General features: G+C 44.3%; 1 long non-coding RNA gene across 2 annotated transcripts; it reads right to left on the reverse strand.

The window, feature by feature from the left end:
* Window positions 1-51,262: 51,262 nt before the first annotated feature.
* Window positions 51,263-118,204, reverse strand: LOC147726901 (uncharacterized). Of its 2 annotated transcripts, none has more exons than XR_015309296.1 (4): window positions 118,122-118,180; window positions 117,732-117,837; window positions 104,923-104,979; window positions 51,263-51,494 (listed from the first exon to the last, which is right to left on the reverse strand). It is a non-coding gene; the product is annotated as an uncharacterized LOC147726901 (long non-coding RNA). The 2 variants fall into 2 exon arrangements; XR_015309297.1 differs by lacking the exon at window positions 51,263-51,494 and adding an exon at window positions 61,998-64,187 and having other exon boundaries at window positions 118,122-118,204.
* Between the last annotated feature and the right edge of the window lie 25,975 nt (window positions 118,205-144,179).

Raw genomic sequence — 144,179 nt, forward strand, 5'->3', positions numbered from 1 at the left:
TCCGGTGACATGTCTATATCCGTAGTACACCGCACAATGTAAAGCCGTAGGGCCCAGGGACCACATGCATACACAAGACCACAGGGACACATGCAGAGATCATGTTGAACTGGCTACGGGCACATGCGCACAGCCCCTTTATTGGCAGGGCCACAAGCACAGTGACACGTGTGCTGGATATGTGTGGGGTGAGTGTAAGCAAACCCGCACAGAATGTCTGGTGTTGGTAACCACTTGGACATTGGACACCAGTGCAATGCAAACAGAAAACACATGTAATACAGAGTTAACTGATGAGCAACATGGGGTGATCCGGATAAAGTCCAGAGGACAGGCAACCTGAAAACAGAAGTGTCCGTGAGTCGCCGTGCACTGGGCTGTGGACACTAGAGATGAGCGCACTCATGTGCATAAAATGTCTCGGTTTGTGTCCCTAAGATATATTCCTGATGCAGATGTAGTGTGGTGTGTCAGACCTGCATCATCGTCACCATCAATGTCTCGGGCCCCCACACTGTCTGAGGTGACATACCTGTGCAACCGCTCCACAGCACAAAACACAATCAGCTACGGACAATGACCTGCGGTGCACTGAGTCACTGGCACCTGGAGCGCTGAGCAGGGTAACAGGCCGATGATGGCATCCACGATAGGCCTGAGCAACCACAAAGTCTGTCTGGACCCCTGCTCAACTCTGGCAAATGGCGCTTGGAGGTGGTCTTTGCGGTGGTGGCGTGTGCCTCCTGCGGTGATGCGTCATCCGAGCCGGACTGAACTCCCTTTGGTGTGTGAGCCCTGGTGGGACGCACTTGGGTGCGGAGGCTGCGTACAGCGCAAAGCCACAGAGAAATGGCGTTGATTAGTCCGAGGCCCACGCCTCAGGGACCAGCCTATGGCCCGGTAGAAGGGGGTCCCAGACTTGATCAGCACAGAGTTAGTGGCCCCGGATGCACTGCGGCTGGCACAGGCACCCAGCCACGGGGCGGTGACTTGCGGTGCAGTCAGATGTGCCATGCATTATGAGCGGGTAACCATCATTGTCCGAGGTGTATGTTTCGGAGTGTTACGTGGGGCAGTGGAAGGTGTCCTCCAGGGCAAGACGCCGAAAGGTTTGATTTTATCAGAAAGCAGCAAATGGAGGAGTGGAATGCGACAGCCCATTGCCCCCTCCAAGTCCGTATCAGCTACATGGGGTGAAAACTGCCCCCTAGTCCATAGGCTCAGACTCCACCACTGTCCGATCAGAGAATGTCCATGAATGTTGAGGAACAGACTTAGTGGCACCAGGGCTGAGTGGGGATGCTGACTGCGATGATGCCGGTACACTAATATGGACTCTTCCATTGCTGAATCAGTCAGTCAGTCAGTCAAAAGTCTTTATTTCGATTAATTAAAATCATAAAAGCAGCATCAAGACAATATACATAAAAATTTAAAAATCTTTACACAAACGGATGGGGATACTGGTTTTTAGCGACTATTAAACATATGCGAAGTATATACAATTCATGACTTGTGCATAATGTGTACAAATATGTGCAAATGGCAAATTTTATAGTGCAAATGGCAAATTTTTGTGACGCCATGAAGGCTCTATGCAAATATAAAATTGTACAAGTGAATACAAAATTCAAATATCGTCTTGATTACAAATCACAATTTGTTCAAGTATAAACTCTTACGTCACCTCAGTTTATATGCTTAATGAAGGTGGCTACCCCCTTCTCCTTCTGCTACATCTTAAGGTAGAAAGGTTATCCCAATACTTTTGTTAATCCTCACTGCTGCCACCAAGAAGCTAGCTACACTAAAAATAGTGTGCACGCTGCTCAGTAGCTGCAAGTATATGAGGGCTGGTCTCACTTGCAAGAATCCAGCTTCTCTTAATATGGGCAATAGAAATGTTTTACGGGGCACAGAGTACTTTTCACAGAACATAATTAAGTGGAGTGTATCTTGAGAGGAGAAGTTGTCACAGGAGCATGGTGCAGAATCTTCCGGTTTAGCCCAATGCTCAAAAGAACCCAAAGAAAAGTGTATTAAATTGAACCTAAATCTTGTCAGCAAGAAACGGTGAAAAGCTTTTGTGACAATCCTTAAGTAGGGTTCTAGTGACGGGGATGACTGCAGAAGGTAAATACTTCTTACACCATTTTTTTTTAGCTCCTCTTCCTCTCTATCAGCCTCCAACAAAATTCTAAACTTTTGTTTGATCCAAACCACGTCCTCTTTCTTAATGCTCTCTGGAGCTGTATAAAGGTCGGGTCGGCCCAGTCTGGCACACGCCGCTCTAACGTATGCCAGCCAAGGGATTTCCTCGGCCTTCTCCAGTGCCAGACAGTCTTTTAGGATCAAATGATTAAGTGGGATTTCCTCATTGAGCCACATTGATGCCCAACAGATCAGGGGCGCAGTCTTTAGGTGATCTGTAATGTAGTCTAAGCCTAGCTCCGCATGTATGGAGAGAGTTGGGGTTGACTGTGGAACAGATAACAGGGATCTGAGAAATCTGTTTTCCACTAGCTGGATTTTACTAACAGAGGCATAACCCCAAATAGATGCCCCATAGGATGCAATAGCGCAGCATTTAGATTTATATATTTTTAGCATTGCTTCCATGGGTCTGGCTCCAAGTTTTTGGCAAAATTGAGAAGGGCTGATGTAGATCTTATAACAGCGTTACTTTTCAGTTTCTCTCGGGGGAGCCAATTACCCTTTTCATCGAAAAGGACACCTAAATAATTAAAAGCAGGTACCCTTGAGAGGTGGTTGCCCAGGCATCTGCATGTGGGAACCTTGCTAGTCTTTCTTCTGCGTCCCGCAATCATTACATGGGATTTGCTGCTGTTAACTTTAAGATCTAGTGACTCCATGAAGGTGCCAAAGTTATCCAGCAGCCTTTGAAGACCCACCCCTGTCCGAGCAATTGAGACGGCATCGTCCGCGTACAGGAGGACCGGAATACCCGATCCCCCCGCACGCAGAATGTCTGCCCCAACCCCAGTCAAAGATTTTTCAAGGCCGTTAATGTATATTGTAAATAACAGGGGTGCCAGAATGCAGCCTTGTCCGACACCCCGCCTAGAGTTAAAATGGCTGGTACACCTTCCCCCCTGCGTGACCCTCAGTGCTGCTGTAAGATTCTGGTGGAGATCACTTAGGAAGTAAACTAAGGGTGCTTCAATACCCAATTCTAATAGGTTATTCCACAGTTTGGAGCGATTCACCAGGTCAAAAGCTGATGAAAGGTCCATGGACCCGAGATATAAGAAGCCATCTTTTGCCACAGTGTATTTATTAATCAAAAGATGTAGGTTCAGGCATTGATCCATGGTGCTTCTGTGCTGTCTGAATCCATACTGTAGATTTGAGAGCACCCCCCTGTCAGTCAACCAATCCCCCAGTTTCTGCAAGATGACTCTGCCCATGATCTTAACCGCTGAGTCCAAAAGGGAGATTGGTCTATAACAGGCGGGGTCCTCTCTTCGCCCTTTTTTAAATATGGGAACAATTATTGAAGAAGCCCAGGAGGGGGGGAAACCCATGGTTGATGCAGCATTAAAACATTAGTTAAAATCTTTGCCCAAAAAGCGGGATATAATATATAAAGGTCAGCTGGCACCCCGTCTGGGCCTGGGGCCTTGTGTTTCAACGTATCACAAATTGCCTTTTCTACATCCGCTATTCTAAATTTCACCGGCTGTGTTTGAGGTCTCGGGGTAGGTTCGCTACGGTGTGATTCCTGATGGTCCCTGTCATTATAGAAGTTCATGAAGTGATTAAGCCAGGCGTCATCAGGAATCACACAGTCTGTGTCTGGATTAGCCCTTTCTGAAAAATAAGACTGGTTTATGGTGGCCCAGAACTTCCTGCTATCTCTCAAAACATCTATCGACTGCAGGTTATACCATGCCTCTTCTTTGATTTTATTTTTCTGTATGGTTATTGCCCGTTTGTATTCCTTACGAAGGGAGGAGACAAGAGCCCTATGCCTTGGGGTGCATTTAAGGGCTTTTAGAAGCGCCCCATGTGCTTTTGAACACGTTGAGTCAAACCACCTAAATGCCTTATTGTTATTGGACCTACTCTCCTTGTGTAAATTTTCAGCTATTTGGTTACAAATTACCGAAAAGGAGGATAGGATTTCTAGCCCCGCTGCTTTCTCGTCCAGGCATATTCCAAGGTTAGACTCTACTTGGGTCGCTAAATTCTCGAAAAAGGCTTCTGGGACTACCGCTTCCCACTTTATGCGTCTTCCTTGATCTTTTGTAGACAGGGACATTAGTGCAGCCCTGTCTAAGTCGATAGTAGCACCCTTGCATCTCAATTTAACTTTTAATACAAGCGGATTATGGTCGCTAAAAGTCGATATCACTACCTTATACGACCAAGTTTTTATCTTGATACATGGAGAAACAAAAATATAGTCGATCACAGACTCCACACCTCGTCCCATAAAGGTGGGAACTTGCTCTCCTCCCTCTTCCTTATCTGGTTCAGTTAGATTTAGTTTAGATAATAGTTCCTCTAGGGCGTCCCCCTTTTTGGTCTGTTCAAAATGGGGAAGTCTCCCATTTGTTAGTCCCATTATGTCCTCACCATAACAATCCCATTGACAGGGGTGTAAATTAAAATCCCCCATAAAAATTATCTCAAAATCAAACGAAATTTTAGACTTATATGCTGACAAAAAATGATCTAATGCACTAAAATGATCCTCTTGCAGGGAATTTCCTGTTGCGTTATACAGATTTATTAAAAGATAATGTTGATCGGCTATCAACCAGTCAAATATAAGGAAGTTATCTGAGTCCCCATTGAGATTTTTGAATTTACCTATTAAATCTAGGGAAATCAGAAACAGTAAACCCCCCTTAGGTCTTCCCGCTGAGCCCTGGACCGTCCCATGTTTCCTGGAAAGCCAGGATATCATACTGTTTTAGAAATTTTAACCAAATAGGATCTGTGCTTTTTGCTCTAATTCCTGCGACATTCCAGCTAATCATTTTGCACGTGTCAGCCTGGTTGTATATTTTATCAGTTACATCGGTTACATCAATGATCCCACTACCATGGTCCCCTAATTCATCCCCCAGTCAATCATTTTGATCCATCTGCGATAAGGGTGAGAAGGGATTATATAGCTCTATCTCATCCCTATAGGGCAGCTGTGCCTGAGGATCTAGTTGTCTGGGTGAGACTGATGATCCTAATGGGGTAATGGTCTCCCCTCCCCTTCCCTGCACGTGTGTGAGACTCTCCTGGGTGCTCAACGTTGTTTGATGGGGTACTGAGGGTTGAGTGAGCGTTGCTGTTGATCTTAATGGAGCAATAGGCCCTTCACCCCTTGGGTGTGCATGTGTTAAGCTTCCCTGGGCACGCATCCTTGTCTGGTAAGATATTAAAGGTATGTGGGTGGGATGAGGGGTGTATCGTGTGTGTGGCTGATTAAGTCGTTGACGGCTACTATGAGCCCCAACTGGGGGATAGAAAAACCCGGTATACACCTGTTACAACGCAACTTTTACAACTACCTACTATTACAACGCAACTTTTACAACGCATACCATTACAACGCATTGCACTGGGGGCCGCTCTAGGATAGGGAATAAGTTTAATTTACTATCCAACACCTTCCCTAGTGTCCACGGGGACTGGAGTTGGAATAGTAAATTATACTTACCACTATCCAGCACCTCTAAGCGCTATGCGTTGTAATGGTATGCGTTGTAATGGTAGCGTTGTAATGGTAGATAGTTGTAATGGTATGCGTTGTAACATGGTACATCCGAAAAACCCCAATGGGAGAGGTCGAATCCCCTTATTATCGATGTTAGAGCCATCCCAGAATAGCTTGTGGGTGGTATGCCTATTACTCAAGTTTACCACTACACAGTCTCCAGGAATACATTTTGGTCGATGCCCCACCCAATGAACCCTCCTTGCCATCGTGAGTGCACAGACGACTTCCTCACCACCCGAGCTAAACTGATGGCACCATTGTCTCGCTTTAGTCATTAGCTCAGCGGTGGTTTCAGTGAAGTCACCACTAATAGGAGGTACCCCTGTGAAAACCGCAACCAATGGTGCTACCTCTGGGGGCAGTTCCAGATTGCGGCCCCGCCAGTGTTGTCGGCCCTTGCTCATGGTTGACGACTGTCTGAGTCCCATGTTTGAACTGGGCAAGGGATTCCCCACCACTTTGTCCCCCTGAGATATCCCTGTATACCTTTGCAGACCATCACTTGTTTTCTGTGTATCAGCAATTATCTGACTACGAGCAGGTACTGCAGGCTGAGTAACCCCCCCCCAATGTCCCCCAATATTGTTTGAGCGTTTCATCAATTTTTTCACATTTTTTCAATAGCCCAGACACACATGTATTTAAAGTATCAACAATGTCCTTTGCTATGGACACCAGGGCTGGTTCCAAATGCGAAATAAATAAGTCTTACACCATATTTCCGAATAAGTCTTTAAGGGCAGGTTCTATTCCCACTGTCTTGGTCTTTAGTGTCTTTTTTCTGCCCATCATAATGGTGCTTTTTCGTCTATATTTCGGAGGGGGCTTATGTGTAGCAACATCTGGTATGGTTGCAGTCTCTGGGGGAATGTCCTGGATGGTAGGGGGAGTTATCTGGGTGGGGAGCGATCCCCGGGTCACAATAACAACATTGGGCTCTAAAGGGATCGGCCGGGTGTTACCTATTGGTGACCTTTGTATGGAGTCAGTTGGTTCTGTGAGGTTAAGGCCCAGTTCTTTTTCGGCATTAGCGATCTCTTTTGATAAGTCCCCCACGGCAGATGTTAAATAGGAAATTGTTGACTCAGATTTCCTAGGGTGTTTAGCTTTAGTCCCAATATCATCAGAAGCACATACCTTTTTCCTTTTGCCCATGGCGCTGGTAGAATATTAGGGGGGTGGCCCGTCCCGTCCCTTGTCGTCCCTGGATGGCCACAGACGGCCCCGCCCTTGACCCGGGCTTCACCCGGGCGCTCCCGCGTGCGACTCGCGGGGCGAGAGGGCGCTGTGTGTTTTGTTGCGCCTTCGGGCGCTCTGGTGACGCGTGTCAGGCGCGCCGCCCCCGAGGTTGGTGGGGCTGCTGGGAATTGTAGGCGGGAGTGAGTGTCCCTGTGTTCCAAGCTCCTGCCGTTTGCCTCACGGCGTGATGCAGCGCCAAGAGCCGATATCCCTGCGCTGAGTTGCTGCGTGTAGCTGGCTGTCCCCCGGGGCTCACGGGCGCTGTGTGTTTTGTAGCGCCTCCGAGCACTCAGGTGACGCGTGTCAGGCACGCCGCCCCCGAGGTTGGTGGGGCTGCTGGGAATTGTAGGCGGGAGTGAGTGTCCCGGTGTTCCAAGCTCCTGCCGTTTCCCTCACGGCGTGATGCAGCGCCAAGAGCCGATGCCCCTGCACTGAGTTGCTGTGTGTAGCTGGATGTCCCCCGGGGCTCACGGGCGCTGTGTGTTTTGTAGCGCCTCCGGGCACTCTGGTGACGCGTGTCAGGCGCGCGGCCCCCGAGGTTGGTGGGGCTGCTGGGAATTGTAGGTGGGAGTGAGTGTCCCGGTGTTCCAAGCTCCTGCCATTTCCCTCACGGCGTGATGCAGCGCCAAGAGCCGATGCCCCTGCGCTGAGTTGCTGCGTGTAGCTGGCTGTCCTCCGGGGCTCACGGGCGCTGTGTGTTTTGTAGCGCCTGTGGGCGCTCTGGTGACGCGTGTCAGGCGCGCTGCCCCCGAGGTTGGTGGGGCTGCTGGGAATTGTAGGCGGGAGTGAGTGTCCCGGTGTTCCAAGCTCCTGCCGTTTCCCTCACGGCGTGATGCAGCGCCAAGAGCCGATGCCCCTGCGCTGAGTTGCTGCGTGAGCTGGCTGTCCCCCTGGCTGTCATTGCTGAATCATGACTCTGTGACCTACTGGACCACAGTGTAGGCCGTAGGCAGCGGTCAGCAGTGGCCCACAGCCACGTGTCTTCAGCTCACGATGCACAGCGCTAGTGACACCAGGGCACTTGTCGGTAGTGTAGGTACACCTCAGTAACGATGATCCTTTTCTCTCCGCCAAGTTGCAAGGCGACATACTCTTAGGCCTCACCTTGCGTGCAATGATGTCTCATCTGCCTTTGCATAATCGATGTTCAGTTCAAAATCTGTGGCCTACTCAAGCACAGCCTAGGCCGAGAGCAGAGTAGGCTGGAGGCAGCGGACAGTACGGGCAATTCACCGAGTGTCGCTGACATAGGTTGGTGGCCCCACCGGCCTGCGTAGTTCAGGTTTAGTGGCACCATGTGTTCGGTCACCTCCGTGACTGTGAACCGGCTTTCGTCCGGACTGAGCCGCTTCTTCCTCTTACTCCTCTCCACGGGACCACCGGTGTGGACTCTGCCATTCGTGATTCGCTACCAGGAGCTGGATGTGAGACCTACTGGTGCGCAAGGTTATCCTGGTCCCTCATCCACGGTTTGCCGGATGACCTCGGACAGGGTTTGTGGCAGCACAGCTCACCAGGTGGCGTTGGACAGGGTTTGTGGCAGCACGGCTCGCCAAATGTCATTGGACAGGGTTTGTCGCAGCACAGCTCAACGGATGGCGTAGGACAGGGTTTGTGGCAGCACGGCTCGCCGAATGGCGTTGGACAGGGTTTGTGGCAGGATGTATATCAAGATGTGCATATGGGACTATGCCTCACTGATCGAAGGGAGTTTGTTGCTGTGGCTGCTGTCCCGGATTTGGGGTCACTGCCATTCAGGAGCCAGGACACAGTCTCACAAATGGGACCCACTGGGCCACAGAGGTCGCCGGTAGGACATGTTAACGAGAAAGGAGTAATGTGGACCAGCGTTGGGGGGACAGCGGTGGTCTGAAAGGCTGGCCGGGTCGCAGGCTTTGGGCTTGGAGTTTCCACTGGCACATGGTGGGCCCTCCATGACACACGCCAGTGTTGGACGCTGATCAGTGTGGCCTGGCTGCGTAGGGTCGGCCCTGACGGGTGTGTGGTCCAGCGGGCCGGGGTATTACAGGTGCACAGGATCTCACGCAACTCCACTAAAGGACAACGTCGGCCTTGTGGCGGGGTGGGAAGCACCGCCCTGGCAGAGACATTGGGCTTTCCGGAAGAGGACAACCCCCAGGGTTACGTGCTTTTTATTCACACCCCTACGCTGGCCTGGTGTACGCCGGCCCATCGCACTCTTGCCACGCTTACAGGTGGGGCATAACATGCAACTTTTCTGCAAGGACCCCCACTGGCAGGGGTGACATGGTTGCGTCCACTGCCCACTGCAGCCCATTCACCAGAGGTGTATGTCGCCGTGGACATGGGTGTGTTCTGCATACTACAGTTTGTTCTGCACTTCGCCGCCTCTACTGGCATTGTGTACTTTGCCAATCATGGTTCTACTGCATCCTTCACATATGCCTGGTTGCCAACTCTCCCAACATTTGTCTATTGTGTGGCTGAGGCGCCATGCATAGATTGGTCATGTTCATAGCTTTTCTAGGTTACCATTGTGAGTTATTCTATCGTGTCTGGTGGATGGGCATGTTGTTGTGCATCTTGGTGGTGGACTTGTGATGTGTGCTTTGCCGGAGTTGAGGATTGCATGGTTGTGGAGTTGGGGTGAGTGGGGTGTTAATTGGGAAGTTGCCAAGGGGCTGTGCATTTCCCTTTGTTCCATCCTGGGACGGCTGGTTGCTGTTGGACTGTCAGAGGGAGAAGGGATCACCCACACTGGCTGTGTATTTGGAGGCGACATTGATGAAGGTCTCACAGTGTTGGGATGTAGCCTGCACATTGATGTGTGACGTGTGCTTCCTGTTGCGCAGATTGTGTGCTGTGTCACCAGGGGGCACAGGTGGGACATGTGTGCAGTGGATTGCCCCCTACATGTGCATGCATACAGCTGTGGCGTGTGGTCCTTGCTTGGTCTCCAGTGGTTCCTGCGCATTGTGTTGGCCGTACGGGGACTGGGGTGCCAGGATCATGGGGATGTCCAAGACAGGCATGGGGGTCTTGGGTGTGGCTGGCTGTGAGACTCCGCCAACTCTGGCGGGTTTAGTTTGGGGTGTGCCAGTGGCCAACAGGTGGTGCACGGCCAGCAGCTTGGTGTGGGGTAAGATGTTGGTTGTCCACTGTGTTGGTGCCGTAGGCCTGTTAGGTGATGATGACCAGGATGCATGGGATGGTTGTCCCCTTCAGCCTGTAGTGGACAGTGACATTGTCACATCTTGTGCCTGTGAGGCAGGTGCGTTTCCTGGGGGGCCGCTGTAATTGTCTGCGCTGTCCCTGTGGTGGAACACTGCTAACGCACCTTATTGGGTGTTTTGTGTTCTTATCGCCGATCTGTCTGGTCATTGTGAATGTTGAGGTGTGGTGTTCTGTCACGGGAACGTCTACTCTGCATCTCATTAGCGATAGTTGCGGGGGTCCTCTGTGGTGATGTTTTTTGCTGCTGCTATCGTGGGAGAAGTGGTGCTGTGGGCTGTTATCACCAGCTTGTGAATGGTGGCGTAAATTTATCACGACTTTGGCTGCGATAAATTGCAGTTCATTCCACGATGGCTCCTTGTGAATATGCCCCAAACTTGTTTACATTACCAAAATGGATCAAGGCCTATGGACTTCACTTTTGGCACCTCTTGCTTCCTGCAGGGCTACTCTGGCTTATCTGATAATAATCCCTCCTGTCACATATCAATCTGTTTCCTCTTACTTGGTAACCCTCCCAATCAAGGAGTTCATTTCCATCTTTCAATGATCATCCTGTGCCCTCAGGAGGTTCCTTGGCTTTCTGTAGCACATTATGATTTCACAGTAAATATAAAGGACACATCCTGAGGGCCCAAATGGGATCAGGTGAACTGGGAATCAGCTCCCAACAATGTCATCAGGAGTCCATCATGCTCTAAGGCATCATCTTAAATTAGAGTGGCAGAACCACACATGACACCAGTGAAGCTAGTGTGCTCACTCAAAAGCATTGCTGATTATTTTGGGTATCAATTGCTTTGTGCTCATCCTGTCACTCTATGTCATCCTGATTTATGTGGATTTTGAGGAATTTGTGACTGCTCAGATTTAACATGCTGAAATAAGCTACATTTTTCGAACCATTCTACCTGCTCCCAAAGCTACAGTCTGCAGCTGAGTCATCTTGATTATGCAGCTCTTCTAGGTTCATTAAAGTAATTGCTCCACTGTGAAGATAAAATGTCAGGAGAATCTAAACTTATCTTATATTTCATTGCATTTCTCAGTTTCTATTTCCTCGTCCGCAAAATGTGCACAGGTCGTCATTTAAAGCAATTCATAGACTGCCGGAATAAAATATTGAGTTAACATTATGAATTTCAGACCTTAATCACATCCTTGTATAATGCACACAATTATGATTAGAAAATAGGTGTATAGAATATGCATTGTATTGTCAAGCTGGAATTTGTAAAGAACAAAGTTTCCTGTGTGGCACGTTTCACTACATGCATTTTAATTAAACTATTTGTGTCATTGAAACAAGCATGTGATATTTGTTACAAACACTGGTGTTACATTGCCTACTCAGTCAAAAGGTGAACATTTATTTACTATCCACAAATACTTCCCTTGGGGGACCTGGAAAACTGCGCCAGATCCAGTTTAGGGCCCACCACTGTGACTGTCATGTGACTATTACCAAGGGCTCCTATTACCCCTTTATGGAAATCACTATTTGTTTCCTCTCCCGATAAAACATTTATTCCAGTGGAGAAACCTCTTCTCCTAAACTCACATCAAATCTGGGGTGAGACATTCCCTAGTCCATTCATAAAGGGGCATGTTTTTGTGGCAGTTCCCAAAATTCAAAAGCAAAGCACGCCTTGGAATCCCCACCTCCGACGGTATTCAGTCAAAATATTGAGTCTGAAATATCGTGACACAGAAATATCGACAGCTATCCAACACTTTCCCTACTGTTGAACTTACTGGAGTGGGAATAGTCATTGTTACCCCTCCGCTATCCAACACTTTCCCTACTGTTGCACTCACTGAAGTGGGAATAGTAAATTGTATCCCTTCACTATCCAACACTTTCCCTACTGTTGCACACACTGGAGTGGAAATAGCAATTTTTACCCATCCGCTATCCAACACTTTCCCAACTGTTGCACTTAATGGAGTGGGATTCGAAATGTTTACCCCTCCACTATCTAACACTTTCCCTACTGTTGCAATGACTGAAGTGGGAATAGTACATTTTTATCTCTCTGCTATCCAACACTCTCCCTACTGTTGCATTCACTGGAGTGGGAAATGTAAGTTTAAAGATTTGTAAATAGTTTAATGTTTTAATTTATAATAGATTTTTTTTTTTAAATAGATTTGATGTTATTTGTATATGTATATATATATATATATATATATATATATATATATATATATATATATATATATATATATATATATGTATATATATATATGTATGTATATATGTATGTATATATATATATATATATATATATATATATATATATATATATATATATATATATATATATATATATATATATATTACCTACTGGCTATCGCCAGTAGGTATATATAGTTAGGATTAATTCCCTATGGGATTTCTGAAAATTCTATGTCTAATAACTTTGGCGTTTGTGGACGGAATCGGCTGAAATTTTCAGGAAAATGGCACATTTTGTTTCTGAGCAGCCCCTGAAAATTTGGTGGGGTTTCGTCAAGGGGGGGCTGAGAAAAAAGGGGGTCCCAAAACGCGTTTTTTGCATTGAGTTTTCCATAGGGCGGTTGGACTCACTTTTAGCTCGAACGGCTGAATGGATTTGCACGAAACTTGGCAAAATTGTAGGGACTGTTAGCCCGATGTGCCTTTGCTAGGTCTCAATATATGTGCTTCAGTGGATTTTGAGAAATTAACGTTTAAATCAAGATATATATCTGTAACAGCGCTCCGGGCAGCGATCCGGTCCGCTTACTTTTCGCGTTTCGGAACTTTGCGTGCAGAAAGCTGATTGGCTCTCCGGTGTCTGTCAACATTCTAAACAGTCCGGAGCGGCCGCCATCTTGTCTCTCGGTAGGATCGAGAGAGAAGAAGAGGTGAAAAACGAAAGGGGAATTTAATGAAAGGGGGCAAGGTATCCCCCTCTTGACCCCCTAGGAATGTTGTTGGGGTTATTAAAGGGTCCCGTGGGGAAAAGAAAAAAAAAATGATTTTTCACGGTAGAAGCGCTTCACGGGCCGCGAACTGGGCCGCAAACTGGTAGCGAAACGGGAATTCGCCATTTTGTGCTTCGTTTTAATTGTTTAGAGATAAAAATGATCGCCGCACATCGGCCACAATGCATGAGTATCGTTGAAAAGTCAGCGATATTCATGCATTATCCAGCAAATGCTCTTAGCCGTGTTATCCACCTTCCATTGGATAACATGGTTAAAAACTGCTCTGTGCGTGAGCTTTTTTTCTTTTTTTTGTTTTTTTTTTGCTGCGTGACGTTTGTTAACGTTCGATTCGATGGAAATCAGGAAGTGTTGACCACCATTTTGTCACTGCGAGTAAATATTTTGTTATAAATGAATCCTTATTGAAAAACATTGTCTGCGCCATCTTGCCTTTTTGTCCAATGCCACAATTTTGTCGTGCACGGCAGCCATTTTAGATGCCTTGACCAGGCCCACTCTCTGCACGCCGCCGATCCTCAGCATGGCTTCCCACCCTCGCAAGCATCTCCCCCACGCACTGGTCATCCCCGCTCTGTCTCTCATGCATGGGCCATATACTTCCCCCCATCTGCGCTGCTCTTCTCTGAGAATCACACCCTGTGCCCTCCCGACACCTCTCTTTCACCCTATTCACTACCGCACCCTCTGACACTCCTCTTCCTCTGTGTCCGATTGTCCAGGCCGGACCTAGGCTATCACCTACCCCTGCGGATGTAGTTTATGGCCCCAGCTGTAGAGAATTCAGACATGCCAACCCTCCCGATTCAGGCGTGTGACTACTGATTTCAGTGCTAGTCTCCCGCCTCCCGATTTCTGCAAGCAAAAACTCGGGGGCATATTACGAACAACTAGCGATAATTTTTGTCTCTTATTTGTTTAGAGACAAAAATTATCGCCGCACATTGGCGATTTTTATCGCAGATAAACCTTGCTATTATCGCAGAAAAGTCAGCGATATTCATGTATTATCGAGCAAATGCTCTTAGCCATGTTATCCACCTCCCATTGGATAACATGGCTAAGAACTGCTCAGGGCAGGTGTTAGATTTTGGAGATATTCGCGCTTAGCGCGAATATCTCCAAAAGTTGGTAATAGGAGATAGCGATGTTAGGGACTGTTTCCAGTCGCTAACATCTTGGCACGCCCGCTTTGCATGTCATTAGTGATAAGTATCACTGACATGCAAAGCGGGGCCCAAGATGGTCGCTATCTCCTTTTAGCTGTCACTAACTGGTGTTAGCGACAGCTTGGTAATAGGGAGATATTTTTATCTCCGCTTTCTTGGCTTTTAAAGCCAAAAAAGCGGAGATAAACCCCCTTGATAATATGCCCCACGATTCCTTGGGGGTTTCAGCTGACAGGGCTTGGTATTGTGTTACATGGTAATTTTTCCAGGAAACGTCAGAGGGTCGATGCAGGGGTTCTAGAAGAGGTGATAAACCATTTAAGCCTCATGAACAAGCGCATGGTCTTTTAAAGATTTGTGAAGTACTCGGGGCGGCGGTGTGTGTGTGCCCTCTTTCAGGAGCGGGCGGGGGGGCACTGCCAGCAACTTGCCAGGTCAGGTAGTGTTCAACACGTGCATCACCCTTTCTCTGCCTGCTATTGCGCTCCATGCTTCGGAAAGGTAAGAAAAAGAACGTGCATTTGAGTTTGAAATGTCCGATCCTGCAGCAGCACACTTCCAAAGCCCACACATGACAATAACCCGATTCAAGGCCCCATTCACCCGTTTTTAAAAAAATAGATAACACTCCAACAAAGTAAGATTATAAAACTTTATTAACTATTAACTATAACGAACGGAACAAAAACTAAAAACATTTAAACATTTTTCAACACAAAAAGCAACAATGGTTAGAAGCTGTCTTTTGTGCGAATAGTCCCAAGGCAGCACAACGTGCAGAGTTCTGGACGGCACCCAGGTGATGTCGCCTGGGTGCCGCACTGGTTTTGGGATCCTACAATGCAGCACAGAAAAACAGCGTGGGGCGTCCCGGGTGGTGCGGGGGGAGGCCTCGTCAGTAGCGGTCTGTTGTGCGAATAGTCCCAAGGCAGCAGAACGCGTTGAGATGTTGATGGGACTGTGTCCAGTGTCACATGGCTGACACAACATGTACGACAGGCACCCAGGTGATGTCCAGTAAACTGCCGCACTGGTTTTGGTATCCTACAATGCTGCTCCGAAAATTGGCGTGCGGCGGCCCGGGGGTGGGGGAGGCGGCATGAACGGGCCTCCCCAGGTGGCGGCCATCTAGCTGAGTTGCGCTCGCTTTTGCGGCTACAGCGTCTCGCTCACCATGTTGTTGAGTTGCTTCCACTCTTGCAGTGCAGCGATAGGCGGCTGCCACATGGCTCTTAAAATGGCGGACGGCTCCTCGGTTTTGGGCCTGGTCCATTGAAATGGCCCTGGGACACCTTGGAACTCGGACGCTTGCCTGCTAGGGCTTGGGCTCCATTCTCGAAAAGCGTCCCCTCAGCCGTGAAGATTCTACAAAAGTTTTGGGGGCCCCCGACTCCCGCAGGCTTCCGGTGGGGAGCGGCTGCCATGATTGCTCGCGGAATGACCACGACGGAGCCACGAGATGGTGGTGCTCTCATGCTGACGCCAGCTTCAGTCTGAATGATCCAGAAACAAGGTGGGGCTTTCATCGTTTGGGAAAAAAAAATGTTCTAAACCAATGAAAAGTGTTATTTTTAGGTCATATGACCAAGCCTTCCATCTTTAGGAAACCAAAAGTAAAATGAACCAATGAAAAGTTTTATAAACAAGTCACATGACCTGTTATGCGGCCTAGGGCTACAAAAAGCGTAGAAAATCCGTTGGCACGTGAGGCGGCGTCAGTAGCGGACCGATGTGCGAATAGGCCGAAGGCAGCACAACGCGCCGAGATCCGGATGGCACCGAGGTGGTGTCCAGCAAATTGCCGCACTGGTGTGGCCATCCTACAATGCTGCGCCGAAAGACGGCGTGTCCAGCTGAGTTGCGGTCACTGTTGCGGTACAGTGACTCGAACGCGCCGAGATCCGGATGGCACCGAGGTGGTGTCCAGCAAATTGCCGCACTGGTGTGGCCATCCTACAATGCTGCGCCGAAAGACGGCGTGTCCAGCTGAATTGCGGTCACTGTTGCGGTACAGTGACTCGAACGCGCCGAGATCCGGATGGCACCGAGGTGGTGTCCAGCAAATTGCCGCACTGGTGTGGCCATCCTACAATGCTGCGCCGAAAGACGGCGTGTCCAGCTGAGTTGCGGTCACTGTTGCGGTACAGTGAGTCGAACGCGCCGAGATCTGGATGGCCCCGATGTTGTGTCCAGCAAGTTGCCGCACTGGTGTGGCCATCCTACAATGCTGCGCCGAAAGTCGGCGTGGGGTGCCCCGTTGGCTTATGAGGTGATGTCAGTAGTGGACCGATGTGTGAATAGGTCGGAACCAGCACAAGGCGCCAAGATCCGAACGGCAAGTCCTGGATGTTGAGTGCCTCAGTTGAGAGTTCTGAGCAGTGCTTGTAAGACTATCTGAAGTTTATTATAAGAATCAGAGTAAGTTGAAGACTGTCTGAAGCTTATTTGCACCTTTTGCAGCTTCACTATTGCCCAAGGTGGTGTTCAGCGGAACTTTTTTCCTTTTCCTTTCTGCTTCTTTTCCTACAATCCGTTTCATCTGAAGACACGACCAGGTCCCTGAATGTGTGTAGGGGGACGCTATTGAGTGAATGAAAATGGCGGCTTGTCCAGCTGAATTGCGGTCACTGTTGCGGTACAGTGAGTCGAACGCGCCGAGATCCAGGACCGATGTGTGAATAGGTCGGAACCAGCACAAGGCGCCAAGATTCGAATGGCAAGTCCTGGATGTTGAGTGCCTCAGTTGAGATTTCTGAGCAGTGCTTGTAAGATTGTCTGAAGCTTATTTGCATCTGCTGCAGCTTCACTATTGCCCTTGTGTGGCCAAAGGTCGCACATGACATAGGCGGCCGGCTCCCGAGGTCCGGCGGAACTTTTTGCCTTTTCCTTTCTGCTTCTTTTCCTACAATCCGTTTCATCTGAAGACACGACCAGGTCCCTGAATGTGTGCAGGGGGACGCTATTGATTGAATGAAAATGGCGGCTTGACACAAAGCTGACTCAAGCGTTACTGTTGATGCTATACAGACAAAAATTGGTTTTCAGTTTGTACATTCTTCATGTTTTTTTTTTCCATCCAAGTCTGATTAAGAGTTTGTAGAAAAATGGCTTCAGATTTTCCACATACTACTCTTCAACATTCTTCCTAAATGTAACAATGTGAAACTCACTAGGAGAACGGCTGTTTCTGTTTCCTTTCAAAATGCTGCCAACAATATTTTCTGAATGGAAGACACCATCTTGTAGCATAAAGGGCCGAAAGGGGTTCTGGTCTGGCCGATGGTTGGTGGAGACATTTTGACTATATCTTGGACCTGCCCGGCCTCGCCCAAAATGGCGCCGGTATAAATGGGACTCGTAACTCCTTGCCCGCAAATGTATATCTAGAAAATGTTATTGTAAGTGGCCCTGTCCTATTTTAATTACAAAATGTATGTCCACCGATTCCGCAACTGTTAGACACCTTAGTTCTTGCAACCTAATGGCCCGCTCGTTACGTTCCTCTACAGTGTAAATGTCTCCTCATCATATACGATTTCAGTTTGCTCCGTGGCCGGCCCACGTGGTTATAGGCCCGTATTTGTATACTGACATTTTCACAATAAAGGTTTTTAAAACAAAACACGGTAGTAGTATTTACATTGGTAAAGTTTTTACTTTTAGTCACTGTTTTCGAATCAGTAAAAGGCAAGTGAAATAAAGCAGTCCAATTACATGACGGATAAAAGGTATAATATGTAGGAACGCAGTAAAGATAAATGGTCAAGGGCAGTTGTGTTTTTCATGTCTGCAACATAAAGTGATCGATAAGAATCTGATAATCAGGCGTATCGGCGACTAAGACAGCAGGCCGAATCTCTTTTACTCAACGGTTCCGTCATGGAAGGAAGAAACGCCCTTTTTCTCGAAAAAGGAATATATTTTACTTGCAAGACAGTTGTAAATTTTCCGGGAAAGTACATTAGCCTGGAATATTATAACATATGTTTGAAAAAAAAATATTCGAAAACAATAAAAAGCGTAATTTTTAGGTCATATGACCAAGCTTTTCATCATTAAATTAACAAAAGTAAAATGAACCAATGAAAAGTTTTATTAACAAGTCACATGACCTGTTATGCTTACGTTACGCGCTGCGCGCTGCGCCTCGGATCACTTCCGGGTGCGCTAACGCGGCGTGTCATATAACGCATTACGCGACAACGTAGGTCAAGAATATAGTCAAAATGTCTCCACCAACCAGCGTTCAGAACACAACCCCTTTCAGCAGTCCAAAAAGTTCTGTTAAATGACAACAGAGGGGACAGGCAACAAGAACCATCAGTCAAAGAGGGGAGGGCAAGTTCTTCTCTTCCGGGTCATGTTGGGGCGCTACCGGAACTGATCGAATTGGTAGTCTACAGTGTTTCTGGATGTTTCAGACTAAAGCTGGCGTCAGCATGAGACCACTACCATCTCGTAGCTCCGTCGTGGCCATTCCACGAGCAATCATGGCAGCCGCTCCCCACCAGAAGCCTGCGGGAGTCGGAGGCCCCCAAGACTTTTGTAGAATCTTCACAGCTGAGGGGACGCTTTTCGAGAATGGGACCCAAGCCCTATCAGGGAAGCGTCCGAGTTCCAATGTGTCCCAGGGCCATTTTAGTGGACCAGGCCCAAAACCGAAGAGCCGGCCGCCATTTTGAGAGCCATGTGGCAGCCGCCTATCGCTGCACCGCAAGAGCGGGAGCAACTCAACTACATGGTGAGCGAGACGCTGTAGTCGCAAGAGCGGGCGGTAAACAGCTGAATGGCGGAAGAGGCACAGTGTAGCAAAAGCGGGCGGAATGGCAACTAAAACGGTAAAGGGGCGCCCCACTACAGCTTGTCTTCAGGTGAAACGGATTGTGGGACAAGGTCCAGAATTGAAGAGTCATCAAAAGGCAAAAAGTTCCGCCGGACCCCGGGAGCCAGCCGCCTATGTCGGGGGCGATCTCAGGCTACACCAGTGCTATAAGACTTGGGGAGGGTGTCGGAGCCAAGCGTCTTATCCGAGTCCATGGCCATCACACCGCCCCTCAGGGGCCTCCGTCAAGCTGTTTAGGAAGGTAACATATCACATTGTTTTCTAATGCAGTCAGGTCCACAAACGACACTCACTTACTTTGAGAATAGTGAAGCTGCAGTAGGTGGAAATAAGCTTCAGACAGTGTTACAAGCACTGCTCAGAACTCTTAACTATGGCACCCAACATCCAGAACTTATGCTATTTGAGAATGGCAGTGACATCGAAGCAACTCAGGGACCAAAACCATTAACGTACTTTCACGTATGAAAATCTTACTTGGGGAGGGGGCAGGAGCGAAGCGCCCCCTCCCAGTCAGCGCCACCACACCGTATGTTGAAAATTTGAAGCCATCGTTCTACAAAGTCAACCAAACTTGGATTGAAAAATCTAGAAAAATGTACAAACTGAAAACCAGTTTTGGTCTGCTTAGCATCAGTAGCAACGCTTGAGTCAGCTTTGTGTCAAGCCGCCATTTTGATTCAACAAAGCACAGGCATTGAAAAAGGCTCAAACTCAGAACTCTGAACTATGGCACCCAACATCCAGGAGCTTGCCATCCGGATCTTGGAGCCTTGTGCTGCTTTCGATCTATTCACACATCGGTCCACTACTGACATCATCTTATAAACCAACGTTATGTAAATAGTTTTTTAATAAAATGTTTTACCCTGTTTCTTTGCTGGTGTGTTGTCTATATTTTTAATATTTGCATAGGGTTTGTCATTATTTTGTGCGGGATGGGTGATGGAGCCGAGCTGTCTTGCAGCCCTCATGGTGTGGAGCTCAGTTCATCTCACTATTTTCGTATTTCTCATGAAGGGTTGTTCCTAATATTTCTATTTTAGCGAGGTCAAAAAGAGATCCAATTAGTGGCCTACTGATTTTGCTCGATTACTTTTATTTTTTTACACGATTTTTCACTATCTGCAAAGACTAAACAGAGTATTGCGACTTTGTGCTTGTTTGTAAATAGAGAATGATCCAAAGAGAACCAATTCTAAAACAGTAAATGCTTGGACAACAATCAATCAAATGGAGAGACAAGCAGGCACGACGGATTACAACGGGGGCAAAGGCTTGCGTTAACTACCGTTCACTATCTGCAAAGAGAGAGTACTACTAAGACAAAAGAGGGGAGGGGGGGGGGGGTGCAGCGTTCAAAGCACATCAGCGTGCATAAATACGAAAATGTTTTTATCTATCACGTACTTGACATTTTAAAGCTTTTCATATTTGCTATTAAAAAACCAATGAAATTCACAGAAAAAACCATAGGTTATAGTGGATATATAGTTAGGAATTTGCATTTACAAAACCTTGAAAATTCAATGAAAAAACCATTGGTTTTAGGCCATATATAGTTAGGGATTTGCATTTACAAAACCTTATTTTACTCGCATAAAACCATTGAAATTCCATATATAGTTATAAGCGCTAACTATATATCGCGCACCCGCAATCCACTGCTGATGATGTCACATATTACATCATTCATGACATGGTTAGTGACATCACTGATGACATCACTGATGACATCTCAAATGACATCACTGATGACATCACTGAAAACATCTCATTTGACATGACTGATAACATCACTGATGATATCATTCATGTGATAATACGATGAACCTCTTCAGACTCTAATATAACCTTAGATACAATCAGTGTAAACAGACACTCACAGACTGTCACTCATCCATGGAGTTACTCACACACCTAGTCAGTCATGCAAAGAATCAATCACACCTCCATTTCCTCAACTATACAGTTATACAAACTTTACTTATTCAAACATATACTAACACATATTTACTCTATTATACAATCCCTGATACAAGTTCACAATGATCCATACAGCCACTCACACATTCACTGGCTCTTATGCACAGTTATTTATATATGTCAACTCTCACATGTACTGTGTTTTACATATGTACTTACTTTGACATGTAGCACTGAGATATCCATTCACTCACCAATGCACTCATGCACACAGTCAACCGCCCATACAGCTGTTTCCACATGCACTTTTGAAACCATACATCTAGTGAATCAACTGCTCACACATCTATGCACAGAGTCATACACCTCCCAGCCACCCACACACACACTCAGTATCCCATACAAATACTTGGGCAACCAATCAATAACCCATATAGTTACTCATATAGCTACTTATCAACACATGCAACAGTTTACAGAACAACAGATATAATGATGCACAAATTAAGACAGTTTAGTTACTAACCCATGCACTCAGTGAGACACATTTAATCACTCACTCATACAGTCAGTCATGCACCTACTAAATCCTTCATCCAGACACTTATATATCCACTCATTCTTCAATATGTAAGAGATATTTTAACTTTACAGAAACATACAGTCACTGGATGTTGTCATCAGTGATTTTATCAGTGATGTCATTTGAGATGTCATCAGTGATGTCATCAGTGATGTCACTAACCATGTCATGAATGATGTAATATGTGACATCATCAGCAGTGGATTGCGGGTGCGCGATATATAGTTAGCGCTTATAACTATATATGGAATTTCAATGGTTTTATGCGAGTAAAATAAGGTTTTGTAAATGCAAATCCCTAACTATATATGGCCTAAAACCAATGTTTTTTTCATTGAATATATATATATATATATATATATATATATATATATATTTGTTACATTTTTATCTATTTTAAAAATTATAAAATAAATTAGGCCGCCAACGCCTGAGAGCACTTCTGTGTGGTGGGGCTGCAAGCCCCATAGTTCCTAGCGCCAGGAGGCACTGACGCTGTGCTTTTAGCGCCCGAAGGCGATTGAAAAGAATTTTGTGGCACCAGCTGCGCAGGACGCAGGCGGGCAGGCCCATCCATGACCGGAGGAGCCCGGAGGAGTCTGGGGGGAGGGAGCATTTTGCGGCACCCGCTGCGCAGGACCCAGGCGGTCAGGCCCATCCATGCCCATCAGAGCCTGGAGGAGTCTGGGATGGACCCCCTCTACCATCTGGTCCTATGGAGAGAGAAACTTCCAGCCTTCAGGTACTGTGTTATCTCTATTGACTACCATTATTGCCCCAAGGCGTTTGTTTAAGACGTAGTGATATCCATAATGAGCAAGCGTAAGGGTCGCACCAATCGTACGGGAGTAGTGGATGCCTTCTTTACAAGGGCTGAGTCAATACTTAGGCCAGAGGTAGAGCTAACACACCGGCGACTCTCACATGACACACTAACTTTGCAATGACGCTCATCGCTAGGCCCCCTAAATCTGGGCAGCATCCCGCTAATTCCCCGCCTCCTCCAGCACAAAGCCCGTCTTTGCTCCACCTTGTACCAGATCTGGACATCCCCTCCCGATACTCAAAATGGGCCCAGTACAGGAACAAGGGGTCAGGTTTCTAAGTCTTATAGTCTCATAATGATGACAACACGAATTAACCAGCAGTAAAGCGAAGGAGGGGTGCAGGGCCACAAAACAGAAACCCACGAAAGGGTCTCGTTTGGCTAAACCTAAAAAGCACGGTGAACCTGAACAAGGACTAATGACCCACTGACCACTGACCGGACAATGTTGCCCTCCCAGTCGGTGTTACTACCTCACCTCCAGCTTAAACTATCAGAGATTGAAGAGAGACTAGCTAAATTGGAGGGCTTGGGTAAACCGGGATACCTTTATACACAATATTCCTTGCTGGTATGTAAGTAGGACAGTTGACTTATCGTGAGACGGAGAACAGCTCAAGAGTGCCGATAATTACAGGAGATAATCCATCTCAGCTACGCCAACTGAAACCGCATCCTAACACGAGCCTGAGTACCTTCGTGCCTGTTCTCCATCCACATGGGCACACCACCATAGAGCAAAGGACTGGAAACCCTTCTTATATGTGGGAACCTATATATACCTCCCTTTTCCCCCCTAGTAATGTCTCAGATAGGCCGCCAAGTAATTTACAGATATCTAAAATACAGGGCTGAATTGCTGACATCACAAAACAGGGGAAGAATTTAGAGGGGTAGGCCCACAACAGGTCCCAATCGCTGCATTTACCACCTTTAGCAGCACCCTCGTATTAGTTCTTGGAAACATTCCCATCTTGAAGGAGGGCCAGTTTTAAACCACGATTCACTTATTCAATAAATCTCTTCACTGGCTGACTGCTCACACAACAGGCCGGACAAGAGGAGGATCTTGGCAAGCCAGCTAATTATTATAGCAAGAAGGGTAGGTTGGGTAGGACCAACCCAAAAAACCCTGGGAGGCGACTGTGTGGTACTTAATTTCAATAATCCATGAATATCGAGCTCTCTCCTGTTTCAATTACACTGCTCCACCTAAGGGTACCCAGATCTTAGCACTCCCTTTTGGCCATTTCTATACCCCTTCCCCTCAAATGGGTCTAGAACCAACATTCTACCATAGTGTGGACCAAGAAAACTCTATCCCTCTGGGCAATTTGGGCTTACACCTCACGAATAGATATGCCCCTCTTTCTGGTATGGACCTCTGTGACTGACTGCATCCACAGCTAACCAACTGGCCTCCCTCATTGGAAGTCGTACTGCTTGACTTCATCGAGTCCCGAAGGTCCACCGCACAGATGATGAGGCAGAGTTCTCTGATGCATATTAATCACCTTCCTATGTGAAGTATGGATTTAGAGGGCAAAGGAACTCTACCAGAGGATTTTACGGCAGCAGCAAATTACCCCGCGTCTAACACTCGAATAGAGGGTTTTAGTATTGTTTCATGGAACATCATGGGCCTTCATTCCAAGATCGATAATCCTGATTGGAGAGAGTTGCTTGAACAATATCATATTGTTTGTTGCCAAGAGACCGGGACAATGGATCCTCTGCATGTTGATGGTTTTGCCTCCTATCATTTACCAGCTGTCCCCTCTAGAGATGGTGAGCAAAAGGGGGCTTGGTCACTTTTATATCATTGGCACTGACAGACATCCCAATAAGAAATCTGTGTAAATCGCAATACTATCAGTTGATTTTAAATATTACACCAGAGTCAATTTATTTGCTTTTAATTCATTTTTATAATCGATGCCCAAAAAAAAACAGAGAAAGGATCTGCAAAAAATTTTGGCAGGGTGTTTAAAGATAGGAACTTGTGATCCTAGGGTCCAGAAATCCTGCAGCATTTGTGCTGACACTGCTGAGAGGGATCAGTCCCTGAATCATTTTAATCATACTCCATATGGGGATACACTGAATAGACTTACCACCACTAAGGATCTGAAATTTGCACAAGATTTGGATGCGATTATCAACCGCCCCTATCTCAACATATGTAGGTCCCTTATCATCCTCAACTATTGACCATATTTTAATTAGTAAAGATCTAGCACCATTCTTTATGGGATGAGTAGTTAAGGCAAGTTGTTTGAGTGACCATAACCCCATTGTTTTAAGCTTATATCTACTGGTGTTCAAAAAAGAGAGGGACAAGAAAAAACAACATAGGGTTATATATAATAGAAATAAGGGCCTTAGTAATAAATGGGAAAAGGTTGATAAGACGGCTTTTTTATACACCTTTATAACAATTACCAAGGCAGTAATAGAGACAGTACTCTCAGATCATGCCCCCCCAGAGAACGATATAGTGGCCTTTACAAACCTTAAAAGCTTCATGGCAGATAAATTGATCAAATGCAGTAGAGAAGCCCCTAAACTCCCAAGGTGGTTCAATAAGATCTGCTCCGAAGCACATAAGGCGTTATGGGTGGCATTAAAAGAGACTCCGAGAAATAAGGATGAAATAAGGATGAAATAATAAAAGCAATGAAGGATAATAGGAAGGCAACTGGAGAAAGGAAGTGCTTCTTGAAGGACAAGGTTGCAGAAGATTTAAAAATCGCATTGTCTTTAAAAGACTTGCGCGCTTTTTGGTAGGTGGGTAAATCTGTTCCAATGTTTGCTGATGAAACGCCTAAAATAGACACCGTAGTTCCAGCTGGAGTTTGGGTTAATCAATTTTTAGAATTTTTTTATCCCGAGCCAAGGACAGTTAACTTATCACCGGCCACAGAAATTCCTTGTGTTATAGGAGCTGTCTGTGCCCTATGTAACTCAATTTAGGTGAGCGAGGTACTATTAGCTATAGAAAGTAGTCGCCCAGAGAAAACACCAGGACTAGATAGAATTCCTGTGGACCTACATAAGTATTTACCAGACTATTGGGCCCCATTGATTACAAATATTTTAAAAGCTGCAATAGTGGACCCCCTAGTCCAGACCAGGCAAAAAGCCATTGTAGTGCCAATTTTTAAAAAAGGGGATAAAACCAAACCCCACTGTTATCACCCAATTTCCCTGCTTGATAGTTCGGTTAAAATGTTGGGCAGGGTAAATTTGGCTAAATTAGAAATTCGGGTATTGGAACATCTGGTGCTTTCAATCTACCAATTTGGCTTCCGCCCAGGACTTGTAACTGTAGAATAATGTTTAAATCTGGTTTTAACCCTTTCCCTGCTGCCGTTGGAGTCACTCTGGGGTTGTGAGTTTAGAGATGTAGGTGTATTCCTTGTCTCCCAGGCAAGAGGACAACAAGGCAGATGGTCAGCACAGCAGGGCAGTAGGCCTTCAGAGAAGCAGTTCAGCAGAGTGGCAGTTCTGTCAGCAGCACAGCAGTCCTTCTTCTTGGCAGACTACACAGGTCCAGAGGTGTACTTAAAAGTCGGTGTCTGAGGATTCCACTCCACAGAGGGATAGTTGGCTGGCCTGGTGGTCAGAAGCGTCAGGGGCATTGCAGGCTTCCAACAGCCTTGGGGAGAGGAGTCGGCCTAACAGCTAGGGCGGTCGACTTCGAATCTGGGGAACTGGGTTTGAGTCTCGGCAATGACGCTGAACACTCTGTGATTCTGGGCAAATCACTTAATCTCCCCATGCCTAACAATGTAATGCAACTGGTGCTATGTAAAGTGCTCTGATACCCGATTCGGGTCAAGTTTGCACTATCTATAATTCTGCAAAATAAATCTTGAACCCAGCACTGGGCCTCTGCCATCTTTGAGTCTAACCCTGCCTAGGGGTACCACCTCAGTACAGGACCCTTGGAAGTGGTCCTGAAGGTGCTCGTCCAGTCTACCTGTGGACCGAGCAGAACATACGCATCGCCTCTGCTGCGTGGACTTCTGCAGCACCAGGATTTCTCATTGCATTGCAGCCCTAAGCCTCATTGGAATGGAGGCAGCATGACACATCCCTGACACAGGATCTTGCATCACAAGGCTCTTGTAGATGGAAGCATCTTCAAAGACACAGGACTCCGCATCGCAAGTCCTGCCGCTTTTTTCTGGAGCCAACCAGAGAGCGACATATCCTCTATGCAGGAATTCACATTGCAAAGCTCCTCCTCGACAGCCTTCTCGATGATGATGCAGGACCTCACATCGCAGCATCAAAGCCCCTTGTAACTGGTGCTGTGCAACACATCTCCAATCATGCTTCGCCTCGGCTGCGTGTCACATCTTCGATATGGTACTCCGCAACTCTTCGCAGCCAGGATTTAAGGTATTCTTGTTCAGCTGGCCTAATTGGATCCCTGTATCTAGTCCATGCTCCATTGCTGTCAGCCTGAACTTGTGACTGTCTTGGCCTAGTGCAACCAGATATCCACAGTTGGTGCTTTGTGCTTTTTGGCACAATTTTCACTTAAATCTTCAGAATTGCACATCTCTGGTTCTACTAATTTGATTTTTGTTGTTTTGGTCTTAAATTATTGAAAAAATGTAATCTTTTTTTTCTAAATTGGTGTGAGAATTTTCTTGTGTGGTGTTTTCACCTTATTACTGTTTGAAATGCTGCAAAAACACTTTACACATTGCCTCTAAGTTAGGCCTGACACCACTGCGCCAAGCTATCAGAAGGTTGAGCAAAAGTTAATTTGTGGTTTGCTTGTGACTTCACCTTGACATGGATTGTGGTTGCTGCTTGAGTAGGGTTTCACCCCCTCAAGCAGTAAGCCAATTTCTTACAAGGACCAGTGACAGTAACACACATAAACATACAAGAAATGCAACACTCCTGGGAGCAACAGCATTTTTGTATCATATCCTTTAATGTGTCAATTTAAAAAAAACGGTACTATAAACAACGTTTAAAAACAAATAATTTGCGTGATTTGCAAATATTTCGAAACTACTATTATTAAAATGTTAAAAAATTTTAAACCATGACATTTTAATACCTGTAAAACCAGAACAAGAGTCTTTGGGAAATTTACTGGTGAGCAGTTACTGTCCCTTCAGTTACTTTAAAATGTCCAGTCATTTTATTGCGTTGTGCAAGATGTTTATAAATTTGTCAAACCAGGCTAAGTCCATTGGTCTGTTGGTGCTTAGACAAAACCCCCATGCTTATTTGCAAGTAGAAATTCCCTGAGTTAAGAATATTGGCCTCAAAGGAGTACACCAAGGGGCTAAAACACTGGGCAGCAACATTAGAGGTGAACCATTGCATTGTTTTTCTTGTGTAGTCACAAAACCTGCATTTCTGCCAACTTATCTGAGTTGCTCCGTTGGCCCAATTTTCTTGAATCTGTAAATACCATTAATCTTGAGCATAGTATTTGGCTTTGGCTCATTCGTATGTATGACATTACAACGTATACTTTTACAACGCATGCCTTTACAACAAATTTTTTACAACGCAACATCCTTTACAATGCATTCCATTACAAAGCATGCCATTACAACGAATTTCCAAAAACTACCATTACAACGCATTCCATTACAGCGCATACTACCTTTACTAAGCATACCATTACAACGCATACCATTACAACGCATGTTTGGTAAGTATTGGATAGTATAGGGGTAAAAATTACTATTCTAACTCCAGGGGGTGCAACAGTAGGGTAAGTGTTGGATAGTGTAGGGGTAAAAATTACTATTCTAACTCCAGGGGGTGCAACAGTAGGGTAAGTATTGTAATGGTATGCGTTGTAATGACTGCGTTGTAATGACATGCGTTGTAATGGATCTTGCGTTGTAAAAGTTTTGTTGTAATGGTAGTGCGTTGTAAAAGTTACATTGTAAAGGTTGTTTCCCGGCTCATTCTACTTAAGGCCTCTTTCAGATAAGGCTGCATATTTGTCTTTTCATAAGAGGGTGCAATTGTGTGTGAATAAGTTGTATTTCAGATTTTCGCCATATTTGCTTCTTGAGAAATGGCCAACATCTGTTTTTTCAGCATTGTTATGATAGCCTGAGTAGTTATAGACAATGTGGTTACTGTGTCTCTAGACTGATCGCTAAGTTGTTGGCCACATTTATAGGTAGAACTCGCCTGGGCTAATTTGAGATTTTAAAGATCTTTAAATATCTCCAGTAATATCTGCTTTAAAGTTCCTGGGCCTGCTGTGGCGAATGAGTGGTAATATTTAACATGAGACCACTTACATTCCAGGTCTTGTCTGATCAGACCAAACTCCAGGCAAAGCAGCAAGTGTATTGTATAGTTAATTAGGTTAATGATTTGCATATAGGCAGTGCAACACATTTTGTCTAGTGTGAATGACAGTTTCCCAGGGTCGGCTAGGTGGCGATAGGAAACCATGAGAAGTAGTTTTGCTTGCACAACTCATAAGATATCTTCCGGCTGAGGTTTTGTGTAGATGTGGATTTAATTTTCAGAGAGGGAATATACGTGCTGGATCTTTTTCTTTAAGGTGTTGTAGTTGTATATTGACCTCGCGGTTGTCAGAGGGATGCTATGTACATTTTGAAGAGGGTCGGGCTCAGTGATGACAGCAGGGGGACTCCGCAGGTGATCTCCGTGGGGGCAGAGAGGAAGGGTGGTACTCTGATACTTTGGCTTCTTCAGGTGAGGAAGGATCGGATCCAGTCCAGAGCGGTCCCTCGTATGCTGGCTTCGTGTAGCCTGGTTACTAGAAAGCGGTGAGAGATGGTGTCGAAGGCTGCGGACATGTCGAGGAGGATGAGGGCTGCTGACTGGCCTTGGTCCAAGAGGGTGCGTATGTCGTCTGTGGTGGGGTGAAGGGTGGTTTCGGTGCTGTGATTGCTCCGGAATCTGGATTGAGATGGGTCGAGGATAGCGTTTTCTTCGATGAATCGTGAGTGTTCCCTGTTGACAGCTTTCTCTGCTACTTTAGCTGTGAAGGGGAGGAGCTAGATGGGTCGGCAGTTCTTCAGGTCGGTGGGATCAGCCGTGGGCTTCTTGTGCAGGGGCTGACTTCCGCGCGCTTCCAACTGTCTGGGAAGGTGCCTGTTGTGAAGGTGGTGTTGATGGTCGGCGGCATTCCAGTCGCAGTGGTGTCAGCGGCTCTGTGGAAGATGTGCGGGGGTGGTAGTGAGGGTGGTTTTTAAGTTGTGGGTTTTAAAATGGCACTTTTAAAAAGTGCTTCAGAGAATGGTAGTATGCACTCCTTGTCTTTCAAACATACGTGTAGCAGTTACCTGGAGAGCAGATATTTTGGAGGTAGTTTGAGCTGGTTATTATTAATTACTATTTCATTTAGGCTGCTACTTATGTAGGTTGGGAGGAGGTCTGAGCCAGAGTACGAGGACACAGAGCACTCAATAATTTAGCAGTTATTGTCAGATTTATTTATTAACCTGTTTTACACAAAGTTTGCACATTTTATGATTATCGTTCAATGTTTATTTCTCTTTTTCCATGAGTTATAAGCAGTTTTAGGTCACATTGCAGGCATTAGGTAAAACATATAAAGAAATATAAGTTGACTTGGAACGAGACAAACTGGTGATTTCTGTTACCTGTCTTCTCTGTCTCATTACAGCTGCCCGAAATTCATTGGGTTTAATCATTAATTTAACGTCACACTACAAGGAGGGGTGAATTCTCAGTTGTTGTTCGAAAGGCCTGGATAGGCATTCGGTGAATATGGAGTACGATATTTACATCATATATGGCATCATGTGATCATGTTTTAAAACCTGGAAACAATACAATGGATTTAAATAAACAAAAATGTTGAGAATCAAATCTGATGGAGGAATTCTTTTTTGGCAGAGCACTCGGCTTTGGAACCTGACGAGGCTCCATTTACTATTCACTTTTAAAAAGTGGGCATTTTCTTGCTTTTTTGGATCAAGAAGAAACTCTGGCAAGAGGAATTGCTGGAGAGCTGTCAGAAGGAGTAGTGCCCCTTTGCTGTGTTGCTTTGCTGGGTTGGCCTGCAGTTGCTGCTTCACTCTTGGAGAAGACAAATACTGGACTTTGCTTTGGTATACTACCTGAGAGGTTTCTCCAAGGGTTTGTGTGTGCTTGCCTCCTGTGAAGAAGGGAAACATCTTTTACCCCGTATGCGTTACTCGGCAGTACAATTACCCTGCAGTTTTTTCACCCCAAAATGTTTTACAACACAGGGCTTTATTCCGCAAACTATTACAATGCATTCCCCAAAGTAACAACACAGTGGAGTTAGAATAGTAAATTGCATTCTAATGGGGAATGCGTTTTAATAGCTTGCGGTGTAAAGCCCTGCGTTGTAAAAGATTTTACGGTGTAAAAACTGTGGGGTAATGGCACACAGAGTAAAAGTGTTCAGGGTAAAGTGTCCTATTCGTAAAGAAGTCTCAAGGCTATTGAAGTCTTCACCCAAGCATCCCTGAACTCCAATTCTGGAAGTTCTGACCTGCCAAGCCAATTCCAGCTCTGGCCCTTTGGAGGTGGTTCTGCTAATTCAAGACTTAAAAATCCATGCATCGTCCTTCCAGCACTGTTTTTCCCAGCACCAAGCTTGCCGTGCAGTTGAAACACCAATGCATTGCTGTGGTGCAGCTGAAAAATGGACGCAGCGCCTGTTTGTGGCCCAAAGCACCACCACAGCCCAAGGCCGGAGCACCGAGTCTCTGACGCCTGAGACCCCACTCCAACTCAGACGCAGGCCCTGCTGTGTGGCTTAAGGTATCAACGCATCACTCATCTGCAGCTGGAAGAATCAATGCAATGCCTGTTTAGCCACTGCCACTTTGACTCCAGCTCACCCGGATTTCAACCCATTGCACCATTATGCCAAGTTTCCAACGTATCACCCCCACAGACCTGAACCGTCTTTGGATTTCGATGCATCGCTTCTCCTCGTGTGCAGCAGGACTGATGCTTCTATTCCCCTGTGTGAGAAGTTGGCCTGGCATATGATGTCCACTATTCTAGTGGGTTCCTTGCACCAGTACAAACGATCCTTATTGATCGTAGGTTTAAGACAACCTTTATAGAAAGCTATCCTAGTGGTAGCTGTGCAGAGCAGCCTTTACGCTAAGTTTTGAAGGAATGTAAAGCAGCTTGTTTTACCAGTCTATAATCCCTTGAATAATCAAATGAAAGGAGAACCACACCAGGTACATATATAAAATATATGTATTTATTCTAAACACACCCTTCTAGTCTCTTTATGAGGCTAGAAGTAAAAGTACAATACAAGACCTTAAATAGCACACAATAAATTAGCACAGTACACATTTTGCCCTAGGGGCCTCACAAACCATATACTAAGAAAGTCGTATAAGTATCGCTCTAAGCATAGAGACAAGGCCTAGGGCCTGTAGAACCGCTGGGGCAACCAGGAACCACCCAAGGTAGGGACGCAGGAGACCCAAGGGGGACGCGTGCAGTGTCTAAACACAGCCACGAATCACCATTGACTTCGATGGAGAAAGTTAAAGTTAGAGGTTTAGAGTTTAAGGACACTTAGGAGTGGACTACGGTAAAGCCCCTTCAGTACTGGACACTTTGAGAGTCAAGACCCACGGGATCACCGAAGTACTCGTGCTACCTCACCCAGGGGAGCCGGGTGCATAGGTGTCTTTTTATGTCGGGTTTCAACGTTGTTTCCAATGGAGAGCTACCAAGAAGTGCTGCAGGCGACCAGGAGTAAAGTGTCCGGATGGATCCAAGGATGGATCAGAGATCTGAAGAACCTGAAAGCAGAAGGGACAGAGTCTGGGTCACTAGCCAGTGACCAGGAAGGCAACAAGAAGATGCCAGCCGATGTCGGGTGGTTTCAAGAGATGCAGGTGAAGCTTGACTCTTCAGCCACGAGGTCGAGGAGGTGTTGACAACAACTAGGAGCTGGATTCGAGCTGTCCCACATTGGCCAGTCAAGTCAAGTCAATTTATTGTATAAAATTAATAAAAATTATTACAAAATACATTTGGATCATCGTTAAAATATTAAGCAAATATTAATATTTAAATGATTAATTAAAATGAATAGTCCATTCAGATAATTTGAGCTCATATATTTCGATGTGGTATTGTAGTTCCTTGTTCCGCTTGTTGTAGGAGTGATTGGACTGACTTCATGTATTTAACCCCCCTACATGCCAACATGGGAGATGATCCGTCTAACCATCTAATTACAGCTTGCCTGCATGTTCGGATGTCCAGTTGGTTAAAAGTGGACTTTAAAAGCCGTCTCCTCAAATCAGTAAGTGCCGGGCAAGCACATAGTAAGTGGGTTAAAGTTTCATTTTGAAATCCACATAGGCGACAATTAGGGTCACCATGGCTACCTTTCCGAGATGGTAGCAGGTCCTTTGAAAAATGTAGGCCCAGTCGATGTTCTATGTATCTTTGTTTTAGTGGCCTACTAAAGTGACTTTCCAGATAAGACTGTGGCTTTACCCCTAAGTATGAATTTATCACAGTCCACCCGTGTCGTCGTTTTGCGGTAGTTATTTTGTCTTCCAGATAGGATTCCCATTTGACAGCATTATTTATAATCTTGTCAAAGCTATTTCTGTCTGGGGTCGAATCCCATGTTGCTTCGAGTCCTATGCCATTCAAGTATTGGGACAAAAAATCTCCCCAACTGTTTGGCACATGCTGTTTTTGCTGGGTGATGATTTCTCTCCAACACAGGTTATCCAGTGAGCCGTCTTCAGACATACGTAGTTTATGACAGAGTTTCACAAAAGTTCCCATACTGCGGAATTTCTGATTGAGCAGACCGAATTCCAAACGAACCTGCGCTGGTGATGCTGATTTTGGAAGGTTTAGAGTTGCCTTATATACCTTTGTTTGTAGGCGATTTAACAGCCCCGCTTCTTTGCCACACCAGGTGACCAGTGCGTATGACAAGGTGGGTAGAGTTTGCGCTTTTATCACTTTCAGAAGGTGTGTATAGTTTGGGCAGTTTAATTTTTTTTGTAGTTGCCGGTATGCGTAAATCAGTGATTGTGCTTTTGTCTTTAGGTATAGTTTATGTTCTTTGTTCGTTACTCCTCGCCCCAATTTCAGTCCTAGGTACTTATATGATGTTTCCTCCTTTATTGGGGTACTGTTTGCGTACCATTTAAATGTTTGCTTTTTCGGGTCCACAATGCATATCACTTTGGTTTTATCATTATTCAATTCTAACCGTTTGTGTTCCAAATAAATTACCAAATTATTGATCATCCTTTGCAGGCCGATTGGCGTTTGACTCAGAACAACGATGTCGTCAGCATACTGCAGGAAGGGGATCGGTGTTTTTGACAAGTATGGTGGATGGCCTTCCCCGACCTCCAAGTGACTGACGATGTCTGCCATATAAAGGTTAAATAAGCTTGGGGCCAGTACGCAGCCTTGTTTTAAGCCCTGTTGTGTATTAATTTCAGCCGTGATGCTGCTTCCATCTCCCAATTTAACTCGTGCCCAGGTGTTACTATACAAGCTTATAATTGCCTCCAATAGGTTCTTCGGAAGGCCCCATGTTCTTAATTTTTCCCATAGTCGGGTTCTATTCACCCTGTCGAAAGCTGCGCATAGGTCTATAAAACAAGCGTATAGTTTCGTCTTCCTTTTTACTGCTTTTTCCTTCAGGACAGCCAGGGTTATCAGATTTGTTAGTGTTCCGGTCCTTATCCGAAACCCCGTTTGGAACATTGGTATTATTTTTTTTATCTTCCATCCAGTCTTGAAGGTGTGACAGTAAGCATGACCCATATAGTTTTGCCTCTACATCCATCAGCGATATCAGCCTATAATTCCCCGACTCGTTGTGATCACCTTGTTTGAAAATAGGGTGGATTATACTCCCGTTCCAGGACTTAGGCAGTTTATTCTGGCTGTAAATTGAGTTAAAAATGGGTGTTAAGTATTCTGCTTAGAATTCAGGCGAGTATTTAAAGATAGCGTTTGGAAGCCCATTTGGGCTTCCAACGCTATCTGTCCCACATTGGATGTCGAGTGCTGCAGCATCAGTATCCGGATTGGATCCAACACGCCTTTGCAACAGCAACCCACGCAAGATGACAAGATTGGCTTCGGAGCAGACCAGCAAGGTCTGAGGGACTCACCCTTTGGACGGGAGTAAGTGCACATCTGGAGAAACCAGAGACGCCCAAGAAATAAAGGATTTATCTTCATGGGGTCCCACCAGTCAACGGACTAGGGATCGCGAAGGAGCCTCGAGCGGAAATGCTGAAAGCGGGCCCATGGAACACTCGTGGAGTGTAGGCCCACAATCTTCAAAGCAAAAGGTGCTCAGGGCTTGAACTACAAGTAGCCCAATGCACAACTTCGGGAAAGCTCGGGAAGTTGATGCGCTACCAAATGTGCAGGATGTCCAGGAGTTTCGGTCCCACATCTCTCGTGAAACGTTATCAGCTTCACTAGGGACTCGTGTCAGCCTCGAAGATTTGTGAAAGTCTGTGTCCTGTGTCACAGATTCTTCGGGATCAGATGGGAGCCTTGAAAATGCAGACCGGCCAGATGCTTCTTTGTTGCCTGTTTGAACAGGGGGGTCACTCCTTGACCCCAAGGGAGATTTATTCCGTCTTCCAGTCAATATGGAATGTCGAAGGTCCAAGATTTCTGTTTCAGAGTTTCGTCCAGGGTAATCTAATCTCTTAGGGACTGGGTTCCTATACTTATACTAAGTTTAGGGGTTGAACTAACTCTAGGGTCCCACCTATGGGAGGACATGGGGAGGGGGTGGTTACACCCCTTCCCGTTTGTCCAGTTTCATAGCAGAGCGGGGGCTGAGTGCCCCAGCAATGGGTTGCACCCAGCAGCAGAAGATTAGACTTGAGTCTGTGGCATCAGCATCCATTTTGTGATGCTGGGGCTCTTTTAAACAGTTACCAGGTATGTAAGTGTGTACATGTCTTCTCCCTCTAGAAAGGTGGAATTCTACCCCCACCGCCAGAACTGGCAGGGGGGGTAGGATTCCAGAGTGTTTGACACCAAACATGACATGTTTTGATGCAGCCTTTGCAAAATTAACATTTACCGTAAGTATATGGTATGGCTGTATCATAGAACAGCTATAAGGAAGGGATTCCGAAAGCTGCAGAGGGGCTCAGCTCATGCTTGGGCACCCTCTCACACAAAACCAAGCACTCTGCCTTCGGGATTGTCAAGGCCTGCTATAGGAGTGACGTATAGGTTTATATGTGTCTATATTTAAAGGGTGATATAGGTATACTATATCTAAGTAAGGGGTATAAGTACCACCTTACCCAGGCTGTGGTGCCATTTTGGAAGGCTTCCCAGGGGTGGCATAATACATGCTTCAGATTTTGGTAGGCCTCTGGGGTACCTATGCCCTTGGTACCTAAGGTACCATATACTAGGGACTCACAAGGGTAACCCAGTAACCAATCTGGAGTGTACCTAATGTACAAGTAATCAATTTAGAAAGAGAACAGCTATGCTGTGGTCCTGATTAGCAGGGCAACAGCCAGACTAAAGTTGATAAACCAGTAAAACACAGGAAAAAGTGGGGGTAACCATAGGAAGCAGCTCCTACTTTCCTACACCCTGGAACTTCAGAACCAACACATCACTGTGGTTTCTGACATTTCCCTCTACTGAAGCTTTTTTTCACCTTGGATTTTGACGCATTGAATGTACTTTGTGCTAAAATCAATGCATCCATAGAGTTCTATAGATAGAATTGCTTAAACATTTAAATGGTGATATCTTGCGTTCTGTATGTTGGATTTTGGTTGTTTTGGTCTTGTTTGGTTTAAAGAAAGAATGGTTGTTTTTCTAAACTGGTGTGGTGTCCACATGTAGTGTTATCACTGTATTAGTGTGTGTCTAGGTACAAATGCTTTACACATTGCCTCTGAGATAAACCTGACTGCTTGTGCCAATCTACCAAGAAGGTGAGCAGGGGTTATCTTGGGTGTGTAACTCCCTTACCCTGACTAGAATGGTCATACCACTGCCAACAAGAGAACCCCACTTCTAACCCAATATTACTATATGTGCCTGATTTAAATTTTGGCAAATGCTCTATGTTTACATTGACATAAAATACAAAAAATATGGCGGACGGAGTACTGGCTTTCTGTTGCTCATTCAATCATGTTTAGAGTATACCCCAAGACAGAGTAAGGAAAATGCAATGGAGACAGTGGCAGTTGACAGACTTTTGTCTGACAAGCCTCATACTCCAAATATGACAGACGGATCTGCAAGGTGGTGGAAGTGTAAACAGATGGTTGTTGATGGCCTGTCTGCCTACACCAAACTCTAAATCAAGCCTGCAGTTATGAAAACGGATCAATGGCACAACATGAAGGTTTGCGGCCTACAAATTGCTGGAGTTTGTGATGTATTTGATTTTCTACATATTGAAAGGCAGCAAAAACCCAGTAGGTCATTGGTATTTGAAGCAGCCCAACTACAGCTCAGTAATAATGCTCTAAACAATCATACAGATGCCAACCTGTTTGAAAACATTTGAATGTGTGTGCACAGGGTGCTGTGCAATGTCAGCCTCAGTGTTGCATTTGTTCAAAATGTTGAGGGCCACCACTGACAGTGAGCGATCAGTATTGTGGAAGGGCTTGTTGTTAGCCAGATTCCTATCATCCAATGATGAATAGCTTGGTCGGTTCATACATTCACAGTTTATCACGCAAATAAAACAAAGCTGACTCATATTCAAAAAAGTAATATTTAGGTGAGGGAAATCAGGCATTCCTAGAGACTCAAGCATACATGCCACTTCAATGTGCCCCAACAATAAAATTGTATGTGTGCCTACGTTCCACATAGGTGTGCTTATAACAGTTGTAAATAAGCTCATTGAAGTAGCACGTCTTTCTCCAAATGGCAGATCCTGATTCCTAAATTCAAGTTCATCAGACATACTTGTCAGTAGTTGGATCACTCACTAATAAGACAGTATGAACGACTTTCCACAATAGTAAATTAAGGGTTAGCTGTGAGAACATGATTGGTCCCAGGCGAGGGGCAGGCGACACCCACTGAGACGGTTTCTGTGAATTTCATACCCAATGTCCATATTTAGTAAGGCTTAGGGCTAACATGATGAAAGGCAGAGTAGTATGTATTATTTATTATGCAGTGCACAAGTATTTTGGTGCTGTAAAGGTGCACTTTGCACGGTGTAAACCTACTTTGCACGTTTTTGCATCTTGGACCCTTTACTGCGGCAGATCTGTGCATACACCCATAGTTCTTAAAGTACAGCCCAATCTACTTAGATAGTCACACTGGGCTTTGCACCTACTTGAAGCTAGTTCTAACAAGGGGACATTTTATTTCTCAAAACATATTGTGTATTGCATGTGTGTTGGACAGCACACATCAAACGCATTGCCGCCCCCTCCACTTGTCTAGGCACAGAAAGCTGTACTGGAAGGGTACATATAGCTTCAGTAGAAGTCCTATGCATAAGAGTGCACACTTACCTCTGCTCCATGGTGTGAGGCTGTGGATGGTGCAAGTCAGCCTTGTTGAAAAACCAGCACAGGGAATGACACCAACAACAGGCCAAGCCTAGTAATTATGGGCTGATTTTTTGTTTCCACCTTGCGCAATGCAGCACAGCAAGTTTGGATTCCCATTTGTATTGCATGACACATGATTAAATATGTGCCTTTATTTTAATGCAAAGAAAGGGCAGATAAAGTATGGAAGAAAAGCACCTAAACACACCTCTGTTGAAAAAGTGTGTGAGTTAGTAGGATATCCCCCAGGATGCCACACTTCCTCTGCTGGAGCTCTTACATGACTCTTATCATGCCTTCCAGGGTCACTCATCAAGCCCATGTAATTGTGTTTCAAATGAATTGAAGACTTTAGAACTACACCACACTCATTCTTGCTATATGGCCATCGTGTTGGCCAACATGAAATTCATTCACCTGCCAGAGTTTCATCTTGAGATGTGCAATGATGTTCCTGTAATGCATCCTCCAGGTACCTAGTTTATGGCCACTATGAATCATCTCGCAGAAGTAGCTTTTGGATTTCGCGTTCAACAATAACCATTGTCACATATCACTCTCTCAAAAGGTGTCCTCACCAACAACGAAGACAGCAGAGGGGCTTGGCCACTATAATTATGTATTTGAAATTCTGTCCACTTAATTGACTTTAGAAATTAATTGTGCACCAAATAGCCACATACTTATAAATAACCATATACATAATCATACATATTAAATAATAATACTAAACACACATAGATTTTCTTTACTGCTTGGGCTAGATGAACCAAGAAAAGCAATGAACGGAAAGAGAAATCATAAGTTAAAAATGATTTATCAGGGGCGTGGTTTAGCGCCCGATGTGGATGGTGGCGTCGGCGTGAGCGCTCCGCTCCCGCTGAGGGGCACAAGCGGTTCGCGACTTCCTCCGAACTCGCTGACAGTGGATTTTTGTATTGGAAGACTGCGGGCATGCTGTGAGTTCTTCCTGTGGCTTCTTGAGGCTCTCCTATGTCGTTTTTTCGCCGCTGCATCTCAGGTCGCGGCTCCACCATAGTCGCGCCCGCCATTTTGTGCATCTGATGTGCCGGTGCGGTTTCTCTGTCATGCGCAGCTTCCTGTGACGGCCTCTCTGATGCCTGCAGCTCTGCTCCTCATGTGTGGTGGGCCATATTTCCTTTGCCATTGACTCGCTATGCCTACTAACTGCGGCTGCTTTTGCTCGCTATTTTAAGAATGCTGCCTCCATTCTCTTCAGCTTCCCAGCTGTGGTGGCCATTTTGTGAATACTGATATCTTTCCTCTGGATTCATCACTTCTGGTTGCTGTTTTTACTAATCTCCCTCATTGCGTAAGAGACTATTTTTTTTTATCTTCTGGTACATTGTTCTTGTCCAGCTGTTCTGCAGTTTACGGAGATCCTACGTATATGTTATTTTGATGTCCTTCTCCCTGACGGCTGTACTACATGGGCAAGCTCACGCCGAACAGCATCAACAAATCTTCGCAGCGTGTCTTTATTAAAAATTCCAAGGTGTTTTCGGCCTTTGCCCAGATAGAAGCTTCCCAAGCATCTTCTGTCCACACAGCACAGTCTTCAATGGAGCAATCTGTGCAGACCGTAGGGAAAGGCACTACCAAAAGGCTGAAAAAGGAGCCTCCTTCTCCATCTAACCCTGCCTCAGCCACATCCATGGAACTGTTGTTGGAGGAGATAAGAGCACTTCGCCCTTTTATGGAAGAAACCAACGCCAAATTACAGGTTTTGACCGATAATTGGTCTCAAATGGATGCGAGAGTCACATCTGTGGAGCGCAGCGTCTCCTCTCTTCAGGAGTCATCTACCAAAGTCTCCCACTTACACTCAAAGGTTGCATCCCTTCAAAAGCAGGTGGAGGATCTTGAAAATCGAAATAGACGCAACAATTTACGCATTTACGGCCTGGTGGAGGGCTGCGAGGGGAATGACCTCATTGCTTTTTTCAAATCTTTTCTTCCCAAACTCTTACACCTGCCGGAAGGCACTATGCTTAACATACAATGTGCCCACAGACTTGGCCGGGCTCCCTCTCCTACCTCCACTTCTTTGAAGCCGAGAGGCGTCATCATGTTTTTTCTAGAATACACCGACCTATTAAAGGTTCTTTCAGCAGCCAGAGCCTATCCTCGTCTGACTTGGTCAGGATCCTCCCTGTTCTTCGCGCAAGATTATGCAAGAACCACGGCTAATCGACGTAAGGCCTTCCTGGATATGAGACCTGCTCTTGATTCCATTGGTGCCAGATACGGTCTTTTTCACCCGTGTCTCTTTAGGGTTACCTACAATAACAAAACGACAACCTACGAGGATCCAGTCCGACTTCAGAGCTTCCTAAATTCCTGCCAAGCTACTGATATGGACCTTTCTGGTCCCTCCTCCTCTTTCCCTACATGATTTCCTTGTTTTCTTTTTAGATGGTTGATATTCATCAGATGTTCTGCCTCTTTTATTCGTTCTCCGAGTTTAACAGTTGTGCTTTTTGCTCCTATATACTTCTGTACTCATTCCTTCTTTCCTTTATGTACTTTTTCCTTGCTTATTTTTTCTGATCACATGATCTCCTTACTGTCCGTAATCTTCAGTGGTCTTGTCCTCCAATGTTATCCTTCTTTTTCCACAGATTACATATCGCGTTCCGTATTGTTCCCCCAGCTAGGGGGTTTGCTGACCCTGGACGCCCTGCCTCCTCTTGTTGGTTCTACCCCCCACCCCCTCCTTCTCGTTTGGTCTTCTTCCTAATTGTGCTCCTTTGCCTCCCCTTCTCGTAAGTACAGTTTTCCTTCTTGTTCACCATGTATATTGTATCTTTTGTTCCCTTTTCCCTGACTTCTGCATTTTCCCCTGTTTGAAGGTGTCTTTTCTTCTCTATTTGCTTTTTTTTTTCACTTCCATTGTTCCTATGTTTTGCTCTCTATTCTTGGGGATTCCTTCCTATGCTCTCTTGTTTTTGCATATCTGACTCTTCCGTTTTTTGTTTTTTCTGTTCTGTTTCCTAGCATACACCTGTTGTTTCCTACTTCTTTTTTCTTTTTTCTTACTGTTTTCTTTTCTCTTTCTTCCTTATACTTTTTTCTTTTTTCCTATTCTTTTTCTCCTTAATTTCTGTCCACCATGATCATTCCTTTCTCTTTCGCTCGTCTTTTTTCATGGGCTCTCTCTTTGAATTTGCTCCTTGTGTTCATCTTATTTTATTTTGTATAATATGTCATTGAAAATAATTACTTGGAATGTTAAGGGCATTAATTCTTCAATCAAACGACAAAGAATCTTGTCTCACCTAGCTAGATTAAATGTTGATGTTGCATTTTTGCAAGAAACTCATTTATCTGATGCAGAATCAGCTAAACTCAAGAGGTTTGGTGGGTGAGGCTTATTACTCCCAGGGTGATGGTAAACGAAATGGAGTAGCTATTTTATGTTGTAAAACCCTATCTCACTCCTTGATTACTCAGGAATCTTATGCTGAAGGCCGTTGGATACATGTTAAATTATCTCTTAAGGGTGGTCCAATTTCTTTTCTCAATGTCTATGCCCCAACTGGTGGTGATCCTGCTTTTTGGCATGACCTTTCTCACCATATCACAGATTTGTTGATGACAACTTCATCTTGGCAGGTGATTGTAACCAACCCCTTGATCCCTTCCTTGACAGGAATTCCAAAACTCCCTACATCCCAAATAAGTCCCACAAGTTCTTCACTCAAGCCATTTCCCAGCACAAGCTCATTGATACCTGGCGCCTATGCAATCCGACGGCAAGATAATTTACTTTTTATTCTCCATGCCATCATTCCCAATCTCGGATTGATTTTATTTTTGTTACTCACAACATTGCCCAAACTCTTACTAATGCCGAAATTGGTCAAATTCTACTCTCGGATCATGCCCCTACCTTATTTCATCTTGATATACTCCCTAAGCCTGTTGGACCTAAGAGGTGGCGCTTTAATAATGCCCTTCTCTTGGATCCCAAGTTCACTGCCTCCTTTAATGAATTTTTTGATGAGTTTTTTTGTTCAATGATACCCCTTCCATCCCCAAGCACACCATCTGGGATGCTTTTAAAGCTGCGGCAATATAATTTAATAATTGGATATGTGGCACAGAAACGGAAAATTGCCCGCAAATTTACTGGGGATCTCCTTCAAGATATTAAGAAATTGGAGCACGCCTATTTTACTTCAGACTCACAAGACAGTTTAACAGCCCTAGTCCATGCCAAAATGAAATTCAACAGAAAATATCCAGAGGATGCTTTCTTGTATTTATTGAAATCTAGTGCAAAGTTTTATGGAGGTAGAAATAAAGCCGGGAAAATTTTAGCCAATTATTTGAAAGTCAAACATAACAAATTGAATATTGAATCCATCTACAACACTCACTCTACTCTTAAACATAAAGACGCAGACATTCTCACTGAATTCTCCATTTTCTACAAAACCCTGTACTCTTCTGAAACTCAACCCTCTTCCCAGTCTTTGGATCATTTTTTTTCTACCATACACAAACCCGACCATTTCCCTCTTGATCTTTCTCACTTAGAATTGGATATTTCTCAGCGAGAATTACTTACAGCGCTCCAAACTCTAAAAAAAGGCAAGGCTCCTGGACCAGATGGTCTCACTGTTGAATTTTTCCTTCATTTCTCAAAACTCCTCATCCCAAAATTACACTCTCTTATAGACACATTTGTTGCCTTGGGTGCCTCCTCAGGTTCTTTCTCTGACGCCCACATCTGCCTTATACCTAAGGAAGGGAAAGATGCTCAATAGTGCAAAAACTACAGGCCCATTTCTCTGGTCAATATTGACTACAAAATATTTGCTAAATCACTTGCAGCGCGTCTTGACCTTTTACTCCCAGATCTCCTGGGTGAGGAACAATCAGGCTTCGTCAAGGGTCGATTTATCACTGATAACACCAGACTTTTGTTTAATGTCTTATCAAAATCCCATCACCTACCCCACTCCCTCACAGCAATTGCCCTAGATGCTGAGAAAGCATTTGATAGGGTTGAGTGGACCTATCTTTTTCATACCCTTAAATGGTTTGGTTTTGGTCCCAAATGTATCTCTTTGATTTCTTTATTGTACTCTAATACCTGTGCGGCAGTTTGCGCCAATGGCCTAGTCTCCTCCTTTTTTGACTTAGGGAGAGGCATAAGTCAGGGTTGTCATTTGTCTCCTTTTCTTTTTAACCTGCTTTAAAGCCTTTTTTATCCAAGCTTCGTCAAAACCCCAACATTCATGGCTTTCAAGCTAAGCTCGCCGCGTATGCTGACGATATCTTACTATTTATCTCCAACCCCATTGAATCTATCCCTGCCTTCCTTGCGTAAGTAAGAGATTATTCCCGGATATCTGGCTACAAGCTCAACAATGATAAATGTGAGATTTTGCCCTTGACGAAGTTCACATTTAAGCCTGATTTTAGCACCTCCAATTTCACACATTAAATACCTTGGCCTACATATTACCCCCTCTATTTCAGGCACGGTTTCCCTTTGTTTAAATAAATGCATTCAAAAACTATTGGACTTAATGACTAGATGGCATCCCCTTTATTTATCTTGGTGGGGTCGTCTCGATACAATCAAAATGATGTTATCTCCTATATCCTAGTCCTTTATACTATTTCTAACATCCCTGTATCCATCCCTTCTAAATTTTTCAGGAAGATTAACTCAATCTTGATATCTTTTCTCTGGAAAAACAAAAAACTAGGCCTGGGCGAAGCACTACGCTACGCTCGCGGAGTTTGCGAAGTTTCCGCAACTTCACACTATGCGAGCTGCACGTAGCACAGTGCGAACACGCGTAGTGCAGCGCAGCGTAGTGCAGAGCTCATTTGTTGCTTGTTCGCGGTCCTGAACGTCATGTTCGCGACCGCGAGCAAGCAAAATGAAATCCCGGCGAGATTCTCAACGCGGGGAGGTAAGGTTTCTCATTGTGAGTGGTTGCGCATGCTCGCGACCGCTCTCAATGAGAAACTACCAGTTCGCGTTGAGAAAGCTGCAGCTCGAGTAATAATCTTCTCGAGCAGCAGAAAACTACAGCTCGCACTGTGCAAGATGCCGTTTTCAATGATTGCACAGTGCCGGATGCTTGTCCGCACTGTGCAATCATTGAAAACACTTCTTGCACAGTGCGAACATGCTACTACGCAGCTCGCGTAGTGCTACGTGAAGTTCGCGTAGTGCGAAGTGCACTTCGCGTAGCTTTGCGTAGCGCTACTTCGCGAACTACGCCCACCCTTACAAAAAACCTAGAATGTCCCTAGCTAGGCTTATCCGTCCCAAGTCAGAAGGCGGAGTTAACTTCCCGGATTTCCCAGTTTACCATAAGGCGTTTCTGTTACGACAGGCTTCCTTTTGGTTGCAAGACCCGGTCTCTCCTTGCCCTTTATGGGCTAAACTTGAACGCCTTCTTCTTTCCCCCTTTTCTCTCGCTGAGTATATTTCCTTTTCACGTAAACCCTCTTCTATTCCCACTCCCATTCATAAATTCACCACTAAACTACTTTTATCCTCTTCTTCTGCTTCCCCTACGACCGTTGCTGATTTCCTTACCTCCACCATTTGGCATAACACCTCCCTCTTGATTTGTGGCAAACCCTTTTACTGGAAGTCGTGGCGACAAAAACGGTTAATCGGGGTTTCCCAATTATTTTCACATTCTTCTTTCATACCATTCCCAACTCTCTGCACCACCTATGGTTTGCCTGCTTCTTTTGCCCACAAATATCTCCTACTTAAAGAGACAGTAGTGGCAACTTACACCCGCCTTTTACAAGCACCTCCCCCTTCTAATTCCCCTGCCCCCACCTCACTACTTCATTCCTTTCTGCACACTACTCCCAAAGCCTCCTCTATTTACAAGCACCTTCACACTAAAGACTCCATTAGACCCAAATCTAAAGTGGAGGAATGCTGGGAACATGATCTTGCCACATCTTGGTCCATTCCTTTATGGGATAAGATCTGAAATAAGATTCGCAAGTCTTCTAGAGTGGCGACCTTGACACAATCCTTGTTCTTCATTTACAGTAGACTTCTTTTTACACCATTTGACCGTCATAAGCGCTTTCCAGCCACTCCACACATTTGCTGGTCATGTTCTTCCCCGCAAGCAACTTTATTTCATATGTTGTTCCTATGTAAATCTGTTCATGATTTTTGGTTGCAGGTTTGGGCTCAAATTAATGTAATTTTCCACACTTGCATTCCTTTTTCTTACACTAACATTTTCCTAGGAAGTCTTTCTCCTTGTTGGGAGGATGTTGAACTTAACATTCAGATCATTGACTTATTGTTAGCTGTTGCGTTTCAGCAGATCACAGTCAACTGGAAGAACTTTTCTAACATCTCCTTTAAAGCATGGTGGTATAATGTTTGTCATAATCATAGACTGGATATTGCCTTTCTTTTTCCTGCTCACATGGCAGCAAAACGCATGGACCTATGGCTTCCTATTACGCTTTACCTTGATGTATGTGCTAAACGCTTATTTCACCCACAACCTTCACAGCAAGAAGTCTTCAAACCCCCTTGAATGCCCCTCACATTCCTTTTCTCCTTCGTTAACAATTATATGTACTTCCTTTTGCATAATCATATTTCTACAATTATTGTCTCCACTTTATTTAGTTCTGATGCTCATGATTAGATTTCATTATTGTTTATAACTGTATTATGCCCATTGCTTACTAATGTTCCTATATTTTATACTCTTTTTGTACTTTGTATTGACACCTTGTTTTTCTCTCCTTTCACCAAATAAAATTCTTTTTGAACTTAAAAAAAACGATTTATCATCTGTAGACCATGGACCAAGATTAAAGATTCAAGTCTCTCACTCCACAGAACTCAGAAATAACAAGCAACGTCCTCCACAATGCTCACACCTTTGCAGTCAGCAAAGCACTGGGCTCTACGCACCCTATAAACAAGAAGATAGCCCAGCAAGACAACTAAATATAAATTAAACAGTATAGCAATAACATCTATTATGCTAAAGTAGTAGCCTCGCATTGGAGAGCTTTTGAAAGAAAGCGGACATTCCAGAAGACAGCCTTGTCCACTTTATGCAAACAACAGATATAATAAGCACTGGCAATGGAGACTTAAGTTGTATAATAAAAAAATCAATAGATCTATTTTTAAATTTAATTCAATGGCAGCCCCATTTAGTTAATGTACGGTTGGCATTATTTGTAATGAAAAACATCAAACAGTTTTAGCTCACACTATAACATTCAAAGAAAACATAAACTCTAAAAGAAATCATATTACAAACAAGTGCAGCAATTGTTCATGAAGGATGCATTAGTATACACTTTCACTTTTTAGAAAAGTGTGAACAAAGAAAATGGGGAACCTTATGTTTACAATAAATTTAAATATACAGAAAATAGTTCAGTGCCACTTCAGACCACTCGATACAAATGACAAGTTTCCGATTCTAAGTGCGGGACTGACCCCGCCTCACACATTTGAACCTCAGCTAGTTTATGGTACTTTTAGTCCCAAAGGGTCGCAATGTCTTATGCATATCCAAACGGTGTAACTTTGCATGAGAAATGTAATTACTACCAAATGAGATTCAAAGCTTTTGCATATTGTAAATATTATATTTGATAACGTCTTACTGACTGTGGTGGTGTATAAGCAGTATTTTGTCAGGTAAAAATGTTCCTATGCAAAGGAGCTCGATGAAAAAGATGCCACATCCTGGATTGGACTCTCCTTCTCTCATGCATCCTGGGTCATGGTTAGTCGTTTGTCACGTAAAATAGATTCACAGTGTCATGTTCTGCTGATCAGTTGTGATCTGGTGCCAAATGTGCAGATTGCGTTGGCAGAGTTCCTAGAGCTTCATCTAACGCTATGCAGACATCTCAGCGTCTAGCAAAATCATGAAAATATGATTCCTACAGTCATTGGCTCCAAAATCCCTAACAAACCTACTGGGAATCTCTGAGATTTCTGGACAGCTCATTTGGCTCTTTTCATATGATGGACATTTTTTGTCCCTTACAGCAGCATATCAAGCAGGAGAAATTAGTCACCTTCATGCTAGAGTCAAAATGTCACTATACATTACTTTACTGAGTTAAAACTAGTCTATGACTTTCAAATTTCGAATTCATGTTTGTCACTTCTTATGAAATACAATAGTGAGCTCCAGCTTATGATAAAACATTTGGAGTAATTTTTTTATTAAAAGCTTCAAAACTTTGAACTGCTAAGCCTCCTCCTACATCGCTTCTACTGTGAGGGAAGGGAATTAGAAATGAATCTGCAATAGTTCGCTATCTGAATATATGAAAACAAACAATATATATTTTCTGTCGCCTGTGTTCAAACACAATCAGCTGGCACAATCATTCTGGCTTCATGCAAGCTCAGTTAACATTCAAGTACAATTACAAATCATTGTCCATGCGGTGCATTGTTCACTCATTCCTCTGGCAATGGAGGTCCGACTCTCTGCACATGGGATCTGTGAAGAATCACAGGGGCAGGCACCACGTAATGTAGGAGCTGAATCTTCTGTACCATCTTTTCAATAACTGGAGTAATTTCAGTGCTGCAAAGAGAGTGCATGCTAAATGTATTAGTGCTTAGGTATTGGCAGAGTGATAGGATATGTAGATAGTGCTGGATGGTTGAATGGAGAAGTGCATGGGACAGACAGAAGGATTCCTAGACTTCATAGGTACAAACTGAGTATTTAAACGACTGGATCAATGCTATATAGCTGATTAGAGTCCTGCATGCAAAGTGCACAGAATATTGTAGCTGTACTGGTTTTACTGGCTAGGCCATTCCGTAGGTACATGACTAGTAACTAGAATAATTTCAGTGCTTCAAAGAGTGTACATGTTAAATTTATAAGTGCTTAGGTATTGCCGAGTGATAGGATACGTAGATAGTGCTGGATGGGTGATTGGAGAAGTGCATGAGACAGACAGGGGGATTCCTGGGTTGCATGGGTAGTACTTCACTAAGTAGCTGGTTAGAGGTTTATAAATATAAATATATATAGTGCACAGCTGAATGTAGTTGTGCATTGATAGTGTTTGGATTACTTAATCTTACCTTGACAGTAGTACGTATCAAAATATGCTAAACATTTTTTCAGTTATTATAAGTGCATAGGTATTGGTGGAGTAATAGGATAAGTAGCTAGTGCTGGATGGGTGAACTGAGAAGTGCAAGGGGACAGACAGAAGGGTTCCTAGAATGCATAGGTACTAACTGGGTATTTAGAAGATCGATTCAATAGTATGTAGCTGGTTAGAGGTCTGCATGCATAGTTTAAAACATATTGTACCTGCACTTGTGTTAGTGGCTAGGCCATTCCTTAAGTATATGACTAATAACTGGAGTAATTTCAGTGCTGCAAAGAGAGTGCATGCAAAATGTATTAGTGCTTAGGTATTGGCAGAGCGATAGGATATGTAGATAGTGCTGGATGGTTGAATGGAGAAGTGCATGGGACAGAGAGAAGGATTCATAGTCTGCATAGGTATAAACTGAGTATTTAAAAGACTGTATCAATGCTATATAGCCGATTAGAGGTCTGCATGCATAGTGCACAGAATATTGTAGCTGTGCTAGTTTTACTGGCTAGGTCATTCTTTAGGTACATGACTAGTAACTAGAATAATTTCAGTGCTGCAAAGATGGTACATGTTGAATTTATAAGTGCTTAGGTATTGCGGAGTGATAGGATACATAGATAGTGCTGGATGGGTTATTGGAGAAGTGCATGAGACACACAGGAGGATTCCTAGGTTGCATGGGTAGTACTATACTAAGTAGCTGGTTAGAGGTTTATATATATAGTGCACAGCTGAATGTAGTTGTGCATTGATAGTGTTTGGATTACTTAATCTTACCTTGACAGGTGTACATAACAAAATATGCTAAACATTCTAATCCGTTATTTTAAGTGTGGAGGTTTTGGTGGAGTAATAGGATAAGTAGCTAGTGCTAGATGGGTGATTGGAGAAATGCATGGGACAGACAGGAGGATTCCTACACTGCATTGGTACTAACTGGATATTTAGAAGAGCGTACAATAGTATGTAGCTGGTTAAAGGTCTGCATGCATAGTGTACAAAATATTGTATCTACACTTGTATTAGTGGCTGGCCATTCTTTAAGTATATGACTAATAACTGGAGTAATTTCAGTGCTGCAAAGGGAGTGCATGTTCCATGGTCATCTTTCTGCTCCTGCCCTGCCCCCTTGCCCCCAGCCCTCTATTTCCATGTGCAGACTCCTATTCCCTCCCTCCTGGCTTGTCTGTTCCATTGTATTGCCCCTGAACCGTCCCTCCTGCCCTTTATGGTCCGTTATGCTGCTATTTTCTCTCCTGTCTGTCCATTATGGTCAGCTAGCTACCGCTGCCTCTTTCCCCTCTGTTCTCTGGTGTCCATGTGCATGGTCCTATCCCATCCCTATTGCTTTTTATGGATTGTTGTCCTGCACTCCCGTCCCGCATGCCCTGTGTGGTGTATTGTGCTGCTGCAAACCCTGATGCGTGCCCTGTAGGGTCAGTTTGGTGCACCTCTCCATGTCCCTCCTGTCCCCTGTTATCCGAGTCCATGTCCCTACCCCAATTCCTCCTGCCTTCCATGATCCAATGTCCCATACTTGCTAACATTTTGATCTTGGTAAGAGGGAGATTTTGGAAAAAAACTGGGGTATTGATTTTCCCCTTTGACTTACATTGAAAAAGAGGAGATTGTAGACAGGAGACAGATCAAAAAAAGCCCATTTGTGCTTAAAAACATTGGACATTTACTGGCTGAATCGGGTCTGTTAGCATGTATGGTTGTACTACCACTGCCTCTTCCTTCTGCCTACAATGGTCTATTATATTGCCGCAGCCTCTCTTGCCAGTCCTGTATTGTTGGTTTGTTGCACCCGCCCCCCTTTCCACTGCCCTCCATAGTCTGTTGTGCTGCCACTGCCCTTCCTGCCTGACCAGTGTGGTCAATTTATCGCCTCTGCACCCTCCTACCTGCCTTCAATTTTCAGAGTCCGTGCCCCTGTGCCTCTCAACAGTATCCTAATGAACAATTAGATTGCTAACATTCTATATTTGTTACAAAAGTGTGGAACGCCTGACGTCATCTTGATGTAATCAAAACTGTAATACCTAGAGCATTTCCTTTAGAAATTACATACATGACAGGGTCTTATTTGCATCAAAATTATGGTTAGTGCTCTAAAAAACTAAAATGAGGACATATTTTCTGAGTTTTCAAATAGCAACAAAGCACTTTTAAAGTATTTGTTATCTTTATGTTTTTTTAATCCAGTCGACCCCTTGATTAAATGTTGCACTTAGGGGAGGGGATGTGGTGTTACTTCCAGAGCTGCAAACTTTGCAACTGGGGAACTAGGTTGGAGTTTCTGCTTCAGCACGACATTCTGTGATCCTGGTCAAATCACTTAATCTCCCCAGGTCTACAACCAAAATGAATTTGTTCTTGTGTGATGTAACCAATGCTCATGTAAAGCACTCAATACCTGACACTTCTGCACTATATAGAACTGCAAAAACACAAAAAATGAACACTTCTGTCATTGGGCTACACTGTAGTAAAGCTACTGTTCTCCACGGAAGTCTGCTGCTGGTATTAAAAATGCATGTTTCAGCCTGCATGTCAGAATTTTTTAATGAAATAGAACAGGATTTGAGAAGTCACTCAAAATGTGCCCTAATTTTTCTTTCTTCAGCACTAATCATAATTTCTATGGCAAAATGAACCCCCTCATTGTGTTCCTTTTCAAATTATATGATTTAAGTGTTACCAGTTTATTCCAATCAAGCTGGCTGCAGGTGTGCCATACCTTTGTCATAAGTAAGACTGTTAGCGCTCTAGTTGTTCTTTAGAACACTCTGGGACATTTTGTCATTGGGCTATACATGGGCTACATCTGGGTGATATTTGTGCTACATTTGGGCTCTTTTGTCTCTGGTGGCCATCTTGGGAGATTTATTTGTTGTCAAGTTTCCTAATTTCCTCATTTACTGCAGTCTCCTCAGTAGGAAATGCTTTCAGTTTTTTACTTTGATTCCATCAAGAAGGTATTCAGATATGTCACACATTTGCCATAAATGACTAGGAGGCGAGGATTATGCAGTCCTTTCTTCTCTTTATTATAATCAGCACTTTAAAGAAAAACCAATCAAAACATTTTTATCGAACCACAACTCCCATGAGCACATGGGATACAGTGTCCATAGTAACCAACAGCCAATCATGGATCCGTCCGCTGTTTAACTAGCCATGACGTCCTATCCTCTTCCTCTTCTTCTCTGTGAGGCAGAACCCCAGGAAACATTCTTCAATCCTTCTGGTCTTGTCCTAAACCAAACAAGAAGACCGTTATCCAGCTCTTCTTACAAGAAGGAAGGCAAAAGGCAGTACACAGCATGCACCAGAATCAATATAGCTTGACAATTTGAACATTACCGGGTTTCAAATATGAATTCAAATAATATACCGTTCTAACTCAAGACAATGCATTATTATTTTTTTTTTTTTTTTTTTTTTTTTATTGAAAGTACATGACAATAGCATATCCAATAAATACAAGAAAAACACATTAATACAAAGAGACAAAATAAGTATACATCAAAGATGTTAAAACAGATAAGAAAACCGATAATGTAGGAAGAGTGATAATATATATGTGAAGGACAGGAGGGAATTTCTACATAGGTATTAAGAACTGAGGCACGTGATTTTCGACCGCCTCCATGCTGCAACGGGCGACCACAACCTTAGCCCCATATCCCTGGATTTCACTCCCTTCAGTGTGTACGCTGCAAGACAATGCATTAGCATAGCATTGAAGCAAATCGGAAAATTAATACTTACTGAAGTACGAAGGTGTACGGGTGGGACGAGACCGGCCAGTCTCGGGAGGGATAATCCTCGCCTCCTAGTCCTTAATAGAATTGAAACTTTCCGTTACGTTAGCTAGGAAATTTTTCATTCTATGTCAGGACGGAGGTGAGGATTATGCAGTTTTAAAGCTTATCCACCACAAGCTCTGCCGCGCCATAGATGGGCTTGAAGTAAAACTTTTTGAATGTAGACTCCGAGGACCAGTCTGCTGCTGCCATGATGTCCTCTAGCCTACCGCCCACCTGAATGGCCTTAGAGGCCATGGCTCCCCTGGAGTGAGCTCCAAATCTGGTCACATCTATTCCCGCTTCGGTCATGATCCAACGGACCCACCTAGCGATAGAAGGAGCCGAAACCGCCTTAAAAGGCTTCTGCAGTGCTATGAGGAGCTGCCGTTCCCCAGGAGGGCAGCAATCCGCTGTCATATCCTCGTACGCCTTGAGGCAACGCACCACACACAACTTCGGATGATCCAGAAACGTCGGGTAGGACACTGACCTGATGCTAGTTTTGGTACGTCTAGCAACTGTGAAAGTCACTCCCTCCGGAGTGAATAAGCGTGCCGTGATATCCAGTGCACGCACGTCAGAAACTCACTTACATGAGACTATACACAGCAGAATCGCCAGTTTAGATGACAGTTCTTTCCTGTTCAGATACTGGTTGTCACGCCAGGAGCTAAGGAACCTGAGGATGATGTTGACATCCAGAGATTGTGATACCTGGGTTCTGGGGGTGTGGAAAGTCTGACACCCTTCATGAGCTTGCAAACCCAAGGATGCTCCCCCGCCGGCCTGCCGTCGATGTGAGAATGTCCCGCCAAAATAGCGGACCTGAAAGAGTTGATGGACCGATAGGCCAAACCCGATTGGGCTAGTTCAGCCAGAAAATTCAGAATGTGGGTAACGTCAGCCCCCACGGGATCGGCGTGTCTTCCCAGACACCAACGACGCCACCGCTGCCAAGCCGATCGGTACCTCTTGACGGTACCTGGGGCCCAGGCTCTGCTGATGAGTTCCTCAGCGTCCGCCGAAAGGCGCCCGTCCTGCCAACGTCCCCGGAAATCCTCCACGCCATGAGGATTAAGGTTTCCTGAAGCACCAGCGGGTGCCCCTCTCCCAGGGGCCCCGAAAGTAGCGACCGGAACAAGGGCAGACGAATCGGACAATCCCACGACAGCTCTAGCAGTGGGGGAAACCAGGCCTGAGCCCACCAGAAGGGGGTCACCAGGACCAACGAGGCTCGTTGTCGGCGAACTTGTGCCGCTACTCGTGGAATCATGAGGAAAGGGGCAAAGGCGTACGCCTGTTCCGTCGGCCAGTTCTGTAAGAAAGCATTGACCGCGATCGCTTCCGGGTCCGACCTCCACCTCACGAACCTCGGAAGTTGACGGTTGAGCCGGGAAGCAAACAGGTCCAGTGAGAACGGTCCCCAGGTCTCCATCAAAGCTTGGAAGACCGCAGGGTGCAGCCTACAATTGCTGAAATCCTGGAAATTCCTGGAATGCCAGTCCGCGATCGAGTTCTGCGTCCCCGGGAGATATTCCGCCGAGACTGAAATTTGTTTTTCTAGGCAATAGTGCCAGAAGTCTTTCGCCAGGTTCGCCAGTGCCTTGGACCGAGGCCCGCCCAGGCGATTGATATACTGTACCGCCGACACGTTGTCCATGCGCAGCAGGATGCAGCACGACACCCGATTTTGTGTCAGAGACTTCACCGCGAAGGAGCCCGCTAGAAGCTCCAGGCAGTTGATGTGAAGCTGTAGCTCGTCCTCCGACCACCGGCCCCCCATGGTGACATTGCCGCAACGGGCTCCCCAGCCCGCTCTGCTGGCATCCGATTCGATGATCAGGTCCGGGCTGGATCCGAAGATCGCCCTCCAGTTTCACGCACACATGTGCTCTATCCACCATCGCAACTCTGTCCTCATTTCCTCCGTAAGCGAGATGAGTTCGGAGTAAGTAAGGCCCTTCCGGAGATGTTGTGCCTTCAGGCGCTGAAGTGCCCTGTAATGCAACGGGCCCGGAAAAATCGCCTGAATCGAGGATGATAGAAGGCCCACTATTCGAGCCAGGTGCCAAAGGGAGATCCTGTCCTTCCGCAGAGTCTGGGAGAGTTCCTTGCGGATCTTGTTCACCTTCTGTTGCGGGAGGCTGAGGCAGGCCCTGTCGGAATCTATGAGGAAGCCCAGAAAGGTAATCTGTCTCCTCTCAAGAAGTTCCGACTTCTGAGCATTCACTACAAACCCCAAATCCTGGAGCAGGGCAATAGTCATGGTCAAGTGCGACCGAAGTCGTTCCGGCGACTGATCCATGATCAGGATGTCGTCGAGATATATGATCATCCGGACGCCTCTCTCGCGTAGCGTCTCCACCACCGGCCGAAGGAGCTTCGTAAAGCACCAAGGGGCCGACGAGAGACCGAATGGGAGGGCTTGAAATTCGAAGACCTCCTCGTTCCATAAGAACTGCAGGAAGCGCCTGTGAGGGGGAAAGATCGGTACCGTGAGGTACGCGTCCTTTAAGTCCAGGCGAACCATCCAATCCCACTGTAGGAGAATGTCGCGCAACAGATGGATTCCCTCCATCTTGAAATGGCGGCAAACCAGCCATTCGTTGAACTTCTGTAAATTGATGACCGGGCGAAACCCCTTGTCCTTCTTCTGGACCAGAAAAATGTTGCTCAAGAACCCCGCAGGGTGAAGGTGTGTTTTGCGAATCGCACCTTTTTTGAGGAGTTCTGTGATCTCGTTTTTGATAAGAAGTCTGTCTTCTGTGGAAAAAACCAAGGGGCGAGGGTGAACCCTCTGGTGGGGAGTGCCATAGAATTCTATCCGGAAGCCCCTGACCGTCTGGAGAACCCAAGGGTCTGAGGAGATTTTGCACCAGTTGTGGAAATGATCCCGTAGCCTCCCCCCCAGAACGGATGGGGAAAAAAGGGTACCACTCACCGGATGGGCCTCCCGGTGCATTGGCACCGCCGTGGTAGCCTCTGCCGCGCCCTCTGTCTGCGCCTCGACTCGGGTAGAAGTTCCCCTGGCGACCGTCATTCCAGCCGTTGTTACGGCGCTGCTGGGTTTTGTTGTTAGGGCCTTGCTGGGATTGGCGGCCGGAGGAGCGACCCCGTCCTCGTCCGGCCCCTGCAAAAACCCGTCCGGGGAAAATTTCTTGATGGAAGTTTGTGCTCTGTCTAAAGCAGAGAAAGTCGTGACGCACTTATTTAATTCCTTTATAAAAGGTTCTCCAAAGAGTTTGCCTTGTGCAATAGGGCCAGCCTCCGAAGTGGCTAGATCTCCGAGTTTTGGATCGATCTTGATGAGGAGAGATCTCCTTCGCTCTGCTGCCAACGCACAGTTCGCGTTGCCCAGGAAGCATAGGGCTATCTGTGCCCAACCTGCCACGACCTCCGTGGACATCGCCGTCCCCGACTCCTTGTCCCTCTCGGCTAACTGGATAATCTGGGTCACGGGACCCACGGCGTCCAGGAGTTTATCCTGGCAGTTGCGCCACAATCGATCTATGCCCCTCCTAGGGTCCTTCATAAATTTAGCGAAGAACGCATAGAGCTTTTCGTAAATGTCTGGAGTGGCCGCCACTCTGCCTTCCATTTTAGGGCGAGGGCACTCACCCCGCATGCGGGTCCTAACCTCCTTGTCTAGAGGTTGGCGTACCTTACCAGCCACGTACGCAGCTACCTTGGGGTCCGGGAGCCACTCCGACGATCTCGGGTGGAAAATCTTTGTGGGATCGAACATATCTGGGGTCTTGTCATCCCCCTCCACGGATTCCGAAGAATGGGACGCAGGACGCCAGGGACGTCCCGAGTAGCCATCCTCGTCGGCCGAGGAGTCTTCATCGTCGGTAACACCCTCTCCCTCCAAGGGGAAACCATCCTCCTGGTCAGAGTCCGGGGCGACCTCGTTGCCATCCTCTCCGGGGAAAAATCCCTCCTGCAGGGTAATGGTTTGAGCGTTCGCGCACTCTTGCGGAAGGAGTCCCTCAAGCGATCGAACTCCTCCAAGTGCCCCGCGTGACGCTACGCTGACTTCTTCCCACCACCCTGCACACCTTTGGTTCCGCGGTCCGCAGGGCCTGCGCCACTAAACACCCCGGGGAGGATCTGTGTGAGGGCATCCACTCTCTCCCTCAAAGGTGCCAGCACCGTGTCCAGCGCCTGCGAAAGCGCGCGACCAACCGCCGGTGGCAAGGGCTGGGTACAGCTCATTTGTTCCGCCTCCTGATGGGGGGGTTTGACTGCTCAACAGTCTGCATGTCAATGAGGGTGTGAGCACAGTAACACCTTAGTTAAATTCAGAATGTAGCCCCCTCGTCGGTGCTCAGGCGTGGCGTTGTGCACACAGCGCGAACGAGTACACCGAGCCGGTGTCAGAGGCGAGGGTTGGTGAGGTAGGAAACTCCCGCCTCAGCGCGCCGTCCCGTAAGGCAAGAACCGCGAGCGCAGCCTTAATCCTTGCGGTGGCGCCCCACAGGGCCGAGGGAAAGTGAGGACGCTCTCCACAGAGCCCTCGATCGCACGGCAGAGACGGAGCAAGCAGCGCCTGACGCTCGTCAAACTGCCGTAATGCCTAAAGACGAAAAAGCGCACCAAAGAGTAAGCGCTACTGCACAGGCACTAAATGAACCACTAAATTTATCAAAAACACACAATATGTCAGAAAAGTAAAAGAGGGTGACTTATCTGACGAGCAGAGAAGAAAGAGGAAGAGGATAGGACGTCATGGCTAGTTATACAGCGGACGGATCCATGATTGGCTGTTGGTTACTATGGACACTGTATCCCATGTGCTCATGGGAGTTGTGGTTCGATAAAAATGTTTTGATTGTTTTTTCTTTAAAGTGCTGATTATAATAAAGAGAAGAAAGGACTGCATAATCCTCGCCTCCGTCCTGAAATAGAAGAGGATTTGAGTAGTCACTCAAAATGTGCCCTAATTTTTCTTTCTTCAGCACTAATCATAATTTCTATGGCAAAATGAACCCCCTCATTGTGTTCCTTTTCAAATTATATGTTTTAAGTGTTACCAGTTTATTCCAATCAAGCTGGCTTCAGGTGTGCCATACTTTTGTCATAAGTAAGACTGTTAGCACTCTAGTTGTTCTTTAGAACACTCTGGGACATTTTGTCATTGGGCTATACATGGGCTACATCTGGGTGATATTTGTGCTACATTTGGGCTCTTTTGTCTCTGGTGGCCATCTTGGGAGTCTTATTTGTTATGAAGTTTCCTAATTTTCTCATTTACTACAACTCCTCAGTAGGAAATACTTTCAGTTATTTACTTTGATTCCATCAAGAAGGCATTCAGATGTATCACACATTTGCCTTAAATTCAGGATGTTAGCACTGTAGTTGCTTAATATATCACTGTAGTAAAGCTACTGCTCACCAGAGAAGTCTGCTGCTGGTATTGAAAGTGCATGTTTCAGTCTGCATGTCAGATTTTTTAATGAAATAGAAGAGGATTTTAGAAGTCACTCAAAATGTGCCCTAATTTTTCTTTCTGCAGCACTAATCATACTTTCTATGGCAAAATCAACCCCCTTTGTGTTCCTTTTTAAATTAAATGTTTTAAGAGTTACCACTTTATTCCAAATAAGATGGCTTCAGGTGTGCAATACGTTTGTCATAAGTAGGACTGTTAGCGCCCTAGTTGTTCTTCAGAACACTCTGCGAAGCTGCAGTAGAACAGAAAGGAATCAACTGCCCTTGTTGGATGTACATGTTTACTGAGAATGTCAGACTTAATTCTCACATGACTGAGAAAGATAATGTGAATTTACAGAAAATTTGCACTCAGTTTAGCTTATAGTTCGCCTTCCAAACCTCTGTGGGAAAAGAAAGAGAAAATAGTTTTTTCTCAAACATGATTCATGATATCTGAGCAGAAGGCTTTTTCACATGGTAAAATCACCTTAGAACACACCACAATTCCTAAAACGAGTATGGTACCACCAACAAATGATTTATAATGTAACTAAAGTCTTAAAACCTTCGATTAACTGCAATGCTTTTTAATAGGTGCTGTCATGTATATTGGTCCCAAGATGGCTACCAGCACTTCTTGGGTGAAGTGCTGACAGCCAATCAGATCTCACGATGAGATGTGTGGTTAGGCTCCTTCCACATATACATGTTTCTTTTTCCATTAATATTTAAAAACTACTGAATGGATTTACACCATTTAACAAAAAGAGCTCTTTCTGAACCAAGGGCTACCTTTTTGCCAAATTTGGTGTAATTCCGTTCAGCAGTTCGGGCTGTAGCCGTGTCTAAAGTTTCCTATGGAAAATTGCATGGGGAAAACACGTTTTGGGACCTCCCTTTTTTCTCGACCCGCCCTTGACGAATCACCCCGAAACTTTCAAGACAGGAGCTGACCATAGCGGGCCATAAGTTTTGAAAATTTCAAGAAGATGCATCAATCGGCGCCAAAGTTAATGGGAATAGAATGATGCAATTATCCTATGGCCCTAACTATAACAACCTACTGGCGACCGCTAGTAGGCAATATTTATAAATACATATACATACATATATACATATATATATATGCTTCTGTATATATAAGTATACATTTATATGTAGTAATATTTACTGATGGAATTTATTTAATTTACATTATATTAAATTCATATATTAAGATATATAACAATATTTAATATTCACTGCTTTAAACTGGGAAACAGCCAGTACAACGCAGTCATAACTACGCATGATCATTTCCATGCATCCTTTACAATGAATATTCCTTTACCACGCATGTCCATTAACACAAATCCTTTACTACGACTATGCCTTTACCACGCATGCCTTCACTACGAAATTGGGCATGCGTGGTAATGGCATGTTGGAGTTAAAGGATGAGAGGTAATGGTCATTGATGGTTATGGCTGCGTTGTACTGGCTTACTAAAAATTATGTATGTAAATGTAACTCTGTGGCACACTAGGAGGGTCAAAGGCTCCCTCCTAAGACATCTGCACACAGGAGACTGCTGTTTTCCTGCCCCTTCCCCCATTTGCCCTCCTGACCCAGGCAGCGCTATTACATTTTACATTCCTGTGGATTTTAGAGTCTGATGTTGAATACAAAGATGGTTGTTATCCCACTTCACTTATCCTAGCTGGAAAGCGTCCCTTTGACAGGTCTGCTGCCCTACATTGGTACTACTGAATTATCCAGGAGTAAAATAAGCGCAGAGGTGGCTGGGACTCAGTGTCAGAGGATAGAGAATGAAACGAAGACAGCTGTTATCCCACTTCACTTCTCCAAGCTGGAAAGCGTCCGCCTGATGGATCTCCAACCCTACATCTGAACTACTGACTTATCCAAGAGTAAAGTAGGCACAGAGGATGCAGGGACTAGGGGTCAGATGATAGAGGCACAGCAGAGAATGTGGGAGAGGCACAGGAAAATGTGGGCAGGAAAAAAATAAACAAAAAGAGAAGGGACAAAGGAAATGAAATCACAAATAACAATAAAACCAGCTTCTGTGGCGCCATCCGTCGTGGTAAGCCACCCGGCTTTAAATACATCAACCAATGAAACTTCCTGAAACCTATTCTGTCTTGCAGGGTAAAATGAAAAGAGTGATGTGGAAGCACAACTATGGTAGGTAACGGCAGCATGGTTCTGTATGTTCAGCTGTAGCTGTAGGTGATTATGGGCCAGATGTAGGTAAATCATATTTACAGAGTCTTAAATACCGAATTTTACCGATTCGGGATTTAAGAGTCGGTAAATATGAAGGGGGGAGATGTAGGTAATTCGAATTTAAGAATTACCGAATCGGTAGGATTCTGTATTTACCGATTCGGTAAATACCGAATCGGTATTGCCCATTGATTCCTATGGGCCATGAAGCCCATAGGAATTAATGGGCAATACCGAATCGGTAAATACCGAATCCTGCAAGGGGTGTTACTTTGACACCCTCTAGCACCACAATTCCGGACTTGGGGGGACTAAGGGCATGTCTGTGTGTCACATTGCACAGGTGTGCATGCACAGATGTGCATGCACACCTGAATTCGGTATTTTACCACCCAATTGAATTGGGTGGTAAAATACCGATTCTTAAGGGCCTGTGACACTCTTAGGAGTGTCACCTACATGTGGATTTACCGAATCGGTAAAATTACCGATTCGGTATTTTACAGAATCGGTAAATTTACTGAATCGGTAAATTTACCGATTCTGTAACTTTAAGGCCCCCTAGATGCCAAATCCTAAATACCGGTCGGTAACGGCCGAAATCGGCCGTTACCGACCGGTATTTTCTCTCCTACATCTGGCCCTAAGTGTGCTTGTGTTCATTTTTACTACGCATATGTCGCTGCCAACATGCCTTTACAACTAGATGTTTGTGGTAAAGGCATGCGTGGTAAAGCCATATTCATTGTAACAATTTTTGCTGTATATGCATGCGTGGTAATGATATGTGTTGTATTAAAAGCAAAGCGAAATAAAGGCATGCACAGTAGTTGCACACGTTGTTCCCTTTGAACTCTACATTAAGAAATCAATATCTTTCTATATTTTTGACCTATATTAGTGTTAAAGATATTTTTTCCCATATTTTGGTACTTGCCATTATAAGTATAGAAGCACGATATTGTGGTAAACAACATTTCTGACACCATATTTTTTATCACAATATTGTGACTGTGATCAATGGGAGTGCTTCAGTTTTCTGAAGAAATTGAATGTTTCATTTGTACATTGCTGTGCTAGTTAGAGCCAGATGTTTCACAGTAGCTTGAAATCAGACGCCCCTTGCCATACTTTTGCGACTTGATGCCTGTCTTTGCCCTTGCTCAAAGAGTTGGTCATGAGCAAATCCTCTCACATTCTTTAAAGTGAGTCTTGATTTGATTTCAAAGTATTTTATTGAAGATTATATTTAGCCTTTTAGAGGCTTTACTTACTGACATCGGCTTAGCATTAGGGATTTTCCCTTCAGGGAAACCAAACCGTATTTGATTTGCATGTGGCAATCTTTAAATAACTTGTATTTGCTAATATGAATTGCTTTGAGGTATACCTAACATAGCTTTTGTAAGATGATTGCTGATTTATGACTAATTTGAATAGTTTAAATAAATTAAAGGTAGAACTGCTAATCTTCTAATAAACATTCGTGGTTCCAAATCTACTCCTCTCTGTTATTATTGTGCAGCCTAAGGTGTCTCACGGTCCACTAGAGTGCAGCTTTTACTTGACTTTGCACCAACGAGTTGCATGGTAGAAACCCCATCTGGCGCTGCTTCAAAAAAACTGTGTATGTGTGTGTGTGTTTCTGATTTCTGCGTGTGCAGGTGTGCGTTGGTTTCTATGATGTGTATTTTTTCATCCGGAATTTATCTTTCCTACGCACATTATAATCATAATGTAAAGTCACTTGAATTGGATGAGGCTTTGTTATGCAATGAATACATTAATTTGAAAGATACCGTAGTGCAACGTGCTCTTCCATGTACGCCAGAGATGCCTTTTAGAACACGACTCTAACCTGTCCTCGCCATTCCTAACAGCGTGTAGTAGTATACCGTAAAGCGGGGATGTCTTGCTTCCTGGGACCCATCCATCCAGGCAGCAGGCACTTGGATGTCACTAGCTAGCAAGCACCTGTTACTGTGACATCTGCTTCGGCATTGCACAGGGGGCTCTGAAGTGGATGGGGTGTGCTCATTGCAAGCTGGCGCCACGAAATAAAACATAAAATGCGTTCTTGTACACCTGTCTTGGCACCTGCTATGAGGCTGACTGATTATACAACGTTCTGTCAACACTGGAGCCATCCGGGAGACAGTGAGCCAAGGAGACGTGGTTCTAGTGCTGCTCAAACAACGCAAACCCTGGGACAGTGACGTTATGACGTTGGCAGTCACCTGGCATGCTCCCGGAAAGAAAGATGCCCCTTACCCTCTATTGATCATGTTGAGTCAATCGACTTTATTTTTGTAGTTTCTTTCAGGCTAGATAAACCCCAGAATAATATTCACAGTACAGAAAAACGCCAGCACTGACACTGGCAGTTACATGTGGTTTGTTCACAGAAAAATGATCCAGTACGCCTTTACGGATTAGATATGTATTAAAGCAACAAATAAAAACGAGTCATTTGATACACATAATCTGCCCTAAGGACTGGAACAGAAATGGAAAATCTGGACAGCAACCATACCCCGGTGGGCTGTTGCTGCCAAGAGCAGCAAAAAAGGCCCAACAAGTTTCAATTTATATCAAATATTCAAATATGTAAATTTTACATTGTAAAAAGTTTTTAATGGGCCTTTCGAATTTAGGAATATAGTGGATTAAATTCATTGATCTTTCTAATAATTGTATTTTATTTGTTTTGTAAATGATGAATATCCAACAAGTCAACTGATGTAAAACTGTGACACGCAGTATGGGCCTAAAGCACATCGGTAACAAATAAGATGCTGAAAATGTTCTGCATGCAGTAGAGGCATAACTCACTTTTACAAATGTGTGTGTGCCTTATTTTGTTCCCATTGTTTTCTCTGTGAATACTGCCATCAGTAGCTAAGGGTCTTATTATGATAAGGGGAGGTCGGACCGCCGCCGCTGCTATTACGTCGGTCAGGAGACTCACCGACAAGCAGGCAGTGGGCTGACCGCCCACTTATGATGCGCCAGCCGAGCTGGTGGTCGGTATAGGGCTCTTTAACTTAGCAGCTTGTGCTGCAGCCCTAAAAAAGGGCCACAGTGCAAGCCACAATGTAAAAGAGCACTTTTTGAACATCCATGCAGTGTGTGCCATGCACCATGGTGCATGGCACACAGAGCAAGGATGTGGGTGTGGGCACTACATGTGCCCTCGGGCCATTTTGCAGTGGCCCTAGGGACGGGGACCCTGTTTAGGGCTCCCAAAGTCCATTTTCAACAGTCTTTTCAAGGCGGTGGGACCGCCATGAAAAAACTGTCGGAAAGGGACATCGTAATGCTGATGGCAGTGCCTACCTCAGCACCACCATCATTACGGATTGCGATTCTGACAGCCACCCTGTCGGGATCAGTGGAACCTGTCAGAGGCAGTGGTCTGTTCCCCGTCCAACAAGGGTCTGACCGACTGCATCATAACATGGTGGTCGGATTGAATGGCTGACAGTCGAGGAGACCACCACCGACGGCCTGTCAGTGGCAGTCTGCCCGACATTGTAATTAAGCCCAAAGTCTTTTGAATTTGGGGATTGCATTATGTGGGGTAGAGCCAAAAGTGAGCCCTCCAAATGAAACATTTGCTCCCCACCAGTGTTATTTTACCGTTAAATGAATACCAATGCACTTTGCATGTCTTCCTTCAGTGGCTTTTAAGCCTTGCTACAAAACAAAGCTGTTTCCAAATCTTATGTGATCAACAAAAAAGAGCTTTCAGGAGTGGAACTGAGAGAGGTGCGTATGCTTCAACCATATGTTGGTTCCCTTGACAATACCATTTGATTGGACTGAGGTTGTGTTCTTCCACCAAAAACAAAGTGCTAGTATTGCACATTTCACCTTTTGCAAAACTTATGATCAACACAGTAGTACTGTGTTGGTTATGATGGTGCCAATGATCAAGACAATGGGGCAAACTGTTTACTATGGAAAGTTCTGTTAAAGGCATAAAGCCTGACATGCTGACATATTTATTGTGAAATGTGTTGGGAAGGGCTTCGTAGGCATGGATGAAGAGCTTGAAGGTGATTCTTTTGTTGATTGGGTGCCAGTGGAGGTCTCTCTGGTGACCGGAGAGGTGGCTTTGGTGGGGGGTGTCTAGGATAAGTCTGGAGAAGAGGTTCTGAATGAACTGCAATTTGTTTTGGAGTTTTTGGATGGTGCCTGCATAGAGTATGTTGCCATAGTCGAGCTTGCTGCTAAGGAGTGCCTGGGTGACTGTTCTCCTGGACATGGTGGGGAGCCATTTTATTATCTTCTGGAGCAGGCAGAGCTTGTGGAATCAGGAGGATGATACGGCATTGATTTTGGAGTTCATAGAGCGTGAGTAGTCAAGAATGAAGCCAAGGTTGCTTGAGCGGTCGATGGGTGTGGAGGTTCCAAGCGCTGCTGGCTACTAGGAGTCAGCCATGTGGAGGGAGTGGAGCCATCCAGTAACAATCTTTTGGAAAACAAAGGATTGCGTCATGTAATTTAGGAAACATATTGTGAAGCATTTTGAAAACACATAACTGCAGAATAGATACAATTGCGTAATTTCTCATATTTAGAGCGCTGATTCCCAAGAACAAGTAATTACGACCATTCCTTTCATACATTTCCTCAAGCACTCTACTCTTGCACATTTCAAAGACACAGTCCATTTGCAGAAAACCACACAGGGACAATTTGTAAGACAAGGTGCACTCAAGGCTGCTGATATTTGTCTATTTTTTCCTTTCTTTCCTGCTTGGGAAGATAAAACGCAGAAAGGCGCAGTCACGGGGCTTCTATCAAATATTAGCATTTTATCAGAATTATTACCTACTTAAACTCTGCCTTCACCTTCAACCAGAGACTTTGAAGTCACAAGGGCAGTTTTGATACTAATCGCTACACTCAGGAGCTTGCAATAAAATTAATGAAATGCCTCTAGAGATGAAGACGTAGGTTGTGGAGCTGTAATTTCTCCAAATCTAAAACTCTGCGCTTTACTTACTTCCATGATCCAATTTCCTTTGATGTACAATTGAAGGATTTTAACGAAATGGTGTGAAAATGAGTTTTCTCGAGACGTACATGAATAGGTGTCGAGGATAGAGTGCACATATACAATGAATGCTCGAATCCAGTCGACTGCGTAATGGTAGGTTTATGTCACTTGTTAGCGAAGCACCTCGACAAAGACATTGGGTCTGGATTTCATTTCTAAAGGGGTGCTCATAAAGAGCATACATAGAGGTATCATGATCACAAAGGGAATTTTAATATAGGTATGTATGTTCACGACAGACTAAAGGCACGCATGCATACACCGAACCCACTGCCAATTAAGCACTTATTTTCTAGTGTGTGCTTTACAGATTCTCTAAAGGGACTCTGGTAACCTAAATTATACATAATAGATGGTCCCTAAGCGATAAAAGTACCACCCAAAATGACAAAAAGGAATACAACGGTATACACTCAAGCCATGACATCTACTCCTCGTCATAGTTCCCTCAGGAATACCATTGCCATTGATTGACAATGATTATGCCATGGATGGCCACATTATGACTAGGAGGGGTCACTAGTAGGCCAGTGGTGGCTAGTCTGTTATCAGGAATGTTCACAATGGTATGGAGGTGTGGGTTGTGCCTAATTATGCCTGGTGAACCACCCACCCCGGCCATACTTTCACATATCATCAGCCCACTCCCTCTACTGCAATCGCACACATGAACATCCAGTTGTATATTCAGCGACGTGCTCGTACAATCTGATACGAAGATGAACAAGCGCAAATGTACAAATATGTGCACACCGGCTCTCTTTGAACGCCATCCTAGCTCACTTTCCTAGGCCCGACACAGCTGCACACGATCCACTCGTCCTTTTCCATGTCTGCGCTGAGGCCCAGGAGCAGAAGTTACCAGTTCGGACAGTGGCGGCTGGCCAATTTAGGAAGTGATAGGGCTATCACATGAAAGTATAAAACAATAGGACACACATAAAAGGTCGTACACTCACATACAAACACACTGGCACAAGCTTGCAGACAGGCACATAAACAGAAGCATGCTCTCAATCATGCACACAACGTGGAAACTTACCTGGGGTAGACTTCAACATTCAGTTTCCTCTGCATGTCAATTCGCAACTTTCACATCAAACAAACAAGGAGCCAGAGCGAGACTCACACCTTTATGCCCAATCAGTAGTTCGCACAGGACGGGAGGCTGTCTTTTTTCCTATATCGTGGCTTCTGATGGTGCAAAAGAGTGCATGACTCAGAGGCCCCAAATCACCATTCTCTGGCATGCTGCTCTGGATGACGCTAGTGCAGCATGTAAGAAATGTATTGCATCTGTGAAAGGGCGGGCTGTATCAGACCCGCCTGACACATGCGCAATACATCCCAGGGGAGCCTCTTCTGGGGCAAGGTGATATTGCAGCTTTTACATGTAAGCAAATGATCTGTGAGATAATTGTGTTACATGTTAAAGCTGTAGTATTTTATCAAATGAGATGCAAGAAGTGACCTGTGATAGTGGGGGCTCGCCGCGCTTTTGGCCCCTATAGAGCAGTTACCCCTGAGTTCAGAGGTTCAGATGTTGTTGACAACTGCCATCTTCTGCTTCTCCCACCTAATCACCAGCCTCCTCTGACAATCTACAGAGGTTGGGAAAATCAGGGAAGATATCTACCTGAGCGAGCGCTGGTGCTAGCACGAAACCACCCTCTGGCAAGTCTACATGCATGCACACTGTATCTAGATACAATGCTTGGACCCACCAGCCCTCCTCCATGAAGTTTGCTCGTGCACCTGAATCATACACTAAGGTGATGGCTACTTTTTAGGTGCCAAAAGCAGCTAATAATTCCCTTCAGTTCTAGAAAGAAATATCTTTGGCCATTTTATCATGCAGTTGCGTCACTTTTGCACCACGTGATGGGGTGCATGCACAAAGCAACTACAAATATGATTTATCAAGCCATGCAGGACCACCTTGCGTGGCCCTGAGTGGCATAATAAATCTGGAGTAACGCAATGCAGAGCAAATCACTGTGTTGCGTTACTCTGCCCGAGGGAGGGGTTCCATGGGTGGTGGATGGGTGTTCCCAAGTAACACGCATGGATTTTGAAGCATTGCTACATTTACCATTACTGGTAAACCTGGGAATGTGACAAAATGCGGCAGCTTCCCAGAGGAGGCATAACGAGGAGCTATATGTTTATTTCTCCTAGTTTTTCCTCTTTTTTGTGTGCAGCCTTCTGCAGCACACATACAAAGAGGAAAGTGCCTTAGAAGATTGTTTTTGTTCAAGAAGGTGTCACTTCCTGCACTAAAACAATCCTGCTTACAGCGCAGGCACTCTTGCACCATGGTGCAAGAGTTCCTACGTTGGCGATAGGCAGCACATTGTGCGCCAGCCCTGCAAAAAGGCAGGGATATTCCGTATTATGTTAAATATGGTGCATTTCTCCCCTTTCCCTGTCACAGATCGCAGCACAATAAGGTGGCTCGCTGCCCTGGGTGAAGTCTCGAGAAATATTCCATCATATGGTTACAAGGATGACTTATTGGTCGGCCCCAAAAAAGCAGATAGTCTGCTCAAACTTGACTGACTATAACAATAATGGGCAAATAGTGATGCTGACTGGAATAGTGATGTCATTTACATATAATTTAAGGAAAAAGTATATTGCAACATGCCACTGAAATTGAAAATATGTACTAAAAAAGCATTGGTTGCTCCAAAACGGTTCATTAGACAACCTGTGCTATTAGTTTACCATACCAATTTCTGAGAAAATATCTAGATTAATTATCAATGAAATACAGCAAACTATTGTGCTTAATGATTTGACACAATACTGGACTATTTCAATATCTCATCAATTAAAAAAATTGGTTGTGGTAATACCACACAGCGACTCACATCAAAGAAGTGTAATTTTCAGAAAATGCACTTAAAAACAAGTATATTCTAGGCACCTATTTGTCCTTATATATACAAAGAGTCGTTCATCATTCAGCTAAACAAGAATTGCAAACAAAATCTCTTTTTGGCTTTGCAAACTGCCTCTGTGTATGAAAGCCAGAGGAAAACATAGTTATCTGCGCCTGTACTATTCCCCGTTCCAGTAGATTCGCAGAAGGAGGAGACTAACTGCCTGTACAATCCATTGTTCCAGGAGATTCTGAAAAAGGGAGTGACAAACATATTGGGTAGTGAGAAACCAGTAGCAGTCAGAGCCGGCAGGCAATCCGGATAGCTGACTAAGTTGAGACTGTGTATCGGACCAGTCAAGCCGCCGGTAGCGGAAAAACTACGCGGAAAAACTACCCGCGCCTCAGTTTGCCGTTTTGGATAGCGCTCATATGAGAATACATCCCAGCGAGGGTCGTCCAACCAAGGATACGATAAGTATTTTTCGGCGCCAGGACTGAGTCTCATTAAACAACACCCCACAAGTGATGTCCCTACAAGAACACTGAAAGTAACGGACGACGCCCTGTCTGTGAGCTGTATCCACTACCCCTGGTGTCACCACTTGATTAATTGTGTGGAACGCCCACGACCACTAAATTGGAGTTGGACTGTGGTCAAATACTTTTAACGTCCATCCAGGTGTAGGAGGACCGTGATCATCCCATTAAAAAGAAATTTTGGGTCCACAGCTTTAGAACCACGGTATGAAGGTTGTGTCACACACGTCCTGAGGAAGACCCGCAGGTCGAGGTTCCCAGTTACCCCTGTACCCCAAGACGGGTCGAAACGTCGACGCTCCTTTCCATAAAAATAGGACCACTGTTTTTTCAAACATTATACATGCCAGTTGAGACTGTATAAATGCTTAAAATGTAATAAGTAATCAGTGGCCTTATTGTATAATTAGCTGAATTGTTGCAGCTTTGTTTTTTCAATTTACCCGAACCCTATGTCACTTTTCTGTTGAGGCTTACACCCTTTTTCTTTAAACCACTTTTTTCCCTCTTTTTCCGGCACCCTTTTAGAAGCAAGTTGCTCTTCCTTTTTACCGCTCGTTTTTGAATAATGTACAAATGTATATATTTATCTTTTCGCTGTGCTGGAGTAATTTATTAAAACTCCCTTTTTGAATAAACCAAGTTTTTTCAGGTGGTTGCTTTTTCGTTTAACAAATTCTATTGATTAAATCTACAAGAGGAGATTAATTCTAATACTCATTCAGTCATGAGAAATGATTAACTGTGAGCACATGATTTATTGAGCTAATAATCAATCTCGGGTTGGGCCATTGTTTTTTCTAATAATATTGATCACCCAGGTCCAACAACCGTTTTGGGTTACCCCATTTTTATAATGGTTAAGTTGAGACTGTGGCAGAACCTTGAGGAAGACTCCCTAGAGAATCATTAAGAAAGTAAAAAGAACTAACTAATAAAAGAAAAGAAATCTTGAAATCACTGAGTCCAGCAAAGACTGCCCGGTAAGCACAGCCATGTCTAGGACATTTTTTCGAAAACCATAGAAAAGGCAAAAGGGGCCCAAATTGTCCCAACATAAATATGCCGCATTGGCAAAAGGAAAATAAACTAAACTGTTGGAGTTCTCTAGCTTGTCCCTTTCATCTTGAGAGGCATAAGAAAGACTCTGGATATGTTAAGCACTAAATATACAGGGAGGATTTCCTAGCTGCCGCTGACAATCACTCAATTATGTGTTTCCTTATGCTGGCATATGTAATCTAATTCTTTTCTAATTATATATGTTTTGTACGCACTCAAAAGTCAGAAGCCACTGTGTTGTTTTAAACACAGAAACTCTACTTCCAAAGATGTGAAACCCATCCTCTCATTTGCTGACACATAGGGGGTCAGGGTCACAAAATGGCATGACTGGCATGTAATGGGATCAAATGGCACATCAGGCTCTGTGTGCCTTCTTTTGGGGAAAGAAGACACACATGAGACTCACTTGCATATATGTTAAAAGGGATCTTCATATCGGCTTCATCAGGCGAGACACCGGAGTGTCATGCCATTGTTGACATTAGGGTTGGCATTGGCACATCACAGCATGCCTGTTATATAGGGAGACCAAGAGCGCATCACGGTGACTTCCATATGACGAGTTCCTTTAGCACAGGTTGGCAATACCTTCCTTTGAATGGGTTCCTGCACACATGATGCAAATTACTACCATAATGACAATGGCAGAGATAATATTTGGCGAAATCTGATTATATTTACTAAAAATACAATTCTTGAGTTTTGCATGGCAGGAGAATCACTCCATTTAAGAAAATGATAAGATGATTATTGAGATCAAAACTACTGTAGTTAGTAAAAATGAAATTGTATTATTTTTGGAAAAGTGTAGTTTTTATGACATAGTTGAGGATCAGAACACTGCTGTGTGGCGTGTTATGGGCCCCGCTATGGAGAGTATGGTTTTTGAGAAATGACGGTTGCTGCCTGATTGGGACCCCCGGTTGGCTTGTAACAGAGACTGAATAAAGTGGAAGTTTGTCAAACCTACTTACCGTCTTTACGTGCTTACTACACGTCTTTTTGGTGATGAGTAGTGGACTGCCTACATGAACCCTCCTAATGTCATTGGTTCACCTCCAAATCAAGGGGGTCATTATGATCGCGGACGGACTTGAGTCTGTCCGTGACCATAGAGGAGGAGGGAACCTCTGCTTGGCCTGCAGAGTTCCCTCCTGTCCAATTACATCCTCAATTTTTAACATTGCGCAATGTAAAAAATGAAAGCTGTGCATTTGCATGCACAAAGCGGCAGGCACCCGGCGGTGCCGCCGCTCTGTGCACGCAAATGCAGGGGGGTACCATAGGTACCCCCCCATGTGACCCACCACCCCCTCTGCACCCCTGGGGGCCCGCAACGGGCCCCCAAACAAGAATCCGTATGCCTTTGCACGGCGGACATGCCGCAGTGTAAAGGCATTGAAATTCAGACATCCTAATATGGCTGGCGGTGTCTGAGAGACACCACCACCATATTAGGCCTTTTCTGCCGTGGTTGTAAGCCAACCACAGCGGAAAAGCAGCGGACCTAAACCAGGACCCACCGGCCATCCTAATGTGGCGGTGGGTCTTTGGTCGGTCCGCAGAGGATTTTCCGCATCCGCTGGGCCTGCGGTGGCTTCCGCCGGCCCGGAGGATGCGGAAAATCCTCCATCATAATGTGCCCCCAAGTGAGGAGATATTGTACCATAGGTGGTTGACAGCGTCGGAGAGGAGTACAAGGAGGAAGTGGTTTCAGATGGGTAACCGGCACTGCAGCAGCCGACTGATCGGGGAAGGCGAGCAGCTGAGAAGCGGAATAATGAAATGCATTTTTGAAGTTGCGTTTCAGCACTCCTGATGATGTACAAAGATGGCAAACGGTGGCAGCCATTTTGGTGGGTTATAAAAACCTTTTTGCGCAACGAGTCGGCTTCAGACACAGGGGAACAGACTCTGTGGAATTCTTTACTGTGCGGTCCAGTGTCTCAGTGGAGTCAAGCTATGCAGTGCACATGGCGGACATTTTAAAGTGTGCAACATCTAGTGGTGAATTATCATTGTTTGACAAGAAAGATTTCGGTGGTGTTTACAAAAAAAAAGTAAAACAAAACTCACAAGGTAATTAACTGAAATCATTGGTTGTACAGCCTCTTTATCTCAGAGGAGTCACGCTACGCAGTGTGCGTGGCAGACATTTTAAATTATGTGACATCTAGTAGTGAAACAGTCATCGTTTGGCAGGACAGCTTTCAGTGCCGTGGAAAAAAAAAAGAAGTAAAACAAAACAAACTAATGAATTAACTGAAAACATTGATTGTGTGTCCTCTTACATGCACAGAACATTGAGCAGTAGGAAGGAGGCTACAATGCTGACTCTTGTTCATTCTCTCGACTAAACCATTTGCTTGTGGATGATATAGTGGGCTTTTTAAATATTTGACACTACTCATTTAAAAGAAAAAATCTCTACTTCTCTAGATACAAACTGAGTTCTATTGTTCGACTCAAGAGTGTCTTCCTTAAAGAGTGAATCCTTCTCTTAGAAAAACATCGTTGAGGAAGTCCACCGCTACACTAGAAGTGACCTCACTAACAAATTTCACCTCCGGCCACTTGGTGTAATAGTCCATTATGACTAAACCAAACCTGAAGGACTGTGCCAGAAAATTAAACGGTCCTACAATGTCAATGCCTAACTTTTCCCATGGTGCAGAAGGGTACTCTATAGGACACAAAAGAGGTGTGCGCAGTTTCATGGACTTGTCACACTTGGAACAGATCACACACTCCTTTACTACCTTGTCAATTTCCCTGTCCATGGAAGACCACTAGAAAGACAACCTCACCTATTTTTTTTTGTCATAGTTGCACCTAAGGGTTCTTCATGTGCACAAATGACAATGGCTTTTCTCAATGTAGTAGATGGTGCTAACTTATCTGCTCTTAACAACAAACCATCCTCAACTGACAATTCCTCTACCACCTTCACATAAGTTTTAAATGCAAAGCTGAGGTTTCTATCTCTCTAGGCCACCCACTTTCCACATAATTTTTGACCGTCAGCATAAAGGGATCATTCTCCACAGCTTTCCGCCATTACCTTTTCAGAAATAGCACACAACTGTGGTATGTCCACTGCTGCTATAATGTATTCTTCCCTATCCCCACCACCCCCATCATTGCACGTCCCGATGAATTCGGAAGAGCATGACATTAAGTCAGCACAGCCATTCCTGCTACCTGGGATGTATTCTGGCTCAAAGTCAAATTGCAGCAACTTAGATGATAACAATGCAATACATGGAGTAAACCCCCTGGGATTTCTTCCACACAAAATAAAAATAAGGGGTTTGTAATCGGTTCGAATCCTGAACTTCCTACCCCAGATAAAATTCCTGAATTTCATGACTGCCAACCAACACACCAACAGCTTCTTTTCAATAACAGAGTACTGTTTTTCAGCTCCCGTTAACACCCTTGACGCATACCCAATAGCCCTACTGTCACTATCAACTTCTTGACTCAAAACTGCTCCAACTCCAGCATTGCTGGCATCAACAGTCAAAACACACTGTAATTCTGGATCGTTGTACCTCAATATCTTTGGTGAAATAAGTTGTTCTTTCACTCTTTCAAACACCTTTTGACATTCAGCATCCCACGCAAAACTGACACCTTTCATGAGCATTCTAGACAAAGGTCTCTATTTTGATGCAAAACTTAGGATAAACCATTAATAAAATGCACATAATCCCAAGAACGACTTTAAACCAGCCTTATCTACAATGGTTTAGTCTGAGTAATGCTGTCAACTAGTCTCATTTTGGGTACATTGCCTTTCCTGCTGGCTTGGTGACCTAAACACTCCACACAATCAGATAGGAAAACACACTCATCCCTGTGCAACACCACACCTTTTGACTGAAATCTCCATAAGAATTCCTCCGGAATAGCATTGTGTATTTGCCTACCTGGTGCATGAATTAGTACATCATCTTGGAAAACAGATACTACCTTGATCCCATTCAAAATATCAGTCATCATAGGCTGAAAAACTGATGCTGTGGAAGCTAACCCAAAGGGATTTCAATAATAGTGAAAGGATCAAGGACACAATGCATGTAGTTATAAAATATTCTAAAGGCCGCATTTCACATGTGTCGCATTTTCCTTCATTGTGCCAGGCTCAAAGAAGGAAAGTGTGCCGCATTATGGGGAATGTGCTACCCCCAGGGCAGCTGCAAACTCGTGCTGCCCTGGGGGCAGCACATTCGAGTAAAATACAGAGCTTTCACTGTGCAAGCGGCAACCCGTCTGCACTTTTAAAGGGGATGTCTGGGGGGGTCCATAGTACCCCCTTTACCTCCTGTAGAGGGCTGTTCTCAGGAGGCGCAGTGACAGTGCTCACTGTCAATGCACCTCCTGAGGGTTTCTTTGCCTCTGCGCCAAAGTCTGTAATATGGCACACGTGCAGGGGCAAAGGGATTGCCTCATTTGCATGGGGCACACCCCCATGCAATGAGGGAACTCCTCACTGAAGATAGCACTGGTACTTTATATGCACCAGCGCTACTGGTATCACAGAAGGGGACGCACAAACATATGCAGCCCCTTTTGTAATATCAAAGTGCGTGGGGTGCGCAAGCAGCCGTTGCACCCCCGGGATCCTTAATGTACTCATTCAGTGATAGTTCATGTGGCCAGGTGTGACGTGTATAATAGAAAACCACCTCCTTATAGATTTGTAATCCAAGCCTCACTTTAGAAAAATGTGGTTTCTTGGGTGACTTGTTAGACTAGGAGCAGAAAGACACTATCCACCTGTGGATTCAGGCATCAGACACTGTAGTTATCAGACATCCCACAAATAACTTGACTCTCATGGTCTATAGCGCGGGATGCAAAAAGACACCTTATCAAATAACCCTCCGCACTGGTGGCCAAACATGACAACGATAGAATGAAACATGGAAACTCTTGACACTTTTGTCAGGAAACTGCTCCTTCTGTTTGCGTTGAGGATGTATTCCATGCATGCCGTATGTTCAATATGGTGTAGCTAGAAACCATGAGTGGGATATTACCACCCAAACACACCTCTAGCAGCTAGTAACATTGTCACAGTAATTTCACTGCAACCATCCGATAGGTCCCCTGCCATGAAATCAGAGTTTGGCATTAATGGAAATGTACAGCAATGTTTCATATTGTAAAAGATCACAGACTTTCTACATGCTGTACAAAGCAATTCTTGATAGCACACAAGCTCGCATGGCGCCAGGACTGACAGGCCGTTTTATCCCACCATGCACTCCCGCGTGGGATGGAGCCTTTGGAGGGCTGTGTTGGAAGCCCAGGGCTGCTCCTGGTGCTTCTATTTCTTTCCCCAGCTCCTTCAGGTTATGTGCAGCAGACATCAGAAAGCTTCAAGAGAGAGAGTAAAAGAGGGAGAGGAGGAAAGGCAGCGAGTAAATCATCAGAGTAGGAGAACAGATCAGTGGTGTTGGAACGATATTTAAGTGGGGTGCTGTACATTAACTTTACCTTACTAAATCATACAGGAGAACTTAGAAGGCCTCATTTAATGTTCATTCTTCATCTTTTAAGTTCAAAATAAGCTTTATTGAAAGTTTTGAAAAAGTCATATAAACAATTTAAATACACGAATGCATAAAATTGATACAGAAAGAATAAATGAAACACATGAGAACAAGAATCAAAAATCCAAAATAGATAAGAAAAAACAGTTCATATGAGATAAATACAAAAGGGTAAAAAGAAAAATACCAGCTAGGAGATAAAGAGTAATACAATACTATGAAATATAATACTAAACAACATAGCAATTTTGTGAATATTATGAAAAAGAGAAAAAAAAGACAATATAAGAAAAGGAACTCAAGGAGGTTTAGCAACTTCTTGTTGAAAGGGAGATTTAGGCAGAGAGCGAAGGGCACAAGAATCAAAAAATGAAGTAACCGGATCCCATAACTGCTTTCGTTTTGGGGCTAAAACAGGTGGATAAACATATGTTGTATCTAATCTATGATTATAGCACACAGCATACCACCAAGCCTGATAAGAGAGTTTAGTGGAGTCTTTCCATGCTTTGGTAATTTGCTGAAAAGCTACTGCAAGAAGTAAGTCAATTATTTTTATATCGAGATTGTGAGGGTTCCAGATAGGTGAAATACTACCTAAAAAAATATGTGATATATGAAACGGATGTGTAGTGGAGAAGATTTTATTAATTTGAGACCAAACCTGAACCCAAAACCGGTGAACCAGATTGCATTTGAAAAGCATGTGTAATAGATCCGCCTGAGGAGTTGAGCAGGACCAACAAGCGTGAGATAGGGCAGGATATCTTTTACTAAGTGTTAATGGGGAAAGTAGGAGTCGATTATAGATGAAAAATAGAGTTTGAATAGTGTTTGCAGCCCTAGATGATTTTCGTAATTTAACCCATAGCCTATCCCAAAGATCTATAGGCCATGAAAGGCCCATGTCAACTTCCCATGCCTCCTCTACCTTTGTCTTAGTGCGTGGTGATGGTGGAGCATGTAAGAAAGAATATATTTTTGACGCCCTAGATCCTTTAGTAAGTAAAGTTCTTAGTTGAGATATGCTAGGAGACTCCTGAAGTGATGTAGAGGATAGCCGGACATGCAGATCAAATGCAGATTGAAGTGCTTGTGTTAATCTGAGATAATTGATGCGAAAGGAAGAAGGGAGATGGAAGGATTCTGCAACAACTGAAAAGTTCATTCTTCATCTAAAAGCGTTCAAATTTTATGGGGATGCTGGAGCGGGTAGATAGAAAAAGAGAGCTAGTGCAAGAAGACGAAGGGAGCAAGGCTGGTTTGAGCATTTTTGCCAGGGCTGCTTTTGGTTCCCCTGTTCAGCCTTGCCTGGCGCCCAAGATTAAGACATCTTGAGGGCTATTCATGTCATGTCAGACATAGAACAGGAAATAAAACAATTCCAGAATACCAGATGTTAAGCCCTTTCTATCTATGTTCATAGGGCAGTGGCCTTCAAACCTTTCAATGGCACTCCCCCTGATGGATTTCCAGAAATAAAAAATCACAAATATTTTAGAAAAATTGCACTGTTTAAATATGTCTAAACACATTTAAATGATGCAGTTATGTTCAGGCATCTCTTTAAAAGAAAAGTAATACAATACATGATTGCCGAACATACTGCTCTGAGCAAGTCATCCTAAAGTGTGACAGTATCTACAGTATGTTTCCTTATCGGAAATAGTGGTGGAGGGCCAAGATAATTATTTGGTGTCCCTCCCATTTTGACACCTACTCCCAGACAGTATATGAATGACAAAATTTGCTAGTGAGGGCTCATTCCAGAGTGGCTTACTGCCACTCTGTTCTTCTTCACTTAAAACAAAACACTTTTATCAGCAGTATGCTTCTCTTTGCCAGTCGATAAGGTAAGCCCCCGTCTCCCAAGCCTCTCCCACCAGTTTTAAGACCTTTATCCTAGTTTGTGAAGTTCATTACAGGCAGAATACTTCACGCCAAGCAGTATCCCTACTCTATTTCATAAAAGGGCAGCTTAAGGCCCTGCTCCTCAATCAAAACCTCATAACATGTAACATAATGGTCCCCAAACTAAACATCACCGTCCATGTCATCTTAGCCCTGCTCCACTCCCTCGCCTTCCTGTGCCTTCTTTGTTCGCCATGTACTTCACGCACTCAATTGGCCGTTCCATCATTGAACCACCTCATCTCCAAATCTAGACCCTCTTCCCACTGTCAACCCCACACCCACTTGTGTGCTACTGCTGCTTACCTTACAGCTCTGTCTCCCCACCTTCTTCTTGCCCAACCTCTGCCAACTTCAGCCACCATGAGGCACACCCCCAGTGAACCCTTCCCCCCAATGTAGTGATTTGGACAAATCTGCTGGCAGGAAGGTCCATTTGAACATGAATTTGTGAACTATAGGCTAAGACACGAACTACATAGCCATAACCCCGCCCTGATTTTCTTTCCTACCTAGTTATATGTGGAGGTAAGATGAGAGGTTGCAGCAGGTGCATGCTTTTCACCAAGAAGCCATTTTATTTATGCAATGCTGTAAGGACAATGCCACAAAGGAGTTGTTGAGAAATACTGCATGGTGTGGTAAGTGTGTTGGACTGTCCTAAAAACAAGGGCTGGCCTTTGTATTGACAAAGATTCACATTGTGTGGTTTATGTGGCAGACACGATATCGCTTCACATTACCAGTCAGTCATACTGCAGCTGGAATGATTTGAACTAATCTGCAACTAGATCACACACAAACCACGACACCATCAGTTAACAATATATGTGCCAACACATTAAATTAAAATATAGTTTATTGTTGTCCCCCTCCCGATTTAAGAGTAAAGAAAGCCTTGAAGAGACTACTGGTAGAGATCAGCTGAAGAAGGAGCCTTGCTTAGGTCAAAAAGCAGCTAAGGTTTATTGTCTATTGTGTGTTGAAACCCTTCAAGGAGGCAATACACACAGTGAGCTAGGCTTTTGTGTCACTTAGCAGGACCTTCACTTACTGGAAGAGAACTTGTGCAGAACTGAAGTGGAACATGAACATCATGTTGAGCCTAACATTGCAGAGTAGGTTAGACTATCTCTGTACATATTTTATAGTGATCCACACATTATCTGCATCAAAGAAAATACCGAATATGTGTAGACATTTTTCTGTGAAAGTAACTGCATTTCAGAATGTAGTGAAGGGGGTACATATGAAGAAACTGTATATGCATGTTTGCATTGAAGAGCAGTGGCTTTCAAAGCAGTGGTATGAATAAGAAGTAATCCCAGATCACATGCCTCAGTCTAGCTGTACTACATGATTATCATAATCTAGAGGCAGAGGCATCTGCCAAACAAATATCCCATAAGCACTTTCTATTTGAGTTTGGACTGCTCATTTAGCCTGGACCAGAGTCAACAATAGTGAACAGGACTTCAGGTGAAAAGATAGCAGTTACGTATTAGCAAGGCATGCCAGATAGGAAAGGTTTACCAACTGCAGACTGGGACTACACACAGTCAAAGTGAGCAGTAATACTTGAACTTGTAGACTTAGGTAATCCTATTTCACCTCATTGTGCAGGCCAAGAGAGATACCGAGGATGTTTCCTCTTTGCCCCTGTCCTTGCATGCTAACTTTTTGTTTGCAGTCTGTAGTTATTATTACAGAATTGTTTGAATAGTTTCCCTTAACCTTTCAGTTTTGGAGTCATACATATTCAAAGATCCGACTTGTCAAGCTTACGGTTCAAGTAGGTGCACCCACCAACTGAAAACCTTGATAGCTACTGGCCATTTGAAAGATATGGGCCACTGAAGTTTAGTACGCCTGTTGGACATTATTGTGAGTGACCTTTTCATCTAGCAATAATCACCACATATATTCACTAAGAACCCAACACATGGTTCCATGGCGCAATATCGTGGAAAACAAAATTGACCCACCAAAATATTATCAAAAATATATATTTTACAGAAATACCACAATCCTACACTTAATTAAAAATAACTCAAATATCTATGACAAAAATATCATGGTCAAAAATATCTAAATTTAACACTATCGTACACAAAAATATTCAAACAAAAACATTGTCTAATATTTAAATATATAGACAATATCTAAACACACAATGCTGACCACAATAATACTGTGAAAAATAAGGAAAAATGTATGTTTCAATTCATAATCTCCTTTTTTTTTACAATAAATATGGAAAATATCACAAAATAAAAAAATAGTACTGGAGTAAAACAAGAACATACAATATACACATATACAAGCATAACTATTCTCCTTACATTTACTATTAAAAATTAACACATTAAAAAAATATTATTGCATTAAAAAATATTAGACACATTAAAAATAAATACAATAAATGATGCATTTAAAGTGTATTATTAACACAACAGATATACACATTTAAAAGTAAAACAGATACACTAACTAGCGTCTGCCAAAAAAGGAAATACATTTAATAAAATCAAACTAGACACAAAGTAACCAATACAATTTATAGTAAATCAAACAAACCCATATAATATAGACATAATTACGAGAACAGTATAAAACAGCACAAAATCTCACTGTTTTTCACATGAAAAACTTAGCAGCTGCAAGAAAATGACTCTCTGCAGGATGGCACAAAGGAAAGCCAAAAGGAAGACTTATAAAGAATAACAATACACATTCACAAGAAAACTTTCAATATTAAAATAACTACAATATAGACTGAGAACATTATAAAAATCAAATCTATAAACACATTTCTAAACTCTCTCTTTTATCATGTATCTTAATACTTAGTTACTAAAGAACGAGTTCATCAAAAAACGAAGCACTGCACACCAAAATATCCTACTCCATAGTCTGACAGCTCCGTACTGGACCATATGCAGCTCTTTAGTTTACATTAACCTACTACGCCGCCATATAATTTTGTAGCTAAATTGTACTACCGTCTGTACCGTCTGTACTGTGACCGTCCTGATTCTTCAGAAGCGGTCACTCCTCACGCTGCTCCCTGCCCTGCATGCCAAACTGGTATCGTAGCGCCCACTGCCTGAATTGAATACTCTTTGAATATTTATTGATCACCCTCGTTGCGCTAGATCGCCACATAACGTTTTAAATAGCTGCTCAATTGTGCTGCGCTGCCTTGTCAATTTCGCGATCGCTAATTAGCATATTATCGTAGTGCTAGTCCTCCAAAGCGCGCTGCAACGCTCTGCTCTATTGTGCTGCCTGTATTTTGATTTTGTGCCTGATTGTGTCTCGTGCTGGTTCCACTGCCATTCTCATCGCGTTTTCCACATATTGTGCCCCAACCCTGTTTCGCTTTTGGCTGACTGCCATTTTGTTTTGGTTGTTGTTGTTGTGCCTCCCTCCCCGGCTCTCCACCCCGACTCCCACCTCCCAGCTGCTCCTTCCTCGCCCTTCCCCTCCACTATCCGCATATGACAGATGCATTCGCGTGCAGCGTCCACGAGCAGCGGACGCGCCCTATGCGCGCCGAAGGTGCGCCAAAGGTAAGCCTGTCTACGCCCGTCTGCGCCTGGACCGCGCCCAGCGCCAGACCCCCTGGTCTTCGCAAACCCCAATCCACCCGCATAACGTATGATGCCGAATCCCTCTCAGCACTCAACCCCGGCCGACTCCAAGACTGCTACCAAGCCGGCCCTGGACACACCCATGGACCCTTCACCTGCCACTCCTGCAAACTCGACTGCATCAGGACCCACTCTAAATCCACAGACTCCAAACAGAGCTCCAACACTAACCACCTGAAGTGCATCCTACTCAACACCCGCTCGGCCCACAAACACGCCATTGAACTCTGGAACCTACTCAACACCACTTCGCCGGACGTCGCCTACCTTACAGAAACCTGGATGAACACCTCATCAGTGCCCAACATCGCCATAGCCATCCCGGACGCTTACAAGATCATCCGAAAAGACCGCACCAACCAAACAGGAGGAGGCATCGCCATCGTCCATAAGAACACCATCCGAATCACGACCAGCTCCGACGATAACCTCGCGACCGCCGAACACCCTCACTTCCAGATCCACACCGACCACAGGACCACACTTAGAGGCACACTCATCTACAGACCACCAGGAACACGCACACAATTCAACGAAGACATCACTGACTTCATCAGCCCACATGCCCTCACCTCCGAGAACTACATTCTACTGGGAGACCTCAACTTCCACCTGGAAAAGAATAACAACAGAAACACCACCACCCTTCTGGACAGCCTGGTCAATCTCAGACTCAAACAACTTGTTGACACCCCCACCCACTTGGCCGGACATACGCTCAACCCCATCTTCACCTCCAGCAAGCACATCTCCTTCGATCACACCACAGCTCTCCATTGGACGGACCACAGCTGCGTTCACTTCAGCTACAAAAAGACCACGACCCACAACCCCCCACAACCTATTCCTCGAAGAAACAGGAACAAAATCACCACCGACCAACTCTTCACATCGCTTAACCAAAACCCTCCTACCATATCATCGGACCCAAACCAAGCTGCTACCAAACTCACACAATGGATCACCCACAGCGCTGACGAACTAGCACCCTTGAAAAACCACCAGATCAAACAAGGTAGCAAAAAGGCCCCCTGGTTCAACGATGACCTCAAGAAATCCAAGAAGTTATGTCGTACTCTCGAGAAAACCTGGAGAAAAAACCCAACCACTGATAACCTGACCACCTTCAAGGACGCCACCCGCAAACACCACCAATTGATCCGATCCACCAAGAAATCAGCATTCAAGGATCAACTCGACAACAACGCCCACAACAGCAAGGAACTATTCAACATCGTCAAAGAATTTACCAACCCCATCGCCGGCACCAACAACATTATTCCCTCCCAAGACCTCTGCGACTCTTTATCCTCTTTCTTCCACAACAAAATCGCCGACATACATAACAGCTTTGAAAACCAGTCCGAAGAACAGTCCACTCCACCCACCTCCGAACCAAAACAGCACTCACAACCTCTGTGCCTGGAACCCAATCACTACTGAAGACACCATCCGCCTGATGAACTCCATCCACTCTGGATCGCCAACCGACCCTTGTCCCCACCACATTTTCAACAAAGCAGACTCCATCATCGCAACCCATCTCCGCGATGTCATCAACTCTTCCTTCAACTCCGCTAACTTCCCGGAAAGCTGGAAACATGCCGAACTCAGCGCCCTTCTGAAGAAACCCACAGCAGACGCCACTGAACTTAAGAACTACCGCCCCATCTCACTCCTCCCATTCCCTGCCAGAGTCATTGAGAAAGCCGTCAATAATCAGCTCGCCGCCTTCCTTGAATCCAACAATTCCCTCGATCCCTCACAGTCCCGCTTCCGAGCCAATCACAGCACCGAAACCGCCCTCATCGCAGCTACAGACGACATCCGAACGCTACTGGACAACGGAAAAACAGTTGCCCTCATCCTACTCGACCTCTCCGCCGCCTTCGACACAGTCTATCATAGCACCCTCATACAACGCCTCAGCAACGTCGGAATACAAGGAAAAGCTCTGGACTGGATCATCTTGTTCCTCGCCGGAAGAACTCAGAGAGTACGCCTCCCCCCCTTCAAATCAGAGGCCACCGAAGTCATCTGCGGCGTTCCACAAGGATCATCTCTCAGTCCCACCCTCTTCAACGTTTACATGAGTCCCCTCGCATCCATTGTGCGACAACACAACCTCAACAGCATCTCCTACGCAGACGACACCCAGCTGATCCTCTCCCTCACCAAAGACCAAAACACTGCCAAAACCAATCTACACGAAGGAATGAAAGAAGTAGCCGAATGGATGAAGAACAGCCGTTTAAAACTAAACTCGGACAAAACGGAAGTCCTCAGTTTAGGATCATCCCCCTCTTCCTGGGACGACTCATGGTGGCCACCGGCCCTGGGCACAGCACCCATACCTACAGATCACGCACGTAACCTGGGCTTCATCCTAGACTCGTCCCTCTCGATGACCAGACAAGTCAACGCCGTCTCATCTTCATGCTTCAACATCCTATGCATGCTCAAAAAAATCTTCCGTTGGATCCCCACCGAAACAAGAAAGACAGTCACCCACGCACTGGTCACTAGCCGACTGGATTATGGAAATACCCTTTACGCCGGAACCACAGCCAAACTACAAAAAAAACTCCAACGCATCCAAAATACCTCAGCCATACTCATACTGGACATCCCCCGTCAAGCTCACATTTCCGGTCACCTGAAAGACCTCCACTGGCTCCCCGTCAACAAGAGAATAACGTTCCATCTCCTCACCCACGCACACAAGGCCCTCTACGACCTAGGACCCGAATGCCTCAACACAAGACTGTCCTTCTACACACCCACCTGCCAACTACGATCATCCGATCAAGCCCTCGCCGCAATTCCGCGCATCCATAGATCCACCGTGGGAGGAAGATCCTTCTCCTACTTAGCGGCCAAAACCTGGAATTCTCTCCCCACTCACCTCCGCCTTACACAGAACCACCTCTCCTTCAGAAAGCAGCTTAAAACCTGGCTATTCGATAAGTAATGCACCCACCCTCCCTCAAGCGCCTTGAGATCCTCTGGGTGAGTAGTGCGCTATACAAATTCCTGAACTTGAACTTGAACTACTGAGAACCTGAGGCATGCTTTTCTTAATCACAGTGTATTTTTAGACTCATTGGCCTCTAAAACTAACTTTGTGCGAGCTGCAAAAGGTTGATCCACAATTGATATCTTGTCAGGCTAAATATGTGTCTTACAGCCCCCTGTGAACTTCCTTCTAGTGTCTCTTCATTGCCATGAGAGGCTTTGCCACAACTGTTTTACAGTATGTTCATCTTAGAAAGAAGTTTTAGGTTAGTGAACTTTCAATTCAGGAGTTTTCCGTTAGTTTCAAGATATGTTTAGAGCTTATCATTATTCAAAATATTGTAGTTTCTGATATTTAGGTCTTCTAATGTACTTAATTCCATAGTTTTAATGATGAGAAAGTGTCACTCTAAGCGTCACACATTTGGCAGCTGAATGTCACTCTTAAGTAAATTGAAACCATTGAAATGCTACTCATAAGCAATCTCAAACACTGGCAACTATGACTTTGTGCATAGGAAATTAATAGGCTGAACATAGTGCAGTGCCTCAGAAGGAATGTGTTCTGTTGTATAAATAAGAAACACATACTTCAAGAAAACTATGTAGCGCACTGGTGCTTTGCAGCAGTTTTAAGATCTTCTTAGAGTTTCTTGTTGCTCAAATGGCTATAATTTCTGATATTTATGTTTCACTCGTCTTTTTTTGCTTGATTTTGCTTGCAAGAAAGCCTCACTCATAATCGTTGAATGTCAATCATAATTACACGAAAATTATGAAAATGTCACACATGAGAAATCTGAAACCTTGGCAGCTTTGGTCAGCTCACACTCAGCGGGTACAGACTCCATAGCTTAACAGTTGAATTAAAGGCTAAAAATAGAAAGAGTGAAGGAGAAGAATTATTTCAGTGACACTAAAATAAACAGTTTAGTGTAGAAAAGTATTTGAATCAAATATGGGTTGTGGGACTGGAAGTCCAGTTAGTCTGGTGCTTTCCAGGAGATCCCCCTGAGAGCCCACACTCTGCTGAAAAGTGTCCTGCAATGTGAGGGAGGTGCCCTGACTAAATGCCTCTCCGCTGGCAAATGGGCCTGACCCAAAACACAGACGGTTGTGGGGCTGCAAGTCCAATTAGTCTAGTGCTTTCCAGCAGAGCCTTCTGTAATCCCCCTGTGCTGCAAAGTGTCCCGCACTGTAGGAGAGATGTCCTGATTCAATGCCCCTTTTGCTCAGTAAAGTATAAGTCCTCAAAATGCTCACAGTTTTGCAGAAAGACCAAATATTCCAGCGCTTTCCAGGAGAGCCCTCCTGCGCTGTGGGATAGGCGCCCTGATTAAATACCTCTTTGCGGTTCAAATAGTGGGGCTTTAAAACGCCACGGGTTGTGGAGCTAGAAGGCCAATTGGTCCAGTACTTTCTAAGAGAGCAACCTGTCAGCACCAGTTTGCTGCAAAATGTCCCAGAGTAATTTCACAGGTGCACAGCATAACTACTTTTCCAGAAACACACCTTCATTTTTTGTTTTATCATAGTGTGAAATTGTCTTCACTATTTCTAGAGTAGGATCTTCCGAGACTGTGAGGAACACAAAGATATCATTACTGAATGTGGATATTTTCTATATATCCTGCCTTAAATTCCTGCTATGCCTGATACGTATTATGAAATGTTTTGGTATCAATATGAATATCAAGGTCAAGCGAGGTCAATCAATCAATCAATCAGTGACATTTATAAAGCGCGCTACATACCCGTGGGGTCTCAAGGCGCTGGGGGGGGGGGAGCCGCTACTGCTCGAACAGCCAGGTCTTCAGCTTCTTCCTGAAGGAGAGGTGGTCTTGGGTCAGGCGCAGGTCGGTCGGGAGGGAGTTCCAGGTCTTGGCGGCCAGGTGGGAGAAGGACCTTCCTCCTGTAGTCGCTCTTCGGATGCGGGGGACGGCGGCGAGGGCGTGGTTGGCTGATCGGAGGTGGCGTTTGGGAGCGTAGAAGTTGACTCGGCTGTTGAGGTAGCTCGGGCCTTGGTCGTGTAGGGCTTTGTGTGCGTGGGTGAGGAGGCGGAAGGTGATTCTTTTGTTAACGGGGAGCCAGTGAAGGTCTCGCAGATGTCCGGAGATGTGGCTGGTTCGTGGGATGTCGAGGATGAGTCTGGCTGAGGCGTTCTGGATCCGCTGGGGTCTCTTCTGGAGCTTGGCGGTGGTCCCGGCGTAGAGGGCGTTGCCGTAGTCCAGTCGGCTGGTGACGAGGGCCTGGGTGACGGTCTTCCTGGTCTCGGTGGGGATCCACCAGAAGATCTTCCGTAGCATGCGTAGGATGTTGAAGCATGCCGAGGAGACGTTGTTGACTTGCCTGGTCATGGAGAGGGAGGAGTCCAGGATGAAGCCCAGGTTGCGTGCATGGTCTGTCGGTTTGGGTGCGGTGCCCAGGGCGGGAGGCCACCAGGAGTCGTCCCAGGCGGAGGGAGAGGAGCCCAGGATGAGGACCTCCGTCTTGTCCGAGTTCAGTTTCAGGCGGCTGGTCGTCATCCACTCGGCTACCTCTTTCATCCCTTCGTGCAGGTTGGCTCTGGCGGCGGCGGGGTCGTTGGTCAGGGAGAGGATCAGCTGGGTGTCGTCGGCGTAGGAGATTATGCTGAGGTTGTGTTTGCGTACGATGGCCGCGAGGGGGCTCATGTAGACGTTGAAGAGGGTGGGGCTCAGAGATGATCCTTGGGGGACGCCGCAGATGACTTCGGTGGCCTCTGACTTGTACGGTGGTAGGCGGACTCTCTGTGTTCTCCCGTCGAGGAAGGAGGTGATCCACTCCAGCGCCTTGTCCTGGTCAGCATTGCATTGTCCCTTAATCTGTTGATGTAAGAGGGTATTATAAGAACATTTATCAAAATGATTTGTGCTCGGGGTGTGATTGACCAATATTACCAAGCTTAGAACTGTAATCTGAGTTCAGATTGCTTGGGAAGATGATTTGAACATCTCGATACCAGTTGATGTTTGGGATCACTTATGGTCCAAATTATTTAAAACCTCTATTGCTGCACGCATTACTCAATCCCTTTTTTTCATCTATCATAGAGTTGTTTTTACACCTGTAAGTATTTCCAAGTTTTCACCTTCATCATCCTCTGTTTGCTGGTCATGTTCTTCCAAACCAGGTACACATAAACATCAACTGTTTGAATGTCCCTCTGTTTTCTCATTTTGGAACTCTATATGGGATATATGCATGCGCATGTTTCAATGTTCTACACCTTTTACGTTAGCAAATGCTTTTTTAGGTTCATTATCTGATGATATTGATTTAGTCTCATATAATGCTAGATTACTTGATTTGTTCATTGCTATAGCATTTAAAGTTATTTTATCTTGTTGGAAAGATAACTCCAAACTCTCTGTTACAACTTGGTGGAATTTCATATGTGATGAACATAGGATTTCAATTGCCTCTTCTTCTTCTATTCCTTTAAAAACTAAATCTGATCTCTTATGGCTTCCTTTTGTTACTTTCCTCACTTCTACCCATCCGACTTGAGCTTATGACCTGTCCTATATCCGCATATTCCCTCCATATTCCTTGCTTCTTTTTCTCTTCTTCTCTCTCTCTTCTCTATTCTCTCCCCCCTTCCTTGCCTTCCCATCTCCTCTCTCTTTCCTTCTCTCTTCTTCTTCTCTTCTTTTCTTTAACTTTTTTGCATTTTTCATCAATTACATTGCTTATTGTTTTAACTTATCATATTCATCTTCATTATTGTATTGTTTTACTTGTATTCTGTTAAAACTTAATAAAAATCTATTAAACCGAAAAAAAGAACTGTAATCTGAAAGCGAACCCACTGCAATAGTCCTTTTAGGAAGCTCCATAGAACCATATTGTTAGACGTTGCGTCCTTGGCGTGGTTTTCCCTGACTTTTCACCTCTACCTACTGCATTTTTGACCGGGTGCTGGATTTTGTTTTTGCTGGCTTAGATTCTTTGGGCACTTTGCCACTGCTGATCAGTGTCAAAGCGCAAGTGCTCCCTGTGTAAATTGTAATTATGATTGGTTATCCATGAGTGGCATATTTGATTTACTTGTAAGTCCCTAGTAAAGTGCACTGAGGATAACAGGGCTTGTAACGTAAATGCTACTAGTGGATCTACAGCACTGGTTGTACAACCCACACCAGTAGCCATTGTAAATGAGACTCAGACCTGCCACTGCAGTGTATGTGTGCAGTTTTAACTGCCATGTAATTGCATCCACTTGCCAGGCCTAACCCATCCCTTTTACTTTATGTTAGACACACCTAAGTTAGGCCCAATGTACCCCCTGGACAGGGTGCAGTGTATGTGAAAGGTAGGACATGTACTGGTGTGTGTTACATGTCCTGGTTGTGAAATTCTGCTGCTACCAAACTCACACAATGGATCACCCACAGCGCTGACGAACTAGCACCCTTGAAAAACCACCAGATCAAACAAGGTAGCAAAAAGGCCCCCTGGTTCAACGATGACCTCAAGAAATCCAAGAAGTTATGTCGTACTCTCGAGAAAACCTGGAGAAAAAACCCAACCACTGATAACCTGACCACCTTCAAGGACGCCACCCGCAAACACCACCAATTGATCCGATCCACCAAGAAATCAGCATTCAAGGATCAACTCGACAACAACGCCCACAACAGCAAGGAACTATTCAACATCATCAAAGAATTTACCAACCCCACCGCCGGCACCAACGACATTATTCCCTCCCAAGACCTCTGCGACTCTTTATCCTCTTTCTTCCACAACAAAATCGCCGACATACATAACAGCTTTGAAAACCAGTCCGAAGAACAGTCCACTCCACCCACCTCCGAACCAAAACAGCACTCACAACCTCTGTACCTGGAACCCAATCACTACTGAAGACACCATCCGCCTGATGAACTCCATCCACTCTGGATCGCCAACCGACCCTTGTCCCCACCACATTTTCAACAAAGCAGACTCCATCATCGCAACCCATCTCCGCGATGTCATCAACTGTTCCTTCAACTCCGCTAACTTCCCGGAAAGCTGGAAACATGCCGAACTCAGCGCCCTTCTGAAGAAACCCACAGCAGACGCCACTGAACTTAAGAACTACCGCCCCATCTCACTCCTCCCATTCCCTGCCAGAGTCATTGAGAAAGCCGTCAATAATCAGCTCGCCGCCTTCCTTGAATCCAACAATTCCCTTGATCCCTCACAGTCCTGCTTCCGAGCCAATCACAGCACCGAAACCGCCCTCATCGCAGCTACAGACGACATCCGAACGCTACTGGACAACGGAAAAACAGTTGCCCTCATCCTACTCGACCTCTCCGCCGCCTTCGACACAGTCTATCATAGCACCCTCATACAACGCCTCAGCAACGTCGGAATACAAGGAAAAGCTCTGGACTGGATCATCTTGTTCCTCGCCGGAAGAACTCAGAGAGTACGCCTCCCCCCCTTCAAATCAGAGGCCACCGAAGTCATCTGCGGCGTTCCACAAGGATCATCTCTCAGTCCCACCCTCTTCAACGTTTACATGAGTCCCCTCGCATCCATTGTGCGACAACACAACCTCAACATCATCTCCTACGCAGACGACACCCAGCTGATCCTCTCCCTCACCAAAGACCCAAACACTGCCAAAACCAATCTACACGAAGGAATGAAAGAAGTAGCCGAATGAATGAAGAACAGCCGTTTAAAACTAAACTCGGACAAAACGGAAGTCCTCAGTTTAGGATCATCCCCCTCTTCCTGGGACGACTCATGGTGGCCACCGGCCCTGGGCACAGCACCCATACCTACAGATCACTCACGTAACCTGGGCTTCATCCTAGACTCGTCCCTCTCGATGACCAGACAAGTCAACGCCGTCTCATCTTCATGCTTCAACATCCTACGCATGCTCAAAAAAATCTTCCGTTGGATCCCCACCGAAACAAGAAAGACAGTCACCCACGCACTGGTCACTAGCCGACTGGATTATGGAAATACCCTTTACGCCGGAACCACAGCCAAACTACAGAAAAAACTCCAACGCATCCAAAATACCTCAGCCATACTCATACTGGACATCCCCCGTCAAGCTCACATTTCCGGTCACCTGAAAGACCTCCACTGGCTCCCCGTCAACAAGAGAATAACGTTCCATCTCCTCACCCACGCACACAAGGCCCTCTACGACCTAGGACCCGAATGCCTCAACACAAGACTGTCCTTCTACACACCCACCTGCCAACTACGATCATCCGATCAAGCCCTCGCCGCAATTCCGCGCATCCATAGATCCACCGTGGGAGGAAGATCCTTCTCCTACTTAGCGGCCAAAACCTGGAATTCTCTCCCCACTCACCTCCGCCTTACACAGAACCACCTCTCCATCAGAAATCAGCTTAAAACCTGGCTATTCGATAAGTAATGCACCCACCCTCCCTCAAGCGCCTTGAGATCCTCTGGGTGAGTAGTGCGCTATACAAATTCCTGAACTTGAACTTGAACTACTGAGAACCTGAGGCATGCTTTTCTTAATCACAGTGTATTTTTAGACTCATTGGCCTCTAAAACTAACTTTGTGCGAGCTGAAAAAGGTTGATCCACAATTGATATCTTGTCAGGCTAAATATGTGTCTTACAGCCCCCTGTGAACTTCCTTCTAGTGTCTCTTCATTGCCATGAGAGGCTTTGCCACAACTGTTTTACAGTATGTTCATCTTAGAAAGAAGTTTTAGGTTAGTGAACTTTCAATTCAGGAGTTTTCCGTTAGTTTCAAGATATGTTTAGAGCTTATCATTATTCAAAATATTGTAGTTTCTGATATTTAGGTCTTCTAATGTACTTAATTCCATAGTTTTAATGATGAGAAAGTGTCACTCTAAGCGTCACACATTTGGCAGCTGAATGTCACTCTTAAGTAAATTGAAACCATTGAAATGCTACTCATAAGCAATCTCAAACACTGGCAACTATGACTTTGTGCATAGGAAATTAATAGGCTGAGCATAGTGCAGTGCCTCAGAAGGAATGTGTTCTGTTGTATAAATAAGAAACACAAACTTCAAGAAAACTATGTAGCGCACTGGTGCTTTGCAGCAGTTTTAAGATCTTCTTAGAGTTTCTTGTTGCTCAAATGGCTATAATTTCTGATATTTATGTTTCACTCGTCTTTTTTTGCTTGATTTTGCTTGCAAGAAAGCCTCACTCATAATCGTTGAATGTCAATCATAATTACACGAAAATTATGAAAATGTCACACATGAGAAATCTGAAACCTTGGCAGCTTTCGTCAGCTCACACTCAGCGGGTACAGACTCCATAGCTTAACAGTTGAATTAAAGGCTAAAAATAGAAAGAGTGAAGGAGAAGAATTATTTCAGTGACACTAAAATAAACAGTTTAGTGTAGAAAAGTATTTGAATCAAATATGGGTTGTGGGACTGGAAGTCCAGTTAGTCTGGTGCTTTCCAGGAGATCCCCCTGAGAGCCCACACTCTGCTGAAAAGTGTCCTGCAATGTGAGGGAGGTGCCCTGATTAAATGCCTCTCCGCTGGCAAATGGGCCTGACCCAAAACATAGACGGTTGTGGGGCTGCAAGTCCAATTAGTCTAGTGCTTTCCAGCAGAGCCTTCTGTAATCCCCCTGTGCTGCAAAGTGTCCCGCACTGTAGGAGAGATGTCCTGATTCAATGCCCCTTTTGCTCAGTAAAGTATAAGTCCTCAAAATGCTCACAGTTTTGCAGAAAGACCAAATATTCCAGCGCTTTCCAGGAGAGCCCTCCTGCGCTGTGGGATAGGCGCCCTGATTAAATACCTCTTTGCGGTTCAAATAGTGGGGCTTTAAAACGCCACGGGTTGTGGAGCTAGAAGGCCAATTGGTCCAGTACTTTCTAAGAGAGCAACCTGTCAGCACCAGTTTGCTGCAAAATGTCCCAGAGTAATTTCACAGGTGCACAGCATAACTACTTTTCCAGAAACACACCTTCATTTTTTGTTTTTTCATAGTGTGAAATTGTCTACACTATTTCTAGAGTAGGATCTTCCGAGACTGTGAGGAACACAAAGATATCATTACTGAATGTGGATATTTTCTATATATCCTGCCTTAAATTCCTGCTATGCCTGATACGTATTATGAAATGTTTTGGTATCAATATGAATATCAAGGTCAAGCGAGGTCAGCATTGCATTGTCCCTTAATCTGTTGATGTAAGAGGGTATTATAAGAACATTTATCAAAATGATTTGTACTCGGGGTGTGATTGACCAATATTACCAAGCTTAGAACTGTAATCTGAGTTCAGATTGCTTGGGAAGATGATTTGAACATCTCAATACCAGTTGATGTTTGGGATCACTTATGGTCCAAATTATTTAAAACCTCTATTGCTGCACGCATTACTCAATCCCTTTTTTTCATCTATCATAGAGTTGTTTTTACACCTGTAAGTATTTCCAAGTTTTCACCTTCATCATCCTCTGTTTGCTGGTCATGTTCTTCCAAACCAGGTACACATAAACATCAACTGTTTGAATGTCCCTCTGTTTTCTCATTTTGGAACTCTATATGGGATATATGCATGCGCATGTTTCAATGTTTTACACCTTTTACGTTAGCAAATGCTTTTTTAGGTTCATTATCTGATGATATTGATTTAGTCTCATATAATGCTAGATTACTTGATTTGTTCATTGCTATAGCATTTAAAGTTATTTTATCTTGTTGGAAAGATAACTCCAAACTCTCTGTTACAACTTGGTGGAATTTCATATGTGATGAACATAGGATTTCAATTGCCTCTTCTTCTTCTATTCCTTTAAAAACTAAATCTGATCTCTTATGGCTTCCTTTTGTTACTTTCCTCACTTCTACCCATCCGACTTGAGCTTATGACCTGTCCTATATCCGCATATTCCCTCCATATTCCTTGCTTCTTGTTCTCTTCTTCTCTCTCTATTCTCTATTCTCTCCCCCCTTCCTTGCCTTCCCATCTCCTCTCTCTTTCCTTCTCTCTTCTTCTTCTCTTCTTTTCTTTAACTTTTTTGCATTTTTTATCAATTACATTGCTTATTGTTTTAACTTATCATATTCATCTTCATTATTGTATTGTTTTACTTGTATTCTGTTAAAACTTAATAAAAATCTATTAAACCGAAAAAAAGAACTGTAATCTGAAAGCGAAGCCACTGCAATAGTCCTTTTAGGAAGCTCCATAGAACCATATTGTTAGACGTTGCGTCCTTGGCGTGGTTTCCCCTGACTTTTCACCTCTACCTACTGCATTTTTGACCGTGTGCTGGATTTTGTTTTTGCTGGCTTAGATTCTTTGGGCACTTTGGCACTGCTGATCAGTGTCAAAGCGCAAGTGCTCCCTGTGTAAATTGTAATTATGATTGGTTATCCATGAGTGGCATATTTGATTTACTTGTAAGTCCCTAGTAAAGTGCACTGAGGATAACAGGGCTTGTAACGTAAATGCTACTAGTGGATCTACAGCACTGGTTGTACAACCCACACCAGTAGCCATTGTAAATGAGACTCAGACCTGCCACTGCAGTGTATGTGTGCAGTTTTAACTGCCATGTAATTGCATCCACTTGCCAGGCCTAACCCATCCCTTTTACTTTATGTTAGTCACACCTAAGTTAGGCCCAATGTACCCCCTGGACAGGGTGCAGTGTATGTGAAAGGTAGGACATGTACTGTTGTGTGTTACATGTCCTGGTTGTGAAATTCTGTGCATTTCGTTTTTCACTATTGCAAGGACTAGCTCTCCCATAGCCTTTCATTGGAGTTGCCTTGTAAACTTTTACATGTGTAACTTTCAATTGGGTATAGCTAGAGATTTGGAGTTTAGACTCTGTGAACTCAGAATTCAATAACCCACCTTTAATTAAAGTATTTTGTTATTGTGTGTTTTAAAATGCCAAGTTTAGAAAGTGGACATTTACTTGGTTTACCATCCTGGGTACCTCTCCCTGTTTGTGTATTCACCATTTGGTTTTGGAGTGGGAGGAGCTCTGGGTGTGCATTCACTCTAGAGAGTCACACTGGGGATTGAGGTGTGTTTTGCCTTTCCTGGGTAACTCATAGCCAGGCTGAACAGACTTTTCTGCATTTAGAGAGGTGGGAGGAGTTTTCACTAATACCTGAATAGGCTGTGTCTGCTCTGCACAATGCTGTCTCCACCTCCTGTAGTGAAACTGGACCAAGAGGACAACACTGTTTTTTACTGATCTCAGTGACTCTTGAAACAAAGACTACAAAGAGAAAATGGGTATATGTATTGTACCTAAAACCCAGGAACGTTAGATTACTTCAGGACTATGAAGAACCTACCAAGAAGAAGAGCTTTCAGGAGGATTACTGCCGCTTTGCTGTGTGGTACTTTGCTGGGTTGGCCTGCAGTTGCTCCTTCTACCTGTAGGCACTGGAAAGGACTAAACGTTTGCCTTGCTGTGCTATACTGCCTAAGAAGATTCTCCAAGGGCTTGATGTAGAGCAAGCCTCCTGTTCTGAAGTCTCAGGGAAACAAAGACTTCACCTGCAACTTGCTAAACAGCACGTGGACTCTTGATTGCCAAAGGGGGCCAATTCCAGTTCCTGGGCCTTTGGAAACCTGTGGTGGTGCTGCAACCCAAGTAAACAATACCGACGGCGTCAGTGATGCTGCCAGTGAGGCTGCGACCTGTACCAAGGCCTGGGCACCGTTCGTGAAGTGCAAGACACACCACCCCACCTGTACCACAGCGCCAACATGCACTGCCAACGCCTGCAAGTTATAGACCTTCCTGATGCCAACACTCACACAGACGCCTCTCGCCGCAAGCACCGTCATCTTGTCATCGCAGAGCTGATAAACGAATGTAGGTGACTTCCTGAATTTATCGACACTGCACTGCTGAATGGAACCGCGCCTCACCGCAGATGCCGCCTCACCTACCCTGCCAGCCTGGACTCGATGCCACGCTTCCCCTGTGGCAGCAAGGGGCCGTCCTCACCTTGGCCCATCGACGCCTCACCTCTGTGAACCTGTGCACCTTCTTTTGACTTTGTTTTCAGAGTTGTGTGAAAACAATAGATAGCTATTTTACTCAGTCAATCGTGCATACTTAGTTTCACCAGAGTGCAGAGAAATAGAGAGACGGGCGTTTTCAATAAAAGGTGTTATTTATTGAGCAGTCCTCTTTCTCATGCAAGAGAAGTGAATTGCCACAATTGCAATACTTGTCATAAGGTAAAGTGCGTACAGTAAAAGGAGTATTATAAAATAATACTGTAAAAGCATCGATATGGTTTCTGAGCCATATGATACTTAAAATGGATAAAATATATACAATTACATACAATGATAAAAGTTGACTAAACTTACTCAACTGGTGCTTCTAAATACGCCTACCCCAGTGTACTTAACCTAAGCCTAGTACGTCGGAAAAAGTAAGGGAGTCGCAGGTTAAGTTAAGTTCGTTTTGCCAAGAATCTGAATCAAGAATTCTCAAAGGGTCTAATCAGCTCCGTACCTTGGTTTTAGAATGAAGGAGGTCTTGTATCTCGTTCTCAGGACTCGATCTCCCAGGAACCTGCAAAGGTGACTGGAAACACTGGAGATGGATTTTCTCGGCAGGAGAAAACACAGCGTCTTTCTCAGTGCGTCAAATGGGAGGGACGGCTTCCTTAGGCACTCACATCAGCTGGGCTTTGGTTAAGTAGATAGCCGCTCTGCTCCAAACCACAGTGTGTTGCTTAAGGCAAATACCGGTATATTTATACCTGGAAGGTGCTGTGTTTGACGTAAGGTTGGACATAAGACGTCAATAAGAACAGTCACTAGGAACTGGTAGTTCTTTCAGGACTCGCAGGAGTTCTAGGACAAATCAAAACAAAAGCATGGAGAATTCCCAGGTTGCTGGAGGTTTGGTTTGTTTAAAGAACTCGTTGTACTTTCTATGAGTCTAAGGAAGTAGCCTTGCCGTATTTGGACTGCATTGGCTATTACTAAATACGGATATGATTTGTTATAACCACATAAGGGCATAAATCTGGGATATTTAATTAGGGTCCTAGATACGTTTACAACACCCACTCCACGTATAATGTCCATCATTACTAAATACTAAGCAATATATAAACATATAAGTATGCATGTGTTTTCCAGCCTACCCTAAAATACATCAAATGCATTTGAAATGGTATAGATACACCAAAATGAGTATTATACTGTACGCTTTCAAGCAGTGGTCTCATTCAAATAACATTTTTGTAAATTTAGAATGTTGACTGAATGAATCACGAAAATTGCATTCATGAAATGGCTCTTAATACAGAAAAAAAAGTCGAGACCATTTCATCACATATTCATACAAGATTGTACATGTACTAGAGGCTGATTTCAAAACATTGTCTCTAGAGTCTCTAAGAATAGAAGTTCTGTTCTCTGAGAATAGTTCTACTTTAAGTAGAGTATATTGTGCCAAAAAAAAGTAAATATTTTGGAAATTGGGAAAAAATAATTTTGCTTTCATGGGAAAAAATAGTTCCAAATGTTTTCAGCAGTGCTGTTTATCAAAACTGAAGGCCGAATTCAGAGTTCAGGGAATGCTGTGTGCTCGCTATTTCAAATATTATTATCGTTGTTAGGAGAGAATATTACCTCAGCTAGACCAGCAAAAAATTGGGCTACAACAGTTGGTGAAAGTTGGACCAACGCTGAAAAATCAGAAATAGTGCATATATGCGATGCATTGCCATCATCGGTGTTTAGATCAGCAATGTTCACAGAAGGTTGTACCTGTGTGGTGCCGCTTTCATCTCGTACTTCACCGCCACCTAATCGTGATGGTGAAGTCTCAACGAATGCTGTCATCAGAATCGGTAGCCGCTGGGGACAACACGTTGCATGAGTCGTTACTGGACAAAGCAAAGCATCGATATCCATTGGTACTGCTGATGGTAGTGTAAGACAGACATCCAACACGCATTCTTCTCCACTTAGCAGACATCGAAGCACAGGTAAGATGCAATTTTGCCGAATTGGTCTGAACGAAAGAAACCAGGTAGTATTCAAATCTCTTAGCCGGGCCAATCCGAGGACCTTAGTGATGCGGTCTCGGTATCTTATTGCTAGGATCGTTTCTTCCATCGTAGCCTGAGTTTTGTCTGTGACTTGGCTTGCCATATCGGAGCAGAAGGAACAAAAATAAAATTCCTGCTACGAGTCCCAAAATAAGAGGCAGGCCACCGAAAAGAGAATGCACAAAATTCGGGAAGATGCCCAGAACTGATTCAAAGGTTGCTAACAGTCCTGAAAAAATTGTCTTAAATACATGTGCCATGCCACTGGTATCTGACATGTTTAAGATTTGGCTTAACATTTCTACGAAATGTACGAGGCAATTTGTCGATAATAGGGTATGTATCTCTGCCGCTGTCCTTGCAACTTGCAGGCCATACGTCTCTTTGGACGAGGTTAAAGGCACAGTTGTTTGTAAAAGAATAGACTTCATTCTGCTTAAAGTATCAATTCGAATAGAAGAGATATTCACAGAAGGCCATATTGCTGCCTCCATGTCTGGATTGCTGTTTGGATACAATACTTGCATACAACAAATGACCCTGGAAGTAACGCTCACAAGATAGGCTTTTCCTGGCATCATGCCACAACAACTGTGGTCACTTAATATAACGTAGCTACTGTTGGAAAGTGGTCTGAAAATGGGCTCTAGGTTGTTTGATGAATCTTCGCAGGCTCCATGCAAGTTAATACCTTGACACAGAAGTGTACCGCTTAGTGATTTTTTACAATTGTTACCACTAAGAAATACCTTTTTTTTCCCTTCACTATAACATTTATGTGTAAAAGATAAATTCCAGGCTGATTTGATGTATCCTTTACCCAACATTTCATACAGGCCTGCTGGTATATATTTTTGGCAGTATTGAAACTGAAAAGTTGTTATCTGGATTGTAATGGTGCCATGTATTATCCATTCAATGACAGGTCTTTCTGACATTGTCAATGGTAATCTTTCTAGTTTTTCAATGCTCAGCACTGTATAGTCTGCTCCTTTTTGTGCCAACAAGATTTGTCTATCAGTAAGGTTAAAGATAGAAAATAATGATGTTATGTTGATTAGACGCCATGGCACGTAGCCTGAACGGAGGTTTTGTAACGCCCAGCCTAGCTGTACAATAGAACGTAATAGGGACTGGCCATGTTGTAACATTAGCATATCCTGTTCTATTATATCAATAGCAGATGATACAATGCTGTCCAGTGAATAAATTCTGGAGGACAGAGTCGTTAACCCATTGTCCACTACAGAAAGTGATTTTTCCAAATTAATACGATAAATTTCTTGTATTTTTTCTGCAGTTTTAATTTGTGTTACTTTCCAAGGTTCATTGTAAGCTGCATATATACCGGCGTATATGAAACGTTTTTGACGCTGTTTGCGAGGTCCCATTACGAAATCTCGCAAGTCACCACCTTCTTTTGGTAAAGTTAAGTGTTGCTTAATTTCGGGAAGTGTGGATCTCTGTAGCCAGTCGAGGCATAATTTTCCTACACTGTATGTTGTAATTATCCCTGGATGTTGTCTCTGGGAATATCTCGGGTCTGGCCTGTTCTGTTTCAACCCCTGTATTTTGTTCAGGAATCTATCTTGACAGTTATTAGTGTCTGTGGGCCAGATCCACCATTTGCTCCAATCAGGAATTGTTCTGTTTTGTTTTAAAATATAGGACACGTCTAAGCCCTCATTTGTAGTGGTGTTTCTATCAGGCATATGCTTTGGTATAGACGGGTTATTTAAATCTTTTATTTTAGCTAAACCAAGACAGGTTGTTTGTTGAATGGTGTCATTCAGGAACATTATTTGTTCTGGTATCATGCAGGCTCTAAATAATGATTCTAGACCTTGTACCTGCCATTCTTTCGTACCCCAGATGGTTTTTGCCTCAACATTGTTTTTCCAAAATTCAAAACCAAATGTAGACATGTTTTTTATAAAAAAAATTCAGAATAAATCAGTTTAGTATTTGTCAACATGTTTTTCACTCGTGTCTTATGTAACATTTTTAAATAAAACGTTTCTGGATTAGTGTAATTTAACATTGAGAAGTATGGAAATTTCCCATAAAATGGTCTCGAACTGCCTTTTGGCGGAGTTGGACAATGTTCCCATTGATTATAACTGAAAACATTTCTAGGATTTGCAGATTTATGCAGATAATGATGCCCAAAGTGATTGTAACAAAACATTTCCTCATAATTCGATGAACCCTGTAAATATTCATGTTTTGTAAATTTTGCTGACATTTCTAAATCCGACATCATATTATTAATATTTTCAAAGTCCCGATCATCAGAGAAAGTACCAGGTGATACAAAGTCACTTAAGGAGATCTTAAATTGGTGTGGATATTTCAAGAGCTCAACCGGGCCATAGATTTCATAGTCAGTTTTGTCCCATGCTATACCACCAGGTATTGGGATGGCTGTAATGTTCACTGATGATAGTTCTCTTTTTTCGATGTGAGAGGATCTGTGTGGTTTCAGGACCAAGTTGATGTTCTGACTTACTGTGTCCTTTGTCCTATATTTTCCATCAATAAATCTACCCAAACTTAAAACCAGGATGAGCCACATAAGGAGGAAAAGTACACCTAACACAATCCATAACTTAATCCATGGTGAAGTTAGATATGTTTCTCTGAGTTGATGAAAGAGCTCTGTGATTTTCTTTTTGAAAGTTTTGTTTGCTGGCTTGTCTTCATGTTCACTTGGATCATCAGAAAAGTCATAAAAGTTGATAAAGTAGCCAGATGCCGTTCTGTCAATTGGTGGAATTGCTTCCGGATTTCCATTGATCTTTGGATTTTCTTTTGTTACATTTGTATAGTCCGAGGCTACATCGTTATAGACAGGTGTTTCTTGACGAAGTATGGCAATTTGGGTTTCAAGAGGCACAAGTTCCAAGGCTTTGTTGCATAGTTCTTTATTATTCACTGAAGGTTTATCAAATGTGATTAGTCTCTCAGTTTGAACCTCTTAGATTGTAGCAAGATTTGGTCTTCTGCTATTTCTTGGGAGTCCACTGGGCCTACTACTTATGATTGGCCACATGATTGTGATTTTACCAGGTGGATTATTACAACTTGGTTCTCCTTTTTACCAGCAAGGGGCGGTAGTACTACTGATCTTGTTCCGCTGACAGCTAAGACTGCTTTTCTGTAAGAAGGCCCAAATTCCTTCTTCACCGCGATCTTTTCTCTGACCAGATCCCCAATCTTTGGAATCCAGACAGGTCTTGCTGGGACAGGTGGTTTTTCTTCAGTGGTCGTTGGCTTTAGCTTTTCGTTACTTATACTTTTTCTTGTTTCATTTAAGTCCTGTAAAACAGCCAAACGACCTTTGATATCAAAGGTTTCTTGTTTCACCACTGAAGTCTGACAATCCAAATCCTGGATGATCATTCTAGTACCAAATAAAAGTTTGTACGGACTGATACCTCCTAGAGAATTTCTTGGCATGTTATTAAGACTACGTTGGACACTTATTAGATGTTTGACCCACCCGTCACCCGAACCTGATACCCTAGCTGTTATAGATTGCTTTATATCACGTTTTTTTCTCTCCACTACCGCATTTCCCTCAGGATGGAATGGACTAGAATACCACAATGCAATGCCCATGCTGGCCATGGCCTCCTTGTAAGCCCGAGAGCTAAACGCAGGACCCTGGTGAGAATGTAGCACGCCAATTGTGTATGTGCCGATAAAGACTCGCAAGTCTTTTATAACAGTTCTGGCGTTAGCCGAGCGCTGGGGCCACATCTAAATGAATCTCGTCTTAATATTTATGGAATCGCATTATTCCGTTCGGATGTCTGCGCATAGATAGCCTGATGCTGTCTAATAGTGGTGTCTGGGCAGGTGTCTGGTCCGGTTCACAACTGCGATCTCTGTTGCAGTCCTGACAATTCATTGCAAAGTTATAAATTTGCACGCTCATCCCCGGCCACCAGTATTTTGATTGTAATTCTATTAGAGATTCGAGGATCTCTTGGTGCCTCAGACCCAATCCCATGTGTGCTTCTTGTATCAAGAAGATTCTCCGGTTCGTGTTTGGAATTACTCTATCCCCCACTCCAGGGATTTGAACAAACGGAGTTCGCATCAATTATGTATGTATTGCATAGTGGATAGTTTAAAGGTAACGCCGCATGATTGCCTTCCTTTGAGGCTTTTACTGCAAGCAGCGTTTCGCCATCTATTTCTTTTTTCGTACGCTTTTTTGTAGCTACAGAAGCCGAGTGATCAGCTCCCGCTGTGGCTCTGTCAGCCAATGAACGCCATCATGTTGAAGGCTCTGCGTATGTATCACGTGAGTCTTTTGTAGTTCTTTCTGCAAAAGAACTACTTGTTCCCAAAGTTTTTTATGCTTTATTGTGGCACCTGTCTCATCTTTGTAACCGTTTTTTATCCAGGTCTGCATGGAATTATTGTAAGACCGGACGCAGAAATGCGAATTGCACACTATTAGTGTCGAGAATTCGCGATCGGCATTTTCAAGCGCCATCTTTAGAGATCGTATTTCAGCTCGCTGAGCTGTGTAGTTTCTGAGTGATTGAGTTTTAGTTACCAAAGCACACGGCGGTGAAGCTGCCTGTAGTTCGGTAATTACACCTTCCAACTTCATCTCTACATGCTTCTAAAGCGGCCACATATTGGCACTTTTTAAATAGATACATGCTTTGAGACGTATTTGTTAAAAGTGAGCTGAGAAACATTTCTGCCTACTTCGTGATGACATTGCTAGTAGTGAAGTAAGAGGAACATCAGGGGTTATATGCACTCTATATATGGGCCATATTCTTATTGAACATTGATTAAAGCTGCACTGTTAAAAAAAAATTAAAAATCTTCTCGGTGGTGACACCAAACCCCCTTCTCATAAACGTCCACCTCGCGTGCTCACCAACATAGCTTAACCAGTTTACGCTCACCATTCTCAAATTCCACCAGCCGCCACTGCATAAAACCAGCCTTAGCTCCTTTTACCTCTACCCACCCCTAAACCCTAAAATCACACTTTTTGCCAAGACTCACTGGGTAATATCGGCCATGAGAAATGCACGTCTGGAAGACCTGCCCTTCTCACACAGATCCATGTTGTCTTGTTGTTGTCTTTATGGGTTCATTCTTACATCAGGATCTGCTACTGTGAGGCGTTGCTCTAAAGTAAACTATGTTACAACAATATTTCACAAGTTAACATGAAACTTGACATTTGCTGTAGCTGGAAAGACAATTAAAATAAAAGCTTAAGTACTTTAATATTCTGTTCAATTTCAATTTTCTCGGTGGTGGCCGCAATGATGTATTCTTATAAAGCACCTTCTCGAGTCCCAGGTTTTGATAGAGACAAATTACTCGTTCAAACTGTAGGAACAATCTTTTCAGAAAACCATCATCATTTTCATTTATGAACCAAGCCAGGTACACTATTCTCTCTTTCGCCAAAGTAATATTTCACTCAAGTATTTTATTTATAGTGACAAAGCAATTCTCAGAATCAAATATGCCAGACAGATTATGAATTGAATCCATATTTTTTGCTAAAGTCCTTAGACATAATGTGCCTTCTTTCTACAAAGAAAAGGGTTTATGGTATCCCTGGGAAATTACAGGAGGTTTGTCATCTCTGCTACGTTAATAGAGCCTCTTCCTTTGAGGTTTGAAATACTTTTTTTCGCTGTAGACCGTCATTTGCGGTCTGTTTTTGCAATGTCCTTTTAAAAGGGATCTTATACCGTGTGTGTGCCCTATAGTTTCATATTGTGCATGCTATCAGAGTAGACATATTTCATGGTTTATTTACGTGGTGTAATATTTGGCTTCAAAACTCTACACTACAATTTGTTTTTAGATTTGTAATGCTTTTTGTGCCAGGCGCTGCACTCTATCTATGCCGTTATGCATTTCCTTGGCCGCAGTATCATTACGAATGCTGGCCTTCAAGTGTATGAGAAATAATTATATCTTTCCATAACTTTCTTTGTCAAGTGTCCTGTGAAAATGTGTTGGCTTCTAACTGGCACATGGGGTCTAATCTCTGCTTTACCTCTTGCTTTAAGAGATAGTGATTCTGGGCACATCATTTAACCTCCTTATTCCTGAAGTAGAAAATATATGACATGTAATGCAAAGCATTATTTTGGGTGCTTTGTAATGGTGCTGTGATTAATTATATGTTTGTGCCCCTCAGTTTACTATCTTTGTTAGCTATTCGATTATTTTATGTGCTTATTTGTACTTTTAGCCACTGTGAATGTGCGTTCTTTTAGCTTGTTTTTACTTTATATTAAGTTGTACTGTGTACCCAGACCCGGACTGGCCATAGCGGGCACCTGGCAATCCCCGTTGCGCCGCACGGGTGGGGCCGATTTTGGGTCCCTGGTGGCCGTTTTTGTTACAGGGCCGTTTTTGCACCTTAGCTGCAAAATCGGCCCTGTAACAAAATCGTCCGAAAACCGGCCCCAGCAAAGTGCTCGGCCTTCCCCCCAAACCCCAACCCCCCCCCCCCACCCCGCCTCCCCCACCACCCCTCCGAGTGGGGAGGGGGACCGGCCAAGCACTTTGCCAGGGCTGGTTGGGGTTCCCAGTCCGGCCCTGTGTGTACCTTCGTTAACACTGCAGTTATGAAATACATTCTGATCGCGCACCTGATCTTGGAAAGCCAGGAAAGCTGGGTTAGCCACTGCAGGCCCTTATTTATGAAGGCCTTGCGTCAGTTTTGCGCCGCCGGTGCGTCACTTTTGGTGACGATCCAGCGGCGTAAAAAATGCGCCTTGTTGCGCCATATTTAAAAAGTGACGCATCTAGGTAGATGCGTCACTTTTTAAACCCCTGAGCCACATTATACCTGCGTCAGGTATAATGTATACAGAGAGGGCGTTCCCCCGCAAAAAGCCTCGTAATAGTCACGCAGTGAAATCTATGAGATTTCACTGCGTCACTTTTAGGATGCTGTTGCGTCAAAATCTTGCGCCTGCCTCACAGCAGGCGTAAGACTGACGCAAGCCCTTTCACATGGGGCTTTCCTCATGTGAAAGGACGCATTGCTGGAGTTGCGTCACTTTTGTGACACACTCCAGCAATGCGTCACTTTTGCGCTTACAGATACGTCAGAAATACTGACGTATCTGTAAGTCCTTGCGACATGATGCGTCATACATTAAATATGACGCATCATTGGTGTCACAAGGAGTGCGCAGTGAAAAGTGACGCATCGCTGTTTTCACACAGCGATGCATCACTTTTCATAAATGAGGCCCTGCAGGCTTTAGCGTTGCTGGCGTTGGGTGCGACAATCTTTTTTGGCACCCTTTGACCTCCTTCTTCACGGATTACTTCACTACCACTCTCCGCCAGTGGCCCTTATATCTCCATAGCCTCAGTTTCACATGCATTTTAAAGTTTTTATAGTGCTACTAATAAAAGAGTAGGGTGCCAGAGCTCTTTACATTACACATATATTATACAGATACAATGAATCATACCTTTGTAAATCAGTCTAGGAAAACTTACATAAAACCATGAGGTTTATAAAAACATTACGTTCTAACCTATACCACGTTCTAACCTATACCACCATGCAGCTCTTTGATCTCAGTGGGCATTGTACACGTTCTTTGCATCTGGCATGTTTTTTTGTTTTTTTTTAATATATTTTTATTGCAGAATTATAAACCACAGGATACAATTAATCAGCCAGTTCACTCGTGATATCCCCCCGTCCAATAAGAAATCCAAATCGTACACAGCCATTCAGCCCGCATCCCGGAGGCCAGGCGGCATATTACTTCAATCAATAGGAAAACATCACGGTGCACGTCCCATAGGGACCATGGTTGAAATGTCGTTTTGCGTATCTGCTTTTACCCCCCCACCCACAACATCACTCCCGTCAGCCATCCCAGTGAGAATCAGTGGTACCGCCCTTGTCGGGACCTGCCCTAGGCGCTATGAGTCGTCACACCTGGCCGCTCTCCCCAGCCATTCCACGCTCCACACAGTACTCACCATCCTAGTAGGTCCAAGGTGCCCTAACGGGCTACCATCCAACGGCTTCCGGCCCACCCAAACTCCCATTAACCAGCCCCCCCAAAGCCCCCCTCCCCTGGGAACGGCATGTTAACCCTCTGCACTACTTTATGATGAGACAAAACTGCCACTAGATACAACTATGATCTCTCTCCATCATTAACATTAATCGTCAGAATTATCTTGACATTTTTATTGTTGCCTGAAAACTGCTGGAGACACAATGATCTCTGGAGCAGGTGTTTTTAAATCCAGAAGTTTTCCAAAATTCAACACCCCCTGAGGTCAGCGCCATATATGCATTCACCGGTCGCACAGCCCTAAAGCTGGTCCTGGTGTTAGCTATTGGATACACTAGTTATTTCTTTACGCTAGGTCTTTGTTTTAGTGGTTAAGGTATGGTCTCACAACATGCCCACCTGGTTTCTGATCCTGGCTTTGACATTCAGTGCCCAAACTGAAGAATCTTCCTATGCCTGAAATTGAAAAAAATACAAAATATTTTACATTTCCTTCTGCCACATGCACAATGGACAAATAACCGTATCATAAGCATGAAAGCATAAGTTCATTATTGGTAGCATGCGGTACACAGTCAAAATATCGAGTAGGAAATATCGACCTACCATAATATCGAGTCTGAAATATCGAAGGAGCATAATAGTGAAGGCAAGAATATCGTAGGACAGAATATCGACCCAATGTAAGTAATATCGAAATTCTTAATATCGATGTAAGTAATATCGAAGTTAGTAATATCAATAGCATATATATCGATGTTACTAATTTCGATGACACTAATATCGATATTTGTATTATTTTATAGTTTTTTATTATGTATGTGTTATATGTTTAACTTAAGTATTTAAAATAATTGCTATTATATGTGTATTAATATTATATAAAAATAAATTAATTTATAAGAAAATTGTATGTTTTAGTACTGGAGCAGGTTGTGGGTTTATAGGGGAATAGGATGGGAAGTAATTTAATTATGTTAAATTGATTATTAATTAGTAGGATTTATTAATAAATTATAATTAATTGGTAATTATTAGAAAATATTAGGAAAATAATTTTAAATAATTTATTAATTGATATATATGTTCTGTACCGGGTAGTGTGTTTATAGGGGAATAGGGTGGGAAGTAATTTAATTATGGTAAGTAGATGAATAATTAGTAGGATTAATTAATTAATTATGATTAATTGCTAATTATTATTAATTAATTGAAGAAAAAAAATTAATTGATTAATTGATATATATTTTCTGTAGCGGGATGTTATAGGGGAATAGGGTGGGGAGTAAATTAATTATGGTTAATTATTTAATAATTAGTTGGAATTATAAAATACATTTAATTAATTAGTAATTAATTTTAATTAATAGTTAATTAATTTTAATTATTTGCTAATTATATTTCATTATTTCATAAATGGATAAATGTGTTATGTTGTGGGTAGTGGTTTTATAGGGAAATATGGTGGGAAATAAAGTTAATTTAATTAATTAATAATGTATTAAAACTAATTGTATTGTTAATAATATAATTGTTAATTAATTATTAATTGGTAATTAAATATTATTAAATGGTATTATTTAAAATTTATTTTAGGTAAAATATATTTTGCTAAGCATGTGTTTTATAATTAAGTATAGGTATTGTATATGGTTTATATTTATTTAATAGTTAATTTTTTTATAACTCTAAAAAGCGTTTATTTATAAGTATGTTATTTTTACCCTTATACTATCCAACACTTTCCCTACTGTTGCACTCTCTGGAGTTGGAATAGTATTTTTTACCCCTACGCTAACCAACGCTTTCCCTACTATTGCACTCTCTGGAGTGGGAATAGTAATTTTTACCCCTACGCTATCCAACGCTTTCCCTACTGTTGCACTCTCTGGAGTGGGAATAGTAATTTTTACCCCTACGCTATCCAACGCCTTCCCTACTGTTGCACTCTCTGGAGTGGGAATAGTAATTTTTACCCCTACGCTATCCAACGCTTTCCCTACTGTTGCACTCTCTGGAGTGAGAATAGTAATTTTTACCCCTACGGTATCCAATGCTTTCCCTACTGTTGCACTCTCTGGAGTGGGAATAGTAATTTTTACTCCTACGCTATCCAACACTTTTCCTACTGTTGCACTCTCTGGAGTGGGAATAGTATTTTTTACTCCTACGCTATCCAACGCTTTCCCTACTGTTGCACTCTCTGGAGTGGGAATAGTATTTCTTACCCCTACGCTATCCAACGCTTTCCCTACTGTTGCACTCTCTGGAGTGGGAATAGTAAATTTTACCCCTACGCTATCCAACGTTTTCCCTACTGTTGCACTCTCTGGAGTGGGAATATTAATTTTTACCCCTACGCTATCCAACACTTTCCCTACTGTTGCAGTCTCTGGAGTGGGAATAGTAATTTTTACCCCTACGCTATCCAATGCTTTCCCTACTGTTGCACTCTCTGGAGTGGGAATAGTAATTTTCACCCCTACGCTATCCAACGCTTTCCCTACTGTTGCACTCTCTGGAGTGGGAATAGTAATTTTTACCCCTACGCTATCCAACGCTTTCCCTACTGTTGCACTCTCTGGAGTGGGAATAGTAATTTTTACCCCTACGCTATCCAATGCTTTCCCTACTGTTGCATTCTCTGGAGTGGGAATAGTAATTTTACCCCTACGCTATCAAACGCTTTCCCTACTGTTGCACTCTCTGGAGTAGGAATAGTAATTTTTACCTTTACGCTATCCAACGTTTTATATAATTAATAGTAAAAGAATTAAATGTTTATTTAATTTTTTATATTACTTACATTTTATTTATGTTATTGTTTTATGTTTGTAAATGTATTACTAATTTAGAATATATTTTATTAATTTATAAATTAGTAAAATAATTATTAATAATTATTGTTCAGTACATAGATATTATATATTTACTGTATATATTTAATTAATGTATTATTAATATATGTATTATTTATTAATTTTAAACATTATTAGATACTTTTAAATATGTATATTTTATTTATTAGTGTTATATACTTAATTTTACATTTATATATAAAAAGAAAAAAAATCAATATTTTTAACATCGATATTTTTTACATCTATATTATTTTTTCGATATTTTTGTACTTAACATGTTGTAGATAGGATGTCGATATTTTTGCCATCGATATTGTTGACTCGATATTCTTGTAGGTCGATATTTCTGAGGTCGAAATTCTGTCAGTGATTCGGTAGCATGCACACATAATTATTGTTAAATCTTGATATGTGCTTTTTATAGCTTGACCTCAGGGTCTGTGGTAGGTGGTGTTATCTGCCCATGTTATCATGGGCTAATATGCACTCCATGCATTTAATTCCATTTTGAAGTATGTTTGTTTTCTTTACTATGATTTGCAATTTCCCCTAGTAGACAGGTATTTTCAGCACAATTAAGTATTTTCTATTGTAAGAAATTGGGTTACTGGTTGAGAGGGGTGGAAGCACTACTCAAATAATAAACACAATTCCTTGTCAGGGTGAACTACAAAAGTCACTAGATTAACCTTAACACACCTCCTGTTACAGTGTATGTGGACCAGGCCAAGCCTTCAAGGGAGGCAGATCTCTGACTGGCAGGATAAGGAAGCAGACGGCACATGGCATGGCACAACACACTGTGTTGGAGCATGAGAGAGGAGCCATCACAGAACAGCTCGAGCAGCCTGCAATTTGCTGCTCTCCTGCAGCATTCCATTTACCACCTTCTGGGGCAGCTCGAGCATCACCGAAGGGCCGAAGGGTGCTTATGAAGGGCGGCCAGGGCAGGCTTTAGCAATGGTGGCGCCCTGTAATGTTTGGTGCTCCCCCCCAATGACCACCTCCACAATGGATTCCCGCACTACCACCCTTTAGCAGTCTCCATAACCACTCTCTCTCAGATGCATTTAATTAGTTTTATACTGTCACTCATAAAAGTGAAGGATGTCGGAGCACTTTACGTTGCACACGCATTACAGAGGCAATCATATATGTGTAAATCAATGTATAGAAAACATTTCATAAGACAGGGGACTACAAGGGGTAGGATTTATATATCATCCATACTGGTAGGCAGTATAGTTTAGGGGGACTTTGTCTGGAGAAGCACAAACTCAGAATTTTAAACGTAACACCATGGTTGGGGGTTTTCTTTAATAATCAGAAATGATTTCTATCCAAAGGAACCCTTTGTGAAACATTAGTGTAAAGAAATTCTGGGGAAAATATCAGTACCTTTAATCTTTACTTGACGTCTGCATTATAGTTCTTTGATGACCTTTAATAGCTCACAGTTTTACATTAGGGGTTTAACTTATAAACTGCAAGTTGCAAAAGGAAGTCTTTGACAAAAGCAGTACCCACTGACCTATTTATGTTATATTCACTTTGTGATTTGCATGGTACACATTCTTTGCAGCAGTCATATTAACCCTCTGCACTACCTTATGAGGAATCAAAACTTCCACCAGTCAAAACTTCCACTAGAAAAAACTACTGTCTCTCTTCAGGAATAACATTAACCATCAGAGTTAACTTGACACTTTTTATTACTGGATGAAAAATGCTGGAGGCCAGGAACGCGGCACCGGGAGCTTTAAAAGACAATATAAAGTAGCAAACAGGCGCCCTCACACAAAGTCTGCATCCAGTGCGGTGGCACCGGTCGCACCACCCTAGAGCCGACCCTGAGGACGGCCCTCATAGCCGAAGTTGACAGAAGGCAGCTCTGCAAAGGGGACCACAATGGTCAAAAAGCCATCAAAGAGCAATAGTGGTACGGTGCGTACAGCGAAGCAACCTGGTAGAGGCAGCACATGCAGGCTGGGAGGAGTGGAAAGGAGTAGAGTAGTGAGTACACTAGGCAGGTGCAAATTGTGCTTGCATGAGGAGCCTGCCCAGAGACCATAACATCTGCCATAGCCACCGCATTTTCACCTCATCTTCTACCTTGCAGCCCCACGTAGTCTTGCAGCCCCTGCACTGTGGGGCACTGGTTAACGCCTGCCATCATATGCCACGAGCCTCTGTGATGGGACAGCAACCGGGGTACCTGCTTTCTTGAACCTGGAGACGTTTCCAGCTATCTGCTGTGTGCCTCTTCTTGCGGTGATCATCGACCGGTTCACTTGGATGACCTCCCACAGTTCTCTCTCATATGGTGTCCGAAATTTGGATCCTGGGTGTCTATCCTTGACAACCACATAGTCTCCCCTGATGATCCCCATTGACTTGGCCCTCCTGTGTTGATTGGTCTTGTTGTTGTTACTCTGCCTCTTGGCCTGGGCACTCACCTGGTCCTACACTGCCGGCAAACATCTTTCACTCGTCAAGATCACATCACTCACCGCCCGCTGCTTGAGTAGGTCACTAGGTGCACATCGAGAGGTGCAATGCGGGGTCTGGCGATAAGCCCTCAAGAACCAATGTTAGCACACTTCCAACTCCTCTGCCTGGTCCACTCCAATGCTTGAAGCTTTGTTCAGAGTCCTCATGAACCTTTCTACATCCCCTTTGGTTTGAGGCAATTGGGGAGTCACCCTACGGTGTCGGATGTTATGCAGGCTCAGGTATTCTTGGAACTCTTGTCCTTAGAAGGGTTATCAATTGTTGGTGCGTATCTTCTCTGGCATTCCCAACAGTGCAATGTTATCTCAAAAACAGATTTAATGCCTTCAAACGCTGTTGTGCCTTCCTCCGGGAAGCTTCCAAAATCCAGGCTTATCTTGGTCCAAGGTGTGGCGCTAGGGGCTTCAGTGATGACAGGGATCGGGGTGTTTCCACTCCCGTTATTAAACACGCATGGCAGCCTCTGACCTTTTCTTCCAAGAGAAATAAAGATGGCAGCAAGGGGAAATTAAAAGCCACACAACCTAGTCATACACAAGTCACAAATATACTCTAAGTCAAAGTTTCCCACCTCCCTGGTCCACTGCCAATAGACCACACAACTACAGTACATTAAAAAAGCACAGAAAGGCAACATAAATATTTTAGAATGCACAAATGCACAGCAAATGAATTAATTCGGACTCTTTGATTGTATTGACTATGATCCTTTAATGAGTTCTTGGACCACGTATGGCGTAAGATGATGGAATAATACAGCCAACAATGCAGCCAACTCATTTCGCCCTAAATAGGGCTTCCTCAGGGCAGTAAAAACGCTCCAATCTTTTGATGGTTACTGAAGTTCAAAACCTTCAATGTGTCTTCCACACTCCTCAAAAGTCCAAAGTTACTCTAAAACAATGTATTAGGTCTCCCAAATGTGTAGTGCAATCCAAGTTCTGATATCTTGTGTTCACTATGAAAGGTGACACTCCTAATGTGCAAAACAGTGCGCGGTCAGCACTCCATTTCCAACATCCGACCACTGGACCCTTGAAGGAACAGCTTCCACTGGTGATTGTGTAGCTCTGCCGTGACAGCTTGAAGGCACACATCGACTTTTGTCGCTTCTTGGATTTCTTCCACCGATAGTGCTCTCGGGCAGGCTTCCTCCACAATTTGCCTCACAAATGACTCTGTGTCTTTGTCAACCTCTCCTCTTGTCCCGGGACCAATGGCCAGGCGATGCCTTGAAAAGTAGTCTGCAGAGTTGTTAGCCCCTGGCCGATACACAACTTCGAAAGTGTAGTGTTGGATCTGTACCGCCCAACGCTCTATCCTGGGGGGTCCATTTCAGGCGGTGCTCGCAAACAAAGGTACCAACGGCTTGTGATCCGTGACCACGGTGAAGTGGTGGCCACACAGATAAATGTCAAAATGTTGGCATGCCCAGCGAATCGCTTGATCTGAGTGTACCTGGTCTCCACCGCAGTCAGTGCCTGACTGGCATAAGCAATTTGGCACCCCCTCTGAAGCAGTACTGCGCCTAACCCCACAGGGCTGGCGTCCATCACAAGTTCTGTGGCCTGACCTGGCTTGAAATACGCCACTGTAGCTCCCTGGAGAAGGGCTCTCTTGATCTTGTTGAACACCCGGGCCTCTTCGCCAGACCATTGCCATGAACGTCTTTCTTGGTCAGATTTCTGAGGGGCTCCGACAATGTTGCAAGGTGTGGTATGAACCGTCCAGAGTAGTTCGCCATCCCCAGGAAACTCTGGACTTCAGAGTGTGACTAGGTGACTGTGGCTGCTCAAATGGCTTCCACTTTGGCACGGTCAACCTGCAAACCCTTCGCAGAAAATCTATAGCCGAAGAACTCCACTTCGCTGGCATAGAATTCACACTTGGCTTTATGTAATGTCAGCCTCTGCTCCTCTAACCTCTGAAATGCCGCCCTCAGCCGAACATGGTGATCTTCAAAGGAATTGGAAAAATAAGAATGTCATCACTCACGTTGAGGACACCTACCAGTCCGGACAGAGCTCCCCTCACGGCATCCTAAAACACCTCCACTGCTGAGGAAACCCCAAAGCTGAGGCGCTTAAACTGGTGTAGTTCAACATGTGTCGAGAATGTGGTTATGTATCGACTTTTCTCCGCCAGCACCAGCTGATGGTAGCCGGAATTCAGGTATACCTTCGAGAACCACTGAGCCCTGTTGATGTCAGCCACGATCTCATCAATAGTGGGCATGATGTGCCGCTCCTGCCGAATTTCCTTGTTAGGCAGCCGCATGTCCACGCAGTGGCGGACCACCCCTGGTTGTTTGGGCTTTGGTGCGATACCCAGTGGTGACACCTTGGGGTAGGCCCTGACACATTCTCAATTACTCCATTGTTTTCCAACCGCTACAGCTCTGCTTCCACCAGTGGACGTAGATGAAAAGGCACCTTGCGATGTCGTAGGGCAACTGGCTTGCTGGTGTTGTCGATGTGGAGCGGCACCTCTACTCCTTTCATGCAGCCAAGGCCCCTAAACTGCTCGGGGAACTCCAACAGAACCCCCTCCGCCTGTGAATGATGGATGCGCCTCACAAACATTATAACAACAATAGATCGAGGAATTGGCCATGGTACTTGTCCCTTCCCCAATAATATATAGAAAACAACGTGGACAAGTCCCTTTGCAGGTATAGATCAGGGTTGTTCCCCTGTTACCGAGTAGAGGAACGCTGACAACAGGTTGTTGTTTTTGAAACCCCTCACCCACCTACCTGGTAGGTGGCATGCTTGTAAAAGTTTTAATGGAAGGGTCCTATGGCATGAGTAAAAACAAAGGCGGGATATATACGAGGTAAAAATGTGCCTCAATATCCCTATCAAATGTGTAGGTCGACTAGTTTCCGCCTTCTATGTTAATCGTGAGGCTTTCTTCAGGACCATTGGAAGTGTCAGTGACTAAAAAGGTTCGGGGGTCACTGTGATGTATATATCAGCGCACACCCTAAAATGCGCTGTGAGTGTAGTGGATCAAGTTACGTACAGATCCGATGTGAAAAGCAACTGAAAAGGAAACAATAAGAGCCTCACAAACATCACGATGCCCAGATCTTCCGCCGAGTGACAGCCCAGGATCGACCCTGCTCGGTCGCAGGTCACATGAAAGCATGTGCATATGGTTCTGTGACCATGTTTGACATCCACCTCTATCATCCCCTGGAGCGGGATTGGCACATCGCCACCATAGGTGAAGATTTTGACCTTTGTGGGTAGGAGCAAAGGCCAGGGTACTAGCTTCTCCAACTGTGCACCATCTATGAGGTTCACTGATGCACCTGTGTCAATGAGTGCTTTGACACAGTTGTCCCAGATCCATATCTGACATAATGGTGGCTGTCTTCTGTTGGTGTTAATGCCTCGAATGTTCTACACCATGAACAAATCGTCGTCATCCTCCTCCTCTGTGATGTTCATCATCTGGCACCTACTATCCATGTCCTCAATGTCCTGCACTGCTTTCACATTCTGCTGTTGTCTCGGCCCTCTGCTTCGCCCGCCCCTGACCGGGCTGTACTCATGCACATTTTCACAAAATGTCCAAATTTATTACATTGCAGACACTACTTTCCTTGAGCTGGACACCCTCTTTGTGAGTGGTTCACCAAACCACAGTTCCGGCACCCTTGTTTTTCTTGATGGTCGCTGGCACCACATGCATTGTCACCTCCACGGCTCATAGACTTCCTGATTGCCTCTACCCATTCTTCCTTGATGGGGGTTGGGTTTAGGGGTTGTGGGTTGGCAGGCTGTCTTGCTAGCGCCGATTCCATCTTGCCCGCCCTCACATCAGCCAGCTCGTGAAATCTCCCCAAGATCAGGATGTCATCCTACAATATTCCTGATTGTCGCTATATCAACTTGCGCAGCTCCAATGACTTGCACCCCACAATGAGCTGCACCCGAGACTTGAACGTCTGGACAATACCCACACAGGAGCTCGCCAACTTCCTCAAAACACACGAAAAACATATCAATGGATTCCTCCTTCCTCTGTTTTGCCTGGCGTAGTTTGAAATGTTCAAAATCCGGATTGACCTCAGGGTCAAAACGGAGATTGAGGGCCCTCACCCCTAAAGTTTCAATGTTACTTATGATCCTGATCAGTTATTGATTGATGTTAATGTTGCTACTGTAACCACGTAATGATTATCTCAGTGACTCTTCACCTTATTTATCTAATGTATTAAGAATTTACACTGCAAAAGCCTCTAAATAAAATTAATATTACTATTTGCAATTTTTTGCAATGACGATTTCACTCATAACTGAATTATACATTCACACCCTCATCGGATGCCACCATGATTTGATCACCACAATCAATGCAGCCACGTTTGAACGTCTAAACGTACACTTTCCTTTATTAGTTCTTTCATTTGCCTTAGACTAACTCTTACATGCTTTATTGAGCACGTTCTTCTCGCAAATCTGTTGACCTCTATAAGATGGCCGTCACGGTGGTACGGTCATGTGATGACTTGACGCACTCTGCTTGCGTTTCAAATTCATTAACGCGGCCGGCAAAGGCATCCACACTGGATTACCTTTCCGGCGTCGCGTTTGGCACAAAATTGAAGAGATTACGAGCCTCGAGTCATACCGCCTTTGTAGTAAGTCCATCCACTACACTTATGCCCAGTACGGTGAATATATGAATAGGCATGATTGACCATTGATGGTTCAATTTCTTGTTATTACAGACGTACGAAGAGCGGTTTCTGCCTACAACAAGTCTACTGTTGTGGCTTTATCCATTTATTATTTCGGAGGCGCGAGCTCCCGCCCTATTAAGTAAGTGTGTAGTGAAACACAACAGGTTTGAACCTCTTTTCTACAATCACCGCTATACACTTACACTGTCGATTTCATTCATAGGAATTATCCTGCGTCCTCATTGTCGTGAGTAAATAGTTTATGTAAGGCATGAATCTGCATGCACACACTATCTCTCCGGTTATCTTTTAACACACAACATTCACAGGCTCTGGTTTTCGCTTTGATTCAGTTGGTGAACACGTTAAATATAACTGTGTTCACCTGAGGAATACAATGGTTATGATTCTTGTGTTTTTTTTAAAAACCTACCTTAACGCTATGTTATGGGATTACTTAATGTACTAAGATGAACATTGTGTGAATATGCAAGAAATGTTCTTATCGTAGGCGTACATTATTGGTTTAATTTACAGATGGGTCCCCTGAAGAAGGGCACATAGTTGCCCGAAATGCATCGGGAATGTTTTTGTTGAATACTTTTGGATCACTGAAATTGAGATTTCTTAGATGATTTATCAGATATATAAGAAATAACAATGAAAAGAAATACGTTCAATAAACGCTTTACTTTCAATAAAATCCACTTGGATTGATGCAATTTTGTTTTCAACTACATATGCCCCCATGGGCTTGATGGCTGTGCACCGAGGGAAATCCTCTAATTAGAATATTCATCTTGGATCCACATGCTCCTGGCCACACTGCGCATGCATGCCTGGTTCAATAGGCCGCACACCTGCCTCCGCGCCACTCAACAAACGGGAAGCTCGCCCCACACAGCCACCTTGCTCCAGACCCTTCGCTCCGTGCAGTCGCCTTACCGCAGCCTCCTGTGGTCGCCAATACTTCTGTCGGGGAGCGTCTCTGACATGCAGTCGCCCCAATACTCCGGCACCAACTCTCAGCGGGTGGTACGCGCCCGCTCAGGGCACCAATGCCGACATGCATTGCGAAAGGGCACGCGAGTTACGACCATCACCCGCCTTGTATCCAATGTGATGGGGCCCTTCTGGGATAGGAGCACTAACGGAGATGAGCAAATAGGAACATGAGGGTCACCGGGGCTACAGCAGTAAAGGTCGGCCTAATACTGCTGGGCGAGAGTAAAAGACACACGACCACTCTGTAGTTTATCTGTGCCACGAGCGCTGTTGTCACTCTTTATTTATACTCCCCGGTCCGAGCCCGGCCCAGGGAGTTGCATTTGCAACAATGTATAGTGGAGGCTGTGTGGCTCACTACAGCCTCCATCTGGCATCTATCTGCTGCCTATAGATGCCAGCCTGCACCTCTACCCAGTGTGCAACCGGACAACTTTACAGCTAGCCAAGGTAAACTTAGACAACCTAAGTCCAGGGAAGGTGGAAACAAGGCGAATGGAAAAAAGCAACTGGTGCGGGACCTGTGAACCTGTGAAATTAAACATCAAAAAACCAGGAAAGGGCCTTCATCCTTCCCTGTCCTATATTGCTGGAAACCTGGAGAAACACAGTTCACATAGTTCACAGGGAAGTGTGCACCATAAAGGGCATAAGAAACCCATACAATTAGTACAATCACTTAGAACAGCATAAAAGGCGAGGGCGAAAGGCTTCCTAAAGCACGTTGCAGCATTTGCTCCAGTTCCGCTTAAACTAACCAGGACATCACTTCAAAAGGGGGCCGGAGCAGGTCAACTGCTCATTTAAATGTACTCCAAGCAGTACCTCAGGCCCGCTTTCAGTTACTATTGGATCAGATCTTGAACTCCTGGTCTTCTCTAGTGCCTGCACCTGCCACTGATGTGCCCATGTCCTCCCTCCCCCCATGGATATAAGTGAGCTTCTGTAAATGTCGAAAATTGCCTGCAGAATTTCCAACATGAGGCATAAGCACACATCAGCAAAACAAACATTGACATAGCCAATAAGACTTGCCTTTAGGACCTTATAAATGTTTATCCATGCAGCACATTATCCAGGGTGCCGTGCCACCAGGGATTGAAGAGCTATCCAATTACTTATGCAGTTTTATTTCGGACTACATGCTTGCCTCAAGAAATATTTATTGATACCTTCAAGGCTTTTAAACAGAGCACTATACCCACAACTGATGCATTGCACTTTGCGAACTCACATGTACCACCAGTGACCTGCAGTTGGAGGTGATACAGGTGTCACAGGTGCCACGGAGAGGAGGGATGTAAGGGAAGCAGAGGGGCAGGGAGTAACATGAACCAAAGTGTGGTACATAACTGCCCAACCCCTGAAAACCACTGCAGTGGTGAGCGCGTTCATTTGCACACAATTTGTAACACCGGGGAGGTTGTAACACCGGATGGGCTACATTGTTACAGTCGCCTTCCCTCTTTAAGCAAGGCATTTGGAGGTAACATTTTTTTAGTCTCCGAATTTTACTTGCTAAATGCGTGCTTTCATTCGATACTCTGAAGCAACGCACCAGAGCGAGGAAAACCCACTGCCGAATTTACGCTTCCGATTTACATGCACGAACAGAAAGTGACCCAAAGCAGCTTTTAATCATAAGGGGAAAGAGAAATATGTGACCAAATTCTCAGAAGAGCAGTGCCAATCACAAGCACTTATATGTTTTCTAGTAACGTTTCTGTTTCCCTCAGTGAATCCTAGTTTTTGATGGATTTTTTTGGTGATCATTTGTTTTTGTACAGTTCTGGGGAACATCAAAGAGGAGCAGTAAATTAAGGGACTGTTTAGTGCTTGAAGAAGTTTGGTAAGTGTGGTTGTTTGTTAAGTAGGTTTGAATGTGCTTTCAAATGTGGAAGGCTAATATCCACAGAGAGCATTATTTTCTTCACAAATTAGCAACAAGCGCTGTGGTTAAAACACTTTGCTCTTCATCACGGTACTCTTCTTTCAGAAAGCTTAAGCACTGCTCATGTGTTAAAATCACCGCATTTGTTTTTAAAACCTTCTCACCAAGTATTGCTAATTTTTTTAAAGCGCCGTCTTTGTTAAAAACTATTTTCACTGTTTAAAAGAAAAGATTTAATCCCACTTACCTGCCCTCACGCTTTCACACCCGGCACCCGCTTTTTCCCCGGTCCACCACAGGAATTCTTCCCGATTGATGTGGAGGGAGGCGCGGTCACAGCAACAACTTTCGGGCTAGAGGGGAGGAGGGCGCTGCGTGATTGGACAAGCACTCTGCTAATCAGCCGCATAAAGCCTCATGCACTACGATTCGCGCACTGGACAAACGCTGTGGTTAGAACACTTTGCTCTTCCTCACGATACTCTTCTTTCAGAAACATTAAGCACTGTTCATGTGTTAAAATCGCCGCATTTATTTTTAAAACCTTCTCACCAAGTATTGCTCATTTTTCTTAAAAGCTCTGCATTTGTTTAAAACTAATTTTACTGTTTGAAAGAAAAGATTTAATCCCACTTACCCTACTGCACCCTTTGACACCGGCACCCCCATTCTCCCCGGTCCACCACGGGATTTCTTCCCGATTAATGTGGATGGAGGCGCGGTCACAGAAACAACTTCCGGGCTAGAGGGGAGGAGGGCGCAGCGTGATTGGACAAGCACTCTGCTAATCAGCTGCATAAAGCCTCATGCTATACGCTTCGCACACTGGACAAGCCCTGTGGTTAGCACACCTTGCACTTCCTCACGGTACTTTTCTTTCAGAAACCTTAAGCACTGCTCATGTGTTAAAATCGCTGCATTTGTTTTTAAAACCTTCTCACCACGTATTGCTCATTTTTAAAAGCGCCTCATTTGTTTAAAACTTTTTTCACTGTTTCAAAGAAAAAATGTAATCTCACTTACCCTCCTGCACCCTTTGACACCCGGCATCCGCATTCTCCTCGGTCCACCACGGGAATTCTTCCCGATTGAAGTGGAGGGAGGCACGTTGACAGCAAAAACTTCTGGGCTAGAGGGGAGGAGGGCACAGCATGATTGGACAAGCACTCTGCTAATCAGCCGCATAAAGCCTCATGCCCTACGCTTCGCGCACTAGACAAACGCTGTGGTTAGAAAACTTTGCTCTTACTCACGATACTCTTCTTTCAGAAACCTTAAGCACTGCTCATGTGTTAAAATCGCAGCATTTGTTTTTAAAACCTTCTCACCAAGTATTGCTCATTTTTAAAAGCGCCGGATTTGTTTAAAACTATTTTCACTGTTTGAAAGAAAAAATGTAATCCCACTTACCCTCCTGCACCCTTTGACACCCTGCATCCGCATTCTACTAGGTCCACCACGGGAATTCTTCCCGATTGAAGTGGAGGGGGGCGCGGTGACAGCAAAAACTGCCGGGCTAGAGGGGAGAAGGGCACAGCATGATTGGACAAGCACTCTGCTAATCAGCCGCATAAAGCCTCATGCCCTACGCTTCGCGCACTAGACAGAAAGTAAGGCAGAGATCTTCCTTAGTTGTCGTAACAGGCCTATACAAGTACCCACTACCGTGGTGACTTGTTTTTTCATGGATAGTTTGTCATCCACATATAGGCCTAGACTTTTGACTGCGGACGCTGGTTTCGGTGGCACACCCAGCTCCATAGGCCAAAATTTCTCACTCCAAGGGTTGCCCGAGATGGTGATGGGCAACACTTCCGTCTTATCCGGGTTGACTTTCAAGGAGTTCTCGGACATCCAATTGACCGTGGCTATAAGTATGTCCTGCAACCTGGTGGATGCTCCCAGGCCATCATCCAGCCGAATGATTATCTGGGTATCATCGGCGTAGTTGTACACTAGGCAGTCCATCCTGTTCAAGAGAGCGATTAATGGCTGCAGGTAGATATTAAAAAGTAGGGGTGACAAGGCAGAGCCCTGTGGAACCCCGCAGGTGATCGGAGCAGAGGTGGAAAGTAAATCTCCCAACTGTACTCGTTGCGTCCTGCCCTGCAAGAATGATGTAAGCCATGCATGTGCTGTACCCCTGATACCAAAGGCTCTCAACCGCGACAAAAGCTGTTCATGACGCACAGTATCAAACGCCGCAGAGAGATCCAGTAGTATCAGGGCGCTCGGTGTTTTAACATCAGCCCGAGTTCTCAGTTCATCTAGGATAGATAGCATAACTAATTCCGTGCTATGAATAGCACGGAACCCTGCCTGATTGGTCTCCAGCAGGTTGTTACTCTCTAGATGACACGAGAGTAATGCTAACACATGCTGCTCGATCACCTTAGCCAAGAAAGGCAACTGGGAGATGGGCCGGAAGTTTTTCAAACACTTCGTGTCCGATCCAGGTTTCTTCAATAAGGGAATCAGGCGAGCCTCTTTGAAAGCTAGAGGGACCTGTCCTGTACGAAGGGAGGTGTTCAATAAATGCAGAACCTCTTCCTCAATTCCTGGTACTGCCAACTTGAATACATCAGGAGGGCATGGATCCACCAAGGAACCCGATTTGACTCGGTCTACTTTAAGCACTGCTCATGTGTGAAAATCGCCGCATTTGTTTTTAAAACCTTCTCACCAAGTATTGCTCATTTTTTTAAAAGCTCCGCATTTGTTTAAAACTATTTTTACTATTTGAAAGAAAAGATTGAATCCCATTTACCCTCCTGCACCCTTTGACACCCGGAATCCGCATTCTCCTCGGTCCACCATGGGAATTCTTCCCGATTGAAGTGGAGGGGGGCGCGGTGACAGCATAAACTTCCGGGATAGAGGGCAGGAGGGCACAGCGTGATTTTACAAGCACTCTGCTAATCAGCCGCATAAAGCCTCATGCACTACGCTACGCGCAATGGACAAACGCTGTGGTTAGAACACTTTGCTCGTCCTCACGGTACTCTTCTTTCAGAAACCTTAAGCAATGCTCATGTGTTAAAATCGCCGCATTTAGTTTTAAAACCTTCTCACCAAGTATTGCTCATTTTTTTTAAAAGCTCCGCATTTGTTTGAAACTATTTTTACTGTTTGAAAGAAAAGATTTAATCCCACTTACCCTCCTGCACCCTTTGACACCCGCATTCTCCCCGGTCCACCGCGGGATTTCTTCCCGATTGATGTGGATGGAGGCGCGATCACAGCAACAACTTCCAGGCTAGAGGGGAGGAGGGCGCAGCGTGATTGGACAAGCACTCTGCTAATCAGCCGCATAAAGCCTCATGCACTACGCTTCGCGCACTGGACAAGCGCTGTGGTTAGAACACTGTGCTCTTCCTCACGGTACTCTTCTTTCAGAAACCTTAAGCACTGCTCATGTGTTAAAATCGCAGCATTTGTTTTTGAAACCTTCTCACCAAGTATTGCTCATTTTTAAAAGCGCCGGATTTGTTTAAAACTATTTTCACTGTTAGAAAGAAAAAATTTAATCCCACTTACCCTCCTGCACCCTTTGACACCCTGCATCCGCATTCTACTAGGTCCACCACGGGAATTCTTCCCGATTGAAGTGGAGGGGGGCGCGGTGACAGCAAAAACTGCCGGGCTAGAGGGGAGAAGGGCACAGCATGATTGGACAAGCACTCTGCTAATCAGCCGCATAAAGCCTCATGCCCTACGCTTCGCGCACTAGACAGACGCTGTGGTTAGAACACTTTGCTCTTTCTCACGATACTCTTCTTTCAGAAACTTTAAGCACTGCTCATGTGTTAAAATCGCCGCATTTGTTTTTAAAACCTTCTCACCAAGTATTGCTAATTTTTTTAAAAGCTCCGCATTTGTTTAAAACTATTTTTACTATTTGAAAGAAAAGATTTAATCCCACTTACCCTCCTGCACCCTTTGACACCCGGAATCCGCATTCTCCTCGGTCCACCATGGGAATTCTTCCTGATTGAAGTGGAGGGGGGCGCGGTGACAGCATAAACTTCCGGGATAGAGGGGAGGATGGCGCAGAGTGACTGGACAAGCACTCTGCTAATCAGCCACATAAAGCCCCATGCACTACGTTTCGTGCACTGGACAAGCCCTGTGTTTTAAACACTTTGCTCTTCCTCACGGTACTCTTCTTTCAGAAACCTTAAGCACTGCTCATGTGTTAAAATCACCGCAATGGTTTTAAAACCTTCTCACCAAGTATTGGTCATTTTTAAAAGTGCTGCATTTGTTTAAAACTATTTTCACTGTTTGAAAGAAAAGATTTAATCCCACTTACCCTCCTGCACCCTTTGACACCCGGCACCCGCCTTCTCACCGGTGCACCACGGGAATTCTTCCTGATTGATGTGGTTGGAGGCACGGTCACAGCAACAACCTCCGGGCTAGTGGGGAGGAGGGCACAGCGTGATTGGACAAGCACTCTGCTAATCAGCTGCATAGAGCCTCATGCACTACGCTTCGCGCACTGGACAAGCTCTGTGGTAATAACACTTTGCTCTTCCTCACAGTACTCTTCTTTCAGAAACCTTAAGCACTGCTCATGTGTTAAAATTGCAGCATTTGTTTTTTAAAACCTTCTCACCAAGTATTGCTCATTTTTTAATAGCGCCGCATTTGTTTAAAACTATTTTCACTGTTTGAAAGAAAAGATTTTCTCACTTACCCTCCTGCACCCTTTGACACCCTGCACCCGCATTCTCCCCGGTCCACCATGGGAATTCTTCCCAATTGATGTGGAGGGAGGCGCGGTTTCAGCAACAACTTCCGGGCTAGAGGGGAGGAGGGCAGAGCGTGATTGGACAAACACTCTGCTAATCAGCCCCATAAAGCCTCATGCAATACGCCACACGCAGAGGACATGCGCAGAGGACGCACACAGCGGATGCGCGCAGCGGGCGTGCAGGTGGCGTGCCAAAGGCAGGCCCATCTGCGCCTTTCAGCGGCCAGCCGGGGCCTGGGGCCATGACCCCTGCTCGCTTTCCTGCCCACATTAGGAGCTATAGGCCTACCTCCCTACTTCAACTAAGGGGAAAGGTTTCTGCATCCTGCCTCTCGACCTGGAACCCAGTAAACTAATACACATCCTGCCCACACTGTGGATTTCAGCCTCTCCCTGACGCTCCTCCCATAAATTCACAGCAAAGCATTTATCTCCTGAACTGCAGGTCACTCCCTAAACACTCCACGGAGATCTTCCTGCTCCTAGATGACTTAAAACCAGTTGTCTTATTCTTGACAGAGACCGGGCTCCACTCCGTTTCAGAACCTGATCTTATCCATGCTCTACCACAAGTATACCAAATTTTACAGAAAGATCGCCTAATGGGAAGAGGAGGTGGCTTAGCACTCATTAACAAAGACTGCTTTGAGTGCCACATTACTCCTTACTCCATTCCGGACAGCGAAAGTCTCTTTTTTTCAATATATTTTTCCCCCATTAGCACGTTTTCAGGGATGCTTATATACCGCCCTCCAGGGAGCTTGGGTCAGTTTCTCAACTCCCTGCTCTCTATGATAGCCGACCTAGCATGCCGCCCATCAAATTTCAGACTCCTAGGGGACTTCAACATCCATTTTGATGATACGGACCGGAGTGCCCTAGAAATGTGTGCCAGCTTCTCTGCACTACAGTTTAAACAACTAGTGCAAAAACCCACATACTCCAAAGATCATATTCTTGACCCCATTTTTAGCAATTGCACTGATCTCCTAGTGGGAAGTCCAAATATCTGGAAGCTAAAGGGTCTTCTTTCCATATGGCATACGTCGATCTCTCCGCAGCGTTTGATTGCGTGGCACACTCAACGCTGTGGAGTACAATCCTGAAAATGGGAGTTCCTACGCCAATTGTGGATTTTCTTCGTGAATTGTATACAGGTACCACAGGTAGGGTAAGATTCGGGACAAAGGGTGAGCTCACTAACTCCTTTAGGGTGGAAAAGGGGGTCAGGCAGGGGTGCGTACTGGCCCCCTTCCTATTCACCCTTTACACGAATGGCTTGGAGGCTGCCATGCTACAAGGCAGCAAGGACCTCCCGTTAACAGCTCGCCGGCAGATACCAGCACTCCTATATGCCGACGATGCTGTTATTTTAGCAAGAACACCAAATGAGCTACAAATGGCCTTGAACAGATACTGTGACTTTATGGCAAGCCTAAATCTGAAACTAAACGCAAAAAAAACGTATACAATGCACGCAGGGGAGAAAAGAAACACAAAATATAGGAAGCTATTGGTACAGGGCGAACATCTGGATAGGACTAAAACCTATCCCTATTTAGGGATCGTCATTGACGAAAAATTCAAATGGTCCCCAGCTATTAACGCAAGAAAATTGGTATTCCTCCGAGAGACATCTTCGCTAAAAACCTTCTTGCAAAGATTAGGGCAGAGACCAATTAAAGAACTAGTGCAAATATATAATTCAAAATGTGTAAGCACAGCAACATATGGGGCGGGGATCTGGGGCTTCACAAACGTGGACTCAATACAAAGAATAGAGAACTCTTTCCTCAGATATCTGTTGGCGGTGCCTAAAACTTGTTCCACCTATGCCTGCCACACTGAGCTGGGCATTGATTACATCACAGACATTATAAAATTGCAACCAATAATGCTGTGGCGAAGAATATGGGCTACCGAGCAATGCCATTTGACCAGGACGATCATTCAAGACATTTTAACGTTAGACTATTCTAAGAAGATCAAATGGCTGTCATATGTCAAAGCGTTACTAACGGATCTTGGATACAGGAGGTACTTTGATCATCCATCGCTGATAAAGGAAATCCCAAAAAAGAACTTAAAAAGAGAGTGTCTAATTCATCTACGTCAGCTAGGCTTATTATCCGAGGTCCATAAGCCTTCAGTCCAACACTCCTTACTAGTCCAGACTGTGTTTACTGCTGAACCCTACTTGAATTTTAAAATAACACAGTTTGAAAGAATGCTGCTTACCCGTTTTAGACTTGATCTGTTCCATTTATTAGTTGCATTTCCCGAGTAAAATGTTAGGACATCTACCCTTCCTATGTGCCCTTGTGATTTGGTGTCCACACAATCAACGATACACACAATGCTATTCTGCAAATTCTTTATTGAGCCCCGGAAACGTTGGATACTGCCTATTTTGAAGTTCTGGGGTTTTCGTCAATGTCGCCCAGCGTATCTGGCATTACAGTATCTTGAAAATGAAAATTATGCTAGAGCGATTGTATTTTACCTCAAAATTTGTATACGCCATCGCACAAATTTATAAGTATGAACAACATTGCTATTTTTCACTAACGAAGGAACTGAGATAATAGGAAAACTGTACGTTACCGCACATGTCGTAAAAACTTGCGCAAACGGAACTGAGAAGCACTTGTTACTTTTATGCCTTCTTGTAAACAAAATGTACACTTAACAGCTTTTAACTTTTTCTGATAAACTTGTAACTGCGATTTTTTTTTCTCTGAACTTTTATGGTGTTTTTATGAAACTACCGAATAAAGTTGATATTGAATTGAATTGAATTGAATTGATTGAACACCTACCACTGCACATAAATTCTCCAGGGAAGGAATCCAGGTAAACCGGGCAAAACCCATTGAGGCCACTTTGTCAATTTAGTAAACTCTCCTTGCATTGCACCACAAACACCTTAATCTGGAAGTCACAAAACTAGAACTCAAGGTCGACCTCATGCAAACTCTTGCTAATGCATTAACTACCGTGGATTAAAAAATAATTAGCCTGGAACCAAGCTAAGTGTTCACTCGGTGGGACCTCGGCCTGCACTTGCACTCCAATAGTGGACAAGCCTTGCACACTCCCAAAAGGCAATTCTACAAAAGGATTGAGCAAAGCCACGGCCAAGCAACCAGACCAATTGCTTCAGAGAGGCCACACCTCAAAACGGCCTCATTACCCTGAGAATGCTGGGCCTCTGTTGAAAGCTGTAACTCAGCCTTTACCAAATGTAATGCCATGAATAGCCGCTCAAACGTATCGGTAAGGGGCCCTCTTGCTAGTCCTCCCTCCTTAGAAGTAACTAAATTGACCATCAAGCCCCTAACTGCTGCCTCTTACCAAGAAGGGGACAAAAATGCGGTATTGATTCATTGAACTGGGCTTAGTTCTTGTGCAGCAACGCATATCCATAAAATGGGCAAGCCCGATTTCACCAACCCTGTCTAAGTGGTGGACTGAATTTAAGGAATGGGCGGCAGCAGAGGAATGTGGGCTCCGGAGAGTTTGTACTGGTAATAACGCAGAGAGGGACCTCGAGTACTGGGGTGATATCCTAGACAAGTCGGTGACCATGACATATTACTGGGAGACGAGTCTGACTCCGCCACACCAGAGGGAGATGACACAGCCCCCAATGCAATGGCTGACACTGGGATTGGATTGACGTGGCTGATGACACTCATACACCCACATTCACCAGCCTCTTCTACGAATGGTGGGTCAACTTAAGAACTACAAATAGTTCAGTCATTCCCAACATCCCATATGTATTGCTTGTATGTGTATGGATGCCTGATGTTGGTCCCTCCACCCTGTTTCTCCACCCTTACCTGGGAAACCTCTGTCCCCATGCCTGCCACTCTACTACTGTGAAAATGCTTAATAATATAATGTTGCACTGATTTGTTTTGTATGGGTCTGAAAACCTGAATTAGTACATTTAAAAAAAACATTTTCACTGTAAAACCAGAAAAATATCCTCGCATTCTAAATAGTGGTAGTCATCCACCGAAATGTAAATCCACTACAAGCATCTTAAGGGGAGCCCCAGACTACAGAGGGACCTCCTGATTCAGGCAAGCCCTGACAAGAGCCAGAGAGCAAAGCATATAATTCAAACTCAGTCGGCTACCAAATAAGAGGCATACTGGGGCTGGATTGCAACATCCTTATCAGCCAAGACCATTAACTTTTCTTAGCATAGCTAGGAAAGGCTCAGTCCCAGAGGAAGTCTCAATTCACCATGATTTCCTGGAATGTTGCAGGCTTAAGGCAAATGTTAACCCAGAATGTGGTATTCAAATTTATCAAGGAAGACACCTCCTTTACTTTCAGGAAACATGGACATTGTCCAGACACCAACTTTTCAGTACACTTCTAGACCTGTGAATACTCTGCTATGAAGAAGGACTGTTTTGCTGCTACAAGGACTCTGCTGGGCTGCTGCTGTAAAAGAACCGCTGGCCTGATGCTTGCTGCCCTCGTGCCTGAGGAAAAACTAGACCTGCAACTTCATCTTGAAGCCAGGAACCTGAGTGACTCCAAGAGCTAGTGTGATGGCCCCCTGATCTGAGCCTCAGGGACATAAAAGCCTTCCCAACAGTTTGCACCAGTCCATGGACCTATCTACAGCAACTTCCTGATCCCCAAGTAGGGACTCCCAGGTTCTGGACCCTTGCTGTGGGTCACAGGCCCTGAATTCAAGCTTTGGAGCTTTTTGTGACTATGAACAGGCCAGAGATCCCATCTCTCGCACTGCAAATCAGCGAGAAGCTTCCTCAGCTCGACTCTTCACACTGCAGCACTGACCTGAGAGGGACTGCCACCACGAAGCTCCAGCAACGCCTACCCTCGGCACTGGCCAGCTTCTCCATTTTGCCTACAGCATCCTGTGATGCTGCTCCTCGCGGCTCTCTGCAATGAAAATAAGTGTTTTGGCACAAACTTGAGAATGTAAACCTTCAGTTGGACTAACCTGGGACTGTATCTGACCTGCACTCCATTGAGGTCGACCTGAACTTTTGAATTTGACCGGGTCCAGTGCAACCAGATATCCTGAGTTGGAGGTCAATCTCCCTGGACCATCGTGGTGTTGCTACACCTATATGTGGGATTGATCTTGGATTTTCTGTTCGTGCATTTGTCTGCCAGTTATGTGCTACCCCACCTATGACCTATCAATCAGTAACCCTGGGCCTAGGTCCCAGAGCCTGCCTGATTGCGTATTTGCGAATTGGGGTTGATGTAAAGTTCACAAAGGGTGAAATTGTTAATAAAGATGCAATTTCATTCTCATACATCAATGTATTGCTTTTCAAATTCACATCAACTTTTCAACTATTTACAATATAAATATACTCTGTGCTTCACGTGATTATAGGTCACTGCATGGTTTTCATATAAGTTATTTGAGTGGATGCTTATGGGTCTCTGTTTTATTCCTTTATCAGAATAAGTAAATATTATCATAGCTATTTTATCCACAGGTGCTTCCCAATTGAAATATTAAGGAAAAGATAAAACTAAAAAAAACTCTTAAGAAAAAGCTATAAAAATACACAAATACAAGTACAGCAACACTTTAAAGTCTGAGTTTATACAATACAACTTTAAATCTCAATATATTATCTTTATTATAAATGTTTACCCGTTCTATATGGTTATTTATCCATATATATATTACTTAACTCCTACTGTAGAAGAAGAAGGAAAACAAAACACTTCTGACTCTCTCCAGTGAACTGCTCTGTTTCACCATATGCCTTTCTCGACGTATCCTCCGCATCCACTCTCTGGCTGATCACAAACATCAATCTGCTACTGTTATCTCCAAAGTAACCCTTTATAGACTATCCTCGCTATCCACAAACCTCATTTTACTACTATGATCTCCCAAACAACCTTTTCTAAATTCTTTCCTCATGCATCCCTCCATGACACATTCTAACCTCATTTTACTACTATGATGTCCCTAATCCCTTTCAGAGACTCTTCCTTCCCCTAGCTCTCTTTTTACTCATCCCTAACCTCATCTTGCTGCTATGATCTTCCAAATGACACTTTTTAGACTCTTCCCTCTTCAATTCTTTCATTATCCTATTCAATTCAATTAACATATCTGCATATCAACAGCTCAAACTAACTCATATTTCTCTATACTAATCCACAACTAGCCTTTTGTGGGTTCTAGTGTAGCATGCTACCTGCTCAAAAAGCACTTTCATGCCTCATAAGGAATTGTACGTGATATATAAATACAATTACAACTAAAATATTCATTTTAATCTTAAAAATTCATAACTCAGGTTCCACTGATTTGATTTTTGTCTTTTTAGTCTTGGATTATTTGTTAAATCGTGCTCTATTTTGTGACTTGGTTTGGGATTCTTTTTGTGTTGTAGTTTCACTGTGTTAATGTTTGCAGTATTGCACAAATACTTTACACATTGCCTCTAAGTTAAGCCTGACTGCTCTGTGCAAGGAGGTTGAGCACAGGTTAATACTCAATTACTTACCAGTAATCTTCATTAACACTCGTCCCATTGTCGTTGTCCCTTTCATTTACAAAGTGAGATAAACTATCTCACCGACAGAAAAAGGAACGAAGAAATGGAGGCCATACCCCAGCCCCTCCCTTTGGTAGTACATAAACGTACCCATCCCAGCCCTCCCCCTGAAATTACCAAGCCTGGATGAAGGCCGGAAAGACCAGAGGGAGGGAGGGAAGTAATGAATGGGACGAGGACAACGGGACCAGGAGTAATGAAGATTACCAGTAAGTAATAGGGTATTACCCCAGATCCCTCCTGTCCTTGTCCTATTCATTTACAAAGTGAGAATACCCAAACAACCACCGGCATGTATCCACAACAAACCACCAGGACACAAAATACAGGTTAGTTCTCAGATATAGATTCACTATTAAAATGACTTATTCCAACTGTGAAGTCACCTCCGTATATAGTATTGTATTCTCTCACACAAAGATTTGGAATACAATTTTATAGTATGGTTGGGTTCTTATCGCTTTGTAAATTGCATTGCAGGCACACCAGCTTTTGTTACATCAGAGCTTCCGAGCCAGATTTGGGCCGGATGGGGTCCAGGCAACAGGTAAGCGAGTTGCTGCTGTATGGGTTCCCTTAGTGTATGAGAATGTGTACTGGGATGTATGGGATCATGGTAATATGATTCAATGTGGCCACGATGCGTCCGATGTAGGTGGTTGGATTAAAAGATACAAATACGTAGCATTGACATGTTTAATGAAGACTATTGCCATTCATTGATTTTTGGTTTAAGAAATGATATAAATCCTGGTCTAATAATGTCTTTATGGCGATAGCAATCTGATTTTCGTTTGTACTCAAAAAAGTTTCTCTTTTCTTAATACTTTTGCAGGCATAATTTGACTTTCTCTGCTTTTTGCCTGCAGCATTTATAAAAGAAAAACGGTGGTCCACAGTGAATATCTAGTGGAGTACACCAGTGGATTATATATACTTTTTCGGGTCAACTATTTGGAACCACCTAATACACTTGGTAGGTGTAACATTGTGTTAATATATAGGGGGCCTGGCACTTAACCTATCAAGTGACACATGAAGTACACTTGATTTCTATCTATTAGCTATATGGTACCAGAGAAAATGAGAAATGCTCGTTCAAATGTTCTTTTGATGTTGACTCTGGTGGGGTTCTTTTGAATAGGACTATAATGTACCATTTTTCGTCATTTTGAAAGGAACTGTGCTCAACTTTTTGGCAATAATGCAATGAATATATAGAGGGTCTAGATAAGGTTATATGAGATATACTTGGTTTCTGATCCTTAGTTACACAGTGGTAGAAATAATGAGGAATACTCTCTTATAGGCACTGATGCTGACTCTGGTAGGTGATATGAATGGGATAAAAAAGTATTGATTTTTCGCTTTTGAAAGGATTTGTGCACTATTTAGTAAACTATATATTTATCTTTTTTAAACACTGTCTTACTGATGAAGTTCTAGGCATAGAAAGAAACGCGTTGGCTGTTGTGGCTGTTTTGCTGTATACCTGTCAACATTGTAAAAGAAGAATAAATAAACTTTTGTGATATCTCAATACTGGAGGGACATTCGTATATGAATTCTTATAAAGACTTTTTTGTAATGTGGCGCAACCTGCAGTTGTCATAATTTTTGGTTTTTCTAACCGCCCCTAGAGGAACGGCTGGGGCAGTAGAGTTGAACACAATGCGAGCAAAGGCTCTGGGCTAGGTTGACATTACTGAGGAGGAGATATAAGGAGGAAGGTGCATGACAAAAACCAGGGAGTTTTTGTATAGGTTAGCTGTTTCCTTGTTGCTCTAGACAAAATACAGGAAACCCAGTGAGTAATTGAAAAGACAGTCAGGTGCACACAGCATGCAGCACACCCAAACTATCATTAGGATCATCCTCAGCAAATTCTGGAGCCGGCAATGCCTCACATAGGTATTAGAGGATGCTCAAGTGGCCACCCTACAGATCTTGGACAGGGGAACCCCTCATACCTTGCCCAAGAAGCCACCACTCCCCGGGTCGACCACCCCTCACCCCTGCTGGTGGAGGAGATCCCGAAAGAGAGTAAGCCAACCCAATGACCTACCTGAGCCAACGACCAAAGGAAGCAGAAGACACCTACCCACCCTGAGAGGCAATCCCAAAGGAAACCAAAAGGGAACCAGATTTCCAAAAGGGACTTGTGTGATCCAGATAGACACACAAAGCCCTGCACACATCCAACAAAGACCAAGGAAGGTCATCGGGAGAGTCAAGATCAGAACCCGAAGCTGGCGACACCAACTCCTGGGAGCGATGGAACTGAGAAGAGATACTTTGGGGGAAAAAGAGGAATCAAGCCGATGAACCACACCATCATCCAAAAAAGACAAAAACGCTCCCATGCCATCAGAGCCCCCAACTCCCCCAGGGTGAAAGTCGAGGTAATAGCCATAAGAAAAACCACCTTAAAAGTAACAAACTCGATGTCCACCTCAGATAAAGGCTCAAACAGAGGAGGCACCAAAGCTCTCAGAACCAAAGGCATATCCAAAGGAATAAACGGAAAGAAAGGCCACACCACAGGATGAGAGAAGCAAAAACTCTGCAAAAGACGAGAGACCAAATCCTCCACATCCGACAAATTCCCCCAAGGGAATGGAAGGCCCGAACATTGGCCCACTGAGCTCTCAAAGTGGAAACTGCCAAGCCTTTCTTAAAGCCTTCCCAAAGGAACTGCAGCACCTCCTGCAAAGAGCAAGCAAAAGGGGACAAACCCAGAGCCAGACACCAGTGCTGAAAATGACCCCATTGACACCCATAGGATTTTAAGGTAGAAGGTCTACAAGACTGCTGAAGAGCCATCACTGAATGTTCCAGAAAACCCCAAAGTCGCCACCCCTGCCTCTCAACTTCCATGCTGATAGCTGCAGCCGCGGGAGAGACAAAATCAGAGCAGACCGCAGGGGAGATGGACAGCAAGGGAGAAATCAGGGGCCCTGCACAGCTAACAGCCTCAGAGTGGGGAGCCATGACCGACGAGGCCAAAACAAAACCACCACAACCACCACCCGATACTCCCAGCCCAGGCGAGCCAAAAACCAGGGAATCAGAGCCAGTGGAGGGAATGCATAGAGGGGGGGAAACGGCCAGGGAATGGTCAGAGCATCCACCCCAGGAGCCCTCCTGATAAACCCGGGAGTAGAACCTGGGCAGCTGGGAATTGTGCCGGTAAGCAAAGAGGTTGATATAGGGAAGACCAAACTTCCTGCACACAATCTGAAAAGCCACTGGAGTCAGAGACAACTTCTGAGAGGTGGTGAAAAAACGGTTGAGTGCATCCGCCACCCATTGTCCACACCGCGAATATGAACAGCCAACAGAGACAACAGATACCCCTCTGCCGCACAAAATAAGAGAACCACCACCGCATTCAGAGATGTGGACCTGGAACCCCCCCTGAAGATTCAGGTAGGCCAATAACGCCATGTTTTTGGAATGCACCTCCACATTGTGCCCCAACTACCGGTTTCCAAACCTCATCACAGCACGGGACACTGCCATCTACTCCCGCCATTTGGAAGAACGCCAACCCTCCAGAAGGGTCCAACAACCCTGACAAGACAGAGAATCCAAGGTCGCCTCCAACCCGAAAGAACTAGTATCCATAGTCAGGACCACTGGAGGAGAGGGCTGAAGCAGCAGTCCCTGAGAAAGATGGTACAACACCATCAGTCAGAGCAGGGAAGAGAAGATGGAAAGAGAAACCGGAATCTGAAGGGCCAGATTGCGAAACAACGGATTCCAACAAGCCAACAGATACAACCAGAGAGGACGGAGGTGAAAATGAGCCCAACCCACCGTAAAAACTGTCGCAGCCATGAGACCCAGAAGCCACAACTAGAGGAGAACCGGAAAGGATCCCCCTCCCAGAATCTCCGAGCAAGAGACCCCAAGGTCACCACCCGATGGAACAGCAGGAACACCCTGTTGAGATCGGTTCAAAAACGAGCTCCAACGAAAGTCAAGTCTTGAGAGGGTTCTAGCGTACACTTGGGAAGATTGAGGAGAACCCCGCAACGCAGAGCACACCACTTCCCGATCTACCAATAACTGGTCCCGAGAGGGAGTATGAAGCAACCAATCATCCAGTGTTAACCTTCTCTCACCTGAAATCCAGGTTGTTTAACTTGAGAGATGAGACGTTATTTCTCTTCTGCCCCTAAAAACCTATACCGGCCTGACTGAATTCACAACACAGTCTGACAAAAATAAATCTCCAGGGGAAGGGGGAAAATGGGACAAAATAATAAACAAAAAGAAACATTCCATTGATTTCAACTTCACTTGACGCCACTCTTTTCTTTTGTTCAGAGTTTCAGGTACTCTTGCGTCTGTGAGCTGACATCTATTTAAATACACAAATGAAACATATTAACTTGTATTCACAGACTATTCTTATTCTGTCTATCTATTAAACATTATTTTTAGGAAAAATACCTTTCAGTGCTTCTGGTTATTTTCACCAGAACAGTGTTCATTAAAGAATGCAGCCAAAACTATATTTCTGACTAGATCTGCAGAGAAATTGTGGTAAATAAATTTACCGGACTATTTTTCTATACATTAAATGACAATAAGGATAGCTCAAAAATGAGAGGCAGAGTCCGTGGTATCTGAGTCATACGGGCTTTAATTAAGTATAACGAGATACTGGACATCAGGTTCCATCACCACTAAGGTTCAGGAAGGGATATTCAACATTTTATTAACATCACACATTATATGTAGTAAAACTGTATAATGAAAAGGAATACAGTAGGCGTAACGAGTGAAAAGAGAGAAGATAAGAACACATGTGCGTAAAAGAAGGCATGTACAGGGGCGTACACGGAGGTGTGTACTGGAAACGTCACAGAAGTGTCATAGGTGGGTGGATACATAGAGAAATTCTGCAGGGTCAGCAGAAACTTTTACCCTGGATGCTTGCGCAACTGAGCATGACGTGTAACTGGGGAGAGCTGGGGGCTTGACTTTAGCACTAGTAGAGGAGTCTGGTGTCTGGGGTGTCAGAACGACCTGCACCTATAACATATCTGATATCTTATGTTGGGAGGATGTGTTGTCTGAAGTAAAAGGTCTCTCGGGCAGAGGCCGTTCAATACTGAATGCTAGTGCGTGTCTATAGTTCTTCATGCAAAGCGCGGGGGCCATGGGCCTACCATGGTAACGGGTGCAGTAAATTACGTGCAAGGGGACAGGAAAGCTAGGCCCTTTGCTCTGCAGGCTGGAATATGTTTACCTATTTCACTGAACTGGAATGTGTTTTTGCGGAGGCTGAGCAGATAACTTGTAGGCAAAATACCGTCTTGGCAGGCAGGCCAGGCCGAGCCGGGCACCGCTCGCCTGAGCAGGAAGTAAGGTAAAGGTCAGGGATGTATACCTAAACTGTAGCTTTCAGAGGCAGAAGAGACTCGGAACCTCAATTAAGGGCCTGGCTCGACTGAGCCAGGAAAACGTGAAGAACGTGTGCATTGCGTTATTTAAAAGTGTACCATGTAAAGACATTGGCACCATAGGCCTAAAAGCCAATTTAACGTGGTTTTCTTGGAGAACTGAATAACTGACATGTTAACGTTGGACGCAAATGCATATGCGTCTTCATGGCAGGCACGGGAAGGAAATTACATGACATACATGGGACATGGGTGCATGGTTAGGGTGCGAGTGGGGGTCACACTGACTACCTAAAAATTTCTATTTCCTCATTCCCTCCTTGGCCCCTACGGCGCCCTTCAGGATATATCTATTTTCATGAGACCATCTATCTGTTCATATAACATCATTTGCTCATCTTTCTTCATTCGGGAACGAGAACGCGGACTTGGACGGGGAATACATGACGTGGCGCACAAGCCGCAAATCGCTGGCCCACATTGCAGACAGAGACAACAACTGAATACTATGAGCAGTATTATTCCTAGGAATGACAGTACTTTCCATCCCCAGGCGGATATCACACTCCAGAGCCAGCCGGACCATGTCCAGGTGCCTGGATTCTGGTGCATCTGATGAGCTATCTCATGAAGCCTTGTAATTGCTTTATATACTGATGGTGCGTTATTAGGAATAAACACACAACAACTAGATCCGATCACTCTACAAGCCCCGCCCCTATCGGCCAGGATGACGTCAAGGACAAGGCGGTTTTGAAGGACAACAAGTCTCATAGCAGACTGCTCTTCGGTCAAGTTACCTAAGGCAGAAGTAGTCTCATTCACTACTGCTTCAAGAGTTCTGGTTAATTTGCGTATCAGTTTACTGTTTTGGACAGGACCTACAAAGAAAAAGAATCCTTTATTGGAATCTGTATATTGTTCCCACGTTGTCTCAGTCTGATCGACAATTGGGGACTTGATCTCCCTTCTATGTCTTATATGCACAAGATGTGAATTTCGATGATAATCAGGTGGGGCTAGAAAAACAGGTGGTAATAGGAACGCAATGTAACACGTTCCATCCCAATCTAAGGGCAGACGTACATAGGCTGTCTGACCACAAATAAAATAAGAATGGCGGGAAGCTTTGAAAGTAGACTTTCCTTTGTCACTGAATTCGACCACAGTATTACAATCACTGTGTCCTGGATGTACTGAACCATTCTTTCTAACGCATAATTCGCCTGTTACTGGTAAAACTGTTATAAACGGCAAGTCCGAATTAGTCTCGGATTGAATGTTCAGGATCATGAGATTGAGGGTAAAGTTTCCTAATCCATATACTTCATTTTCTAGATCGGTCCCTGTCCTTTGGGGAAGACCGTCCTTGTCTGGGAAACATGCTTTATTCATAACTGTATTCAGATTTCCCCATATCCAATTGCCTTGGGAAACTTTGGACTCACTGTCTAAGGATGACATTAAAGTAAACCATGCACCGCACAAACCATTATGTGTAAACGGGTAAGGAAAGAGGGGCAGAGCTCCCTTGTATTTCTGATAGAGAGGGAGTCGGCCACATACCCAGCAATTCGTGGCATTGCTGGCTTGATGAGAATGGTGTAACATACGGATAAAAGTGTTGTTGCGCAGTGCTAAACGATAGGACAGTTTGTGTGGTGGCAGGTCACTAAAAGTATGCTCGATGGTGTCATTAGAAGAAGAATGTACATGTGAACCAGGAGGAAAGAAAATATGTAATGTCCAGCTTATACATATGATCGTAATACTCAGAAAAAACATAAAAAGTAATGTTATGATGCATCTGCTTCGCAGATCTTTACAGTATTTCATTTTCTTGACTTTCTGTCTATCTCTCTGACTATTTGGGTCTATCTCATACATGTCAGAAACCTGTCTAACCGCTTCACATCAGGGGGACTTAAACAATTAAACGCTGTCTGACTTACTAGACCTCAACTTTAATTTATACTCCTGCTGTGGAGTTTTCTCTAACAGAGGGAGTTTAGAATCTGTGTCGGAAACGGGGCAGTCCTTGGGTAAAGTCTCTGGTTTCAGTCCATGAAAACGTTTGATGTGGCTGGAATGGATCCAGCCTTTCCGTCCTTCGATCTTTACTGCGGTCCTCGTGGTCATCAACACCAGTTTCGGTTCCTTCCACCTGGGCTCCAGAGGGCTTGATCGGTCGAAATTTCTTATATGCACCAGGTCGCCAGGAACGATTTCATGCGGTTTCACTTGGGTGTTGTCCGGGAAGGCAGCCGCGACCTGTGAACGACAAGATAGTAGTGCAGACATCAAGGAAGCCAGGTAATCTGTCAGCATATTACTTTCAACATCTGTAATCTTACGTGGCATAGGCGTCCCCCACATATTCGGTGGTCTGCCAAAGACCACTTCGTATGGGGATAGCCCTGTTCTGGAATGAGCTACCATTCGCATGTAAAAGAGGGCAACCGGCAAGGCTACCATCCAATCTACACCTTTTTCTGCACAGACTTTCGCTAAACGTGTTTTCAGGGTCTGATTATGTCTCTCAACGAGACCTGCTGCTTCAGGGTGTCGTACACAGTGAAATTTCCACTGGTAACCTAACAGGAGTAATACCTGTTTCATGAGCTCGGACGAGAATGGCTGTCCATTATCTGAGTATACGACACGGGGCAAGCCGTATCGCGGGAAAAATCCACGAACCAGCTGCTTGGCAGTGGTTACAGCAGTGTAATCTGGGACTGGGTAAGCTTCTGTCCATCGGGAAAGGGCACATACGACTACGAGGACATACTTGAATCCTCGGCATCGGTCCATCTGGATATAATCCATCTGGAGGACTTCAAAAGGATGGTCAGGAGGATGAAATCCACCTTGTTCCACGGGAATGCCTTTGCCTGGATTGAACTGACAACAGATCATGCAGGTACGCACTTTCTGTTTTGCTGCTGCTCGTAAATGTTTGTTGAACCAAATATTCTGGATACTGTCTAACATGGCTTTTTCTCCTAAGTGTGCTGGACTATGTGCTGTATTGATGATAACTTGAACCATAGAGTCGGGGAGAAACCATGTGGTTTTTCCCTTCGTCAACCATCACTCTGATCTGTCTGGATCCCTCCTTGTTCAGTCCATTTCTTGATTTCGTCAGGAGTGGCATGTATCTGTATGTCGAGTACATCTTGGGTGGGATCCCTGACTGTCATGCAATGTGTCAGTGGCGTTACTTCAGTCTTTGTCATGTCAGTCGGTATGTCTGTTTGAGTCTGAGCTGTAAGTTTGGCTGTTCGATCTGCCAGGTCGTTACCCTGGGAAATGGTGTCTGTGACTTTAGTATGTGCTTTGCACTTCATGATGGCTATGGCTGTAGGCAAATGTATTGCTTCTAACAGAGCTTGAATGAGGGGACCATGCTGTATCTTGGCTCCGTGGGAGGTCAAAAAACCTCTCTCTTGCCAGAGAACGCCGAAGTTGTGTACGACTCCGAATGCATACTGTGAATCTGTGTATATGTTTACTTTCAGGTTCTTGGCTCGTATACAGGCTTGGGTCAGAGCAATGAGCTCTGCTGCTTGAGCAGACAGTGTGTCAATACGATGTGTTTCTATGACTTCAGTTTCAGTAGTCACTGCATATGCGGCCACTAACTCTCCTGTACTTGTTCTCATACATGAACCATCCACATAAAGAGTCAGGTCCGGGTCGGGTAAGGCAATGTCTGTCAAGTCTTGTCTTGGTTTCGTAATTGTGTTAATGACTTCCACACAGTCATGTGGTGTAGGGTCTGTTGTGCTTGACGGTAACAGTGTAGCAGGGTTTAAAGTGTTGCAACGTCTGATCTCTATGTGTGGCTGAAACAGTGTCAATTCATATCCTGTCAATCTTGCTATGGTCAAGTGCTGAGTCTGTGTCCTGTTTAGGAGAACTTCCACGGAGTGTGGAACCTGTACTGTCAGGGGATGTCCTAACACTATTGAGTCGCTTTGTCTGATAGCTAGAGCTGTTGCTGCAACTGATTTCAGGCACGCAGGCAGAGCCTGGGCTACTGGATCCAATGTACTAGAAAAATAAGCACAAGGCTTGTGTTTTCCTGCTTGATCTTGTGTCAGAACAGACAATGCTGTGCCATTGCGTTCAGTAACAAAAAGTGTAAAAGGTTTGCTGTAACATGGTGTCGCTAAAACAGGTGCTTGACATAGGGCTTTCTTCAGTTCGTCAAAAGCTTGTGTATGTTCCTGAGTCCAAGGGAGGACAGTCGAAGTCGCTTTCTCCTGTGTTGTCAACTGTATGAGTGGCTTTGCTAGATATGCGTACTGAGGAATCCATTGTCTGCAGTAAGAAGTGAGGCCAATAAAGGCCCGTACTTCCTTTTGTGTCTTGGGTTGTGGAAGATGTGCGATTAACTGGATACGGTCAGGTGTCAACTGTCTACCCCTCTTGGACAGCAAGTGTCCAAGGTATACCACTTGCTGGGCACAGAATTGTAGCTTGGAAGGGGACACCTTGTGCCCCTTTTCGGCCAAGAAATACAAGACAGTCAGTGATGCACGTTCGCAGTCACGTTCGGTCCGTGCAGTAATTAACAGATCATCAACATATTGGAGTAGGGCAGTGTCAGTAGGCATGTGAATACTGTCAAGTTGTCGTTTCAAAGCTTGGCTATAGATACTAGGGCTTTCTGTGAATCCTTGAGGAGCACGCGCAAATTTGAAGCTTCGGCCATTTAAACAGAAGCCGAAAAGATATTGGCTTTCCGGGTGAATGGGGACACTAAAAAAGGCGTTCTTGAGATCGATTACAGTAAAGAACACCGCTTCTGAGTCAATAGCAGTCAATAAAGATGAAATATCGGGGACCACAGGGTACTGCGGTATGATGCATTTATTTAATTCTCGAAGGTCAATCACCAGTCTGTAGACCGGTGGTGCATTTGGGTCAGTTCGTTTAAGAATCGGGATGATAGGGGAATTACATACATTGGAGTCGGTTTCTACAACCACTCCTTGTGCAATGAGCTCGCCAACAATTTTCAGTAAAGCCACTACAGCATCAGGTGGTAACTTATATTGTCGGATTCGGGGTAGTACAACGGTATGGTGTAATGTGCATACAACCTACATCAGTTGGGCCTTGCGCCCATAAATGCTGTGGAACATTCTGATGTCTTGGATCGAAATCTCTCAACACATAATGACCTTTAAAATCACGTAAAAACAATCTCACTCCTTCCGGAGAACAACAAATCACTGCACCTAGTGCTTTCAACGTTTTAATACCAAGCAAATTTTCAGGACATGCTTTCGTAAGTAACAAGTCTGTGGTACGGGATAACGGACCAACTTCTAGCGATACTGGCTTTGACACTTCGTTAACAATAGGCTTTCCTGAAAATCCCAGGGAAACATTCTGTGGGCCTGAGAGGGGTGCCCCTGGAACCTCGTCATGACTGATGGTAGTTCTGCTCGCCCCTGTGTCAATCAAAAATTTTCTGTCTTTCCCTAATACCTGACTATGTACATAGGGACCCTCTTGATCTACAGGAACCTCAATAAGGGGTAAGCCAACCTCCCTCTCTAGGCTGTTTCATGAGTACTGCTGGTAATCAGGGTAATCTGACTGTGCATACTGGTACATTTGTTGCGTGACATGTTGTGTGGCAGCAATAGGTTGAGGCTGGGGTACTGCTACGGTCTGTTGTGGATTCTGTGGAGGTTGCGTGTTCTGCGGAATATTTTGTGGAACATGTTCTTGTCTAGGTGGATGCGGTCTTTCTTTCGTTTTGCCTGTAGCTATATTATGTCTTAGAACGGCACATTCATTTATATAGTGACCTGGCTGTTTACAGTAGTTGCAGTTCCCTTTAACAGGAGCTGCAGGATGACTGGACGATGTCGTACCCCTCTTCTGACCGTCAGCTGGGACACACTGAGCAACTAGTACTTTCATTTTCGTGTCTTTAATACGTCTCTGTTCGTGTTCGTGTTCTTCTCTAATTCGGTTTTGACAGTACTGTAACATTTGTAACATTTGGGAAGGGGTATTAGCTTGCCAGGTACTCTCTACCTTCAGTACTCTATTTTTAACTTGTGGTAAGGAATTCTCTACTAATTTGGTCACAAAAAGATGCGGATACGATTCACTACTTGTCTTCAGGCCGCTATTAATAATAAAACATTTCTCAAATCTGAAATAAAAATCGCTAGTGTCTTCATCTTGTTTCTGTTTGCAGGCTGAGATTGCATCCCAGTCTTCCTTTTTAGTTGTCAATAACCTCTGCAAGACCTGTACTGTTAATCCTGGTAATGCTTTGGCTTTTTCCCCAAGACCAGTACCAGGGACTCGCGTATTTTCTTCGTCTTCTAATTCTGCCCAAACAATCTTTTTCTCTCCCACCTCCTATTCTTTTTCTTTAAGTTTTTCGTAAATGCCAGCAGGCAACAGAACTTTCAACATTTTAAGGATATCGGGATACGTATACTCCCCCATGTGGAGCATGTCTTTTAATTCACGGTGAAACCCTGTTGGATCTTTATCGTGACAGGGTACTAATTTTTTCATTTCCAATAATTCCATTTTCGTTAAGGGTGTGTATACGAATACTCGTTCAAGCGTATCATCTGCCCTCCGGACTGGAAGAACTTCTCGTTAAGGATTCTGTCTATGTAAAAAGTTTTTCGTACTGGGGGTGGAACGGGAACAAAATGTGGAGTCAGGAAAGTTCTGTACTTGTGTCGCTGTTCTAGAATGACATTAATTAAATCGGTACCTAGGCCTCTCCATCGACCTAGGAGTAACTCGTCCAATATATTATATAGGGGACCTGGATCGGAATGTTGACTTTCATACAATGTAATGAGATGTTGAATCATGTACATACCAGCTAATCGCTGTTCGTCTGGGGAAAGATTAAAAAATGTTTGTGCTACTGAATCATCTTTATATACGCTGGTATTGCCAGCCATTGTACTGCTGACCGAGCTAGTTCCTGTTCATGCATGGAGCTAAGTTCACTGTAACCTATTCGTTGTTTTAGTACTTTATCAGTGACTTGGAATAAATGCTCAAGAGAACATTGTTCTGGTATGGGAAAAAGAAAACGTTTCTTGCTTTCTAGGCGTATGGGTTTGTCAAAGGGTCTCGCCTTACCGACGTACGCTATTTTATCCGGGTTATCGGGGTTTTCAATTTGTATATCATCATCTTCTGAAACTACATCATCAACCTCTCTATCGGCCTCTCTCTCTATCGGCCTCTCTCTCTGCTCTTTCCCTTTCGTGTATGTCTATGATTACCTTACGAATCTTTCTGTACATGGCTTCTATACAAGCCTGTCTACTATGCTTGCCATCGGCTATGTTGTCACTCCATTATGTCAGAACTCTCATCCATTCTTTATTATAACCGGGCTGGTCTCGCTCCCTTATCAAACAATTTATCAAAAACTGTAAGATCATATTTTGAGTCTCCACCTTCCTGTGTGCCATGGCCTCTTGAATACTGTCTGGTTTCTCCCCTGTTCTGATAAAATGGTATATGTTATCTAAATGTTCTTGCATATCTGGAAAAATAGTCAAATAGTTTGTAACCCGTCGTAAACGTATTGAGTATAAGATCATCTGGTCTTCGCCAGGTACTGCATCATATCTACAATCAGTAAGATACTGTTTAAGGGCTGCGTACGTAGTTACTTTTGGTGTGCGTTGTAATGCTGCTTCTCTGAGTGTGGTTCGTTTTACTTGAGGCGGGGTGATAGGGAGACCTCCTACCGCTCCTCCTGGAGTGTGATCGTCAACTAATACTGGTTGTGCTGTCGGTGGTAGTAACGGAGCTGGTAAAGTAGGTGTAGTAGTAGTAGGTGTAGGCAATGTAGGTTGGCCCTGGGTTGCTGTCGTAAAGGGATTGCCAGGACCAGTGGCAGCAGGAACAGTAGGGGGAGTCGTGTCATGAACGGGGTTGGGAGGATTATTAATAGTAGGTGGTACACGTGCATTAGCATATTCTGGAGCAACGTCATCTAAATAGGAAGAAAGGAAAATGTCCGCTGCGGTCTGTCTATGACGGAGTTTAGTCGGGACTAATAGTGGCGGTAAATTACTGGGTACTTCCGGGGTCGCCTTGGGCAGGCCCTCGGCGAGAACAGGATACAGACCTGTAATAAGGGCATTTCTTTGTCGGTCTAATTGTTCGGCTCTGACTCGTTCACCTTCTTCTAGTAATTCTTTTTCCTGGGCTTTTTCAGATTCCTCTCTTCTTTTCTCTGCTTTTCTAAGTTCTTTCTCTGTTCTTCTATGCGATTCTTTACGCCATAATTCTATGGCATCTTTCTGGGATTGTCTGGCTTTCTTTTTCCATAGTGCTTCTTCTACTCTCATGATGCATTCAGCATCCCATGTCCCTGAGACAGGCCATCTATACTTCTCTTCCAGATCCTTGGTGTAATCAACCCATAAGTCTAAATACATTATGGCATCTAAGCCATGTTTATGGTACATAAAATGTCCGGGAGTGTCCCTAGGTGGGACGGGAACTGCTTCTTCGAGTATCCCTTTCCTGGTTCCTATCTGACGTAATTTCGAAAACAGCGGCATAGTTGTACTTTACTTGAACGTGAACACAATAAACACAGTAATGAAAAGCAAACAATCACTCATACCACGACATTAAACACATTAAAACATTTTCAGACTGAATACTACCTGGTACATTGAAAAACATAAATTCTGAAAATCTCGAGAAACAGTACTAGAATACTAGAATACTAGAATACTGGATCACTAGATGCACTGCTAAAACAGTACAGACATACCGGTCCCATAAAGAGACACGTCATACCGTATCCACCTAGGTGAACACGTCCTGACCGGATCTGTGTACCCAGACCCGTCTTGACCGGGCACAAATTAATGAACCCGTCTAGATGCTCCCCAACAACGGTACTCACCGGGAAAACAGAACTGAAGGCCTCGGAAACTCGACACTGGACTGGACTGGACTGCTACGGTGTATGGCTGCTACTACGCATGCGCTTCGGAACAGGTGGGCTTCCAGACACCTCGGACCTTGCTCTCTCGGCTTGGGCTCTGGTCGGGACTCTCCGCATTCCTCACCGCCTCGTCTGGATGCCGGACCGCAGTCTCCGTCTCCTCCATGGGCCTGAGGGAGATAGCAGGAAAACCTGCAGGTGTGCACAGGAGTCCGTCACGGCTGTAGAAGGGGTCAGGGGCCTTGTTTACATCGCCGGTGAGTGGGGAAGGGGAGGAGTCCCTATTCGGGCGCCAGATTATGTGGTAAATAAATTTACCGGACTATTTTTCTATACATTAAATGACAATAAGGATAGCTCAAAAATGAGAGGCAGAGTCCGTGGTATCTGAGTCATACGGGCTTTAATTAAGTATCTCGAGATACTGGACATCAGGTTCCATCACCACTAAGGTTCAGGAAGTTATATTCAACATTTTATCACACATTATATATAGTAAAACTGTATAATGAAAATGAATACAGTAGGCGTAACGAGTGAAAAGAGAGAAGATAAGAACACATGTGCGTAAAAGAAGGCGTGTACAGGGGGGTACACGGAGGTGTGTACTGGAAACGTCACAGAAGTGTCATAGGTGGGTGGATACATAGAGAAATTCTGCAGGGTCAGCAGAAACTTTTACCCTGGATGCGTGCGCAACTGAGCATGACGTGTAACTGGGGAGAGCTGGGGGCTTGACTTTAGCACTAGTAGAGGAGTCTGGTGTCTGGGGTGTCAGAACGACCTGCACCTATAACATATCTGATATCTTATGTTGGGAGGATGTGTTGTCTGAAGTAAAATGTCTCTCGGGCAGAGGCCGTTCAATACTGAATGCTAGTGCGTGTCTATAGTTCTTCATGCAAAGCGCGGGGGCCATGGGCCTACCATGGTAACGGGTGCAGTAAATTACGTGCAAGGCGACAGG

Source organism: Lissotriton vulgaris, chromosome 3_1 (genome assembly GCF_964263255.1).
Source record: "Lissotriton vulgaris chromosome 3_1, aLisVul1.2, whole genome shotgun sequence".
In the NCBI taxonomy this organism is placed as follows: domain Eukaryota; kingdom Metazoa; phylum Chordata; class Amphibia; order Caudata; family Salamandridae; genus Lissotriton; species Lissotriton vulgaris.